This window comes from Ammospiza caudacuta, chromosome 6, assembly GCF_027887145.1.
Source record: "Ammospiza caudacuta isolate bAmmCau1 chromosome 6, bAmmCau1.pri, whole genome shotgun sequence".
In the NCBI taxonomy this organism is placed as follows: domain Eukaryota; kingdom Metazoa; phylum Chordata; class Aves; order Passeriformes; family Passerellidae; genus Ammospiza; species Ammospiza caudacuta.
The window spans coordinates 11,112,366-11,242,077 of NC_080598.1; the positions used below are offsets into that span (position 1 = coordinate 11,112,366).

General features: G+C 42.9%; 2 protein-coding genes across 2 annotated transcripts; both read left to right on the forward strand.

The window, feature by feature from the left end:
- The first annotated feature begins 36,711 nt into the window (after window positions 1-36,711).
- On the forward strand, window positions 36,712-108,083 carry ANO1 (anoctamin 1). Its single transcript, XM_058806256.1, has 26 exons — window positions 36,712-36,780; window positions 67,069-67,247; window positions 69,771-70,097; window positions 72,449-72,547; window positions 73,512-73,663; window positions 74,862-74,916; window positions 77,336-77,387; window positions 79,828-79,893; window positions 80,390-80,445; window positions 81,913-81,954; window positions 84,979-85,043; window positions 85,595-85,729; window positions 86,947-87,107; window positions 89,937-90,019; window positions 92,459-92,530; window positions 95,662-95,736; window positions 97,140-97,341; window positions 97,820-97,931; window positions 98,096-98,153; window positions 98,242-98,342; window positions 98,465-98,610; window positions 99,739-99,891; window positions 101,060-101,112; window positions 102,739-102,923; window positions 104,552-104,657; window positions 105,567-108,083. The coding sequence occupies exons 1-26, from the start codon at window positions 36,723-36,725 to the stop codon at window positions 105,825-105,827; spliced, it is 3,054 nt and encodes a 1,017-aa protein (XP_058662239.1). The 5' UTR covers window positions 36,712-36,722; the 3' UTR covers window positions 105,828-108,083.
- Window positions 108,084-117,602: 9,519 nt separating this feature from the next.
- Window positions 117,603-121,521, forward strand: FADD (Fas associated via death domain). Its single transcript, XM_058807218.1, has 2 exons — window positions 117,603-118,033; window positions 118,973-121,521. The coding sequence occupies exons 1-2, from the start codon at window positions 117,673-117,675 to the stop codon at window positions 119,257-119,259; spliced, it is 648 nt and encodes a 215-aa protein (XP_058663201.1). The 5' UTR covers window positions 117,603-117,672; the 3' UTR covers window positions 119,260-121,521.
- The last annotated feature ends 8,191 nt before the right edge of the window (window positions 121,522-129,712 follow it).

Consider the following 129,712-nt stretch of genomic DNA (forward strand, 5'->3'; position numbering starts at 1 on the left):
TCTGGGACATCCTCACCAGGCTCTGTGAGTTCCTGAGGAGGAGCACCACGGCCTGGAGGCAGCTGTGGAAAGGCTGAACAGGCTGAGGTGGACAAAGGTCTGAACAGAATGTGCAGTGTCTGCCTTTCCAGGGAAGGGACTGAAATTAATGACATCCTTCATGCTATTTTTAGGCTTTCTCTAATCCCTTACTCTTGAGGGCCCAATGATGAGCAGAGTAGAAATGATCATGATGGGAGAGTGCCAACATCCACAGCTGGCAGATGCTAGAATTGGAAGCATTGAAAGGTTGATGGATGGTACAAGATTTTAAAATACTTGAAATTTTTGGATGAATGTATTAAAAGACGGACATATTGAAGGGGAAGCAAGGGATTTTATTTACTGTCATGCCTCAGGTTTTAGCTCTTATATTTTTCAAATTCTGTGCTGCTTTAGTGTGTAGTTCTGAGCTTCATATTAAGGGATGGTAATCTCTCTTCACAGAGCAGGGAGACAAAACAATTCCTTCTCTAGCTGGGGGCCAAGGACAAATGATCCAAAGCTGGGGGCCAAGGACAAATGATCCAAATCTCAGGCCCAAGAGCACAAACAACGTGGGCTGAAGAGAGAAAAACAAGAAGGATGGGACTTCATAACCTAAAACTGTAATTGGACAATTAACTCCAATATGCAAATGGAGCAGAACTTTTAAAAGTGAGAGACCTCGTGACTGGTTGTCCATTTTGTGACCATTTGGGTTCATCCTGGGTGCAACCCTGGCTGGGCTCTTGTGCTGCCCAAGGTGGATCCATTGAGGCCTTTTAATGAATCCCTACTTTATTCTTTAACTCCATCCAGCCTCCGTTCTAGGTCAGCCCTCACAAGGCATCAACTGGTTCCATTCAAATGACACCAACACATAAAACACGATCCTTGGAGGAGACAAGAGCCCCACTTCCACTGTAGTCACAGACTTGCAGAATGGAAATGATATTAAAATTAATGGATTTACACCAAAGATGAAAATATTTTGTACAAAAATATTACATTCAGGGCTCAGAGGGACTGACTGGGATTTGTAGTGAATTGCCATCAAATGCTGTATCAGGAGAGGGCATGAGACATACAGCAGGTTATGCTATCACGCAAGCCAAGCCAGTCTTCTGGGTTTTTGGTAAAGAGAGGGTTTTTACATGTTAGCTCAGACAATTTATCAGGCTGAACATGTTTTCCTATAAAAATGTTACAATAAGAGCAAGAACACTTTAGAAGTTGGCCTCTTTTCTTCTGAAATTGCATGAAACTCGTTGCTTGAAAAGTATAACATAGGATGGATAGGATAGGTATTTGAAATTTATTTCCTTTGGTTTCAGTGGTATTATTCAGGGTTTATGTAGACTTAAGGGACAATAATCTGCAGCCTGGACATAGCATCTGTTTCACACATCTTTAGAGGAATTAGCCTTTTCCAGGAATTCTCATTGCTACAAATCAGCCAAAGCCAGGGTCTACGCAGGGAAAAGGAAACAAATTAAAGAGAGAAGGGGGGAAGAATCAGATAATTTATTTCAAGAAGAGAAATTAATTCACTGAAAGAAAGAGGTTTAGTTCTACAAGTAGTGAAAATGTGTAATGAATCATCATAAACCCGAACAGGAAAGCACTGTGAGAATGGCATATGCAGAATGAAGTTGGAAAATTAAGGCCAGACTGGGAATTCAAACTCTGAGCTCTCACCAAGGTAGTAAACACAGGAGTAATTTGCCAAAGTGAGGTTGTTAAGGAAGAAAACTTGGATAACTTGTGGGGAAGACAGATGTTCTGTACTTGAGAGAGTGGATTTAAGGTTTTACTGGCCCTTCAGGAGCACAGAGAAGAGATAAACCTAAAAGGCTTGTTGGACTTGGGATACTTTTCCTTTTCCTGTCCAGCTCCTGCCTCTGATGTGCTGCTTCAAAGACAAGCACAGGTCAGGGGAGGACAGTTCAGTCAGGTGGGGAGCACAGCCAAATGAGGTCTCAGTGTAAACCCACTGAAAGGAAGAGAAGAAAGCAAGCTGTGTCAGAGAGGAGTTGGAATTGATTTGTCATTGTTCTGCAGTCAGATAACACTCTGCAAATGAAGGATGTAGCATAGAAAAAATGTCAATAGCTAAAACCTGTCACCAGAGTTTCTTTCCAAGACCAGGGACAGGGGAAGGAGCTTCCCCCCCGCCCCTGCTTCCTTTGGCAGTTCCTAAAAATGTTTTTAATGAGGGGTTCAAATCAGCTATGGACAGAGTGAAAGGTGCTCAGGCAGATATTTACCTTCTCCATAAACCCATTAACTGAGAGCTGGAGGGAGGTGGAAGGTGGGTAACAGCAATGGCCATGTCCCATGACAGGTAGGGGAGGAAGAAGGCAGGGAATACCAAGTGGAATTATTGGCCAGAATAAACCCTGTGATCCTGTTGTGGGGGAATGTGCTGAATTCAGCACCAAGAACAAAGCGTCAAAGTCTATCCCAGCAGCTCTCTCTGCCGTGGGGAAAGGCAAAGAGCCCAGGGAGGTGTAAATCCTGTGGGGAAGCCAAGAGCATAGCTGAAGGAAGCTGATGAACCTGACAGTCAGGACAAGCCAGGTACCACAAGCTTTGAACCCTGCAGATCCTTTAAAGGTGGGAAACTCAGGGGTGGTCATGATGAACCATCACAAAAAGAGAGATTTAGGTCAAAGGGGACAGAAAAATAACTTCCTTTTTTTTTTTATTTGCTTATTTTTGATTTTTAGGGAAAGTTTGTGTATACAGTGGCTCCCCAGTGACAGAGAAAACTGAAGGGTTCTAGAGCTCACCTGCACTGCCTGAGGAGGCAATCAACACTGTCCTCAAACTAGAAATTCAATCTGTTTCAGTTATTATTGGTCACTTCACAGGAATATTTTGTGTCTGAAGCCCTAGAGAGCAGTCATCTGTAAATAAACCCTAAAGAGCAGTTTCCATACTGCCCCGTGACCAGAAGCTGATATTTGACAATAGCTTTTGCTCAATTTTTATTTTCACTTCATAATTTTATTCCCCCTCACGGAGAAAACAATCGTATCCTTTAGTCTCCCTGCAGTCTTCTTTCTTCTGATTTTCTGGACTGCAGACCAGGACCAATTTTTCAGTTTGTATTTAATTTTTGGGGGGAAATTAACTGCAACTTTCAGTACTGATCACTTTGAGCCTGTGACCTCCTTCACAGTTGTCCTGTGAAAAGGACACTTCTATGTTCATCTGGTTGTTTGGTGCAGAAGAAGACATAAAAGGTGCAAACATTCTCTGAGATACCAAATTTCACACTTTTCTTTTAGTTTTACCCTCGTGGAACCTTGGACAGCAGGCTGGGGATTGCATTAGGCTGCCCCTTTTCCAGTTAAAGCTCTCACTACCAAGACTTAGCAAATAAAACTTGAAGCTCCAGGGTTCTGTTTTTTCACAGATCCCCTCCCTACCTATTTTCTCATCCATCCCTAAATACTATGGGAAGAGTCATCACTATTTCTTACTGTCCTTGGTGTCTTATTCATATGCCTGCTTAGATTTCTCAGCCCACAAATCAATTTCAAATCTCCATCTCAAAGGACCAATAAATCTACTATTTTGTGCATTCTGGCTCTCATTTCTCCTCATGGGCTTTCTTGCTATTTTCACTCCATTTTATACTTCCCATCAAACCTGTTCCCATCCTGTCCTCTGTTTTGCCTCTTTTTCTCATTCTCTGCTTGTTTTAAAAAGATTTCTCACTATAACAGACTTTCAGCAAAGCTTTCAGTGATGGTCCCACCCACATGCCTTAATCAAAGCCCCATTGAAGGCTGTGGAAAGGTTTTCATGGACTTTGGATCATGCATTAAAAGTGGTGCCTTTGTGTTCCAGTCTGAGGAATAAACTTGGGGAATATTTAGTGAACCCAAGTTAGTTTTCTTCCTGAAAACTAAATTTTTGGTGTGTTTAAAGTACACCTGCTATTTAACTCAATGTAACTGGATGTATTTGTTAATTTAATCTGAAAAGGAATTAATCTTGGATAATGTTCAAACCCAGAGATTGTCTAAATAAGGAAAGGATTGAAAAGAAAGGAAAACACCAGGAAAGTAATGGATTGAGAGCTTCCTGGAGACAAGAAGCAGGTATAGCCAAATGCTGGAGCTGAGGATTATTTAAAATTCCTTTGACCAGTGTACTTCTTTGTGAGATGGATCAAATACTGTTTCTATTAGATGACAGGGGTTCATTTCCTTTCCTTAGATAAACACTTTAAGGTGCCAGACTCCTCTGTGAGATGATAAATGACTTCCTAGACGTCATCATAAAGGAAGTTGTTCCTTATAACTGTTCTAAATCTGTTACATATCAAATTTCCTGTGCATGGCTGCCACTCTGCAACGCTTTCCAAACCGTATTTCACAAATGCACAGTGTGTCTTGTAACACCAAGACATTCATTTCCCAGCTCCATCTTTGGCCCTGTTCTCAAAACACAGGAGGTCATGGATTGGATTTAAAAGTCAGCATAACACATCCTGCCTACCTTGAATTACAAAAAATACACAATCTGGATGAGTGATTTATGAATTCTAATTACAGATAGGACTGCTCTGTTTCAGTTGAGCCTGGTGAAGCTGAGAGCAGCTGAAATCTGCTTATTCCAGTGATAGGAAATTCAGGAAGAAGGTTATTGCCCTCTTTGTTTTGGAAAATGTGGACAGTGGTTTATATGTCTTACTGGAAACAACAATAGAATCCGAGATTGTGCTTGTACTCATGTACTTTTAGATTGCCTGATAGACCAATAAATATCCTGCCAGGCCTTTTGGTCTTCACCCATTTCCACTGGCAATAAATTGTTAAAATAAGCCTCTCTTTTTGGGGCACTTGACATTTGAAACCAAGTGCTCATTGTCAGAGCATGTGTTGTTATCAAATTAATTTCTCCACTGTCATAAAATAAATTTGCAGAGTCATAGAAAAGTAGGGAAATTGTAGCAGCTGCATAGGCAGAGGTACAAATACCTGATGTTTGTCTCTGTGGTTGTTCATCACCAGATATTCTTTAGGTTGAGATTTGAAGCATGTGTCTGAAAAAAACCCTCTTTTTAATGCAATATTTTTATTTATTCCTAGTCTCAAGACACATGACAGACATTTGTTTCCTTTGAGCCCCAGCCAGTTTTTTTCCTGTCACTGGATCTGTGTGACAATGTCCTTTGGTGCTCCTTGGGCCAAGATTCAGGTGCACTTCAGGTGCCTAAAATTGCCATCACCAAAAAGTCCTGAAAGATAAACACAATTCATGTGACCTTTTCTTCCAACTCCCAAATTATTCCAGTTTTCATAGAGTCCTTCTCTTGGTCTGATTCTGTAATCCCCTCATGAAACAACACAGGTTTTTAAAAATGCTTTCTCAATTAACGAGTTCACATGCAATTAATTCAAAGCACTAAGACTTAAACATGTTAAAACATAAACCTGAGGCACAGAGGCAATCCCATGGAAGGCAGAAACTGGAATTACTTGCATTACATAAATGTTGGGAGAATGTTTCAGAAGAGCTGGAACAGCAACAAATGTGTGTGGGATGGTGAAAGGAATGGTGAAAAAGCACAAGTCCTTGACATATGTATTTGTATTGCTGCTTTTGTTTTAGCTTTAGAGATGTTTGGAACATAACGTGGTCATTCCACTGCTTGGCCTTCCAGTGACAAATCTGAAGGTCTTAGAAAATAATAACTCAAGTTATTCCAGGCTGGTGTGTATTAAGCAACCTTTGAAACACTAAAGATATTAAATCCCAATCTGGTTTGGTCAGGAAAACCTGAGAAAAGAAAAATGTGAGCTAGCACAGAAAAACATTGAGCAGTACTGGGATCTACCCCAGGCTATTATGAAGTCATTGAACAGGAGGGCTGAGAACCACACTCTGAAATAAAACTGTGCAATCAAGGCACTTGTTCTATCATTTTAACATGAGGATACATGCAACAGCCCCTGATTTAGCACAACACAGAGGAAACCACCTCCAGCACTTTCATGCATCTCCCAGCTCAAGGAGAAGCATGTATTATTTTCCTGCACGTATTATTTCACTAAAGACTTCACCAGAGAGGAAAAGACAAATGTATGATTCATATTCTAAAGAGTGTTATCAAGCTTTTGATCTACTAGTGAGCTTTTGAGAGGTGAATTGCAATAACATCTATATAAATGCCAGCTTGTCTATTAGCAGGATAGGATTTTTAGTTGTTTTGGTGACTTCAGTGTCCCTAGCAGAGGAAAGAAAATTATCACAGTTCACATGGAAAATGGGCAGTTTCAATATTTCTTTAGTGGGAATTCAATCACCTGGAAAGGTTCTTAGGCTCAGTATGTGTGGACTGTTTATGACACTGACTTAGCAAAGCTGTGCCTTCAAATCCATATTTTACTGGAGAGAATAAAATGCCCATGGCTCAGTATCAGATGCTGAGGGGGACAGCAGTTTGCAGTGAGTTTGCAACTCCTTTGTCCCTACAGTCTCTCCCAGTCTGCAGGACACTGCCAGGCAGTGCAGTGTACATTCCTAGGCAGAATAAAGGTATTTGAATACAGATATTTGAGCTGAGCCTTACAGTGTCCATCAAAGTGCTCAGGGAAAGCCTCAATGCTTCAATCATCTGAAGAGATTGGTAGCTGTAAGATCTATTTTCTTGTGGAATCATCACTTGGATGATGATGATCAGGAGACTGTTGCAGGGATATGCAATGTTTGTATTGATGCTACTGTAGCCAGTAATTATTTCCTACATTTATTTATTTTCCTGACAGCTTTCAGAGAGATGATTAGTGTTGGTTTAGAAATCCTGGCCTCCTTTAGCTTTTACCAGTGAAAAATTCCTTTTATTTCCGTCCTTCATGCTGTACCTCCATTCAATCCTTCAGCATGTCCCTGAGAAGATCCTGCTTTCCTCCTTCCAGATAATGGGGCTGCCACTGGCCTTGTTCTTCATGCTGAAGACATTCTCAACATCAATTTCCACTTAATCTTCATTTTCACATCACTTTAGAGAGCCTAAAAATGTCAAGGTGTCTGAGAGTGGGGTCAGGACCCTGTGACTAAGATTGGCCCTGTATTTCTCCATTTTCACACTGAATGGGCAGTATTTTAGCATTGCCTTTTCTTTTCTATTTTGATTATAAGCCCCCTGTCAGAGGCAAATTTTCTGGGCAGGGGTAGAAGAGTGACTTCCTATCTCTGCAGCTCCCAGGATGAAAGAGTATTAGATGAGGACCTTTTCTGACACCATAATAATTCCAAAATATTTACTTTGATTTGCATGTTTTGCAGATTCTGGCCGTCCCCATCAAAGACCCCTCTGGTGATGAATTGTAGCCCTGGGTTCAGTGCAGAAAGTGCAGAAAATGCCTTTCCTCAAGAAGCTGTCAAGGAAAACTCTCCCTAATGTGACCTTGCCTGTGAGCCTGGATGTACTCCAGCACAGGGGAGCCCTTTGAATCTAAAATGTATATAAACACAAGTACACAAATCCAGCAGCAATACAGAGCTGAAAAAAACGTCAGGACACTGTCTCTGCAATAACAGCTCCAGAGCAGGACAGCTTCTCTTGGCTGCTCTGCCTAAAATGGGAAGCAGTGAGCAAGAGCAGCCCTTGGAAGGAGGCACCAAGACTGGCTGGAGCCTTGGGCTGTGTGATGGAGCACCAGGGATGCTGACACCCATGGGCAAACTGAGAGGCTGCCTCCTGCTGCATCCCATCTGATAGGGCTGCGTTGAAAATATCCTTCATTTTCAGTGTTGCAGATAAGGCCTCTTATTTATGAGAGTGAAAACTCCTCTGGCGTCCAGAGGAAGCACCTTGGTGTCTGCCCTGAAAGGCATCGAGGTCTCTCTCAATGCCCTGAGAGGGATTAAATACAAACATCTGCTAAGCCTCTTACCATGAGATATCCATCTGGGCTTGTACCTTCCCTTCTTGTGTGCCCACAGAGAAAATATACTCCACAATTAAGCAGTGCATTTACTCAACACCAAACAGGATGTGAAATAATAACACTTAAAACGAAGAAAAAATGTCTGCATTTCCTGCTGGCTTTATTAACTGACAGATCTCCTGCACTGCAAAATGTATCAAACACTTCCCGTTTGAAAACTGATGTAGATAATGGCTGACTATGAGCACTAATTGTACCCTGTGATGTTTGGGAAAACTCAAAAGGACTGGAAGAACAGCCAAGAAAAGCTGAGGAATCACTTCAACAATTGATTTAATGAAGTGATAAGCTGTATATAATACTCACTGCTTGCAAGTGAAAAGACACCTCTGCTGGTTTTGATTTGTTGCCAAGAGTAATAAAAGATACAACAACTAAGGAAACACAAAAGCAATCAAGAATGCAACCCATCTTTATGAACATTTTCCTGAAATAAAACACCTTGGAAAATACAGAAGCACCAGGCTCAAAGTTTAGAAAAACCAGCTTGTACATTGGTTTGGATATTGCAGCATGAAGAAAAAGGAATAGGAAATTATTTTTCCACACATGGTTATAAATTGCATAATTTAAAATCATTTAACTAAAATCATATGATGAAAATTAAAGATGGTGACAAAATTTGAGCACCAGACACTAAAAGGCAGCAACATTAACAGAAATTGATTGATTCATTTATTTCCCCATGGTAGAGATTAATTACCCCTGGAATTGCAGCTCTATTTCTTGCCTGTTGAGCTTCCCTGTTTTCAAGACTTACTTTTAGCTTTACCGAAATAAAAAACCACTTCAAGCCCCCAAAATTTTGATTATGCAAATATTATTTCTAGCCTGGTTTTGGGGAGAGTGCCCTTTTGATTTAATATTATTTGTATTCCTTATTCTCTTTGACTTATTTCCCACAAAGAAGAATTCAGAGCATTTCTGGAAATAATTTTGCAACATTCAATTTGCAAATTCTGCCACATGAGCAATCACTTCTAATATGTTTTTACGTATCTTCCTTTGCTTCTTTCACACCAGGCCCTAAAATCTCACAACAGGGCCTGCCACTATGCCAGAAAAAGCAGATGTAGCATTTTTAGCCATTAATTCTTTTGGCTCAATAAAGTCCTTGTGTAAAACTCCTATTTCTAGGAATTGCATCCAAAAGTGCATATGCCTGAAAGGTTATTAAATATTAATATTGGGAAAAGGAAGACTGTTCTCTCTTCTTCCTCTTCTAAAGTCCTCTTTTGATTTACTGCTTTCTGTAGACCCAAATGTAAATAGTGTCACAGCAAATAAGTGTTTAGTGTCTGTGAAGTTTATTCTATTTGAGTTCTTTAGTCTGAGTTATAATGTATATAAATTAGTGGCCAGTGAGTGTTGTTTAATTATCTGGAAGCCTTGTCATTGACAAAGTGACCTGCGCTGGCTTTCTTGCCAGAAGGAATTGAAGTTGTTATGCTAAAGTCTGGACAATTCGATGTAAATATTTACCCACTCAATAAAGAGGTGTTAAAGCTAATTCAGCTTTAGGATGTTAACTCCTGGAGATCACACAAGCCCCCTTGGGAAGCCCGCTTCAATTCCACAGGGAAGTTTCAGATCCTGCTTCAGGGAATTAAAAGATGCTCTAACAAGGTGAATAAGGGTAAGTTTGGGTTTGATCATGAGCATGCCTGGGAAAAATGATCTGCACACCAAGAAGGATCCTCCTCTCTGTCTGTGCTTCCCTCCCAGTGCCCATCACTGTGGATTTTGTCTGGATTTTTTAGTTCTGAGTGAAGGTCAGTGCAAAGACGAAGATCTTGATGTCCCCACAGCCCATCTGAGATGGTCCAAAATATCCTGCCTGTCTTCTGCCTGGAGTGTGCCCCAGGCATGTCCTGTAAGTCTTCCAGAACGTGGGTGTAGGGGGATAGAATATAAGAAAATAAAGATAGTGTAGAAAGTAATCTCACCCCTAAGGAGTTTCAGCTGGGCGAATTATCAAAGATTAGGAGCAGGCCCGACTTTACCAGGCCACGGCTGTAAGGAATGAGAAGAAGATGCTATAAAAGAGTGGGGTGGCTGGGTGAGAGAGGAACTGGAGTCAGTTGGCTGCTTTGTGAAGAAGGAGGAGTCAGTGCTCTGAGGAGCTGTCCATGAGAAACACCAAGAAGGTATGAAACTTTTGTGCTAAGGAGACAACAGTATGGAACCCCTGCAATAAGATGATAATGTGGGTGTCTTAGCAAGGCTGGGGTGGCCCACAGGGTGTGAGACAGAGGTGTGTGAGCAGCTGAACCAGGTCCTCACCCTCAGCAAGTCAGAGGAATGACCACCAGCCCAAGGGGCTGTGGTTTTGGTCAGTTTGGAGAACTTCTGTCAAAATCAGGGTAGCACAGAGATGGTGATTTTTGCTTTAGAGGTTTGGTTGTGTATCCCTCCTCTGAGAGACAATCTGACACAGCATTTTATGGGATGAGTGATTTTTAGTACTTTCTTTTTTCTTCTGAGGGTTTCACAGGGTTTGATGCTCAGGACAGTGCTGGATTTATTGGCTTCACATGGCTCAGAGTGTTTGTCTGGACAGCCATCACTTGTGACCACTGGAGCAACCAAATCTGTCCCACACTGCCACTGCTTAACCAGCAGTTAGTCAAACTTCTGGGTAGGAAAGGGCTTTGTGGCCTGTGGACAGTAGGGCATCTATTCCTGGTCTCCCAACCCAGGAGTCAGCCAGCTCTGCCCCTTGGACCTGCACCAGGCAGTTCCTAGGCTCTGTAGCACAGCACAGAGCCCTCCTGCACTTGCAAGGCCAGGGGGCTGCTGCTGGCGGAGGTTTTTGAACTTCCACACCATGGGATTGAGTCCCAGGGCCCCCCTCTGCATCGTCCTGGGTGGAGCTGCTCCCTCAGAGGCAGAAGAGTCATCCCTGTCCCCAAGGGAAAGGGGACAGCTGCTGCCTTTGGATCCCCTCTGCTCTTTGGCCTCTCTGGTCAGTGAACTCCACGGAGATGTGGCTGTTAAGCATGACCAGAAATTATTTCATGCAAACACAGGGTAAAGGATTTCTGCTTGCTCCATGTTGCCGCCCCTGTGCCATCTCCACGTGCTGGTTGAACTTCATGTGCAGAATAAGAGCAGCACAGGGCTTGCCAGGAAAGGAGCTCCTGAGGAGATGTGTCAGGAAAAGCAGCACATCCCACCTGGCAGTGCTCAGAAAGGCTGCAGAGCCCCACAGGGACAGGACTGACCTTGGCTAACTCCTCTGGGGACTCTCAGGGTGTCCCACAGGCAGGACAGAACAGAGCCAGGGCTCTCCTCTCCATAGCTGCCACTGGGAAAAGCCAAAGAGGACCCTGGAGAGTAACCCTCAATGTCATTAGATATTGAGCATGAACTCACACTCTCCTTTAGAAGCACAGGCTTGTCCTCAAAGCTCTTTTTTTTTTTTTTTTCCCAATAAAGAAAGTGGAGACAGAGAAATTAATTTTGCCTTCCCTAGATTACAAAATTTATCTGTGTATTTGGCATCTGATGCAGATCAAGGACCAACACTGTCAAGATTATAAGGGAAAGGATATTTTCTCTTCATTTCCAGGACAAAACGTAGACAGAATTAAAGCAGATCTGCTGAGCTTAAGTTGTTTTCAACTTCTTCCAAGAGAGGAATACCCCAGTTTCCAATTTCATCTTCCTAAACCAATGATACTTGCAGAGAATTATAGTGAGCCTTTTCCTAGGGTTTTTGTAGGACTCAGTAGTAACTTGAGAAAGAAATGACCTGACAATGCCTATGTATACACATATTTGGAATGCCAGAAACTGCTTCTCATGGGTTTCAAATAAGAAGTTGGCTGTTCCATACACCCCAGAACTGCCACTTGCTGCTCATACAACGCAGAAGTGTCTGTTAAAATTGCAGGTAAACACAGCCACAAATGACAATAAAGGAGCAGGGACAGGTTTTCAGCCTATGTACACCAGTGCTGTTCTTGATTTGGTTCATGTTTGTCCTGAAGCCGAAGATGAATGTACTCAGTAGAAATTTGGGGTTAGGGGTTAATTTTGCTCCCTCGTTAATTTTATGACATAAAATGCACTTTTCACAAGATATCAAAATCGTAAATTGGCATAACCAGGGACAAGTTCATTTTGCTCCCAGAGACTCTAGCTCCACGTGTCCCAGACTGTGCACTCTGACACTCCTCTCTCCTCTTTCCCTTGCTGTTATCTCCCTTCTGTCTGTCGGCTGCAGAGGGGAAACCAAAGGCTCCGACCACCCACGGGGCCTCCTCAGCAGCTGTGAAACAAAGGTGCCAGGAGCCAAAAATGCCTTTTCTGCAGCAGTGCCATCTCCTGTGGCTGGGCCTTGGGTTGGCACGGGGGGCCAGCCCTGGTGTCAGCCAGGGAGTTTCTTTGAAAAAGCAGAAGGAAAACATCTTTGCAGTGCTTCCCTCAGCCTGTTTCCTCTGGGGAATTTGCTACCCTGTTGGATGTACAAAATAGGATTTTTGGGGGGGGCTGGGGGGGGTGGAGTTGTTCTCTGTTCAAGGTCCAAATGACTTGAGTTGAGCGTTGTCAGCGCTTTATGGGAAAAGAGCCATGGCCCACCTTGGCTTTTATGGGAGAGGAAGAATGTGAATCAAAAATTAAATTCATGTAACTTTGTGGGTGGCCTCCCCTGCTATGCAGAGTATCTTTGTGTACACTCATGTCTGCCATGACTTTAGAAAAAGCCCTTTACTTGCATGGCAACAAACTTGTAAGGCAGAGTGTTTACGTTCCTGAGCGCTATATCATATTTCCTGACAGAGTTAATGAAACAAATTAAGCAAAAACTCCACACAGATTCCTGTGTTCCCAGAAAACTTTGCAGAATTCTTGCAGCTCCTGGTTGTGGTGGTAGCTGAGTGTGCTGAGCCTTATTTTCCATTTTCTAAAATATCATAAGCTGCCTGGCCTAGTCTTGACATTTTTATCTTGAGGAATGAAGGATCAGGTTAAAATACTCTTCAAAACTACATTCCACTTCCTTCAGAGGCTCCAAAGTCAGTTTTCAGAGTGACCCAAAGGATTGGTCAGCTTCATGGGGACCTGACATGTGTTTAAAGTTAAGAAAAAGATTGATGACAGGGTACTTTGAACACACATTTTCCTGACTTGGGTCATTAGGCAAATGAATCACTCAATTAATGCAATGAGAAGGCTGCAAAAGCATAAATATACAAGTGTTTGCCATGCTGGGTTTTTAATGTGGTGTCCTCCAAAGAGCTATTATCAGGTCTTTGGAGATGCCAGGGAATGGTGTACAGCAGAGCTCATTCAGAGGAAACAGGGCTGCCCTTCTTCACTTATTTGATATTTCTGATCAGTTTTGAAACGTAAAAACAATGAAGTGTCCAGATTTGCAACTAAAGAAAAAGGTTTTTACAAAATACAAGTGGATTTTGGCTTTCAAGCGGGTTTTCCACACCCATTTAATGCAGCTTTAGACTGGCTATATTTTCACTTTTGGAGGTAAGGCACCACGGAAGGCATTTCAGCATATAAATGGAAAAATATTGCTCAGGAGAAATGTCCAGATTTACCTAATCACCCTTCTGCAGCCAAAACTTTCTTCAGGAAGGGGCCTCAGGAAGTTCCTGACCCATGAAGTCCTGCTGACTGTAATGGAATGGGCAGGCATGAATGAGTAAGCACCCCCAGAGTGTAAAGCCAGCTCAGAAACCAGCCTTTTGCTACCAAAATTCTTTAGGTTTTCATTTAAGGGTTTCATATTCATGCAAATTTCCTATGGTATAAAAATTTTCAAGATTAAAACTGTGAATGTAAATTAAGATTAATGCCATCAATTGTATACAGAGAATATGATTAATATGCTATTCTTAAAAAATGTTTTAGATAAAATGGAAGTTGAATATTTGGATCTTAAAATATGGATTTTCAACTATGCCTTACCCCAGTTTTCTGTTGATTTCTTATATATCTATATATATCTATATATATAGATATAGATATATTCATTACTTAATTTACTTACCAAAACTTGAATTGGCCACATAGCTATTCTTACTCCAAATTCTCCAATCTTCATCTAACAAAAAGTTACCACTCTGCTGCAAATTTGTTGAAAACACTGACCAACATAAAATGACAGGAACATCATGTCTTTTAAAAATATCCCTCCAAAATCAACCTGCATCTCTCAAAAAAAGAAACAATTGGATTCTAAACTATGCATAGTTCTAAAAGCTTACTCTCAAGCATCCATTTTTAGAAATACAGAATAATTCCTCTGGCTTTTTAAATAGCTGAGACTTAATATGCCATAAAAACATACTGTAAATATTTCTGTTGCTGGAATGGTGTCTCTGTTACCCCAAGGAGTTGCTAGGATATTATCTGTGTCAGGAAGTTTGTTGTGCCTTCATAAAGGAAAACTAACAGTCATTTTGATGCATTATGCAAATAATATCCTGTTTTCTCAACAGATTCCTTTGCAGCAATCAAAAAAATCCTCCCAGCCTTTGGGCAGATTTCTGTACTCTGCTGTCAGCTTCCCTGCAAGGAATAATTCCATTTTCCCTGCAGTGATTGCAGTAGTAAATAAACCTGTGCCTAACTGAATTTAGTGCTTGAGATCATACTGCAGACACATCTCAGCAAGCCTTTCGAACTCAGAAACAGGAAAAATGTTTAAAATGTTTAAAATAAATAATTTTTGTCACCAAAATTATGTTTAGAAACAACTGCTAAACTGATGCCTCTGTTTCACTGATGGTTATGAAGAATTGTGTGTTTAACAGAGGAGTAAAGTCATGAAGTTGATCACTGTAAAAGAGAAGTTTGGGTGCAAAACTTTTCTGGCCCTCTTGTTTCTGATACTTTAGAAGAACCTGTGATAGAATGAAACATGATTAGAGTACTTATAATAAAAAGAGGAAGTTGTTTTCTCTTTAAGACACATAATTTATGCTTGACTTGTCTTTGACATTCTCAAGGTGGTTTAGGTTTTCTTGGGGTTTTTTTCAGTATCTGCAGGAGATCACTTCAGTCTAACTTAACACAGCAAGCCACAACTTTGCTGTGCTGAGTTTGGACCTTGCTGCTTATTTAGGTGCTGTTTTAAAGGGTCCTTTAATTCCTCCCTCATTCCTGGCTGTGATTTTTTTTCTTTGTTTGAACAAGGACTGAATGGAGGTTAAAGCCTCCAAATTATGGCTACAGTTCCTTGTTAGAGAAAGCAGCAGCAATGGTCTTTGATTAAATGTATGGGATATAAATTGTAGGTCCAAAATCCAACCAAATGTACTTAAATTTTTTGGAGCAGGCCTTTAAGTCTGTGTTAATTGCTTGCATTGCTTGGTGGTGGTCAGAAGGGAAGGCTTTGAGCTGCACCAGGACATTTGGTGCCCTGTTTCTGACCCAGCAGGGCAAGGAAATGTCTATGTGATGAGAAGGTCTCGGGAGATCTGCAGTGTGAATTCCAGGCAAAAGTTATTCAAACAAGCACGAGGTGGATTTTGGGCAATCTATTTTCAGTTTGACTCGTTACTGGTTTGGGGTTTTGACCACCATTGAGAAATTGAAAGGATGAAAGGAAGTGTTTTCCTGAGAAAATCAAAATGGAACCAATGGTAAACATGGTTTCATCCAGCACTGGATTTAAGGTTGAGCAATAGCACAGTGGACTCATTATATTTGTTCTTTAGACAAAGGGAGCTATGAAGAAGAATTAGACAGCTTCATAAGATTTTTTTTTCTGAACAATGCAACAGCAAGCCAGGAAGAAAAATTCCTGTATCCAAATATATGGGTTTTTGTTTAATGTCAGGTGTAAAAAATTATTTCCTTGTTTTGGCAATATATGACTAACAATGATTGCTAAATCAGAATTATTTGGGTTTTAAAGCCACTACACGGGACCCCCTTTAGCAATGGAATAAAGTTAAGGATGAAAAGAGAGAGATTAATTATTATTTCATCAAAGGAAAAACATTCTAAATGTATTTAGCATTTATATCGCTGATATATTTGCAAAAAAGTTAAGTATGAAGTATTTATTTTAAAAAATACATAGTAATAAGAATGGAACTCTGAAGCCCTCACATAAAGCTATTTTTCTTCTATTCAGCTTTAAAATGTTGGTGGGGTGGTAGCAGGACTGGATAAAATATAATACTGCTGTATTTAAGCAAGATATTAAATCATAGACAGGGAAATTAAGTATAAAAATAGATATTTACTATGATTCAGATGGAAAAGCAGTTCACATTTGCAAAGCAGTTTGAACAGTACACATGACAACACCATTATTGTAGCAGGGTTCACACAGCAGGTAACTAATTTTAGCTGAGAATATTACAGACAACTATGATTTTCTAAGCCCAAAAGTTTTTAATGAAATCATTTAACTTGAAGAGTTTGAGAACAGGATGTATTTTGAAGGATTGAAGTGGGGCAATAATAACATCATGCTGATGATGATTTTCAGGGAGCCTAAGCATTTCATCACTGCTAATTCCCACACAGTACCACCCATTACTTTTAAATAAATGGCTTTTCATGATGTAAAGAATTAAAAATTGAGGAATAACCTGGGGTTTTCTTCAGGTCTCCTGACAGAGGTGCATTTCAGCTGTTTACCATTTAACTGCTCTCAGCAATTACTAAATACCAGCCCCAGCTCTGTTTGCCTGACTTTCTCCTTCTACCAAGATTGCTCAGCACATTCATTTTACTTTAAAATGTGTGAAATCTTAATCTGAATCCTCTCATTTCTCTAAATGGCTGAAACAAGTGTCCCAGTTTTTGGTGATACCAATTCCCATTAAAATAAAAAGCAAAAAAACCAAATCTCAGCTATCTGCTATGGGGTAGAGGGACCTCACTGATTTTTCTGTAGTGGAAGAGGTGTTGATCCTTTCTGAAAATGAGAATCCACTTGGAAAGCAAAGAGTGTCAGCAAAAACTCAGTTTGTTTTGGGAGAGCGTCTGCAGCGTGGTGAGAGGGACTGCAGCTCATCACCAGATCAGAACATTTCCAAAACACAGTTCTGTGCAGCCTTTTTAAATTAAGTAGATACCCATTCTCATTTCCTTGGGGAAATGCACTTAGAAGGAGGTCTCTGCAGTGGGAAGAGAAGGGCATTTTCTAAGGCTCAGAAGAAAGAGAGGAGGGAATAACAAGTGCCACCTAAGCTTCAAATGGAATTTTCCTGTGAAATGGAGTTTTCCTGTGTGGCAGTTTGCTGTTAGATTTGTTGAATCCTGAGTTTCTGCTTTTGAGCAAAAGGATTACCTGTGGGGTAAAAACTCTTGTATTTATGGGGTGATTTGAAAACAGACTCGATGTCAGAATCTCCTTCTGCCCCCCACCAGTATGTGTGTAACAATATCCAGGAATCCATACCTGGACAACAGTTCTGGCAACATTTTAACTTCAGTAAGAAATCCAGATTGGTAATTTTGTCTGTCATGGATGTAAAGTGGAAATCTGACCTGTGTAAAATTCTGATAGCAAAATAAAAAAAAAGGGATTAGGTTTATCTAATGTCACATTTTCTCACTGTCTAAAAAGGCGGACTTACAAAAAAAAAAAAATAAAAAAAAAAAACAAAAACAACAACAAAAAACAAAAACCCAAACAAACCGAAAAAAAACCAACAACAACAAACAAAAAAAAAAAAAAGAAAAAAGAAAAGACAAACCAACAAGTTTAGAAGCATTGGTGAACCTGAATGAGGTTTTGAATTCCAAAGCTGGCTTGTCTCCCAGGCTTGGGGAAAAAAGGTGCAAATCAGTGTGCAAGCCTTCAACCCTGGGCAAAACTCAGTCCTACCCAGGAGATATGAAACTGCCTCGTGCCAGAGACTCTGCCTGATCTCCCCCTGTTCCAGGTCCTGCATGTAGATAAATATACTTTGTTAGGGGTCTGTGCACCACAGAACTCCAAATCCAACTAGGCAAGACACAGAAATTAAGTAAAACTCCTTGTTTTACTAATGGGAAGTGGAAGTCCAGCTAAATACCTGGTGAAGTTCATGGAGGAACCTTGTGCTCCCCCTGAGAAGCGAACTTCATTTTCCCGAGTTCTTATCCAAAGTACCTACCTAGTGACCAACTCCCTTTTCAAAATTAAGAACAGTTTTATTGAAAGATGGCAGTGATGATGCCCAAGTATGATTGGTGTTTCTGAGAAGGTTCAGTCTAAGCAGACCAAGAATAAAGAAACAGGCACAGAGAGATAATAAAGTGAATCATGCATTACGTGAATAACAGGAATTAGGTCCTCTGAGTACAACTACCCTGCTGTGCTTTTATTTCCCTACAGCTTTTGCTGTACTTTTGGGATTCCTTGGAGAATCAAGACCTGGGAACTCCCATGGACCAGCACTTTGAGGAGAGCATAAGAATCTTGAGTAGCCTGAGTACAAAAAAGGCCAGGTTTCTTACAGTTTCATTCTGAATACTGACCATATTTTATACCCAATTCCTACAGATTTGATTACTTTTATTCGGCCCATTTATACTGTAAAACAGCTCCTCTATTGATTTATTTCAGCCCATTTATACTGTAAAGCAGCTCCTTCATGTGCATTGGTTTCTGGAACCTGGGTGTTCCCAAAGCACAGCTCATCTTATGTGACAGAAGTCATAAATGACAGAAGTCATTTTAACACCCTTGGTTACAGGTCTTACAACTGGTGAGTCAAGCCTACAGCTTGCCTTGGCTTCAGAAATGCTCCTGGGCTTTCAAGACCAACCCTCAATCATCAGCTGCTGTCAATAACAGAAGAAACATCTTTTTCCATGCAGGGTGATTCAGGGTCCTCCCCTGTGGTAGAGCTCTACAATGAGGGTAAAATTCATGTCCTTGAACAACTCCCCATCTCCTGGTGATCTCCCAACAGCTGGAGACCATCCTAAATGTCACAGCCCTCCAGAAAAAGTTCAGGGAGCATGTCTGGGATGTTGATCTTCCTCTAATTTATATGCAGAGCTCTGAGTGTCTTTGTGCACATGTTGGTGGGGAGGGTGTGTTATGAAACACACTCCGCTGTTCCCACTTCTCCTGCTGGCAAGGAGAGGAGGGAGCAGGCGCATGGCAGTCCTGTTGTTCAACACTGCTGAAGGCATCTGGGTGAAGTAATAGTAAATGGGGTACAGAAATCCATGGAAAAGTGTTGGAACCCTGGAAAATGAGAATTTCAGACTTTCTGTGCTAAGAGGAACTGACCCCCAAGGGAACACTGCATTTGACCTGAAGCTGTGGGGAAGGCTTCCAAAGTAGAATGACAGAACTGGGATTGTAGATGTGCAGTTTGAAGAGAAATGTGTAATATCACATGGTGGAAAACTTACAGTTTAAGGGTTTAGAATATAGTAATACATATAAAGCAAGATGAAGGTTTTAGGGCAGAGGCTGGTCCTGCTTCACCTTCATCTTCATGGGTTTGAGTGGTTTTGTGTAATTGGATAAAAAGTCCACATTGCAGGACACAGGTGGTTCGTTACTGGGTCAAAAGTAAAAATAATTTAGGTGTCATTTTTTTAATTGGACAGTTTATCCTTAAAATACCTTGTAGAGAGAGAGATGGGGCTCCATTTTTAGTTTGTTAGAGTGAAGTGCTGTAGAACTCAGGGTTCATGAGACTGTAACATAGATGAGAACTAACAAACCTCTGAGTCCAAACAAGAAATACAGTCTTGTGCATTTAATCCTGACCTTGGAAGAAGAAAAAAGAAAGAAAAGAATTGGCAGAAAAACTCTATTTCTACCTCGGAGTCTGCCCCGATGAATCCTGCTCGTGCCACTGACTCACACGCCCAGGCAGAGGCTCTGCAGTCAGAAAATGAGAAAGAAGAGACCTCAGAAGGAAATGTCAGGGTAGTCATTTTCTCACAGGACTCTTCCTGGCAGCTGGGGCTGGTGGCTCTGGGACAACACGTTGGAGTTTTGCAGGGGGATTCCTGCGGAACGGAAACGTCCTCACAAGGATCATTCCCCTGGCTGTGCTCAGTCCTGTGGGAAACTCTTACCCTATGACGAGTTCTTCTAAACTAGATGGGATTTATATTTATTCTTAAGTTGTCTTTTATTTTTGGCAACTCCCCCACTGCTGGCTTGACATCTCAGAAACGAGACCCTTCAGATTCTCAGAAGCCAGAAATGCCGCTGACAAAACTAATTCAGAGCTGTCCTCATCAGCTCTACTCCCTTTTCTTTCCATTCACTTATTCCCTCCTCTGCTAATTCTGGAACAGTTTTGGTGCACATTAAAAGTAATTAAGACCATGTTGCTGGACATACATAATCCAAATTAAGAGAAGAAAAGAAAAGACCTATCTGCTCAATCTGATTCTACTTCTAGTTCATGAGGTTTGGATTTTGCATGGTAAGACTTAGAGACAAGTGCTGGACAAACCTTGTAAAACAACCAAAATTAGGGGCCATAATTCTGAATGAATTTTGGGTTTTTGGGGGGCATCTTAGATTTGTATCTAGAAGAATTTATTCACTCCCCTAAATTTCAGTCATAATTTATCTCAGCTATGGTTGTAATGGCTCATGGGGCATTGAGTTGTTTGTTATAGGCTTCTCTTATATGTTTCTCTTTTTTTTTCCCTTCCCCTGCAGGTGCTGCAATCTCAGTCTGAGACCTAAGAATGAGCCTGGATTCATTTCTAATTGCACAGCTTCATGAGAAAGAAGAGACTTGCCAGCTTGCCCAGCATCTCCAGTGATATTTCTTACTCTCATTAATCCCTGGAACTCTATTAATGTGATGTGTACTCATGCACGAGACCATTCTGCTCATTATGTGCAGCATATGGAGAGATTTTACATCAATATTTTCATTTTTCTGACTGTTCCCTTTTGGCAGGAACAACAAAGGGTAAAATCTGCCTCTCCTATACGGAGTGATTCCACACACTGACACTTTTCCAGACATTCCAAACAGAAGCACAACCGAATATTTTGCTGTATTGAGTTCTCTAGTTTCCACCCAAGGGTGAGAATTTGGTGACTGCAGGTGTTAAAATCCCCACCAGACTCTTTAGTTGCATTCAGTACCAGCTAGAGAAAAATTAAAGGACTCTTTTAAAATATGAAGTTTAATTCTATCCAGAGTGATAAAGAGTGCGTTAGGAGCTCAGAATTTGGAGTTCAAATTTATTCCAGTGGTGGTCTGGATTTTTATGCCAGAGATGTGTTTTCTCATGCCTGTGAGTAGAACAATTAAAACAAGTTAAAATCATTGAACTCTCTTTCCTACTGCAGTTGAACTTGGAAAAACAATGCACAGTTTTGAATTTTTAAAGAGTTAAAGATTATTTCTGTTTAAATTTTAAAGTTGTTGGATGGGGTTTTTTTGTAACAATATTTAATTACTTGCCTGGTCTTGTCAGGCACTTACAGAGCCATGTAATGTCTAGTATTAAAAACCTCTTGGTAGATTTGATCCCATACCCCCAAAAAACACCCAAAAGTGAGAGTTTTAAGGGAAAAGACAGCCTTTCACTTGGTCAGAGCTTGCCAGAATGTCTCTGTTTGGGGTGATCCCAGACCATCTGTGAGGGGAAACAAAGGGAGTAAATTCCAGTGCCTTTCTGCAGGGGTCTGAAAACTGTGAATTTTCTCCTTTTACAGTGAATTTACACAGGCAGACCCTCCAGCCTTGTTTTGTGCTGTGACAATGCAGTTGGATTGTCCCAGCCCCTCTGCTGTAACAGAGGCGCAGCGCGTTCTGCCTCGGACGGAGCCTGGGTGGGCAGAGGCTCTTTGGGCCAATCATCTCTCCTCCATCTCCCACAAGCCTTTTGTCTGTGAAAACATTCACATCTGAAACATTCAGGACAGTCTCATCCAAAGACATTCCTGCTTTTTGATAATTGAGCACCTCTTGGAAGCAGAACCCAGCTCGAGGGCAAGCAGTGGCACAGTGGAGTGAGGACAACTCCTTCCTCCTGAATAAATGCCATTAATGTGTGGGACAGTGAGGCGGTGATTCATGACTGTGGGCAAGCACAAAGCCTTTCAATGCTAAGTTTAGGCTAAGATTGCAACAGATAACCAACCTGGAAGATGGGATGCAGAGCAATGTGGGAATTCTGACACCACAGACTAGACTTCCAGTCACTGGATATTGCATAACCTGAGATAAACAGAAATCTTTGTTGTGAAGATTAAAAAAAACCTCCTCAGGATGGAATGCTTGTTGAACATAATGCTGCCTAATTTTGACTCTGTCAGCTGTCAAATTCATCTCCTCATTTAAAAGAAAAAAATGTTAAATAAACCAAAGTTTATGAAACATATGTTTGCATTTAAAACTGTTTTGCTGTTCACTCTGAGAGGACTTTGGAGACATGGCCTGTGTTATAATACCACTTCCATTAAACATTGGAAGCTCAACTTTTCTTACAAAAAAATTCACACAAACATTCTGCTCTTAATCCAAACAGAGGGGTTATGAACTGAACCTTCAAACAGAAACTTTCAATATTTGGCTTCTCAGCTCAGTAGCACCAATCTGGGATGCCAACCAGCATGCCCTGTCATTAATAATTGTTAAAAAAGGTCCTAAAGGCAGAATACCCAGTGCATATAGCTTGTCTGCTTTTTTAACCAAATAAGGGAACAGGGCATTTCACTGTTTATAATAGCAACATGAAATACGATGTTTCAAACTGTTAAAGAAAACACTTTTAAACTTTTCCTGCCCATTTCCAAGTTTCTTCAGCTTCTAAAAAAAATAAATTTAAAAAAAATAACAAAACTGGCTACAACCCTCTGGCAGATTTATAGAAACCTCAGTTTTTCACTTTTCAAAACATTTTAACAAAGCTCCAGAGATGAACAACATATCACCCAAGTTCTGGCAGCTATGCCAGGATTGTACACACAGTTCCCAAAGAGTAAACACACAAAAATCAATTCCAGGCAATGACAGAAAGCGGAACTAATTAAAGACTCCAAAGCAAAACAGATCATTTTCTAAGACAAACATGTCAATATTTATCACACAAGTAAAGCTGGTCCTACAGTCAGTCTGGTGGTATTTATAAACATACAGCTGGCACAATAACATCTTGGTAATTATCAAATGAATGTTAATAAAATACACATAAATACTTAAACCCTACACTAGGCAACTCTTAAACTGCTGCTTTAGCCTCTTACCAAAACTTAAACTTTAGATTGTCTGACAGCATCCTGAAGTTTTTTAATGATTTGTTACTATCCCCTCTTACCATTAAAACTCTTGACTTAGCCAGAGTTCCTTTTGATCACCCCAGTGCAAGGAGGCAGATTCAAGCCACAAAATCCTCATCACACAGTGAAAGGAGGCAGATTCAAACCACAAAATCGTCATCACACATCTCTCTTCCCACGTTTTCATCCCCCTGCAAGCCCAGGAGCTGCTGAGCAGAGCTCCCCTGGGCTCTCCTGCTGGTGGTACCATTCCTGCCCTGTGCTGGCCACCCCTCCATCCTGCTGGAGGCTCTCTTGGCACCAGAGCCAGGCCACAGCAGCTGAAATACATAAAATACAGGGGTTTATTCCCTGCCTCCAGTCTGGGTTATGATTGAACTGGGACTTTGGGTCAGCAGGTGCTCACTGCCCAGAAGCGAGGGCAATGCTGTGCAGGTAGGAGGAAAGGATGTTTTCCTCCACCCTGACCAAAACCAAGAGAGCTATCAGCATTTCTCCAGCTTTGCAGGGCTCAGTGTGATGGTGGTACAGCTCTGCCAGATGATGTTTTTCTCATCAGCTGAGTGTTTGATGTTCAAATCAGCCATGCACCCCCAGAGTGCTGAAACCGCTGCTGCACCTCCCTTTTTCTCAGCCAGGTTCCTTTAAGGCAAGGAGTGTGTGTTTATCAGGGCTTGGTGCTGTTTCTAGCACAGGGTGCCACTGAAGCAGAGCCACCTGAGCAGGAGGCAGCTCTTCCTTCCCTCTGTCACTGGAAATGGTCTGTGTGCTGGTGCCAGGTGGGAGGAGGAGGGGAGAAGGGATGGACGTCGGAATGGGGATGAGTTTCATGAGCTCTGTGCACCTCTCCACCCAGGTTAGCTGCACTTCCATCTCCCTGGTGGGTATTATTCTCCAGTATGCCCAAGATTTCTACCTCCTTCTTCGTTTTGCATGCATCAAATGCATTCAGGAAGCACCAATTCCTTTTAAAGGACAGCTCCAGAGCTGATGGATGGGAGCCAGCTTTGCAGATCAAAGTTCCTTTTGCTCCTCAATACAAACAGAGTATTGCAAAATGAAGGGGAAATCTGCAGCACACCTGCACAGCACAGAAAAGAAACAGCACCATGGCTCAAAAGCTTTACTTTTCAGCTTGAGTTTTGCAGTTTGGAGAGGCTAAGGCACAATTTCTTCCTATTTTTTTTTTAATATTATCTTGGGTGGAAATTTAAATGTAACAGCAAGAAAGCCAGGTTGTATTCATCATTTGACTTTATTTCTACTTGGTTGGTTAGTAAGAGAATTTCCTGTCTGCAGGAAAGGTTTGTGCTTTGGAAAGAACTATTTATTTCAGCTTGATTGAAACACTATATGCTGGATTTGACAGAGTGAATGAAATAAAGTTCAGGAAGTTTTCATTGCTGCCTGAAAGGAAATTTTATCAAACCTGACATTCATGCTGTTAGAAGTTTCAGTACTCACAAAGGGCCATGTTTTAACTTTTCCGACTGATTCCAGTTCAGGCTGTAGTGCCACATCCAGCAGCATGGTTATTTATGATTTTGTAAGGAATTATTTGCCTTTTTCTGAGCTGCCTCCTGCTCTGGGACATCACTAAAATGTGTGTTGTCATTGAGAGATTGTTGGAGGAACTGGCTCAGCTGAACAAAACCTCAAATCTTCCTTCCTTCCTTCCTTCCTTCCTTCCTTCCTTCCTTCCTTCCTTCCTTCCTTCCTTCCTTCCTTCCTTCCTTCCTTCCTTCCTTCCTTCCTTCCTTCCTTCCTTCCTTCCTTCCTTCCTTCCTTCCTTCCTTCCTTCCTTCCTTCCTTCCTTCCTTCCTTCCTTCCTTCCTTCCTTCCTTCCTTCCTTCCTTCCTTCCTTCCTTCCTTCCTTCCTTCCTTCCTTCCTTCCTTCCTTCCTTCCTTCCTTCCTTCCTTCCTTCCTTCCTTCCTTCCTTCCTTCCTTCCTTCCTTCCTTCCTTCCTTCCCTCATTCAGTAAGTTATCTGGGTTGTTCCTCAAGGGCTTCCAGAACCACAGTTCAGAGGAGGGAGTGAGTGCAGCAATAAATGGCCCAGCATGTACAGGGAGAGGGAGGGATTGAGCCAGAGCTGGCACCAAAAGTTGTTCTTGTGGAGCCATAATCTCTGTCTGATTTCATTATCAAGTATGGACTACCTTGTTTCATTAAATCAGTGATCCCAAATGTCCAGAGAGGGAGATAAAGTAAGTATATATCAGTATATATACAGCTCTGCTTTGACTTAAGGTTATATTAAGTATTCTGGGTGGATAAGAAACAGACATTTGGTGGGAAGACTAAAAATCAGTTTGGGTAATGCCAGAGGCTACTCTGGTGTCCTTGGAGAGCTTCCCTGGGGCTGTGCCTGGTTTGGATACTCTTCAGGCAGGGATGCTGAAGTCATGGTTAACGTAAGGCACCAAGCAGAGGCATCTCAGCACTTTTGGGCAAATACCTGCAACTAAAAGAGGCGACAAATGAAAAGAAGGCAAAAAGAATAAAACACATTTATGTGAGGGGAAAAAGAGAAGACAAACCCAAACACAACTGCAGGAATAATGACTCCCAGTAAGTCAGCAAAGCACACTGAAGACCTGAACAAAAGCATCAGGTGATGGTGCTGAGTTTCAGTGAGGGAGCTGATTGCTGAATATCCCAGCAGTGTCAGACAGGAGCAGCTCTGCCTGAAGAGAAGTTGTGCAGCTCAGCACAAGCGAAACTCCTGCTCTGGAACATGCAGGGATTAATGCTGCAACCAACACACACACACAGAGAAATGCTTGGGGCATAATGCAAGCAGAACCTCTAGTATTTTTGTAATTGAGCAAAAAGAGAGAAAAATTTGGATTAGGCAACCATTGGACACTCCTAAACTCGCCTGCTCCTCACCTCTACTCCATCCCAACATCGAATGAAAAACCCCTCACACACTTACAGACTTCATTAAGTCCCAGACTCCCCTGATTCCAAGGGCTGGAAGTGCAGTGGAAGCCCTGATGCCAAGGTTGGACAATCCAGGCTTTGGTACCAAGTTTGCAGAAGTGATGGGGTTTGTCAGAGCTGGGTCTGCTGTCAGTAACGCACAAGGGAAACATTTATTTACACATTTATGTGAATACAGCACAGTCAAGTTCACTGACTCATTTTCACAAGAAAGGTAATGGTGGGTAAAGGATTCATGTCTTATGATCCCTTCTCCTGTGTTTTATCCATAAATCCATTTTTGAGACAGGAGATCCTGCTGTGTTTGTGATGAATATCATCATGTCTTCAACATATATATATATATATATATATATATATATATATAAAATATATATTTATATTTATATCTATTTATATAGTTATATATTTATAATTTTAAATATATATTTTGTATATATATTTACAAAGCCCAAAGAGGTTTCTCATTTTGGAAACCACTGATAAACAGTTTTACCTCCAATAAGCAGGTTAACAAACACAGCAGCGAACAGGCAGTTCATAACCTAGATGAACACAGAGAATGGGAAAAGCAGCCCTGTGCAGGTCCAAACACAGGCAGTTATCAGGAAGATCTCAACCATGAGATCTCTGTCACTGCAGAACCATTTTCCCAAGCAGAATTACAGGAGCTTGAAACCTTCATACCTGGACCATCATCTCATGGATGGAATAATCCACCTCTGTATGCTCTGACTACACAGAAAAGGCATTTTAACTCCATGCAGGGCTCACCTGGGATTTTAAATGAGTTAAAACAGTTTAACACTCACAAAAAAAAAAAAAAAATCCTCCTTGTGATTGCTACCTGCTGACTTAAGGAATCCAATCACTAAATGAGCTCTCAGTGAGGGATGTCTTCCTCAAGACCTCATGTTGACCTGGAAAGTGTTAATTCCTTTGAAAACTCGTTGTACCAATGTTTGTTTAGGCTGGGAAGAGGTGGATAATTACATTGAGAGTTAGGAGGACATCAAAAAATCCAGGGAGAACAAGAGTTCACCTCAGAAAGCAGGAAACTCCTCAGGAGGAAACCTTCAGTATCTGAAGCTTTCGAGGAGAAAAAAAGGAAAAGTTAGGAAGAAAAACACTCTGCCAAAGCCATTCCCTGAAGCCCAGAGGAGCCTTGCTTTCATTCAGTGCTCTTAATGGTGGCATTCCTTGGAATTCTGCTCCCCTTTCTGAGCAGCAGTGGGAGGAGGAGCAGCAGAGATGTGTCACCCAGCGAACCCCGCAGCTTGCGTGGGGCTGGAGCAGCCCAGCGGAGCCACAGAGGGGACGGAGCAGGGCTCAGGTGGCCCTTTCCTCACAGCACAGCTTTGCTATCAGGGTTTGCACCGTGCTGGGGCTCCTGCTCTCCCCCTGCGCTGGGAAAATCCCCTTGGTTTTGCTGTGCAGACACCCAGATTTTAATACGGGATCATGATCCATTCAGAACTTTCATATCTTAGTCTAAATGTCAAAACTCCCTTTCTAGTCAGCTTAATCATTGATTGAAAAAGGGCTGGAAATTTTAGTAACACAAGCATAACTGATGTTTCTAGGGCAAAAAAAGAATCAAAAAATCAAACAGTCCTTTGTCTCAACTTTGTATTTTAGGGGCTATTTGGCATCTTTTAGCTTCCTTTACAAATGAATTCCTCCTTTATAAGACCATGGATACAGGATTCCTCCTTCCCCAAGAACCACGTGTGGTGGGAAATAGTCCAGATGCTAGCTAGTAAAAGAAATGAGGCAGTAAGAGATGCGCATGGCAGGGATTACTTTCCCAGTCCTTTCAGATGAAGGGATGATAAAACATTGATAAAACATTGCATTGCTTTCCTTTCTTTTTCCTTCAAAATCTGTCTCACTTGACAAGGCTATCAAAAGTTATAACAAGTTGGTTTGTTGGGTTTTTTTGTTTTGTTTTGGGGTTTTTTTTTCTGATTTATTGTATGGGAAACGTTTTTATCTTGTTCCTCTGGCTTTTTGGTGCCCCCTCGTGTTTAAAAGAATGTGATAAATATCAATTGCATCTGTGTGTCTTTTAAGATGCAGGATTCATGGAGAACTTAAATAATACTGCCCGAGAAAGGTGTGAGAATTAGGGCATAGGGAAAAAAAGATACTTTAAAAGCTTTTTTCCAGAATTGAAAACAGAGTTTTATCTTGTAATTTTTCAGGATTGTTGTTACATATGTCCAGGTGTTCTCAAAGCCACTGATAAATTAAAGTTACTTATAAGTTTGTAAAAAGTGCATTTTTTAAAGTATTTTAAAATATTCAGAAAGAACACTGAGATTTCTTCTCTTTATTCTGTTCAGGTTTATTGTCCATATTCAATCACAAAATAATACTCTTTGTGATCTGATGATGAAAGATATCTGAGGACTTGTTTTCAGGTAAAAATATTTTAAGGTGTGTGAATTGTTGGGTGTGCAGGCTTTACGTGGGAAGAAGGAGACAATGAGCCACTGGAAATTCTCCTGTGTCACTGGTCCCTTTCAGACCTTCTGCCAAGTCCCTCACCTCGTAACTGCTGATATCCTCATCCTCAGGGTATGTGCTGGCATCTTCCCAGAGGAATTCAACCTGCTGCTAAGATAAAAGAATTTGTATATATTAAAAAAAAAATTAAATAAAAATATATATATGTGTGTATGTGTGTGTATGTATATATGAAGTATATATATAAAAAATAAATATAACAGTATATATATATGTGTATATATATGTATTTATATATATAAATATATATATATAAGAACTTGGTTTTTATCATTGGAATAGCTGATAACATAGGCCATAGAAATATTACATCTGTTGAAAACCCTGTGTTTTGAGAGGGAGCATTCAAGAGCTGCTCTTGAAAAGAAATTGCCAGAATCAGCAGAAATTTGTGTGCATTTTGGTGTCTGTTTCTCACCTTGAGCTACATAAATGATGCACACAGAACTTCCTGAACCCACTCAAATCCAGTTTTCATCTGTGGGCAGCGGTGGTGGGAGTTCACCTCTGAGACAGAAAACTCCTCCCTGCGACTCCTGGATCGCAGTCCTGACAGAAATAGCAGTGGAACACCCTTTCTTCTCTTCTTGACAGTCTGGAGGGGAGCTACCAAAACATTCTCCCATGACAGATTCACTCCTGAGCGGTGCAATTAAAAAGATTTATTGGGATTCCATGGAGAAGGTGGCACTAGAGCTGAAGGAACGGCCTGGATGTCACAGGAGCCAACGGCTCTTCAGAGGGGGTTTGGCTTTGGGTAAGTCACACTGAATAAGACACAAACTTTTTTATCATATTTTTCACACAAACTTTTTTATTACATTTTTTTATCCCTTCTTGTCCAGCCCTCCCCTCTTATTACTAAACCTAGCCCAGGGCTCTGGGCTTTTGTGTCACCTTGGTTTTGTCAGCCCCTCTGGCTTTGTTTGCCTTCCCACCCTGATTTTTCCTGGAGCTGTTGGGATCACACAGGAGCCAGTACTGGCTGCTTGCTTTTCAAACTCCAGTGTTTGCTGCAAGTGCTGCATTTTTATGGCACCTTTGTGTACAGTAACAAATGGCCTGGCTTTGTTAATCCTGATTACCCATCTGGATATAGACAGGCTACTTATATTTAGAGATATAATGCAGGAAGGTATGCAGGGCTCAGCCTCACCAGGAAACAATCACTGCTGCATTATTTTATTTATATGGATCCAAAGCACAGTATAAAAAGGTCTATATTCTTTCCTGGAACCATTTGATATTCAAACACGTGCATGTGAGGACACAGCCATACCTGATCACCTCACCAGGACTCAGCTGCTGCAGGTGATGCTCTCTCTTGCTAAGATCAGTCTCAGGGGTGTGATTTCATATTGAAACATCCTTCAATTTTGTCTCTGCTTTTTCTTTTCAATACCTGTCCTGCAGAAACACAGAGGTCTGAGGCTGAAAAAATGAACACAGCTGCTCCTTTAACCAGCTCACCATTCTCACAGTTTCTCAAGCAGGCCATAGGTATCTCTGCTTTGGAAAACATTGGTGAATGTCTCTGAACCTGCCTCTGACTCAGCCCTGGGCTGGATTCTCAGCTCATTGTCCTCTTGTTTCCAGGGAGTCTTCACTGAGATCCTGACTCAGTTCATGATTCAGGTGTTTAGACCACAAACACCTTGGAGATTAACTGTGGATATTTAAAAAAAAAACAAACAATGAAACACACGAAAAGATGTAACCCACAGTTGCAACTGAATATATGAAAGTAACAAACTTAAACCTACATTTCAGTGACAGTCTTAGGTGGAATTTCATTGGTGATGTCTCAGGGACAGGCCTTACAATATTTGTAGACAATTGCTTTATGCAGACCACCAAGAGCTGCACTGAGTAATTCAAATCAGACAAAGCAGATATATGAGTGAAATATTATCCAAATACTAGAGCAACAGGTTCTTTGTAGTTATACGACAATCTGGTGCTGTTGTAGCTTCAGGTCTGCACTTATTTACAGAAGCACAAATTTGCTGCTTTTTGTGACATTTTCAGGAAAGGGAGATCCGTCTGAGCTCCTGGCTCTGAGGAGGTGGAACGGACAAGGAGCAAAACCCCATGGGCTGTGTCTCTGGGGGTGATCTCTGCCATCCTGGTGGGCAGATGGCCTCATGGATGGGCTGAAGAACCAGCACCTCCTTTGGCAAGTGCTGTCAAAACTCTGAGCTTTACAGAGTCTCTAATCTCCACTGGATAGCAAATCTTGGGCAGGTTTAGTGGATATCTGCTGATAAGGAAGGAGAATATGAAATATTTAGTTCCTGGCATGTGAAAGCCATCTGCTGATGGCAAAACTCCCTTCACAGTTAATGAAGTGTTAAAACCTTGTCTCTCCGTGGGCTGCAGTGCGTGCTTGATGCTGAATCTGCTGCAGAATTACTGCAGCACATGGGGCTGCAGCCTCCCAGCACCCAAGCCACTTAAAGTATTAACCTGACTCACCGTCAGTCCCTCTTTGTATTTTACAACAAAAGGATTTGCTGCCTCAATTACAAATGGTGAAACCATTGCAGGCTCAAAATGAAGTTGCAGTAAACACCTGGACTAAATGTGCATTGAGGGAGATGATGCCTCCTATAAATGCAAAGAGTGGCAGGTGGAGTCACAAGTAAATGCTTCACCCTTTCTTCCTCCTTGTGATTCAAGTGGCTAAAGCTCTAAAGCTCTACAGGTAACTTCTGCTAAGTGGTTTTGTATAATTTTTTTTTTACTTTCATTGCTGAAGACCAAAGACACAGAAATAGGTTGTAGCATGCTGGAAGATGGAAACACTTGTGGGCTGATTTTTGCTTTTGACTATACAACCTAAGAAAACAACAAAACAAAACAAAACAAACAAACAAACGCACAAAAAGGGAAGGGAAGGGAAGGGAAGGGAAGGGAAGGGAAGGGAAGGGAAGGGAAGGGAAGGGAAGGGAAGGGAAGGGAAGGGAAGGGAAGGGAAGGGAAGGGAAGGGAAGGGAAGGGAAGGGAAGGGAAGGGAAGGGAAGGGAAGGGAAGGGAAGGGAAGGGAAGGGGAAAGGAAAAGGAAAGGGAAACGGAAAAGGAAAAGGAAAAGGAAAAGGAAAAGGAAAAGGAAAAGGAAGGAAAGGAGAAAAGATTAAGAACTATTCTGATTTTTTCTCTCATGGTTACCTGAAGATTCAGTTCGAGAAGGGAATCAATTTGTGCTGCTGTTAGTCACAAAGATCAAAGAGCAGGGAACACACACTGCTGTGTCTGATGGAAATGGCCACGGACCAATTGCCTTGCCTATAGCAAGAAGTGCTTGGGATTAGGGAAAAATTTTCTCAGTGCATGGATAATTTTAAGCACAGCAACAGAATCCCACAGGAGGTGGAGATGGATGATGGCGATCTCACCCAAAGGAAACTCCCATCAGTTTGGCTCGGGTTCAATCAGCTTTGGGACTGAGAGGGCGGCTCGGTCCCGTGGCAGAGGGTCTAAAGGAGCCGGGAACGGGCCCCGTTTCCCCGCTGGCCGGCGCAGCTGGGGCTCGGCTGTCAGACTTTCCTTCCCCAGCAGCCGTGACTCAGCCGGGCTGGGTCAGAGCCGCTTCCCAGCTCGCAGCATCTCCCAAAGCCATCCCAGAGCCGCCGGGCTCTCGGCTGCGCTCCCCTCATCTGCAAATGCACAGGCAAGAGTGGGAGGTGCCTCCAGCTACGTGTGCAAAACGACGCTCGGAAAGTTCGGCAGCGCTGATGGGAAAACCCGCGGTGTTTCCCAGATTCGTGGCTGACAGCAGCTGGTGAAAGCATTTAGCAGGGACCCAAGGAAGGGAATAGTCCTGCTCCTCCTGGACATTACGTTTTACAAGCAGCAACATGTTTCCCACTGAGCTTTGCAAAATGTTAAATCATACGAAAAAAAGAATTTTTTAGAAACAGCAGAGACTGCTCACAGAAGTCACAGACCTAAATAAGTTCACAACAAACAGAATCGTCTGTGCTTTAGGTACTTGAGCTCTACATAAATGCTGAGTGCTATAGAGCCAAAAGAACTTGCCATAATCTGAGGTCCACCTCACACTGTCTGTCAGGGGTAAGCAGCATGGAAGGATTAGAAACAGAACATCCCCACAAATGTCTCTCCAACCATCAGAGCTTTGAAGACCATATTAAGCTGAAAATTACAGCCAGACTCCTTTGTACAGTAGATGTCTTCAGAGCATTTTTTGGTAAATATTTCTCATCCTTTAAAAAAAAAAAAATAAAAAAAGCTTTTGGCTTAACTTGTATCTCATGACAATGCAACAGTGTTCTGTATTCTGTGTACAGTTTTGTTCTATTCGCTAGTATATAGTAATTTACTTAATAATCCTATGGTTTCAGTGCATTACATGGCAAAAACACTCATCCTATTTATTTAATCTTGCCACCTGCTAATTCCTCTGGGCATGCCTTAGCTTCCATACCGTGACTTATCACTCACTCTCTGTTTACCTTTCCTGCGTTGCCTGCGGTTTTAGGGCTCCCTGGAACCTGATTCTATACAACAAATCCTCTTTAATTTCTGCCTGTGAGGCCAGGGCAGGCAGGGAGCGTGCTGTGTGCGGCAGGGAAGGTGAGGGGCAGGGGCTGTGCTGCTGTCACAGCCAGGGCTTGTTTCACCATCATGTGATTGTGTTCACGCTGCTCCCTGTGCCTGCCAGGGATTTGGGCTCTTATCTCTGGCTGCCCCAGCTGAGAGCAGAGCTGCACTGGATCCCTGCCTGCTCAAAAGTGTAAAAGACTTCAGAAAAATAGTAAAATAGTCCAGAAGCAACTCCAAGGCAGAGGGGTGGGAGGTTGGTTTGCCATTTGGGCTGGTGGGGCAGGTGCCACACACAGGCATTTCCCCAGAGCACACAGAGCCTCCCCTCCAGAGCACAGGAGCCCAGAGCTGCATTATTGTTGTTCAGAAGGCACACAATCCATCTCACAGACTGTAAATATTTCCAGCAGGAGCACTGGCTGTGGGTGTGGGTGCCAAGGCCCGCTGTCGCCTTCCTCGCTGCTGGGAGAGCATTTTTGTTTTATTGTGCAGACAGAGGGTTCTCCATCCCCTCGCCATCCCTCTCACAAGTATGTGTTGAGATGGCATGCTGGGTTTATCACAGGCTGAGGAAGAAAACTGGAGCTGGAGCCTCTGCTTCCTGTCATCCCAGCAGCCTATTTTAGCTCGTGGGGCTCTTGAGAAGACAAATCCTCTGCGCCTGTTGGAGCCTGAGCAGTCCCACAGAGCAGCTCTGTCGCCTCAGGTGAGTGGTCCAGCCCTTGTTAGCCAAATCACAAAGCCCTTGTGTCCATGCAGAGGAGGGAATATTGACAGGAAGGGTCAGGGGAATATTGGCAGGTAAAAGGAATGGTGTGGGGAAGCAGCAGAGGGAGATGGAGCTCAGGCAGGCTCCGTCCAGACTCATGGTTTCCCTGTTATCTTTACAGCAGTTCCCAACAACGGGCTCCTCCAGAGAAGTTAAAGGATCTGCCAGAGCTCATCTAGGGCTCTGGGATGGGAATCTGTTGTCCTTGCCTCTCAGCACTACAGGGTGGAGCACAGGTTCCACACTGCACTGAGATTTTTCCATTTCCACTCAAATCTGGGCAATGTCAGCCCAGGACCTTACAAAAAAATACCAGGTAATTAATGTATTTTAATTTTCAGGACACTAAGATAAATTATTGCTCATTAAGACTTAAACACCTCAAATGAGGCAGTAATGTCAGCTTTATTTTTTTTTTTTTTCAGGTGTGAAGCTGGAATACACACCTGAAAACACATTTTAATTCTCAAAATCTGACTTATCAGACAAAAACTTCCTAAAACCTGCTACAAAATGATGTCATCAATCAGCTGATCCACTTCTGGCTGGGCTTTGAGTAGGGAAAGCCTACTTTGCACCAGGAAAGGTGGCACTTCAATGATGAAGGCCCTGTGCATGCATCCAGGCTGAATTCCCACCCCAGCTCTATCCAGCAGACGCTCACGGAGCTTGTGGTCATGATGAGATGGGATGCTGGAATCCAGCATGATTCCCAGATCTCTCTTTGTGTCTCACATTTGTAAAACAAATATATGTGTTGGTCCCGTGCCCACATTTGGGTCTGTGGCAGATCTCCATCCAAAATAAATTAGTTACAGGCAGAGGGAAAAGAGCACGTTCCCAAGTGCCTTTGATCTGGGGGTTAAGTGAGCTGCTGAGTGAGGCTTCGGTGCAACACAATCTGCTCACCCCTTCCCCTGCCAAAATTAAACCCACTGATGTGCACTTCAAAAATAGTCCCACCCAAACTGTCCCAAAACCAGCCCAAAAGTTAAAATGGAGGAAAAAAGATAGCAGATGTAGCCTGAAACCATCCTGACTCAGGGCCTCTAGGGCTCATATTCCATGAAGGGAAACTCCATATGCATGGATTCCCTTGTTCATGGATTTACCAGAGTTTTCCACACTGCTCAGGTATTTACCACACTGTGTTTTCTGCCTCTGCTGTCAAACCCCCAGCCAACTCAGGAAAGGTGTTTTTACAGTTTTCCAAATAAACAGCCCCACAGAGATACCCAAGCCATAACCCGCTGCGTTTTCAGTAGCAAAGGGGCATTCAGAGTGGAATTAGAACCATGATGTGTAGCTTAGGGGTGAGTGCCACCAGCAAGATGCCACCTTGCAATTTCCCTGGATGCCAGGGGAGCAGGAAGGGCCTGGGCACAGCAGGAGCACGGCAGTGAGAGGAACTTGCAATGTGGGACACTTGGGGGCTGCCTGCCAGGAGTTGGGAAGCCTGCTGAGCCTCTTTGCTGCTCATACAGCCCTTGCACACTCCTGGCTTTGCATTTTTGAGGGTTAAGTGCTGGTCTGAGATTACAAATAAAATTAAAAAAAAAAAAAAAAGAAAAGAGAGAGAAAGCAGTCAGAGAATGGTGCAGATAAATCTGTGTGAGGTTTGCCTGAGTGGGTTTCTGCAGCACAGCACGGGCTCAGGCTGTAACTTTGGAGACAACCAGGGAATCCCCGTGGGGTGCTGAAAATGGGAATAGCCTGAAATCCTACTCAAACCCCTGTACAAACACTGCAGCCACCCAGCGGGAGGTGTAAAAAGTGAGTGCCAGCTCTTTTATGCCTCACATTTCTAGATAAAAAGTTTACAACATTTGTTCTTTGAGGGCCCGAGCTTGTTGGTGTCTAGGGCTACACTCAGAGCATCCCTCCTGGACCAGACCTGGGAGAAGCAGCTTTCCCGGGGGTCGGGACGGAGAACTTTAACCCCGCTCTCCCAGCTGGCAATCTCGTCACCTTTCCCACCGCGGCTGTGACAAACACGGGCAGCGTCCAGCCCGCACTTTGTGCAAGAGAAGAGCGAACCCGGGGCTTCAACAGCAGACCCGGCCTCGCTTTTCCTTTTCACCGCGGCAAAAACGGGAAAGTGCGGGGAAAATAAAGAGAAACCCAGGCCGAGGAAGCGGCGCGGGGGTTCCTCGGTGCGGGGCGCGCTGACCTTTCCGCGCTGTCCCCGCCCGCAGCTGCCGCCGTCGCTCCGGCGCCGCCGCCCCGCGCCCAAGGTCAGCCCCGCCGCCGCCGCAGGTACGCGCGGGGATTGCGCGGGGATTGCGCGGGGATTGCGCGGGGATTGCGCGGGGGCGGCCGGGCGGGGAGCGCCGCGGCGTCACCGGCAGGGAAGGGAAGGGAAGGGAAGGGAAGGGAAGGGAAGGGAAGGGAAGGGAAGGGAAGGGAAGGGAAGGGAAGGGAAGGGAAGGGAAGGGAAGGGAAGGGAAGGGAAGGGAAGGGAAGGGAAGGGAAAGGAGAAGAGAGGGAGGGGAGGGCAGGGCGGAGGGAGGAGGGCCGGCTCCCCGCGGAGGGCCGCGCTCCGGCGGGCCCGGCGCTCGTATTTAAAGTGTGCCCGGGGGCGGCGGGGCGCTGCGCGGAGCCGCTCCCGGAGCAGCCAGGGGGGAACGGGGAGGGAGGAGGAGGAGGAGGAGGAGCGGCGGGGAGGAGGGATCCTGGCAAGTTCACTTTGGTACCAAGTGGCAGGCGGGCTGCGGAGCTCGGACGGGCGATGGAGAAGGATGAGATCCACCTGCGCAGGCTGCCGGCCGCCGCGCCCTGGGGACCGCGTAAGTCTCGGCCGCCGCTGCGCTGGGGAAGGCGCGGGATGGGGGCGCGCTCCTGCCCGGCCGGGGACGGGCTCAGCGCCCCGGCCGCCCCGATAAGGGATTTATTATTAGCGTTTCATCGACTATATTTAAAAATCCCGAAATAATCGCCGCGGAGTAGCGGTGAAATGAAATAGCTCGTCTCCCACCTCCCGCTTTCCCCCCGCCCGCCCCCCGAAGCGTAAAGCGGTGTAAAGTCCTTTTAACCTATATTAATATCATAATTAAAAGCTCGTCTAACGGCGGGAAGCCAATCTAATTATGAAAAATTGCAGGAGTACGAAGTATATGTGACAAATCCTTGAGTTGATGATTGCTGTTAATTCACACCGTGCTGCGGAAGACGAGCTAAAAAAAAAAAAAAAAAAAAAAAACAAAACCAACTTGCTAAATGAAATGGATCTGTCTGAGATTGTCAGTAATGTTTTTACAGAACTGACTAAATCATGTAGCTCGCTATCATTAACTAATGTGCTCAGCAAAATAAATTATCTATATTGGAAGGGGAAAATACATTCCTTGGCTGAGAAGTTGCAGAATGTTTGGAGCCAAAGAGCAGATCGTTTAAATGGTAGGGGGTGGGAATTTCCTTGGCTTCCCTCTAGAAATAAATCACGGCTGGGTGTCTGTGTGCATGCATGTGCACCCACACGTGCATTTATATAAAATCTCTGTATAGAAAACCTCCTGCACACGCACTGGGACACAAATTTTGCAAGCACTATTTACTGCGCGCATTTTTCCTACCAGCTTGGAGACAATAAAACCAGAACCGAGATGCTAACCAGGAACGTGCTGGAACACTTCTGATTATCCGGCTGAATTGTATACAAATGAAGTAAATTTAGCATGGCACCATTTATAAATTCCATGCTTTACAATCAAAATTCCAAATCTAGCTGTTTGCAGCTAAGAATAGTGCAGGGAGCCCTTTTCTTTACTCCCACTTTTTGGATTCCCACGAAAACTGTTATCCTAGAGCCTGCTCATTAAATAGCCAAATATTTCACTGGAGTTCAGCCCATTTGTAGAAGAAATGCTGTTTACTCATCAAATCTGGGCCAGAATTTAAACTTTTTTCTTTGATGTCTGGCAGAAATTTAAACTTTTTTCTTTAATGTCTGGCAGAAAACAGGTGGGATTTATATGTGAGGAGCAGGGGACAGGGTTTCTGCATGACACTGTTTGTCCCACCTTAACTTTTTCCTGGAAGTAAGGAGCTCCATCTTTGCGCAACAGCAGTGGAAGGCAGGCAGATCATGGGAAGCTGAAGTGTTGTGGCAGTACATAACAGAGATATCAGTAAGAGGACTAAATGATAAAATGGTACTGGGAACTACCATTACTCATGGGGCAGGTGGCAATTTATCACAAGGTAATCACAGTGGTAGGGTGGTGAGAGTACTGAGAAATCCTTTGAGTGACTTGCTATCTTTGAGAAGCACAGTTTTTTACAGTGACATTATTTAATTTACTGAATCACCCCTTAGCAGCATGAACAGGTTCATTGATGAGTTCAAGGAGCAGTGTTGTTCTCGGCAGTGTGTGTTTGTATTTCTGTTGATAACTTACCCAAAAGAGCTTGTTTGTAAAAGCTGTTTCTCAAACAAAGCTCCTGTCTATTGACATGGCAGCATTTGTGGCACAAATTCACTTTGGAACTTGCTGGAGAGACATGTGAAGACCCATCCTTGAAGTTTTTGCACTCAAAAAAATCCTCCTGCAGACAGCAAAGGAAACTTGCTTGTTGCAAGGAGTTAGGAAAAAGTTGGGCACAGTGAAGGGATGATGGAAGACAGGAAAGCCAAAGGGAAGCTCTGCTCCCCTGGGCTCTGGGTCGATACTATCTGTTGCCCGAATCCAAAGTACTGTTTCAGTTATCACTACCAAGGAGAAAAATGAGCTCAGCACATTATTTTTGGCCCTGTCGGTGGCATGAAAGGACAGGTGTCCCGAGATACATCTGTGCCCTGAGGAGCCACAGCTGATGCCTGCCAGCTTATTATGGTGCCCACTCCTTCTCTGTGCATGGGGGAATTAATGAGTGCATCTGGTGAGGGTCACCACTGGGCTGGGCTCTGGGGCAAGGCAGGGCTGTGTTGGCTTCTTAAAGGACGATGGTGATATCCTGTCACTGCACAGAAAAACTTGGAGGCTCCAGGACAAGTGCTTGGGACTAAGCCCAGCTTTAGAAGTCAAGTCTTTACCCCTTAACCTTTCAGCAGTCAAAAATCCCCTGAGCAAACATCTGCCCCCTTTGAAAACAACTTTAAATGCTGTCAGACGAGTGCCCCCAAAAGTGAAATGTTTCTTCCTCTCTTCTCTGAAAGACCTTGATCAGCCCAGAGCTGGGAGTTCTGGTGTGCACAGCCCCGCTTCCCCTGGTAGCGCTGCAGCTCTTTCCATTAACGGTGAAAATGATGGAGCATATTAAGCTAATAATTAATCAGAGATGACAAGGGACTAATAACTGTATTGATTTAATTAGGACTTCGTTTCCAGCTCTGTAACTTGCAGTCATGCACATCATTAACTTAATATTTTAATTTGTCGTAATAACTTATTAATTCCTGGGGTGAGCGCGCGCGCGGCCAGGGCAGCGGCTCTGGCTTGGTGCAGGCATGTGCCAGGGGAAGCATTCCCTGTCCTGCCCCAGGCTGGCAGCCCCTGGGAGCTCTGACAGGGCACCAGGGTGTGGGGAATGGGGCACGGTGGAGCCAGGTGTGGTGGATGTGCTGGCAGGAGGGTGGGGAGCTCTGGGGCCACACGCTGAGGCCGCACGCGTGTGTGATGTGAAATATGGGGGAGAGCACTGTGCCAAAACAGAAGGCTGGCAGCAGAGTAACCCTGGGAAGCAGCAGTGTTTGTTGGCATGGGGAAGGGAAAAATGTCCCTTCTGACTCGAATTGCACCCTTTGGGTTCTGGCAGTTTTGAGGAAAGGAAACGCTTGGGGATGTGCTGTGGTTGGAAAATAAGGCTCACTTTTAATTAGGGTCACTTTGGGCAGAGGAAGAAAGGAAGGGGCTGTGATAGGCATGAAAAGCTTGAGGATTTTACTGTGTGAAAGGCTGATGAAAGCCAGGTTTGGCCCCACTCCCGTTTTATTGGGGATACTTGGCACTAACTGGGCCTGGTTTGGCATCTTACACAGCTGGGTCCTGGGTGAGATCCCCTGGGATCTCAGCCCTGAGCAGAAACCTCTCCAGCAGGAAGGAGCTGTTCTCACCAAGGTCATAGTGCTGAATTGCTGCTTGTATCACACTGTACAGCAAGGTCTGTGGCTCCTGGGGAAAGAGACACAGGGCTCAGCAGCCTGCTCCCTCGTCCAGGTACTCGGGAGTCTCTGCCCTGTGCCTTTGGAAGGCTGATTCCTCTGCTAATATCCTCATTTGCCACAGAGGGCAGTCAGCACAGGGATGAGATCTGGGAAGCCTCTCCAAAGTCCTTAGCAGTGTCCTCAAGCAACATGGTTGGGAATTGGAGGTATCCACACTAACAAAACTTGCATTTCATGTAGAATTGTTGGGTCACGGCGTAGGTGCGCCACTGGTTCAGTGAGCTCCAGGAATGGAAGTCACCACTCTCCTTATTTCTTGTGAGTGTTTTCAGGGATTCTGACAAAGCCCTTCTGCTCACAGCCTCGCATTTTATTACACAAAAGCCAAGTCAGCAGAGTGGGATGAAAGAGCTGTGTGTGATTTCTGAGACTGCAGAAGGTGTTCAGCTGGCATGGTGTTATTCACCTCCCCGACCTCACCCATGTTTGCAGCCAAGCTGGAGATCAGGACAAGACTTGTGGTTCTGTCACAGATACAAATCCCAAGGGGAGGGGGCTTTACAAATGACAAATTTTCAGGGGTTGGCAGCTTTGCTGGGGCCCTGTCACGGGGTTATTTTCAGTGGTGCTAAGTCATCTTGTGCCAGCTGCTAGATGTGAGCAATGCCACTAACACTGCGCCACTTTGTTCTGGTGCTTTGAGAAGAGCACAGAGATAGTGGTGTCTCCATTGTTCCTGCGAGGTAATTTATGGTCAGTGTGGGCCTTTTAGCAACAACCACAATGTCTGTGAGGCTCGGGATGTGCAGGAAGCAGAGCTCCTCTGCTGGCCTGCTTTAGTCACCAGGCTGCGTCCTGGGCGAGCCCGCATGCCCTCGGGAAAATAGACTCTTGTTTATTTGGTTTAGCCTTTGATTTGTATCCCTCATCCCTCTATTTCTGAAAGTAGTACTACATCCTGGTGGGAGGGCCAGCCCTTCTCCCTGCCCCCTAACCTCCCTGCATCCTCCAGCCTTTCTCTGCAGCAGCTGAACCGTGTCCTGCTCCGTCCTCACCTCGCCTTTGTTCCGTGCCCTTTGTGCTGCTCCGTGCGCTCCATGTTCCAGCTTCCTTTGCTCTTTCCAGTGCCTTGTCCCTGCTCTCCTCTGTGGCTGGCCCACATGCCAGTGTTTGCTGTCTTCTTCTGACTCCCACAGAGTCACATTTTTTGGACCTTCTGCTGGCAGTCTGTCCTTCCAGCCATTAGAAAAACTCTTTCCAGATTTGAACTGATGGAAAGATAGCAGTAACACTAGACCCGGTGCCATTCCTCTTTAATATCTTTGCCTGCTTACCTTATCTACATATCTGATTTATTCTTGGCAGCTCTCTATCTGTGCAAGGACCTGGATGTACATTCTGGTTCCTATCAGTGGTATATTAATAATGTATACAATTACTGAGATGGCCTTCCAGACTGCAGCTCTGAAAGGCAGAACCTTTTCTTTTTTCAAACTGACACAAGCATCTATGACTTTTTCCACAAAACCCTAAGTGCTCTGAGGGAGTTTTAAAACCTGAACTCTGTTATGAAAACCCTAAGTGGTTAGCAGGCATTAACTGCTCTTTTCATATCCTATAAATTTTTGGACTTCTATTGTGACATTAGTGGTACACAACAATCTGAGTTATGTATTCCTGGCTCCCTGTCCTGCTGGTTTACCTCTCCCTCTATTTGTATCCTGATGAGTGCAGACTAAAACAAGAAAAATCTCTTGTTTTCTAAATGTTTTCTAAACATGTTGCAAAATATTTGGTGCCCCTTGTACATCTTCACTGACGTCAGCTGATATCCTGCTTGCAGAACAAGCTTGCAATGTGCAATAGGGATCTGTGTGTTGATAAGTAAGGTTTACTAAGAGAAAATGTGCCAGGGAGAGAGAAATACATTTCACAGCATTCAATTAGTGAAAAAAGGGAAAAGTCTAGCTACTAAATTACATTTTCAGTGCAGATTCAGGACACACTGTTAAAAATTGAATAGAAAAAGTGAGCAGATAGTGACTTCAGTGGCATCATGGAGGTAAAATAATGAACTCTGAATACATTTTAAAACTCTACTTTTCAACATGATACTGTAGGAGTTCTATAATTTTTCTTTAGAAGTGGAAAGGGAGCCAAAGTGGAAGTTTCAGGACTAAACATCATTCAAAGTTGTAGGGTTTTTACTACTTCGAAGTAGGGGTGGTTAAAGACACTTGTCCAGAGCAGCTCTAACAGTCAGAGAAAAACCTCCTGAGTATTTGTGTCTGACCATTTGCACTTTGGCATCTTGGCTGCCCACGCACCACACGACATGTCAGTGAGCGTGCCTTGCAATTCTTCCCGGATTTTGGAAGGCAAAGATTCAAAATATGGTGTGACTTTATGATTGTGGTATGACTGCCCAGAAGAAAAATAACTTCTGCAGGCCACAAGAGATGGAAGCTTTTATGCAAATCCCGTTAAATTCAGCCATGAGTGCGGCACGGCGCTGTTGGCCCCAAAAGGTTTTCCACTGCTGGATTGGTGCTGTTTTGGCAAACCTGCAAGAGGAGGGGAAGCAAGGGGTGTGTGGGTGTCCTGAGTTCATGCAGTGTTTGGGAGTTGAGCATCCAGATTTAATCACCTCCTTGGTTTTGATTAGCACTGCCACGGTCACAGAATCCTAGGGTGGTGTGGGTTGTAAAGGGCATTAAAGATCATCTTGTTCCACCCCCTGCCATGGGCAGGGACATCTTCCACTATCCCAGGATGCTCCAAGCCCTGTCCAGCCTGGTCTTGGACACTTCCAGGGATGAAGCAGCCATAGATTCTCTGGGAAATTTGTTTCAGGGCCTCACCACCCTCACAGAGAGCAATTCCTTCCCAATATCCCACCTGAACCTGCCCTCCCTTTTTTAAGCCATTCCCCCTTGTCTTGGCACTCCAGACCCTTGTCCAAAGTTCCTCTCCAGCTCTCCTGGATCCCCTTTGGGCAGTGGAAGAAGCTCTGAAGTCTCTCCAAAGCCTTCTCTTCTCCAGGCTGAGCAGCCTCAGCTCTCCCAGCCTGGCACCATGGATGGCTCCAGCCCTTGGGGAGTCTCCATGGCCTCCTCTGGAATTGTTCCAGCACATCCACATCCTTTCCATGTAGGGGCCCCAGGGCAGAGGGGAAGCATCCCCTCCCTCACCCTGCTTGCCACGCTGCTTTTGGGGCACCCCAGGACACGTTTGGCTCTCTGGGCTGCCAGCACACCTTGACACCCCAAGCTGGGTTTCCCTCGAGCCAGCAGCCCCAGTCCCCTCCTCAGGGCTGCTCTCAGTCCATTCCCTGCACCTGGGCATTGCCCCAGCTGGGTGCAGGACCTTGGGCTGTCCACCTGGACCTTGGGATGTTTTCCTTGGTGTTTTTGACCTGCTGTGGGCACTGCTGATGGGAGCTGTGTGGACAGCACTCGCCCTCCTATCCATTTCCTATTTGTGATGGACCAGCTGGTGCCAAGGTGCATCTGGAGGGAGGGATCCACTGCAGGAGCACTGGGAGGGGAGAGCAAGCAGCTGTAGGCTGTGTGGTGACAGCCCCCTCTCCTGCTAGTGGAAACTACTCCATTACTGTCTGTATCCTCTGCTCCTGGCACGGAGTCTGGGACTGGCCTAAAGAAGGCAAATGCTTCTCTGTGAGCAGTCTGAGCGCTGGTATGTGGTCAGCAAACCCCATCCAGATGCTTGTATCTCACTGCAAAACTTTTGGATGTTCTTCTTCTGATGAATGGCAAGAACAGGTTTCTAAAAATAAATTAATGGTTTTCCCTTTTTACTTCCTGTGACTTAATATACTTTATTTATCTATATAGCTACTAGTCATCATCATTCTTCAGCTCACAAGAGTATAAACAGAAATGAGCCTGAGTCACAGAGCGAGGATGTGGAGCCAGGCTTTTTCCAGGATTTTCGCCAGGTGTGGGAGCTGCAGCTCTGGGGTCAGTGAGGGAAAGGGCTGGCTCTGGGGCTGTGCCTCAGGGTCCCACATGTGGCATGGGCAGCATGCAGGGGAAAGCTGCTCTCTGCATCTGCCTCCAGTGTGGTCAGACCTTGCGGCTCTGGGCAAAGAGTTTAAAAAAAAAATAAATCATCAGAAGTGGAATTCTTAAGGTTAATTGATCACTAAAGTAATAAAAGACTTTGAGATTCCATAAATAATAAATAATAAAAGTGTGCGATTCCAGTCAATTATTCCTCTCACACTATCCCTAAGGTTCGTCAGCCCAACATCCAAAGCAGCATTTACTCTTCTTTAATCAGCTCAAGCAATGTGTGCTCCCAAATTTATTCTCCTAGGGCATGCAGTCAGTTCATCATGCTTCTGCCCCAAACCAACCATAAATTTGAATTAAACAGATCTGAAAATAAATTACTGTTATCAGGAATTTTAGGTAGAGGTCTCCTTTGGGTGAAATTTAAGGCTGCCTCTGTACAACAGTAGCAGGAGATGCTGTGATTTTGTTCACGCATTAAAAATGGTGAGTAATCTAAGTTAAAAGATGCTGAGCATCATTTCCTTTGCCAGGATATATCTTGGGAGTACCTCTCTAAGTGGCAAACAGAATAATGAAGAGTGAGTGTCCACATAGTCAATTTTTTTTTAATCAGCATAACTGATTGTACAGAGGGTGTGAGTTGAGTAATCCTTAATTTTCATTTCAAGGTTTCTGGGGTTTTGGGACTCAGCACTGTACCAGCAGGGCTTTGTTTGCAGGCTGCCACAATTTGTCTTTTAGGGTATAGCATGGGCACTGACAGGGACATAGATTTGAGATGTTATTTCATCTTTGAATCTTTATTGCTGTCAATAATCCATTTGCCAGAAAGCTGAGGCCAGCTAAAGGCAGGAGAGAGCAGCTTGAGGTGCCTTGCCAGGACACACTTCAGCTAACAGAGACAACTCTTCCTGTGCCACGGATTTCACATTCTGGCATTTTGGAGAAATATTTGACTTTGTGTGCTCTGAGGTGTTAAATGATGTTTGGGCTTTTGGAATAGGAACAGATCCTGTTTCTGAACACTTGCACTCAAGGATACACAGGAGATCCTCCTTTGACTCCCAGGTTAAGAGGCTGGACACCAAAAGCGTGTCCCAGCCCTTTTGTGCATGCTTTAGAAGGTATTTCTGTATCCACAGGTCTTGGGGGACTTCACAAACTTTAGGGAGACATCATGATAGCCCATCACTCCATTTGCATTGCATTCAAGTTTCAGAACTTCTGGCCTATGACAAGAATGAAAATGTTGAATTTATGGGTTTGACAGGCAACAGAGAACAAGAACTGTCATTTCAGTTCCCTTGAAATGGGTCCAGCTGAGAGAAGAGAACATTTGTCCAGGGTGAGACCCTGTGCACTGTGTAGGTGAGGGAGAAGAAAAGTGCTCTGTGTCTGGCCCAGATCACACAGGGTGAAACTGTTCTAGGTGCTCCTTTCTTCAGAAATGGAGTTTGAACTGTCAAACTTATTCACTCTGCTGCTTACTTTGTAGGGGACTGAGGAGTGCCATCACACTGTAAAAATTAAATAGCTCAAAATAAATTAAATATAAAATAAATATAAAATTAAATAACTCAAAATTAAATAGCTTATTTTGTAAATTTGCAGCTGATTATTTTCTTTTGAGAATGAATCTGCTCTCTCAAACATGCTGAAAATAAAGACAAGTCATTGGCAGCAAGAGAAATTGTGCTCTGTTCTTACAGTGCCATAATGACTTGTCTTTTGTGTGTTGTGATAAAGTATTTTTGAATAATCTTAACCATTTAAGCTCATCTGACAATATAAATGAATAGCTGGATAATGAAAACCAGAGATCGTCTACTAATTATCAGAGGAAGAGCAGAAACAGGTTTTGGTTTAGATTTTAAACATGGTTACATACCAGAGGCATAGAAATCAAATCTAAGCCTTTTAAAGCTAATAGTTCCTAAATGGCAGGTGAAATAATTTAATTTTTAAAGCTTCTCTTTGTAGCATCTTGCTAAGAAGCTCTCAGTTAAAAGAACCAGATTGTCGTTTCCAAAACAAGATCTCTGTTGTCTTGATAGTACAAATTAACGAAAACTTTCCTTTTTCTCCCTCTTCAGTAGATTTTCTCAGAATAGCTCCTGAGGGCTGTGTCCTGCAATTCCCTGTGCCCTCTGGCCCTCATCCAGACAAGCACTCAAGTGCACAAACAGCCCTGGTTTTGGTGGCAGCTGGGCAGGAGACCCTCGCGCGTGCCTTGTGTCCATGCCCCTGTGCCCAAGGGAATCTGCAGCAGCTTCCCGCCCTCCACAGAGCTTTCTCCACCTGGCAGGAGCAGCATTTGACACCCCAGCCCTGCCCCTTCACTCTCTGTGCCTCTGTGTCAGGGTTTTTAAGGATTCTTTGGTGGAAGATCTCTGCCTTTCGGGGATCTTCTCGTCAGCTCTGCTCCGGCGGAGGCTTTGCCATCCAGTTTGGAAGCAATGTCTAATGGTGGCTGAGGGTTTCAGCTTCCCATCAGTCACAGCATTGAGTCTTTAAAGCAAAACCCAGCTGAAGCAGTTCCTGGGAGCTTGTGATTGATTTCAGTCCAGCAATTACTGGGTATTGACTGACTCGGGTGGGATTTCCGCCAGGAGCAGAGTTGTTTGCGGGAAGTTTCATGTTTTTCCTGCGGCAGATAAACTCAGGGACCCTATAAACATATTTCAACCTCAATGTGAACGATCTGATGTTAAAAGGAAATAAAAAAAAAAGCTTTTAAATCCCATGGATTGTATGTGTGTAGTCATTTAATAACGTTAGTAGGCAAATAAATACTTCTCATGACCAGATTATTACAGGGGAGTGTCTTTCCCCTGAAGTATGGGGTTGCTGTCAGAGCAAAACAGGGAGCTAATTCCAGCTTTCACCCTTTTTTGAGTGCTCTTTCTGTTTCTTCGCACCACAATTTTTTTGCCACTGCTTTCTTTGTCACTTTGTTACTTTTTTTTTTTTAATCATTTTTAAGATTTAAAGGTAGGAGAAAAGAGGATATTAGAGAAAAAAAGACCAAACTGGGTAGATAAAATGTTTCAGCTATCCACAGGCAGGAAATCTGAGCTCCTCTGGAACCTGAATGAGTCCTGGAGTAGCCCCGTTATTTTTATATATATATATAATTTCCCTGTTCAACTGTTCTGCCTGCTTTTCCCACGTTTTCATCAAAGTGGCCCCAGAAGGGACAGTTGTGAAACAGAAACTCTCTGTGAGCAGAGGAACAAAAACAGAGCTTTTGTTAAGCTTGGTTTTAGCAAAAACAAACAGCTTTAATTGCCACAAGTGTTTGCAAATGTTGCTGTTCTCTCCTAAGTGTGTTTTAATATGGGAGGGAAAATCGGGAAAGGCAAGGAGAGATGTTGGTGGCAGCTCCATCTCATTGAAACTTGGATTGAGCCAGTGATGGTGGTTTCTGCCTCTTCCTACCCTGTGCCCTGGCCAGGCTGCAGATAGGTTTGCAGCACTGAAGGAAAAAATAGTTCCTTCCCCTGGTTCACATGAACTACTTTGAACTGGAGCAGATGTGGATGTACAGAACTGTCTGCTCACAGCGACTGTTCCATTTATAACCACGGCTTTTCTATTCATGTCCCTTTATCATTTTAACTTATTTTCTGTTTCCACGTGCTTTTCCACAATAAAATATTCTTAACTAAATGGGTTTTCAGCTCAAATCCAAAGCCTTTGCCAGTACTATTCCTTGCTTGGACTTACAGTGCCAGCATTATTGATCTGTGACTTTTTGCTGATAGTGGTGCCCAGTGGAGGAAAGGTTGAGTTTGGGCTTGTGGGATTTGTAAGATTGGGTTCAGAATATCACTTTATTCCCAAATCAGGGCAAAATCCAGAATCTGATGGTATTAAAATCTTGCAAGAGGTGTTTGTAATATCCAGCTTCCAAATGGTGTTTTTGTTGATTTTATGCTTTGTTGAACTGTGTTTGACTCTGGTGTACAAAATAAGTTTGTGTGCAGCCCAGACCAGAATGGTTTCAGTGAGTACAGATAAGAGATTTGGATTCAACCACAAAAATCAGGTCGATGATCTTTGGTTTGCTTTGTGTTTTCCATGAACTCGTACTCCAGGGTATGTTCATTCACTGTTTGATTTAATTAAATGCTCAATAATTAATTCCGCCAATGCTCTGCTGAGTAAGAGGTGAGTCCTGCAGTTTGCACAGGAATGTCCTGGGATGAAGAGGAGATGAAGTAAGAGATGAAATCAGTGTTGGTGTTTGGGTAAAACCGATCAGTTTTGCCCCTCCTGTTCTGCACTCATTTGAACAGACCATGTGGCCTTTATTACAATACCCGGAATTCATTTTTTTTAGAGTTATTTCAGTTTGTTCTCTGGTTTTTCTATGGAAACAGCCAGTTGTTTGTACATTGGAGACATGTACGTGTGTCAAGTTCTTTGTTTTAGTTCACTGCTTTTGGTTGACACGGAAAACAAGACTTTCATCAAAGCTGTGGAGACAGATAGGATTTTAATCTAAACCATATTAAAAGGCAAAACCCTCTGTGACCAGGGTTTTCTTAAGGTTCAGTTTTGAGCTGCCCCCTGCACTTCCTTCTGGGAAGAAGATGGATTTTTCTTCACTTCATGTTTGAAGGCACTTTTCTTTTCTGGTTGACTCAATAGCACTGGGTGATGGAATCCCATGAAGCAGTGCTGTGTTGGTGTTGGGATGCTCTGAGGAGCAGTTCAGGGAGGCAGGAAATTCTGGTACCCTGGCCTATGGATTCCTCACAGCATTGGGAAAAAAAACATTTTGATGTTGTTGGGTTACCATGACATCACTCAGGCTGCATTGAGGCAAAAGCAAATAAAAGTAGATATTCATGGTGTGGAAAAGAGAGTTTCAGTTGCTCCCCAAGAGGAGGTAATGAAGAAACAGAATGGATCTTTGTGCTGAATCTGGTCTCAGCAATGTTAACAGGTAAGATCTCTCTCTCTCTATCTGTCCAGCTGATGTGGTGTAGACTGGTTTCTGACACACAGTTTGCTCTTGCTCAGGCTCCATCTCCTGTGTACTTGCCCTCCTGGGTTCACCTTCCAGTGTGAAGCATTTCTCCTGCTCTTTTCCCCTTCCCATGATCCGTACACTTTCTATTTCAATAGCTCTAGCCTGCTTTATTTGCTCAGTTTAATTTTCATTTAAAGTTTCTCCTCAGAAAAAAAAGTACAGCTATTCATCTGCAAACAGTTTTTAAATCCCTCTGAATGTTTTTGGTTCCACTGCAGAGGAAACCCTTTCCAGACTGCCCCCAGAGCAGCACTTCTCTCCTGAGCCCTCCCGGTGTCCTTGCTCCTCCCTCCCGCAGCTTTCACAAGAATTGAAACTTCATGGGAACGTACCCAGTGCAGAGCCACATCAAAGCTGTGGTCAGAGCCCAGGTTTCAGGCAGAGCTGGCCGAGCCTGGTGCTCGGCTCTGATGTGAGATGTTCTGCAGGGGCCCTACGTGCAGGGCTGGACACCAGACACCGAGTTCCCAAAAGCTAATTGCTGTCTGGGCTGAGGCCCCATCTCCTTCTCCCCTTTCTGTAACTCGTCCACATGAGTTGTTCCATCCCCTCTCTCACCAAAACACCACATCATTTGTCTGCTTTTAATACTGACCAGTAGTAATTCCTCAATGTGAAGAATGTGCACAGGAGGAAAATTTGTTTACAGTTCTTTGATAGATCAGTTCCAGTTTTGTTCATATTTGCCAGTTTTATTGACTTTATTTTTAAGGGAAAATAATTACACGGAGTCTGGTTTTAGTCGAGGACTCCTCTGGTTTATGTGAGGAACAGACAAAGACCTGTCACATCAGAAGGGTGAAATCAGGTGGGGGAAAGAAATGTTCTTTCCCTGCAACAAATAAATCAAGAGCTCCCACCCTGCGAGAGTATGCAGTAATGTAACACGTGTGGGCACTCAGGATAAGCAGACACATCAACAGAGGGAAGTCTTTGACAAGTTTTAGGTGTGTCACTTGGTCATGGGATGTGTCTCAGCAGACAGTCTGTCACTTTTATTCCCTAATAACTTTTTGACAAGAGACAGATAATACCACAGAGTTTATTTTAAGGTAGATTGTTTAATTTTGTGTCTGTTCTTTTTCTTTCTTGGTTCCTTTATTTTTTTCCTTTTTTCTTTTCTTTTACTTTCTCATTTTCATGAAAAAGAGCTTTTTTTTTTTTGTGAAGTTTGGGGATATGGAGTAAGTAGCTGGTTATGTTTGGGAAGGAAGCAATGGAGGCTGTTGGAGGGTCAGTTCCTTGGATGCAGGAGATGTACCCCATCCCTGTGCCATGTGCTGTGCCCAGGAATGTAAAAATCCTCTTGGACCCATGTGGGAGCATCTGGGTGGCCCAGAGAGGCTGCTTCTGGGGGGAAAAGGATCTTTTTTTAAAAAGTTCTTGGAAGAGGGCAGATCTGGGTGATCTCTCTCTTTTCCAGCTTCTCATCTTGCACAGCCTGATTTGTTTTACATCCATGGCACGGTCCACAGGTAATTTTTATTTAGGGAATATTTACTCACTCCATTTGGAGGGCACAGAAATTCACTGTGGGGAATCAGTGCAGTCCTCCAGGCTGGATCTCCAGGCTGCCTCCAGGTGTGACTGAGGAGAGAGCAAGGAGTCTGACCCAAGCAGAGGGAGGATAACCTAGCCCCGAAGAGTTTTCTTTCATATCCATAACTTCTGGGTTCCACACTGGTTGGTAAAGCGTGGCTTGAGAGGCTGGTTTGTAAAACATGAGCCAAAGTGTGTTCTGAATGCAGCACACTCAGCTCCAGCTGGTGTCTTGCACTGAGGGTTTGTCAAAATTTCTGTGAACAAGTGTTTCACTTTGCATTTTCAGCGTTTTAGTGGTGGTGCACAGCAGTGTGAGATAGGGTGAAAAAATTCTGTGGAAAGAAGAGGATAAGAGCCACCTTGCTTCACTGAATTTATACAGTAAAAGGATGAACTTGGCCCATGAGGGTGATAACTGCAGCATTTCTGAGCCCTTGCTTTGCTTTCCACTGTGTGTGGTTTCAGGAGCAGGGACCTTGAGCAATACCTGCTTTAGCTCATTAGGAGATCTTGCCCCACTCCTCAGCATTCTCTTGCTTCAACTCTTGATCAATCACTCATTGATTGAGTCTGCTTCATGCAGCCTTTACCTTTCCTTGGACTTGGCAGTGCTGTTTCGTTCCACCCTAATTTACTCTGCAATCATACACCTTAAAACTTCAATCCTGTCGTTCCTTCCTCTATCCATGTAAAACTTTAACCCATCAAAAACTCCAGATAAAAGGGAACCTGGATGACTAAAACCTGCTAAATCTTTCTGAAAGCACTTAGCCTTTAAATGCTTTTTTTTTATGAGGGGATAACTCACAGCCCCACCAGGAAAAAAATTAAATTCTGCCGTCAAGTAAAAATCAGTGTGGAGTAAGTGAAACTGATAGTTGACCAAAGTATGTGTTGTAGTTTGGAAATGCCTGTGAGAGGCTGTCACTGAGAACAGGCCAAAAATGGAACCTGGGGGAAAAATTAGAAAGGAGGTGGAATGTTATTAAAGCTATAATTATAAACATAGGGGCACTCTGATATTGTTGCTCTTCTTTAACATTTCCATGTGAACAGAGCTTGCTGCCTGGGAGTTTGCTGCAGGGGCTCCAGGAATCATTTTTAGGGTAGAGGAGAAAGTGCATGTTGTCTCAGCAGATTTAGGCGTTCAAATAATGAATTTGGACCTTAGGAATTATGAACTGTAGGATTTCTAATATTTCTGTAGGCAGTAATTGATTGAAAGAATTACAGGCTGCAAAAATATTTGACTCCCAACTGCTTCAGAAATGTGAAATCCCTGAAATCTGCTGCTGGAATCACACAGTGTGTGGACATGGTCCATCATCCAGCATGCAGATGGCAAGTGTTTTTGGAAAGGGCTTTAGAAAGGTATTCCTGCCTCTGTTTTCCTTGGTGCTGCCTGCTGTTGCACCCTGAAAATAAAATGAGAGCTGTTTCCTTTGCCTCTTAAGGGAAGGAAACCGATGTTTGTGGTGCTGCATGTTCAGATTTCACGTGCTGCATGTTTGGTTGGCTCCAGAAGCACTGCAGGGGACGGACTCCAGCAGGAGATGAATGGTGCGGGCGCCAGGAAGGAGCCACCCTGCAGGTGACACCTGCACCCTGTCGCCCTGCTGTGTCACCTGGGGGGACAGGAGCCCAGCGTGGGAGCTGGGGCAGCACTGGGCCCTCAGTGCTTGTTCCATGTAATCAAACACTCCAGCAGCACCCATGGGCAGCAGCTGTTTTGAAAATGACATGATGGACACGTGTCAGGACACTCTGGTGGCAGCAAGCCCGTGCATGCCTGCAACTGAGAGCGCCCCTGTCCCCTCTGGAGCCCCACTCCGTGCCCTGGGTCAGATGTCCTTAAGGTTGGCTGGGTTAGTGAGGACCACTGGTTAATCTGGTTAAATTTGAAAAGCTCTACTTCCTAGAGTGTGGATGTAAAAGGGAACATGAGCAGCTTCATCCAAGGCTGTTCCCGTGTGCTGTGCTCATCCCTGGGGCTGTCACACACACTCTTAACCCCCCTTCAGCAAAATATTAAAACCTGGGAGCCATGGGCTCTTCTCCATCCTCCAAAGTGTTTAAATTTAATGGCCAATTTCATAACAGTCCAAAAGGTGCTGGCACATATTGTTCCTGCAGGGTAATCCTGGCAGCACGTGCTGTCTTGTAGTTTATATAGAGAGAGTGCTCTAAAAATTTATCTTTATGTTAATTTTTTGGTGGACCTCTTCCAGTTGTGTTCTCCATGCCCCCAGATGGGACTTTCATAGGAATTTTAAACTTCAGAGCACAGGAAATGTAAATGGGAAATATTGGGGGGGGAACACTTTTTGTTGTTAATAGCATTTCTGAATTTTCATGGTATTTGGAAGATTATTGTGTGTTTTTTGATGCCCAGCAAAAGTCACATCATGATACTGAGAAAATCCACGTCCCATGGCTTGGCTGTAGAGAGTGAAAATGAAGTGTATCACATGGACATTATTTCTTGTGTAAATGGATGGATTGATGGTGCTGTTGGCATGGTTCTTTCCTGCCCTGTGGTGGCTTTTGTCTTCACATATTTCATTCAGCTGCAGTCTTGGAAAAACCTTACCTGTCTTTTTAGTTGTGCTTTTAGCTGTCTTTTTAGTTCTTTATGTTGTTTCAGGTGACTTTCTGGTGAAGGGTGTTACAGGAGAATATTTTACTGCTAAATGGAAACGTAAGGAAGTATGTTTAGGGAAGCTTGAAAGTCTCCAAATTTCTGTCCTTTGGCTTTGTGTTCCTCATCCTGTCCCTACTTATGCTTTTGGGAACACCTTTACAGCTTGGTCCCACAGCTTAGGCAGTAATGAACCAGACCTGCCCATCCTGGGAAATCTTCCTTAGCACCAGCAAGACAAAGGGCCTGCTGAGATACCCACGGGTTTGTGCTCTCCCCCATCAGGACTGACACGTCCTGCCCTCGGTGTTGTGCCTGCCGGTGGGAGCAGGAGCTGGCAGTGTCACCCAGGCTGTGCCTGTGACTCAAATTGCACTGAGTCAACAGGCACCCCAGCCAATCCAGCCTGCAAACTGAATTATTAATTCAGTAATTCAGATTTCAGTCAAATCTGGCATTTGGGTTTAGCTTGTGTGAAGGAGAAGTGATTTTAAAGCCTCTTCGACACTGGAGATTTAACTGAAGAGCAGAGGTTTGGGTTTGCTTTTTTTTTTTTTATTTTAATCCATGTTTGTGTTCTGCTCTACCGTGTGTTTATTTTAAAATCTACTTGTGCATCAACACATTCTCAATCTGAAATGTAGATCTCAGACTGACATGTTTTAAATGTTTGAACTGCATCCAATTTTAAAGTACCACAGTTATCTAAGAAGTACATCAAAGTTTCCTGCCGTGTTCATTTCTCATTATTATCTGTTCTGGAGCACTGATTGTTTTTCAGTATAATTAGTGTAAGTTCTCCTTTTGATCTCCATGTCAGATGTGCTCTCATGTTTACAGGGAAGAATCTCCTCCAGGTTTACTCCTCCTAAGTTTTACTGTGTAAAACCCAAACTTCTGCCCTGATTCCACAGTTTTAGGTATTGGATCTGTGCATTGTCAGGCCACTCAGGAGCACTGGTTTCATTTGCTTTGAGTACGGTCACATATGGTTTGTATTTCCATCAAATTCCTCCAAAAAAAAAAGCACCCAGAGGGGTTAATGCCAGCTCTGTTCCTCTATGCCAACTTTGGGCTGGACATGGCAGGACAGTTGATAATAGATCTAAAATAAAGCCTGCTGATGTCAGATTGCCCCACCAAAACTTTTCTGAAACTTGAACCAGCGAGGTCGGTGCCTCCCCCTTCGGCTTTTTGTGTCTGTGGAGGTTTGGATCCCGTACCAGCAGCCCTAAATCTTGCATTGTTAAAGCAGACTTGTTGTTGCTTATCTTCCTGGAAAAGGATGTGCTCCCAGGACTGGAGATGAGAACCAGACAAGTGCAAAGTCTCCATCTGGGCAGGGATAGTTCCATGGCAGCTCCTCAGAGAAGGGTCTTGGACTCATAAACGAAACATAAATCCACAGTATCTCTGTGCAGGGAACATGTAGTAATGCTGCTCAGGGCTGGAAAAGCCTGACCTGGAGTACTTTATCCTGTTTCAAGCATCTTTGCACAAGAAAAATGTGTAGCATACAGCCTAAAGCAACAAAAATGAAAAGAAATCCAGAGAAACATGTCTTGGAAGAAAGTAGAGGAAGAGAAGCATCTGTCCAGTGGGGTTTGCAAAGTTCCCTTTGGGTTTCTGGATGGAGTTGTTGGTTTTGGGGCAATATTTATCCTTCTTGTCCAAGTGTGAGGTGCCTTATGCTGATGCTGAATTCTGTTTGTGACTCAGAGGGAAAAGCCCATCCTGAGAGGAGAGGGGAGGGCACAGTGGGAAACCCTCTGTTCACCCTCTGTGCCAGCTGCTCTCAGGAACTCCTGGGGTCACCATGTCCAAATCTTGGCTATTTCGGGCAACCACATCACAGAATCCCATTCATAAATTTCTCAAGTACCATTACAAAAATAGTTTTCTTTTTCTTTTACTTTTTTTTTTTTTTTTTTTTTTTTTTTTTTGCCACTATTGCCCTGGCATGAACCTCTGCTTTGGAACCTCATCTCCAATGACTGCTTTTGAGTGTTTTAAATGTTAATTAATCACTTGTGCACTTTATTTGTCCTTCATTACCCTTTGTCTTCTTGACTATCCAGTGTAGGAAGGGGAAAGTGAGTAATGAGGGGGTAAATTTTTAGTTCTTTTATTGTGTCCTAGGTAGAGCAGCTCCTTCCTCCATCACTGCCACAGCCCCCTCTGTCATTTTGCATCTCTTTAAATTTGAGTTCCTGTGTCTGACACAGTGGGTGGTGTGTGCTGCAGGCAGTATCCCCATAAAAAGCTGCTGTTGCTTGTTCATCTTCGCTGGACACACCCTAAATAGTAATTTTCCTTTTTCTGAGCTGTTTCTCACGGAGGGACAGTTGTAGTGACACAGACTGAAGGAATCCCGAGGCACCTGCAGTGCCAGATGGCGCTGGCAGGTGACAGCCCTGGAGGAGATTGGGGGCAGCCTGCCTTGAGCAGAGCACTTCACACCCTGCTGGGAGCTCTGACGGGCTCCTGGAGGCTCTACAGTCATGGCAAAGATATTTCTGTGGGTGTTCCTTGGAGCAGAGGAGCCGTGCTGTGTTTGGGCACAGGGCACGCAGTTTGCCCTTAAGGTGTTGGCTTCCTCTTGGCTGGACGCTGCTTTCTGCACTCTGCTCTGAGAGCTCCTCTGCTACCACTGGTGGATGGAAGTTCTCCACACCAAGTCTCCACTGGGACATCAGCAGAAACAGATTTCATTTTGGCATCTAAAAATTAAGGAGAGAGCAGAACTGTCAGTAAATGGTGCAACCAATTATATCCTTTTCCAAACCAGAAGAGCCTCCAGCTCAAGGGCAGGATGGGCAGAATTTGTAAATCTTCCAGCTGTGTGGTGTTCCCCAGTGGTGTTGGTGGATTAATGAGAGATAAATGGCTGTCTTCACCAAGATATCCCTTTTCCCTGCCCCTTTTTTCCCCCAGGCACAGCAGCAGCACAGCCAGTGCCTTTGGTTGTGCTGCTACAAAGTGTTTCCATATTTAAACAGTGCTCCAGATTGTTTATTGACGTGGGTAAGTGATAGAGCATCCGAACCTCTGGGAATCACACCACAAATTTCCCAAATAAATAGGGATCAAGGAGAGAGGCCAAACAGGATATAGGTACTGAAAGGACTCAGGATCAGCAAGAAGTGTGCCTTTCTGTCAAACCAGCAAGACATTGTTTTACCATGAAAAGTAGCGTTTCAGACACAGATTTTTCTGCAAATGGCTGATTTTTACTGCCTGGCTTTTAAAATCTTGTTTCAAAGGTCGTGGGCTGAGTCCTTTCTAAGAGCCTGATGGCTGATTAGCAAGTGTAAGGTTGAGCAGAGAAAGCACCCGATGTTTTGTAGCCTGGTGAGATCCCGATGGAGGCCCTGGGAATTGTTAGGTGGCTGCAATAGGTGTGATGATGTTATCCCACTGGAACATCATGTTCGGGGTGACAGAACAGACCTTGGTCTGTAGATATTTCCTCTGGTGAGAACTGGCACTCCAAAAGCTTTGGGCAGAGTCAGCTCATTCCTGCATTGATACTTGCTCCAGTTTGCAGTACCCTTGGAGCATCCAGCCTTTCGCAAAAGACAGATTTGTGCTGTACCACTGTGGGATGTTTACCAGGAAGAATTGTCTCTGTGCTCTGAGGTTTCCTTGCAGGATCTTGTTGGACTGCCTGGAGGTGTGCTGTGGTGGCATTCCCTGTCCTGCCTGTCCCTGGTCCCAAGGACAGGCAGAAACCAGCCTGCAAGGAGAAAAGGCATGAAGAACTCAAACTGTTGGTCTGAGTTACAAATATTGCCTGAAGGAATGCAGTTAAGAGATGAGAGCCAAGTGTGTGTTGGCTCAGGGGGTGCTGTGGTGAGGTGCCCATCCCTCTGTCCATCCCTACCCTCATGGAAAGGTGCCTTCATCCTGAATTGGGCTGGATCTGACAGCATGAAAACAAATATTTACCCCCTCAAACATCTTTTTTCCACTCTCTGCAACTGGTTCAAATATTTTAAATAATGTCAGTCCCTCAAACACAAAAAATGCAGTATTGTAACAAAATCCAGCCCTTGCTGCAGGCCACAGACACCCAAAGGTCAGTAAAGCAAAGGGCCCAAGGATGTTGCTAGCATTATCTCAGTCAGGTATGAAATCAATCAGAACTGCAATACCTTTGTTTTTATTAAGCTAGTTGCCCTCTCTTCCTTAAAAATACCAATACTGACATCATTGCTGCAGTCAGAACTTTCCTTTCTCTCCACCAGCAATACATTTATTGCACGTTTCAAGGCTACCACTTCAAGATAATTTCCAAAGAGCTTGAATGTTAAAAAAAAACCCCAAACCTAAAATTGAAGAGACTGTTCATGAGACTAGAAACCTAGCTGACAAAAATGTGTTTTGTAAACTGATTTAACACACCCACCAGCATAGAGTATGTGCTATTAAAAAGCAATCAACTTTGTAAATAGCCATTTACAGCATAATTTGAACAAGTTTATGGAATAACAGATACTGTCCTTTAGTGTATCCAAAACAATTACTTTCCTAACCATATTGGTAAAACACAAGGCTTTTTTCTTCATGCAGAGTATTGTTTTTCTAAGTGTTTCAGTGCTTGTAGATAAGCAATATATTAAAGTTTAATTCCATTTTATTCTATTGTTTAGGGGTTTTTAACACAGAATGGATCAACATTTACCAGATAAATGAGCAGCACATTTTCCTTTTTTAAAAAAAAAGAGAAGACAGAAAGTGAAATATTATTCTGCTAACCAAAACAGAAAAAATACAAAATCAAAACTTCTCTTAGACTTATAAACTTAATCACACTTTAGGGGAAAATAAATTCCTTTCCTAAATTCTAGGATGAAACCTTGACCCTGCATAAATAATAAGGTTACATCCTCAATGTCTTTCTCAGGAAATATGAAAACAAATAATGTTTTTCTCTCTTTCTCTCTGGGTTGATGTCAAATGCTTGCTCTTGGGAGGAGCTGCTGTTTCCTTTCTTACCCAGAATATCTTTGGGCAGCCCATCACTGACCATGTGCCTGTGATGAACTTTGGGCTCTTCCATGGTGGAACAGCTGCAGTTTGGGAATTTAAAGAAGATTTGGCTCCAGAAAAGATATGATGTTTGAAAATCTATAATTTCTAGTTTTGCTTGTTTGGGCCATAATTTTGTGGTGCTCAGAGGTGTTTCTTCAGTGGAGGAGGATTCATTTCTAGTAGTAAGGAGAGAGCACTGAGGGTTTGTCATGGGGAGAATGATGCCCCTCTGGTGACACTTGTGATTGTCTGGTGATGCTCTTTCTGGGAGTGATTTCTCAAAGAATAGTGAACAGAAAGATGGAGAGAACAGGAGAATCCTATCTCACAATTTTGGAAATAAAATACTAGACTAGAGTTGCCTTTCATTATTTCTGTTTTCACTAGTGTTTTACATGGTCATCATAATTATAAAAAAGGTCTTTAGGTCTTTTTTTTAGGACATCTCTTTGAGTTTGCCAAGATGTCCATGTTTCTACAGAGGTTGAGCACAATCATCTTTCAAAATAAGTCTGTCTTGGGTTCTTGTGATATGAACTCCTTCGGTTTGTTGTTTGTTTTTTGGGGGGAGCAGTGTTAGGCACCTACTCCCTGATGTAGAAATCTGCCTCTTCAAGGTCCACGCCTTTGGATGGATTCTATTCTGAGCTCCTTTTGGAAAAGTGCTGCTGCAGAACAATCAGGAACAAGTTGGGAATGAAACTGAGATATTTGGATAGAGATTTTGGGCCAGCTGCCTGTGAGCAGCTGTGCCCTCCACGCTCTGCTTCTTTCCATTGTACAGGTGACAGCAATTTCATGGCAATTGCCTCTCCTTTGTTTTTTCGCAGGAAATGTACCAGAGTACCTTTGGATAATCCAGGTTTATTAGTAAGCCTGACTCCTGTTACAAAACCCACAGGGCAGCTGTTTATACCTAGACTGGATCTTGACTGCTCCTTTGATACATTATTAGATAATAGTTGTTGTCAAAAGCTCCTTAAGGAGGAGGTTTGGTGAGCCTGGGCTGTCCTTCTCAGCTTCCCAAACTGCAAAGAATGTCCATCCTCAACCATTCCAAGGATGCCTTTCACCTGAGGGCTGTCAAGGACCCTTACAAAGGCCCTGGCCCACTCCTTCCCCTTGCTGGCCCCAAGGGAAGCTGTCTTTGCTCGTCAGCTTTCTGCTCCAAGAATTCTGCCACTCTGGGAATCCTGAGCAGGAGTGTCCTGTTTTTCTCCACAGGGAGAGCTGCCTAGCTGGGACATGGCACCCTCTCAGATCTCAGCTCTTTTCTAAAAACCAAGGAGAAGAGTGCCTGCTTGCATTGACACTTCTTAGGGCTTCTGCCTCTGGTGTGCCTCAGCTTGGTTCCTTAGCACTGGGGAGCACAGGGAATGGCATTCCCCTGGATAGGCAGGATCTAACAGAGCTTTTCCCATCACTGATTTGCATTCCCTTGCTCAGGGAGGGAGATTCTTCCAGCTTACTGCCCCTTTATTCTCTTATATTGGTGTTGTTCCAAGTTCAAACTGCAGGGCCATGAGGAAAACTCAGGAGAGTCAAGCACAGAGCTGGGATCTCAGCTGGATATCTCCCACCTCATCACCCCACCATATCAGCTCCACCTGCCTGGGCACACCCCAAAAATATATAGAAATAGGGTGGAGCTCTGCCCTGTAAACCCCAGCCCCAGTGACTGCCTCTCAGCTCAGATGTGGGAAAGCAGCTCCTGAGTGTGGTGCCTGTGGCCCAAACCCTCTTTATCAGACGAGCAAAGCCTTCCAGGGCATCCATGGCTGGGTTTATGCAGCCCAAACCTCCTCGTGACTTTGCATGGAAATGTAAACACCAGTGCAAATGTCTCAAGATTAGGAGTTTAAATGGGAAAGCGGAGGGATAAAGAGCAGCTCTCCCAGTCAGCACATGTGCCATGGCCCCAGCCCCAGGCTGCAGTCCATGACTGAGATTTTTAGAGTAAAACTGGTAATTTTTGGATCCTCATTTCCACATGTGTGGTATAAAGAGGCTTTTGTTACAGCCTGGTAAAGGAAAATATACATCATATTTTAAACGTATCTAGACATCTTTTATATTTAGACTCTGGTGAGAGTTTAGGTATCCACTGTCCCAATAAATACCAATTCTCTCACCATAATCCGCTTTTTAGTTGTTTTTTTTTTTTTTTTCCTTTCATCTCATTGCTCATTGCTCCCATTGATAAAAACTGCCTTCCCTTGGAACATACAAACAAAAATAATGAGAATCATAACCCTGGAAAACATATTTAAAACGTGGATTCAGTGGCTCTCCCATATCTGGTTTTGTTTTCACCATAACCTTGAGCATAGTTTTAGTGCTGATCTTTGTGCAATCGCAACAGAAGCAAATAATCTTTTTCTGGTGCCTGGCAGAGGAAGAGTGCTTAACTTAGGTGTATAAGAAACGAGTCTGAAAACAGATTGACTTAATAGACCATTAAATAGATGTTGGTAGTTGTGGAGAAAAAAGTGAAATTTGTCTTAGGATGGGAAGAGGCTTTAGGTGTTTTCATAAAATATGAGATTTGACAGGGTCTAGAGAAACAGGCAGTAGTGTTATGGTAGAATTTGTATTTTCTTTTACATGCTGTTCTTCATTTACATACTGTTGAAAATGCCATTTCAATCAAAATGTTCATTATCTTTTTAGGCTTTAGGTGGTTTTGCTCTTTGCTTTTACATTTCACAAGGTTTGTGTCAGATCAGGCATGTGTTCAAGCCCAGGACTGCATCCTGCAAATGGTGTAAATAAATCTTTAAAAACAAAAATAGACAGGCATAAATAAAAAATGATGTCATATCTGTGTGTCCTTCTAGCCTGCGTGGAATATGTTGCTGACAATAATAGATCAATAACTTGAAAGCTGCAGCCAGCCTTCCAGGAAAGCTGCAGCCCCACTCCAGAGCCCCAGCATTCTCAGTAGTGAGGAACAGAGCTAAGCCAGCTGATCATCCAGGCAATCCTGCCAGGAGCTGAAGTTTTTCCACCCGTGTGACTCCTGAGCACTGCACACAAAGTGTCTGAATGGGCTCTGCCCTTCAGTGTGGGCTGTCAGCATCAGGTACATCAAGGTCACTCTGCTTTGGAAGTATTCCTCCTCTGCAAAGGAAACTGTCCATGGAAACCAGGATTTATTTCACTGTTTGAGCTTTTTTTTTTTTGTTAATGGATTGGGTCATAACATCGCACTTGATTCATTAAGGTAATCGCCAGCACAGATGTAGGCTACAAGTTTTAAAATAAATGGAAAAGCGAAGGAGATGGGTGAGTTCCAAAGTGTCCTACTTAGAGAGGATGAAAGAGGCAGGGTTCACCTTTCTGCAGGTGGAAGGGCAGGAAGCATCAATAGCCCTGCATCCCTGAAAGTATGGGCAGAAGGTACCAACATCCCTAAAAGGTGGACAGGAGGTGTCAACATCCCTAAAAGGATGGATTGCAGGTGTCAACATTAAGTTTGCCCCAGGGGAGGTGGGCTCCCTTTTCCTGCCGGGTGGTACCAGTGAAAGCTGCTGCCTCTCCACCAGCAGCACAGCTCGGGGCAACATCTGGCTGCTCACAGCTGGAGTGGCGAGGGGGAATTTACATCCGATTGTGGCTGATGCGGCGCTAATGAGCGCCTGCTGCCAGGATTTGGGCAGAGCAGAGTCCGGGACGTGTGCGGTGTCCCTGGGAGAGCGCGGCGGCTCCGTTGGCCCGGGGCCAGCGCCTCGTAAACAGGTGTCAGCATCCCAAAAAAAGAGCTGCCCTCCCTGCCAGCAGCGGGTATCCTCGCTGGCATTGCAGCCTGCCGGCTGGCACGGCTGGCATTCCCGGGCACGGCTCCCCGGCCGCAGCGCTGAGCCGGGCCGGGCCGGGCCGGGCTGGGCTGGGCTGGGCCGGGCTGGGCTGGGCTGAGCTGGGCTGAGCTGGGCTGGGCTGGGCTGGGCTGGGCCGGGCTGGGCTGGGCTGGGCCGGGCTGGGCTGGGCTGGGCTGGGCCGGGCTGGGCTGGGCTGGGCTGGGCCGGGCCGGGCCGGGCTGGGCTGGGCTGGGCTGGGCTGGGCTGGGCTGGGCTGAGCTGGGCTGGGCTGGGCTGAGCTGGGCTGGGCTGGGCCGGGCTGAGCTGGGCTGGGCCGGGCTGGGCTGGGCCGGGCTGGGCTTGGCCGGGCCGGGCCGGGCTGGGCTGGGCTGGGCTGAGCCGGGCCGAGCTGAGCCGGGCCGGTCTTGCTCTCCCAGGGCTTTGGCTTCCAAATCTGACAGCCTTGGAGAGTATCAGGGGAAGGAAAAGGGGCAGAGATAGAAGAGTCACTTGTGAGGATTACGTTATTTTCTTTTTAGGATTAACCTCTGAGTTGGAATTTGGGAGATCCAGGCGGTAAAGAGCTGGGTGAGGATGTGCTGAAGGAGGATCTTGCTGCTAGGGGGCAATATGTAGCAAGCAAAACCCCACTAAGGGAGTTTTCTCTCAATATCTTGTCTTTTCCTCAAGAAAAGAGCTTAAATCCAAAAGTTATCCAATGTATTGCACAAGCTAACATTTTTTTTTCCCATAGAAAGAGTATACTATATTTGTTTACTTATTTACAACATTTACTTATAGGTTGTGTTTGTTTCTTTTACCATATGTATATGTGTGTGTGTGTGTGACTTTCTTAATATGCTTCCTTGTTACCTCCATGATTCTTAATTTTCATTCTGAATTCTATCATGGTTTATATAAAGCAAAAAGATAAGGACATGGACATTTAAAAGCCTTGAATCACATGGTCTTGTAACTCTCCTGCTGCTTTCCCTTTTTAACTCAGAGGTCTTTGTGACTTTTTTGTTCTACCACTTTCTTAAACATACTTTCTGAAAGTGAAAACAAGACGAGACCAGGAAAAAAATAAAAAGAAAAGAAGAGAAGGCAGTTTCAGGGACGTTATTGGTTTCAGGTTGAGCAGGGAAATGTTGTTCATTTGTTTAGATGTATTCATGCTGACTTGATGATGCTTATTTTAGAACTGGTGCGGGGTATTTCTTTAAGAGCTGCATTGCATGAATGCAATTTTAAAATTCATTTTAATGACAAAAATACTTTTTGCCAGGGACTATTCAGTGGCTATGCATGGTTATGACTATAATGTTAATGGTTGATTGAATAATGGAGAAAATGCAGTGGTTTCTACAGCAGGTTTTTGGTCCTGGTTCAGTTGGTCATTGAGTGAAGCATTGTCTGAATGAGGAAAGGTTACAGCACAGTGTGCCAAATTTCAGTTCTGGAAAAGTGATCATTAATTAATTTTAGTGTTAATTTTTGCAAGATGAAGTTGGGAATTTTAACAGCTGCGACTGAAATTTGAACAGAGGAGGAAGTGGTTTTGAGTTTGAGGGACTTTTTTATTAGTTCAGTCTTGTTTCCCATATGGTTCAGAGTGAGAGACTCAAGCATGGGTTTGACTCTGTGCCCCAGAATATTTGGGGACTTCTGCTGACTCAGAATCCATAGGGTTTTGGGATTGGTTTTATGGCTGTGTTGAAATACATTGAGTGCTTCTTCAAGTCTTTGTTGTAGTCTTTTCTGCTTAATAAATAGAAGAGAGTGGGTTAGTCAGCATCAGAAGGCAGCAAAGCCAGCAGTTTTCATAATGCTCACCTCTTTCAGCTCCCAACAAAGAGATTACAGTGCCAGTCTAGCTGAATTAGGACATTATTGTTCTTTTTGCTCCTCACCTTTCCTCTTCTATCCTGCCATAAATAATTCTGAACGTGAATTTATTTTGAAATTAAATTATTGTCCAGGTTTAATGTGATTAACATAAAATATTAATGGTTTTAAGTCTTTGAAATGCTCTACTCCATCCATGCAAAAAAAAAAAAAGAGGTTTTGTGTTCTGCAACAGAAGGCTTTGACCTCTGCCAAATCAGCACAAGTGAACTGCTTGTAATCCCTGGGTGTTTGTAATTGCCAAAGTGGTTTGGATGGCTTTACTTAGGATTAAATCCTGACATCATCCTTAAGTGCAGAAATCAAACTTATTGTAATTGAGATTATATCAAGAAAGCTCTCACAGTTCACATATTTTCCAGAAGTCATAATAAACCAAAATTCTATGATTCATTGTCTACCTAAAGCACTTGTTCTTTCCAATATTGCCAGGCTACTGATGTGTAAACAGGAATGTAAATATCTCCTTGTGTCGGGGGGATTGTTTGGGCTTGCACAATGGTGCTGAATCATCTGAGCAGGTCTCCTTGCTCCGTGCTGGGGCTTAACAAACCCTGCTTGGAAGTGCAGCTCCAGAGCACAGGGAGGTCGTTTGGGCTCAGTGAAGCTTGTGATTTTCTCCTCTGAGCCTATTCTGTCCCAGTGGTGATTCCTAAACTGGCACTTTTCAGTCCACAGCTCCATTATTCAGATTCACAGTCAGTAAAAGGTGTTTCTCTTCTAATACCTTCTGCAAAATTCTGAAATAACTTGGTTTTACTTAGTACATGTGTGAAAAGAAGGAAAAGAAGAGAGGACTTTCACTGCACTTAATCCACTGTTTTTACAAAGTTGTTTCCAGCATCCTTCCAGATAAAAATGCAGGTTGTTGCAGTTATGAAGTTCCAAAAGTTGTATTATTTTGTGAGTATTTTGCTGGCACAGAATAAAGCCTTGAGTACACAGGATTCTGCAGCTGCCCACACTTGTTTCAATTCCCATTGTTCAGGGAGCCTGCCCATATGTGCCTGTGAGTGTTGGGAAAAAGAGACCATGCACACGTAAGGAATTGTTGCAGACATTCCAGCTGCTCCCATGAGCCAGCAGACTTGTGGCTGCATCTCTAGATTACCCCCCTAACAAAAAAAAAAAACAAAAGCTCCTTGAGTTGTTACAACTTGCTGTTCAGGTGGCTCTCTGAGTTTGGTGATGCTGCCCTGAGATGTCACGCGTGGTGTCTGTTCTGGAACAGCTACTGGGGAGTGTTAGACAAGAGCCAGGAGCAGCAGCCCAGGTGTGTGAAGGTGTTAGAGGCTGTGCACGTGAATATGCAGAGGGTGATTGCTGCCCAGGTGTTGTGCTGATGTTGATGAGCACTGGTGTTCCTGGGAAAGCAGCTTGGGGCAGCAGATTGCCCAGAACTGAAATGAACATCCACAAACTCGCGGTGTTGGCAAGCTCCAGAGGAGCACAACTGGGAATTTCACCGAAGCACGGCTTTCATAACAGCAATGTTTACCTTGCTCTGGTAAGCTCAGGAAAGGTGCCAAGGCTTTGGTTGCATCCTCCTCCTCTGCCTGTTGCAGGTTGTTGTCCTTGCTGGCTCCTGCCTTGTTCCCAGCAAAAGCCTGATCAGAAGTGTAGTGATTATTGCTGTGCCTTCCCAACATTCAGATTGGGCCAGGTGTGGTCAAGCTCTGACCTTCTCCAGGGATGGATGGAGATTTGTAGCTTCACTGGTTCCTTCCCCATTGTGTGATCACTCTTGTTAGCAAATTGGGATTTTTTTTTTAAATGTATTTCCTTTGTTGCAACTTGTGTCTGTAGCCTCTCACCCTTTTCTCATTCTCCACCTGTGAGAGGAATCTGGCCCTGCTGTGTCTGTACCTGCTCAGTTGGTTGAAGGGAGGAATGGGACCTGTCATTTGCCTTCCCTCCTTTGGGCTGCATAAGTGGGGGACTTCTTTGGCTTTCCATTTTTCCAGCCGGTCAAGACCCCTGGAAGTGGCAGCCTAACCCTCCAGCTTATCAATCCTGCTTCTCAGTTTCACATCATCTGCAAATTTGCTGGGGAGTGGGATTCTCTTTGTCTATTCCCTCAACATTATCCCTGAAGTTCAACCACACCCAGACAGGGTAATTCAGTTTCATGTTTTTTGTTGTTTGGGAAAGCTAATTTAGTATCCATAAATTCTAAAATTCTTGCTTTATCTCCACTCTTTAGACAAGCAACCCCTCCTCCTACGTGGTTCCAAAAAAAAAAAAAAAGCTAGAATGCTGCAGTATTTTATTTCACTGTCAAAATTAATAAAATCTTGGAACACTTTGCCTTCTATTGCTTGCATAAGTGCCCATATGCAAACACCAGTTTGCAGTCTGTAACTTATCTGGTTGCCCAGTTTGAAGTGAAATTTTTATTTAAAATCCTTTAGCCTATCTATATACTTAAACAGGGAATGGAAATAGTTCTGATGACTTCATCAGAAGCAGGTTGAGACTGAGAAACCCTCAGATTTTCAAGACTATTTAAATAAGAGTGGTTCAGTAAATGAGATGCAGGATGTAGATACTTGAGGGAAAACCCTTGACTTAGTTTTTCATCATGAACAAGTTAAAGGAAAATATGCCTCCTGAAAAGGGAAAGGCACGATGGCACCTATCCTCACCAGCAGTTTTTCCCTTCCTGCCCCCCCTTTTTCCTTCTCTTGCCAAGAAATACAATCATTCCTTGAGCCCACAGAGTAAAAACATCCTGAGACACCCATGTGGGATAAAAGGTAACTGAGCTCTCTTGCTCTGCAGGAGGAGGAGACCCAGGTAGGGCTGAAGAGGGCTGAGGAAAGCTGAGAAGGGAGGAAGGGAGAAGGGGTGGGGGCCCTGTCCAAGGGCTCATTGGCAGAAGAGGGCAGGAACAGGATACGTTTCAGCTTTTGGGTGGCTCTGGGAGGAGCAAGCTGGGATTAAAGTGTCTTGATAAAATTGTTCCCTTCCTTCTCAGACGGAGACAGCGAGTTTCATGGGGTGGATTTTCTGCCAGAGGATCTCAGTGAGGCTCCAGAGGAGACAGGAATGAGGGTGAACAAGAAGTACTCCTGTCTGCCTGCTGAGGAGAAGGGCATCCACATCATCAACATCCGAGCCATCGAGGACATTGGCTACGACCAGCACGAGAGCACGGTGAGTGACCACGGCCTGCTGCGTCACCTCAGCTTCTTTCTCGTCCTTCCCACCCCCAGGATGCTCTGAAATCCCCTCCCTCCATTTTCCCAAGGTGCTGGGAAGGATTGCCAGCAGGCACAGCCCATGCTGGTGTGGTGGGGGTGTTCTTGGATGTGTGAGAAAGGGAAGCTGGTTTAACCTGTAGCATAAAAAGGGGCTGACTCTTCTCAGGGTAAGGAATCTGGCAATGAGGCTGAGGAACCTTTACATCTTCTTGCCAGTGCAGAGAAGAACAGAAGAGAATGTCTAAAATTTCATGCAAAAGGCATTGTTAACATAGAAAACATTAAACTGATCTTCTCCAGCACACAACAGAAATTAATTAATTTCTATTTGCCATTAATTGCTCCTCAGTTAAATTCCTTAACAGAGATTTTAAAGGAAGTTAGTAATATGAATACCCAGCATGATTAGGGCTCGGTTATGTAATAGGAACATAAAAAGAAGTTTATTAAGGTGGAGTGGGCTATACAACAGATTCACTAGGGAAAGAGGTACCAGAAAAAGCAACATGGGATTTATTGTGCTTGTGCTTAAAATTAGGATGGAGCATGGAGGAATGGTTCTGTCAGGCTGTTAAAATCCTCCTGCTGTGGTGAAACTGAAATGTCTTTTCTCTGTCTCACTCACAGCTGAAGAGACATGAGCTTTACATGGTCTAAGTCAATGCAACTCAATTTAAGCACAGCAGCACTGCAAGAGAATATCTGGCCCATGAGTATCTTTCAGCATTTATACCCCATCCTTAAAATAATCTGACCATTAATTTCTTTAAAACAGAACCAAGTTTTTTGGCTGCTTCCTGTTTGCTGTGGGATATAGCTGTTCTCACATATAAGTGAATTTTTTGAGGCTTTAGTGGCAACAGTGGTGGCTCAGCCAGATTTTTCAGCAACTGCTGTTTAATTAATTAGTAAGATCAACACATATTTTAAAAAAATTAAACACTATCCAGTTAGTTCTCATTTGTTAATATTTTGTTTCTGTAGAAATTTGCATAAGTAAGTTGCCTGCCACAAGCAGACTATCAGCTTGCTTTAAAAAAATGTTCTGAATTCACAGGTGCATGCCATTAGCCATAAAGCAATTGAAAAGTAATAGTTATTAGTGGTCTTTTATATCAAAATTATGCTTATGAACTAAATGAGAATATCTGGGTAGGGCATAAACATTAACAGACTGCCCTGAAGAGTTTGACGTGGCAAAATTCCTGTTTTCATGGAATGGGGAATAGATGCAAGAGGACAATGAGTGAACTCTGTGGTGGCTCCAAATGCTGTATTATTTTATTATAAATTTATTAACTTGATGTAAAGGGTTTAGATTAAATGGGAAAGAGGGATGAGATCCTAAAGGAGAGAGAAGCAGATAGCAAAGGCTATCTAAAATAACTTACATTTGGTGTTTTATGTATGAAATAAACAGGTGTGCAATCCCAAACAGATTTTAGCATTTTGCAACTGATGACCAATTGCTCTCTTTTGGAGCACAATTCCTTTTCCCTCGATGGGGGATGGACATTCTTCTATAAACTTAGAAGCTAGAAAAGTTCCCTGATCACTGAAAAGCCATTCCTGTGTTGGGTATTTTTTGTGAAAACAAATTCCAGTTACTATTGAATTTTCTTCCTTTTTTTTTTTATATTTTCTGAATCTCCAAGGGTAGAATTGTGAATTATGCATGAGAACTGTTATAAAAGTAGAAATAAATTAGTTGTTAGTACTTTTTGTTTGTTTGTTTCTACAGTTGCCCTGTGCAGTTTTCAGATAAATGCTTGGAAATGAAATTGTGTTTTGATCTGTACCTTTCATGTATCTTGCAACACTTACCCAGCATTAACCCAGGCTGGGAATAAAGCCATTGCCACCATCAGATTGCATAGTGACATAGGTTTTATAAGTGGGTAAAAGAAGTGGTGAACTCAATAAGCAGTGACCCTGCTTCCCTGGCCACTTTCCATGGCGTTTTTGGCCGTGCCGCAGGAGCAGCTGGCTCCCTTCAGTCTGTATCTAAGATGATCTCTTTCTCAGATGATATGGACTTGCAATGATAGATAAGAGAAGTGAGAAATGTTTCCACATGATATTAATCTATTTGTCAGAATTGCAGCATTGCAGATGTCACGGGTGGAAAAGGACAGACGATCTTAGCGGCGATTAACCCCCAAAAGAGAAAACCAAACCCAGCAAGTAGCTGACTTATGAACCAGTGTGCTGGTGATTAGATTAAATCCCAGTCATGCAATCTATTTATTTCTGGCCAATAAAATCCCAGCTGGCTATCAGTAAAATTAAAGGTGTTAACTTGCAAAAATTTTTGGAGTAAGTAGCATCAGGGGACTCCTCTCATCTGCTGGCTGTCTGGAGAGAGGGCATCGTGTGCTCCAGGCAAAAGGAGCCTTGAGAGGAGAGGATGGTCTGTCTGGTGCTTGTGCTCAGCTGTGCATTCATTATTCCTCTCTCTTCTTCTCTCCACATACAGTTATTAAATTCCCTATCCAAAAACCCAGATGCTGATTGCAAGTACGGGCTGTACTTCAGAGATGGCAAGAGGAAGGTGGACTACATCCTGGTTTACCACTACAAGAAGTCCTCAGCCGGGAGGACTCTGGCCAGGAGACCTCAGCAGAACGATGCCAGTGTCCGAAGCAGCAGGCAGGACCAGCCCCTGCCCGGGAAGGGGGTGCAGCTGGAGATGGGGGACCCTGAGCCTCACATGGATTACCACGAGGACGACAAGAGGTTCCGCAGGGAGGAGTACGAGGGGAACCTCGTGGAGGCCGGGCTGGAGCTGGAGCGGGATGAAGATGTAAGGATCCCTCTAGAAGGGTTAGAGGGGGTGGCTGGTGGCCAGGTCCTGGGGGATGCTGAGCTGTCCCGGTGAGCCTGGTTCTGATCAAGGCTGCACAAGCTCAGCCCTTGCAGGATTTGGTTCAGTTAGTGCCATCCTCACCCACTGATTTAGCTGGCTGCACAGGCGTGTGCCATGGTGCTGTAAATGCCCTGAGGAGGTGAAGCTTCCTGACTGTTTTTGGCCAGGATTTGTGGTACATGCACCATTGCAACTCGGCTGTGTTGTGCTATCTGGAACTGAGGTTTAAACTGCTCTGAACACTAATCCCAGTTTGGTGGGTTTACAGTATGCAGTGGTTTGGATCCTCTGCTAGTTCCAGCTATGAGGGGAAAAGAAAAATCAGATACAGGCAGTGTCATTTATTCCTCAATATAGGCTTGAGGAAAATTAAATTAGTTCAGGAGGCTCTGGTCCACGCTCCTGCTGGAGCACATGGGTCTGTGTTACAGTTTGCTCTTTCCATTCTTAGACATGAACAGTACAGCTTGTAACATCTTCCACCTGCACCCTGAAAACAGGATATTCTATTAAAAGCCCATTAGACTGTGTAAAAAAATGATGTATGTGAAGTGCTGCCAGTGTGTGATTAGTAGAAATAGACACAGCAGTATTAATTTCAAAGAAAGCTGCTACAATTATCTGACCCAACCAATGTGCCCCAGACTCCTGAGAGAGAGGGTAAACATTTATGCTGGTTTTATTTACAAGATCTAAAAGTTGAGATCAGCATTTCGACCTGGGAACAGACTGCATAAAAATAAATCTGTCACCTATTACTCACAAATTACAGACATTTATATCTTTTATATATTATGTAAATGTAATATATATACTTAACATGGTACAATGCAAGAAAAGCCCCAAACCTTTCTCCTTTCTGTCTAACAGTGAAAATCAGACTTGCTTTCTGTCCAGCTTGCAGGTTCCTGTAGCACAGAGGGAGCTTGCCTGTGCCAAGTCATAGATATTGACATCCTTTTTCAGATGGGAGGTGCCACCTTGACATGTAATATGATTTCAAATGATGCAGAAGGGCTCAGGGGTCAAGACAGGACTCAGTAAAAGAGAGGGAACCCTGTCCTTTCAGTGCAAAACACCAAACCACATGAGATGAAAGTGTAGAGATGAAAGCAAGATGTGGGGATTTACATCAGCTTCCACAGCCAGCACATCCACATAGAGGGAAAGATCTGCAATCACTTGGGCCTGAAAAGCCACAAAGCTGCATTGGAGACCTCACTGATTCCAAAAGAGCAAAGGCTTCTTAAACAGATGGTGTTTAATAAACCACTTAAGCTCTCTTCAATGAAATGGCTGGATGGTCACACACAGAGAGTTGTGGTCAGTGGCTCGATGTCCACAAATAATTGATTAAAACAAGGCCAGGTTGGACAGGCCTTGGGGCAGCCTGGCCTTTCCATGGAAGGAGTGATGGAACTAGGTGACTCCTGAGCTCCCTTCCAACCCAAACCATTCCATGGTCCTCTGAGTACCCAGTTTCTAGAAAGCCAGGGGGAATACAGCTGTGTGAAAGCTAGTTATTGTAATAACTGAGTTGGTGCAGCAGTAGGGTTAAAAAGATTAACTGAAGTTCATTTCTCTTCTGTTTGCTGAATGCCTCCTAGTTGGGTATCATTTGTCCAATGCCTTTGGAATGGCTGCTCCAGGGGGAGCAAACATGGGTGGATGTGGGAGTGCCAGGAGCAAACATCCATGTCCAGCCCTCTAGGACACAGCTCAGAGAATTACTGGGCTGCAGGCAAACCACTAATATTGCCATTAACTTCTGTCCTCCTTTTGCTTTGTTTGGTGGAGTTCCTCCTACTGGTTTTCCTAACTACAATGCCTTAATGGAGATATTCACATTTGAGTCTAAGGTGTGAGCAGCAGGGATTCTCTCAGCCCCAGCAATTACAGCACACTCACCAAATCACACCATTTTGGCTGGATGCCTCTGCTTCAAATTTAACTGGCTCAGCCTGTATTTGTGTCCACAGTCATTAGCTTTTATTTCCCAAACAGTTTTTATCTGTTTAACCTTGTGGTAATTGCTCGGGGAGACAATAGCATTTTTTGAGTCACATTCTATAGCAGCTCAGCACAGGGAGGTGTTCAGTGTTTGTCCTGTTGTTAGAAACCAACTCCCTCAAACAAATGAGATTTATCATGTTGGCCCTAATGGACTGTTTGTTCCTTAAATATGTATGAATCACAAGGGGTAATGTATTTAATTTCCTCTCATCAGTAACATTTTCCCCTGCTTTTTTTTTTTTTTTTTTTGTTGTTTTTGCCTTTATTTTTTTAAGACCAAAATCCATGGGATTGGATTTGTAAAAATACATGCACCGTGGAATGTGTTGTGTCGAGAGGCAGAATTCCTTAAGCTCAAGATGCCCACAAAAAAGGTGAGTCTTGATTTTCTTGTTTTCCTCATGAAGGCGTAGTTTAAACATATGTTCCTCTCAGAGCACCTTATAAATGCAGGCTTCTCTTTCCATGAGTATTTTCAAAGCAATTAACTGATGTGCACCAGAAATGAAAGTCACAAATGTACTTGCTTGGGGCAGCAGAGGGAAAAAGTGGAAGGAAGAATGGAAATTAAGAATTTCCATCTGCTACCACTGTCTGTACATGACAAGAGTGATTTCATCCTCAGTGTGTTTTAAAAGAAGAGGTTTCAATTGATGGTGAAATTTCTGTGTGCCTTTTGGACATTTTTTTCTCACCTGAAGACTGCTAAAACTGAACACCAGGATAGGAATTTGGCTTGCTGGGTTTAGTGACTATTCATATACGCAGTCAGTCATGTTTGCAGGAGCTGGGGCCACTCAACCACAAAATAAATTACCTTTCAGAATATTTGAAACATCATTAAAGGAATGACAGTGTATTTTCATCAATTCTAAATCACCTGTGATAGAAAGATAGCTACCTGCTCAATGAGCACAGCTCAGAGATGGATTAATATTTAAACACAGACTAAGTGCAGGTCCCAGACTGCACAAAGAAGTCCATAATGGAGCCAGAGACAGTCTCCAAGCCCAGCATCATTTATTACAACACTAAAACCACACTTTTGGTTTGGATTTCATATTAGTTCCCATTATTGCCTCACTTACCAGGGATTTTAATCAGAAGCACAATTATATAAAAAAGTCTTTTGTGATCCTGTGGTTCCCTAACCCTTGCTTTGACGTTCCCATCCCTTTATTTCTGATGATTTGAAGAATGTAAACTTCACTCCTCAATAGTTTATTGTGATATATTTATCTACTTGCTGGTTGATTCCTCACAGTTCACTCTGACCTATGGATAACCAAAAAGCAGTAAAGTTTCACTGATTGGTTTTTTTTCTCCTTGCCCCCTCAGATGTATCAGATCAACCAGACCCACGGACTCCTGAAAAAGATAAATTCTGTGATTCAAAAAATAACGGAGCCCATCCAGCCCAAAGTAGCAGAGCACAAACCTCAGACAGTGAAACGCCTCTCCTACCCCTTCTCCAGAGAGAAGCAGCACTTGTGAGTGATACCTTCCCTGAATATCCACAGGTTCCAGTCTCTGACAGCAGCTCAGGCACCAGAGGGTGAATGGGAACATGAACACCAACACTTTGGTGGGCATTGCTGTGAAGAATATTTCCATTTTGCAGTAAATTTACTTTTTGGGGGATGTTTTTTTGGCTCTGTGTGTTTTAGCTGCTGTTGTAGCACATAATGTGCATCTGTATAACTGTACCTGCATAACTTCACCTGCCAGGCTGCCAAAAGGGGATTTATAATGTGATTTATAACAGTCTCTTCTCCACATTAAATAAATTGCTCAGTAAAACTTGTAGCCAGAGATGTGGGTTGATAAATTTCAGAATAATTTCATCTATCTGGTGTGGGCAGCTGACACAGGTAGCGCCAAGCAGGCCTTGCCTTTGAAGTGCTGTGAAGTCAGAGGTGGCTTTGCCATCCGTCCCAGATCAGCAAGAACAGCTGTAAATGTGGGTGTAGGGAAAAAATCACGAGGTAGAGCCCAGCCAAAGCTTCTCCTGCCCTGGATTGCGCTGCTGCTGCTCTTCCCTGGCCAGCATCCCAGAGGAGTCACTTTGAAGGCCGTGTTTATGGATGTGCCAGCTGGAACAAGCAGCAGTCCTAGGGCAGGATCTCTTCCCTGCACCCCCAGGGCTTTGAGGGTTTCATCCAGAGATGCAGAGCAGCGTGTGTGACATCTTGGCCTGTCCTTGGGCTTGCTGGAAATGTCTTTGTGTGTTGGCTGCGTGTAGGGCATTCCTGGAGGTTCAGGGAAGGTCCAGAATATGCTCCTCATGGGTCTCACACTGTTTGCAGGTGGCTTTTCCAGGAACAGCACCTGTGTCTCTGCTGGGTGAGGGGAGGAAACAGAGGCCTCACAGGGAAAATTAAAGATTATGAGGGGAAATTCAAGGCCAGCAGTGGTCAGGGATTCAACTTAAATGAGCATCAACACTCTCTTTTGTGCTGAAAAACCTATAGAGACATAAAACCAGTGAAATGTATAAGCAGCCTCTTTAAATTGTGGGAGTTGGGTTGGACTTGCTTTTTAGCAGGGTTTCTTCTATAAGCTGTTCTTTGATTTGAGCTCTGAGAGATCCCCAGGAGAAATGAAAATATTGAAGGGGTCAACAAGAACAGGAAATTACTGACTTTTTTTTTTTTTAACCTAATGGGCTTCCTTCTAATCTTTTAACAGATTTGATTTGTCTGACAAAGATTCCTTCTTCGACAGTAAAACCAGAAGCACTATAGTAAGTACTGCCTATAAATAATTTATGGTGGATATTGCCTCAGTCGTGGTGTTAACAGCTTTAGTGCAATGCCTGTTCAAGTTTATCTTTCTTAACCAAATGCCAAGGATCTCCTGTGCCATCAGGTACTGAAATGATTCCAGATTTAGTGCTGAGTACTGTTTGATGCCAACAGGTTGCTGCCTTTTGGAAAATAATTTGGATCTTCTTTCTAGGTCATGGTTAATTTTCTTAGTAGAGATATCACCAGGGAATGTTTAGATTTTACCACTCCTTCTGCCCACCAGCTGCCTGCACCCACGAGGGGTTTAACTTTTTGTAAATACACGTTGTTCTTTTTGCAAAATGCTGCTAAATACCCCGAGACAAATTCTAACGAAACAGCCAGGTGTTTTCAGGGAATATTATTTATAGTTTCTGCGGGGACATTCTCTGTAATGGTGGTATTGAAAGTGTTGAGGTTGATGGCTTTTATCTGACTTACAGAACGTAAAGTAGAGCTGGGGAAGAAGGTGTAGCCTCATTTATAGCCACCAAAGGAGGAATTGAAAGGCCAGCTCGTGTGACATCCAGGGCAGCTGGAAAGGGCAGTGCCAAGCTGCCCTGGCTGCAGCACATTTCAGAGGATAACAGGGACTCTTTGCCCCATTCCACTGCTCCTAACTGGTGCCTTGGAATGTGACTGCCAGCATGCTTTTATCTTATATTTAACTTCAGCCTTTTGGGATGCCAAGTGGTTTGCAAAAGAGCTTATATGCCAGTCATAGCTGCCTTTCATTGCTGTGGTGATAAGGGGTGTAAGATATCCAACTTCCCTTTCCTGCTCTGAAATTCCAGCTTATTCCACAGTGTAGTTCCCCACCAGCCTGAAGAGCAGGGGTTTGATGTGAGCACTGGTTATGGGGGTGAGGTGAGCTGGACCAGGGGAGGCAGATGCAGGAGCACAGAAATGGGGAAGAAAAAAAAAAAATTGATTTGGTGTATTTGCAAATAAAACATTTAACTTGAGATTGGTGGGGGAAAAAAGCCTGGCTTTTGTTTGTAGGCTTTTTTTATTTGTCCAGATGTATAGGGAAAAAATCTTGGATGTACAAAGAACTCAACAAATGAAGAGTTCAAATTCATGACAGGATGAGCAAGGCAGCAAGACAAAATGGCTCCATGGAACAAGAGGGTGAGCAAGACTGACTGGAAAATGGGGCTGAAGCAGGAGCTCAGAGCAGAGGCTGAGAGGAAAAGGAGCGACAAGGGTTTTTTAAACAACTGAAGGAACACTGATCGTATAAGAATTATGCTGCTGCTGTGCTGCTTTGTGTGAAATCCCTGCAAATCACCCAGTAATGAAGAACATATTGAATGTTTCCCAACATCATTTTATTCTGTGTGCATTGCTGTTTGTATTCTTCTTTCTTAAAGTTCTCCCCTGCCTTTCTTAAATGTATTTTTGAACCGCAGTGCAAATATTGACCCTTCCACCTACTGCGAAATGAACAAGAATCTAGTCACTACCCATGAGTCTTTGATGAATAGAAACTAAGCCAAAGACCTTTCAGTTATTAAAAAAGAAAATAAAAAAAATGTATTATATAACTGGAAATCTCTCTGTGACAGCCCTTTAATTCATCGGGGTTACAAGACGACAGACTCATATGTAGACTTGGGATGAGCTGTGGGACTTGCCCCGGATGCCCTCACTTGCTTCCTCCAGGGAATTGGGCAAGAGTCAAGTTAGCACATAGATTAGGGAGCTGGGAAACAGTCCCCAGCTCTGCTGGCAGGCCAGGCAGTGGGCAGGAGGTGTCTTTGCTCCAGGTTTCCCTGTGCTGCCTGGTTGCCCTGCCAGAGAAATCGGAACGGCCAAAAGCCGAACCTCGCGGGCAGCCTGCTGAGCTGTGCAAAGGTTACTCGACAATAAGTGCAGTAAATCCCAAAATAAATACATCTGTTTTGCCACTGAGGTCAGGCAGGCTCAGAGATGTTAAGGTCAGCCTGTGTTAGTCCAGTTTGATAAACGGCTGCGTGCTGTGTACACGCCGTGAGCCCAGAGCTCTGTGCGGCTCCTTGGGATGGAGCCAGCCTGTGCCCTGGAGGCCAGGGAAGAGCTGCTCCAGGTGGAAGAACACCCCTGAGCTCCAGTCGATGGCTAACATGAGCAAAACTTGCATTTCTGTTGTGCCAGGGGTAGATGTAACTTTGTTTGCCCCCATCAGTTCTCCTGGTAGCTGACTATTTAGCTAAGCTTTTCTCTCCTGTACACAGAGAGCTCTGAGCCCCGCTCTCCTGAACACCATGACTTTTATTAAAGAGTGATGACTTCATCCACATCTTGGCTTGGCCAATATTTGAGCTGTACACAAAAAGATTGTGCTTGTCACTGGCGGTGTCTGAAGTAACCCTGCCTTTTCTTTTGCTTCTGTAGGTTTATGAAATATTGAAAAGAACGACGTGTACCAAAGCAAAATATAGCATGGGTAAGGAACTTTATTTAGCTTTAAGATCAATATCTTTTTCAGGTATTGAAAATAATTGTATGTTGTAAATGGCTGTGGAGTTTAGGTTTTCCCCCTGGTCTCTAATTCAATGTATGTGGATGTAATTGTTTTATTTGGAAATCTGATTCAATTTATGCAGCTGTTTGACATTTTCTCAAATGTGAATTCATAGATTAAATTAAATGGTAAGTGAGCATGTAGGCCCTGCAGATGTGACTTAGGATGGATGGTGACATAAACCAGCAGATGAGATGTGCTCTGTGTTCTACACTCCCTGAAATGGATTGAGGGTATTTCTGTGAAATTAAATCCAATACCTGCAGTGAAAATCTGTGGCTTGGCCCATTTCATTCAAGTAGGAGCCTCACATTTTATAGTGGGATGGTTTTCCAGTGACTTGAGGGGAATGGTCTCGACTGTCCTGAGGGGAACTGAGATGAGCCCTCTGGAGCAGCCAGGGGCCAAGGCTTGCACTGGAACAGGGCACCTCAGCCCTCAGAGCAGATGCTGCAAGTCAGGGGATGAGAAGTTTGTGCTACCACAACCAAGAGTTTCAGGATTTCAGCCCTAGGGTTTGTGCTGTAAAAATTAAACTCATAATAGAGATGAATTGCAAATCAGGCCACCTTGAAGATTTGGTGGCAGCTGATCCTGCTCAGCTGTTATATACTTTATTTTACACATGATACTTGACTGTGGAACCAAAGTTAACAAATAGTTAATGGTAAATCCAAACAAAGTGAGAAAAGTGCGTAAACATGGAAGAAAATGTTTGGTAACTGATGAAATCTGTTATGGCATGTATTTGCCTACAAAAATGTTAAATAAAACAATAGAAACTTGAATTACAGGTAGTTCTGTTCAATATTGACCCATCAGCTGCTTAGAAAGACATCAAATAATAGAAGAACAATTACGCCACAAATTATTTCCATGCTTTGACTTTTGTGTTGAAGTAACAACATACAACGCACAATTGTTGACTCCTAATATACACTAAAATTTGGTGTCCAGCCAGTATTAACAGAAGTGCGGTTCTCTGTAGCATGGGAAATTCAAATTATTCTGTGACTTTCGAGACCCTTTTTGAGTCTGGTGCTGGATCATTTTCACTGGAAATTACATCTTTGGACTCTTGAAAGAGGAAGGTCACAGAGCTCAGTTTGAATTCTTGCCTTGGAGTTGACTTTTTTTTTTTTTGGTTCAGTAAATGGGAAGCACAGCAGGGATTAGTTGAATAGGGAAGACACTCATGTATGTTAGAGTGTTAGGATTCCTGGATGGTTCTTCTACCTGAGACTGGCAAGGCCACACAATATGAGTAATAAAAATGCCACCAGGCCAGCCCTGCATAACTCAATCAGCCCCTTTGTGTTCCAGTGCTGGAATGCTGGGTTACAACCCAGCAGAGGTGGCAAACAGATTTAAACAAACACTGATAATGCTGCAGCACCGCTGCCCAGCAGGAAAAAAGCAGCTGCCCAGGGGAGCACTGCGGCCTTTGTTATTTATTGAGAAAATTTTGTGAAAATGTGGATCTGGCTTCACTTTTAAATTCAGATCTGTAGTAGAAGGGGACTATGTAGCTCTTCTCACAGCCCTAGAAAAATCATTTATCTGCTCACCAGTTGTGTCTGCCAGGAGTGTGGAAACATTTGCAGACAATTCATAGACCTGTATAATCTTAAATAGGGCTTTGAAAATTAATATCAGTATCTGCAAGATACTGAGCACTCCTGGAGCTGCTCTTCCAGCAGGTGATTAGTATCTCAAAAATGTTAATGAACTTGAACAACCCTCATTTCAAGAGCAATCAAAAATTACTCTACAGTGAGCTGGTTCCTGGTTCATAGTCACTGTTCCTTCACACCCAGTCCCACACTCTTTTCTTAGCCATGAGCTGATGGGCAGCATGTAGCTCACCAGAACACCTCATTTTTCTTTTCTTTTTTAAAGTCTTTTCAAATCCTTCCCAATGCTAGTGGCCAGATTTATATATATTAATTTTTTTTCAGTTGGCATTAATCACCATTGCCCTGCACAAAGACAAGTGCTTGACTTAGCTCTGACTGGTTCACTCCAACCCCAAATGTATGTTCATGGGCAATGTGATGCTTCCAGACATGGTGAACAGAATTGGAAGTAGCTCTATTAAAGCCAGCAGCTGCAGGAGGAAAGAACATTAGAGAATTAATGAGTTACAGCCCTCCAAAGGACCAGGTCCAGCCACCTTTGGGGATGGTGCAGCATTCCTCCAAACTTCCACACCAACTCCTCCCTCTGCCCCCTGTTAAGGAGTGACACCACCCCTGGGAAAGGCAGGACTCCTCCCAGTCCCTTGTGCCACAGACATTTAATAGATGAAGCACTAATTGCTTTCAGCCTCATGCATGTCACTAATAAACGGCTGTGTAAACAGGGAAAGGAGAGGGAAGAAAGAAGGAAACTGCCCTTTTAAATAAAAGACGAAAATGTGGTAAATATGGTAAGTATTACGCCAAGGTCTTTGCAAAGGCTTTCCCTACAATTTCTCTGATCAATCTGACACCTGAATTCAACACTTTGCGTGGGTGATGTGTGTGGATGTGGGTTTCCCTGTGCCATCAATTCCAGCCATATTCTTCTTGTGATCCAGCCTTCTGCTACACTTTCAAATCTTCAGGCTTGCCCTTAAATCAAACTGACTTTTCAGAAAATGTAATTTATTTTAATGACTAATTCCAAGTCATTGGCTTCTAATTCTCGATTCTCAAATATATATGACTTCCTCTTGCTCTCTGCAGTTTTCCATTTCATAAAATGAGTCATGTATAATAACCTGTATGATTAAAAATGAAACTACATGGAAAGGAATAAGATGGCAGCAAAATCATTATCTGATCAAATGGCTGTTATTTTGAGGGAGATCTCCTGGAAGGATGATGAAGTGAGGCTGTCTAACCTTGAAATTATAAATAACTATTATGTCTTTATTTTTCAAGGGATCACCAGCTTGCTTGCCAATGGGGTTTACAGTGCTGCATATCCTCTGCATGACGTAAGTGATCTCACAATATATTTTACACACGTCTTCTGTCACCAAGAAATCCCTCATGTGTGACATGTTGGTGGCATCATACCAAACATGACTGACTTTTTTCTCCCTTGTGTCATGACTGCAGTCACTTCTGCATGTTGTTTCCATCCCTCTGCTGCTTTTAAGGAATTCCCCACCTCGGTTCTACCGCCGATGATCATAAATTTGAACGTAACATTAGAAGAGTTGTTACAGTGTTTTAGCAAATTAAATTCTCCTGTTGTTTCCTGACCTTCTGCCCCCAAGACCTCTGGCACCAGTGCCAGAAACACATTATTACTGGGGCACCAAGTAGCTGGTTCCCTTGGCCACATCTCCCTGTGGAGGTGTCAGTAGCTGTGTGTCCATGCAACCAGGTAAGACCATAAGCAAGGATCTGATGTCATGTATTCCATGGGGCTGGATGTGACTGGAGACCTTCCTGCTGATGAAGTTTGCTTCTGAGCAGTTCAGTGAGATGTCAAGAGTGTGTTCAGCTATGGTGCTCATCAGTGAGAGCTCAGGAATTCTGGTGGCATTCAAGACAAGCCAGGGACCCCCATCCTGTCAGAGGTGCACAGAGCTGGCTGCTGGTGCCCTTCTGATTTAGAGGCTCAAGGTGCAACTAGAACTGACAAGCACACACTCTTAGCCTGCAGAAAAGCTTGGCAGATGTCACAGGGGCTGCCTGTCACACTGCTCACGCCTGAGCTGAGTGTGAGTGCCCAAGGGCTGTGGAGCCCAGTGCTGGTTTTTTGGCCTAGGATTTGAGGGTGAAGTGTGTCTTCCTGGTTTTCTGTTCCCCACACTCACACTGGTTTTACATGGGACTGTGAGAGCTTTATCTTGGAGCACCCCAGAGCAGAGCAGTGTCTTTGTCTGCCTGATGTTTGTCATACATGTCAGGGCTCTCAAACTACAGTAGTGCTGTGTGGAAATCGAAAAAGTAAGGTTAAATAAACTTCTCTTCCTGTTCTAGCCTCACATCTTTGGACAGCTGCTGATAATCTTGTAAAGAAGTTATTTATTGTCTTAGTTTGCTCAAAAAATAGCTCCAAATTAAAACCTCAAATCTAATCAGCCCTGAGTGTTTGGAGAGTCTGGAGAGGGAGCAGCTCTCTCAGCTGGTTCCTTCTCTTCCCAGTGGACTGAGCTGAACCCCAAATACCATGGCAATACCGCATCCTTTCCCTGGACATTTTTAGGCCACCTTTATCACTTATTCATTCCTTTTCCCCCCATGACAGACACTATTGCTCTCTCCTAATGTGCCCAACGACAGAAGACAAAGTGTGCCTTGACAAATGGGCTCCTAAAATACAGCATTATTTTACAGATTGCTTTTTCTGGTTTTGATGCATTAAGTGAGTGGGAGACGTGGGCATGCAGGATCAGAGCAGTTCTTGGCACAAGCCGCTGGATGACGCAGATTTTTCTCTCTCTTTAAAGGGTGACTATGAAGGTGAAAACGTGGAGCCCAATGACAGAAAAGTAAGTTGATGCACAGGGGGGTTTAACATATTCACAAGAATCCCAGCCTGAAGAGTCACCTGTTGGAATCTGGATGTTTTTGCCAAAATCCCACAGAAAATGCTGCAAAAAGGCACTAAATGCCAAGCAGCTTAAGGAAAAAAGTGCTTTGCAGCATTTAAATTTGCCCAAATGTGGAATGTAGTGTGGATATGTATGAAGTACTCAGCTCAGTAATGATACATTTCATGCCACATTGGTAAGAATATTGACATATGTTCAGATAATGTTATTTCAGGCCAGCTCTGATGAGAGTATGCTCAGTCATATTCTGCTGTCTGTACTGGGCATAAATCCTGCTTCATTCCATGGCATGAGGATCAGAATTGGAGGAGTGGGAGGCAGAGGCAGTTTATGCACATAAGCATGAAAGTGATTGGGAAAGATAAATATTGAATATTTTTTAGAATAAGAGGTCCTCAACAATGTTTTAATGTAGCTCTGCAGCTAGAAGCTGTCCTGTGGGTGTACACTGAGGCATTGCATCACTTTTTGCTGAAGTTAATGCTTTAAATTGTGATTTTATTGTCTGTATATGAAAAACATTTGTTCATTGTGGTAAAACAAGTAGAAATTATCCTAAGGAAGTACTTTTCCTAAGGAACTAGGAAGTAGTACTTTATAGTATGGAAGTATGAGCAAAAACCAAAATTTTCCACTCTTTGTGGAAATGCTGATTTCTTAAATTCAAAGCTTGGTGACTTCATCCTCCCTATCATACTTCCCCAAAGAAGGGGTGGCTTTTGTCTGTGCATCAGACAAAAACTGAAGTGGAGAGGTGACAACCAGTTCTCTCAGGAGGAGCTACTAAATTTGGGTGCTGAATGTGCTGGGGTTTCAGTCCCGAAACTTTGCTTTTCCTGTTTGTGTCATGATTTTTATTTTTATTTTCTCCAGAGATATGCTCTGAACAGTCAGGTCATAGGAAAAGCAGATTTAAAGATCTTCAGGATTTATGCATAAAAATAGGTTCTAAAAATTGATAGTGTGCTGGTCCTTCAGGTGCAAATGGCTCATCAAAAGACAGTGAATGTTATTTCCCTCCCTCTATTGATTTGTGTTAAAAATACCACACATTTGTCTTTTCATTATTAAGCAACACATCACTCAACTAAAAATAGAATGGAAGTCCATGTTTTCTGGAAGTGTCCAAATTATCTTCTGCATTACTAACATCTCAAAGTTCACAAATTGACTAATTTCACAAGTTCATTGTGTGTTTGGAAGTGTTTACCTTGGCTTTTGACTTTAAGTTCCATCAAATAATCTTTTGGTGTGTTTTGGCATGTCTCTTCTGGTTTCTTGAAGCTTTCTTTAATCTTATCCAACACTAGGCTGGGCCTGTGCCTTTTTTAACAAGAAAATTAAAGATTTGAGGCCTAGAAATGAAGTAAATATTTAGGTCTAGTGTGCTGATCTCCTCTAATCATGTCTTTGAAGCTGTGCTTTGAATAAATGTCAGGATAAATGAGATAATTCATTTGTACTTTAGGCACAAATCTGGTTTCAAGTTGCACAAAACTAAAACATGGCACTGATGCAAAATCTTCTCAGCTTAGTGTTTTCCTGATATGGCTGACCAGCTTGTATCACAGAACAGAAATCTAATTTTCAGCATAAACTTAGTTTTAAAGATAAAATTTTAAAAAGTATATATAGAAGGAAGTGGTTTAGCTAGTGCTGCATGTGGATGTTGAGGTGTGTCCCAAATCATTGCTTCCCAGACATAGGCAGTTGGCCTTAAACCTTTGGAAAATGTGGTTGAAATAAACCTAAAGCAGAATAAAAAAAAATTTGCAAGAATGTTGCTGTTTAATAAAGGCCTGCCGTTAAGTTTCGGTTCCTTCCCTTACTGCTGTAAGGAAATTAATAATGATTCATGATTTTTGGTTGCAGAGGGGAAAACCTACATCCCATTTACATTTTTGACGTCATATTTCTGTAAAAGCTGAGAAGTTGCTTTGTTGGTTTTTTAATGAGTCAAGCCATTTGTATAAGTACAGCAGTTCAGCTTGGAAAAAATCTCTGTTAATGGTTTGGCAAGGGAATTCCAAAATTGCTGTAGGAACATGGTTTGCACTGGGACTTCTCTGTGATCAAGTGTGAGCAGCAGGAATGGGCATGGGCAGTGGCCAGGCTCTGGTGTGCCCTTTTCTGTTTGCTGCATGTCACTGGAGACGTGTAGGAGTTTGACAACTGTCAAGTTTCCCATGATAAAATAGCCTGGAGTTTAGGGAATAACATCCTGTTTGGTCAAGGAGCAAGATCCATCCTGTTGCCCTCCCTGCACTGGTACTGGTTTCAGTCTTTGCTCCCCATTGAGTTTCATTTCTTGGTCACTCTGTTGGCTGAATTGAATGAGGGATGAAAGTGAGGGTTGAGAAACACTATTTATATATTTTACAAAATAGGGGATGAGTTGAAGGTCTCAGAGAAACCTATTTTTGTGAGGCATTCAGTTTTGCAAATCAGTAACGGGGATCATTGTTTTCCTTGGCCCACATCCTGACAAAAAGGAAGAGTAGAAATCGTTGGCTTCTTGTGGTTTAAAGCTGAAGAAAAATTTTAAATTGAGGCACCTCAGCCCAGCACCTCTTTCTGGATGCTGAATTATAGTGAAATGGCCTGAGGTTGTGTCAGGGGAGGTTGAGGTTGAGGTTGTGTCTGGGGAGGTTGAGGTTGGATGTCAGGAGAAGGTTCTTCCCCCAGAGGGTGGCTGGGCCCACGGACCACAAAACCAGCACTGCTGTCCCTGTCTCTGCTTAGGTGTCCATCAGTCCAGCTGCTGAAGAGCCTTTCAATGTGCTGGAATCCATCTCTCTGTTGGAGCATGCCAAACCATCTCATTTACTTTTAATATTTAATTCAGGCTGCGCGTGTTGGGCCGAAACCCTGGCGTGGTGAGGCCTGCGGGGCCTGCAGCGTCCAAAGCAGAACCTGGTGGTGCTTTAGCTCTCACCTTTCTCGTGCTTTTCTGTCTTCCAGCTCCTGTGTGAGGAGTGGGCGAGCTATGGAGTGTTTTATAAATACCAGCCCATCGACTTGGTGAGGTGAGAGTTCAACCCTGGGCAGAGATGAAGCTCTGCAGGGATGCTCGTGCCCCATTCCCCTGGGTGGATGCTGCCCTCAGTGCGCCCTCACCCCGGGAGATTCCAGAGAATGGGAAATTCACTGGGAGAAAAGGAGTTTTCTGTGAGTTTAGAACATGCTGATATATCCCACACTGAGTGAAAGCTTGCGGGGGATATATTTTTAATTAATTTTGTTTGCTCGTGATAAGACTCTCTGAGGAAAGCAAGATGCCTTTTTAAGAGGATTCACTCACTGAAGGTCCAGAGATACCAATTTGCACAACAGAAACACAGTGGGGGGGAAAAAATGACCAGTGGGACAAACTTGTTTTCAGGGTGCCTGTATCTCTGGATGGACTCCAAGCATCATGAGAAAGAGAGTCCTCTGAGAAAAAAAAAATTCCCACAGGTCATCTTACTTTCTCCATGCCTAATCCAGATGTGATTCATAATTTTAGCCACATTATATTTTAAGAAATAGGAAACATGTCTCTCTCATTTCTTTCTCTTTTTTTCTAAATGTATTTCAGAAAATACTTTGGAGAGAAGATTGGGCTATATTTTGCCTGGCTGGGAGTTTATACACAAATGCTCATTCCAGCTTCAATTGTAGGGATTATCGTTTTCCTCTATGGCTGTGCAACTGTGGATGAGAATATACCCAGGTAAAATAGATGAATAAATAAATTCTGCTGTTAGAGGGCACTTCAAGCTCAAAGTTGCCTTGCTTTACAAATGTTTTATCAGTAATATCTAGGCCAAGCACAGCTGAAATTGGGGTTTCTTGTTGCTGGGTCTTGTCCTGTGCCACCCACATCCCTTCACCCCAGTCCCCATTCCCATCTGTCCCAGCTGGCTGTTGCAGCAGGATGGTGTGCTCCTAAAACTCTCTATCCTCACGCTTCATCATTTGGAAGCTGTGCTTCAAATTAATCCACCTCCACAGCTTCCCTGATCTCAGCTTCCAGTAAAGCACAGAGCTCTCCCAAGGGCACAGAGCAGCCCATTTCTATCTCATTAGCATTCATTGTTACTATTACTTGGGCAGTTTGCATTGATGTCCTAAAAATAATTCTTGGCCAGTTGCTCAGGTGGTTGGGATTTTTCCCAAACTCAGATCATTATGTTAAAACAAACCAGCAAAATTCTGCTAATGAGGGGGTTTGGTGCTTCCCAGCACAGAGTGCTGAGGAGGGCATTGTGTGACAGAGAGATGCATCAAGAATATATATCTCTCAAATAAGCTACTGTGATCACGTCAACAAAATCTGGATGTCCTCCTACTTTTAATCTTTCATCAAGTTTTGTATTAAAACATCTTTAAAGGCCTCTGATTTTGCATTATTCGCCCTGCATGCATCATCAGCTGGAGATGCAAATTACATGGTTTGTACAACAAGCACCAATCTTGAATAACAGAGCAGATAATGGGTACCAAAAAATAGATTTAATTGTTTTTGTTGTTCATTAAGACTGCTTTGTAGTGCTTCCAACAGCTGAAGAAAGTCAGAGGGAGGGTCACTGTTGCTATTTCTCAGATGGAATACAGAGGAGATAAATTGGTTGAACTCCAGTCTCTTGATGTTCAGCACTTCCCCTGTACCTTATCTATCACTGTAGATAAAACAAGAGTGTTTTATTTTATTTTTATTTATTTTATTCTGTAAGATCTTAGAGTAGAAAACATAGAGCCTTATGGCTCTGGGGCAGGAAGGAGGGAGGGAGACAGCCTTAGATGAGGATTTCAGCCCCTGCAATGGTGTAGGATCGTATCCAATGATCCTACAGAAGCAGCTGCTGTCTAGAGGAGAAAAGATCACCAGAGCACAAAGCTGGAGCCATCCTGACCCCGCTTTTCCCTTCTCTTGTGGCTTTGTTGCAGTATGGAGATGTGTGACCAGAGAAACAACATCACCATGTGTCCCCTGTGTGACAAAACGTGCAGTTACTGGAAGATGAGCTCTGCTTGTGCCACTGCCCGTGCAAGTCATCTGTTTGATAACCCTGCAACTGTCTTCTTCTCAGTCTTCATGGCTCTCTGGGGTAAGGAGATCTATGCCTTGATGTTAAGCTTTTAATTATTAAAAATACAACGGAAGAAACAGAGGAGATAAAGCAGTATATTTATACACAGGCAGTAAATGATAGAAAGAATTTATCTTTTTTTTCTTCTTCCTTTTTTTTTTTTTCTTTCCCATGAAACTGTCACACCCAAATTTATATTCTGGACTGGAGACTAAAATTCAAAAAGTTGCTGAAGCTGAATAGCAAATGAAATTGTTAAGCATCTGTCATAAAACTGCTGCGTGGTTTGTCAAAATTTCATTAACGGGATTGCACAGCTTGCCAAAAAAAAAAAATCTCTTTGCAGAGCCAGCTTCCACTTTAGAACATTACAGAAGAAATGTATTAATGTACTCTGGGGTTGAGGGGAGGGCTCTGGGGGGAAGTGTAATGGCCTTTAGCGTCTTCAGGACAAACCAACATTGATTCCTGAGTGTTGTCTGAGATGCAATTAGGGTTATCAGCAGGCAGACATCATGCAAGGAGGCTGGGAAGAGGGAACAGTGGTGCAGAGGGATTTTTCCTGGTCCTGATGCTGCCCTCATGCTTTGAGACCTTTCTGGGCATGTCTCTGGCACTAGGGTCAAAAATGAGCCCTCTCATGACATCTTTGTGGGGATGCCTTCAGAAATGGTTATGGAGGGCTTCTCCTGTCCCTACTGGGGGAGGGATGGGGAACCTCCTTACTCCAGGAATGGGCTCTGGGGGAGAGGAGCTTTCATGGCTACATATTCCCAGCAGCAGTGAGAGCAGCACAAGCCCCCCTGTACACCTCACTGTGAATTAATATAACCTGTTCTGGATTATATTTCAGAACAGGTTATATTAATTCACAGTGAGGTGATAATAATAATAATAATCTCTTTCAGTGCATAGGGAACTGTTTGTACATTACCATTCATCTAAACTGATATACGTACATGTCAGCATAATTTAATTTTAATTTTTGCCCAGGATCTGTGTTTGGGGTAGCATTGTTTTAGATGCAGCACTGTCAGGTACCACAAAGGAAAGTCAAGTTCAGCTTTGGTCTCCCTCATTTACCATTAGTGGGAGCCCCACATAGATCTTGGCATGATATCCTCTTGTCCAAAAAGTAAAAGTTTGCCTCCCTTTCCACAGCAGGCAACTATGGGTCTCTTCATCCAGTTTTTACACTCTTGTGCAAAGTAAGGCAGATTGGCAGAAGCCAGGTTCTGGGCCCTGCACAAAATCTGAGAGGGTTTTGGAGTGGGATGTCAAACTTCTCAAGATCTTTGGAGTCAACACAAAGTTTTATTGTGGTACAATCCCATATAAACCAAACATTGTTTCAAAAATTTCTTTTTCAACTGGAAAACTGAGAACTTTCTCCACACAGATTTGAGTTAGTGACATCAAATTCATGTATGGTTGAAATAGGGAAGTGCAGATGCTCGTGGCAGAGCAGGGATGCAGCTGCCTGGCACTTCCCCCAGGGCTCCCAGAACAAGGCAGCATTCCAGACACTGTCCTCTCCTCTTGCCCTGCTGTAAGTCAGTGCCACGGGAGGATTTCCAGCAGCATCTCGGTCATGTTCCACATCTCTGGCTGTAAATGGAAGCTGCAGCCCCCAGCCAGCGTGAGAACTGTGAGGAGAGGAGAGGCAGTTCCAGGTCCCTGAGACAAGGACCCTCTCAAGACACAGCTCTGGCCACCCTGATTCACAGGAAGCCTGTGGCTTGTGAAGGGGCTCAGCTGTAGCTTTTCCACATGAAAGTTTCGCTTGGAAGGCGAATGAATGTCATGGCCCCAGCCTGGCTCCAGTCAAGAGGGTGTCCTTTCCTCTCTGTTCAACTTTGTTACCCTCTCCCTGCCTCTGTTTTTTCTGGATACAAATGTTTCTGAGCACATCTGTTAATACTCACTGTGGGAAGCTCCCCTGGGAACACCATTTCTTGGTAGACTTCCCTCTTTCATAATCACTTATTTATTATACAACACTGGTGTATTCCCAGCATCTAAATATGTCCTCTGAGAACTCGCTCGGTCTCAGGGGCAGATAGACTGATATAGACTGGGATCATTCATGGGGAATCAGGAATTGCTTTAACGAGGTTTTTTTTCTCTGACCCTTCTCCATCAAAAAGAAAATGGCTGGGTGTCTAATGATTAAAACTAAAAGGCTTCCTCTTTCACACTTTCACGAGAGTGTTTGGGTTTGAGTGTGATGATTAGAGCCAACCACTCTATTGTGACCACAGGTGGATGTAATTATAAAAATGCTTTATCTTTATATCCTTGAGGGAATAACTCTGCCATCAGTGCAAATGAAATCATTCCTATTTTGTACAGATAAGATTCAGGTTTTTTGGATTCACAAATGAAACAATACACAGTTGAAGACCAATAATATTATTAGTCACTCATACAAATATTTAAATAAGTTTGGCTGCCTGGGTTTCCTAGACCCCTTAAAAATTGCAGGCCTCTTCCTACATGGAGCTGTGGATGTAACAAATGCCCTTTTTTCAGCTCACCTGGATAAAACATTGAACAAATGAAACAATACACAATTGAAGACCAATAATATTATTAGTCACACATACTAATTGTGATAAAATATTTAAATAAGTTTGGCTGACTGGCTTTCTTAGACCCCTTAAAAATTGCAGGCATCTTCCTACATGAAGCTGTGGATGTAACAAATGCCCTTTCTTCAGTTCACCTGGATAAAACATTTGGCTCCTGGCACATGAGTGTTTCCCAGCCAGACCTGACTGTTGAATAAAAAGAAGCAGAAATGAAGTTCTGTGGTAATCTGTGTTACATGTTAAACTGTTGTTTCAGCTGCCACCTTTATGGAGCACTGGAAGAGAAAACAGATGCGCCTCAACTACAGGTGGGACCTGACTGGGTTTGAAGAGGAGGAGGTTTGTCCCTTCAGTTCTGACTCTTTGCTTTCTGCCCTGCTGTTGCCCTGACCTTACAGACTTTGCCTCATGTTCCTGGGAGGGTTCCATCCTACAGGAGGAAGGAAAATCCCTATACATGAAGCGTTTGAGGTTTCTGTAGCAAAGGCATGACTAGTCCGGTCCTGTTGCCATGGGAACATAATTGTATAGCCACAAAATGTGACTATTTTTTTTTTCTTTTTGAAGTGTGGGGTCACACCTAGCAGTGTAGGCATGGAATATCCAGCTCAGACCTTCTGCTGAAGTCAGGGTGGCAAGAGCCAAGGACCTCATTCATCACACACTGCTGTAAATCAGAAATGAGTGCATTGAAGCTGATAAAGTTACAGTGCTGTAAAAAAAGCACTGAAAAATTCCTGTTAACTTTAACGATGCAGGATCAAGCCCTGACTTGGAAAATACCTCAGAAAGCATTGCCAGACATGTGGGCTTGAGGCATGGGGAGGGACACAGTGTGGAGGTGGTGGAGTTTTTTGCAGTGGCTAAAAAAAAAGCAATACCTCTGGCCAGGTTTATTCTAAATCTGCTGAAGAGAATAAAGGAGAAAAGGCCCAAATCTGTATGAAGAAAAGACCTTCAAAATCAATGAAGTTTTGGAAAGAGAGGAGAGAAAATCCTCAGTCAGCTAAGAAACTGTTTTCCACCTTTTTGGCTTTGATTTTGCCACTTTACAGAAAATAAAGGGGACACCTTCCCAGAGCAGAGCACAGTCCCAGCCCCCAGCCTTGCCCTGCTGCTGTTATTAAAAGAAGTATGACCTCCCTTGTCATGTCTCTAGATGTCCTAAATAGATACACAACAAATACTGCTCACGTGAAACACAAGCCTCAGCAGCCCTTCCTGGCTTTGACACCCTGCAGCTTGCTGAGCCTGGCACAGCCATGGCTCCCCTCGCCCCCAGAGCCTTTCTGTAGGAATTATCTCCCCTTAATATGTTTATCTCCTCCAAAATAGATTTAGGTGCCCTGTGCCAGCAGCCTCTGCGCTGGTCCATACCTATTTACTGGGGGAGAATATAGAGATTTATTTCCTGGACACTATATGCTCCTTTATTTTTGGTAACTTGTTAGCATCCGTGAAAGTGAAGAGGATTAAGTGTATCTTTTCAATGGCAGCTTCATGTCTGAGTCCAGAGCTCTGCACAGCCAAACCAGCACCTGTCAATTCCATATATTTTATTCTGTGTTTTTGGTGGTCACTGATAAATAATACAGTCATGGGTTTTTCACAGGATTTTAGGTTCTCCTGTTGCTGATTTGGGGGAAACTTAAGCTAGAATCACATTGAACAGTCTGGGTTTTAAGTGAAATGCTAAAGCACAAAGTATCTCATTTTCTGGTGTTTTTAGAGATGCCAGGTTCACACAATACTTGCAGTAATGTTAATTAATATAGAACATGAATAGACTGGGTTTTCTCCAATAGTGTCTAACCATCCACTGTATCTATCTTTGTTTCATGTAACTTTTAATATATAAAAACAATATGACCTGGAACAGTTCAGTAATCAAATTTTTATTTATTTGTTTTTTGTTTTTTCTTGTTTTTCGTGGTTTTTTTCTGGTTTCCTGAAGGAGGCAGTCAAGGTTTGGAAAACATTTTTTTTTTCAAATTGCTCCTACCTTTTTTATTCCATGTCTACTGATGAATGCCATCTTTTGATCTCCATTTCTCCTTTTTCAAGCATCAGATTTGCTTTGGAACCCCCACTGATTGCTTTGCCTTTACACCCTTCCCCTCTCCACTTGTTCAGACTTTTTTCAGCTCCGTTCTGTTTCCCATCCAATGCATAATTTTGAATTCTGACTCTTATGAATGCGTAATTGTCGGGAATTCTGAACCCATGAATCTTCCTCAGTCTTTTGGCTGTCTCTTACTTCCAAGTGTTTCCTACACTTCCTCCTGCAATGCAGATAGAGAATCTGTGGATGCTGTCCTGGACAGAATTAGGGGAACACCCCAACTGGCAATTTTATGGGATCCCAAAGACATGTATTTTGCATACTTACAGCAGAAAATTAATCCTCTCATGAGCTGAGGATCACTGAAATTGGTTAATGATGTTCAACTTTTTTAAAAAATAGATATAACTAAAACCCAAGCATCATGAGCTGTGCTGTCTGCAGGTTGTGCTGCATATCTCATATATTAAATGTAATCTACACAGCACTGCACATTGCTGTCCAAATTATTCTGCAGCTGCTCCTGTATTCACAGGACTTAACATTTTTTAATTATAATCAACTATCAATTCACATGAATGACATACCAAGTGAATTGAAATTCAGTTAGAAAACTCAGAAATTATCAGGAAATCAACCTGCAGAGAGTTCATCTGTAGCTGATAGAGAAAATAAATAATCTTGCTTTTTTTTATTAAATATGACTTCTTTCACAGGATCATCCAAGAGCAGAATATGAAGCAAAAGTTTTAGAAAAATCATTGAGAAAAGAACACAAACATAAAGAGGTAACGTAAAAATATTCATTTGTTTCCCTTATGAAAAAGAAGGTTGTTACAGCAGGCAGTGACCCAAGACTAATAAATAGGCAAAAAGTAGTCAATGCTCACTGTGTTTAAGTTCCAGGTGTCTTCTTCCACACATGAGATGCTCGGGGTCTGCCAGGCACAAGACCTGATTAAATCTAGAAATGACTTAACTAATTAGATTCAGGAGTGTGGCTCAGGGAAACTAACAGAGCCTCATCAAAGAGGTGCTCCTCTAACACTAATAAATCAAGTTTGAGAAAACTGTAACAAACCATCTTGTTCTATGCATTAAAAGTACCTAAAGCCTCTCAGAAGAAGTTCTCTGTCTTGCTGGACTTTCTCTGCAAATAAAGATATTAATGAAGAGTACTAACTCCAATTTCCACGCCAAATTCCAGCTTTGGCATTAACTTTCTGCCTTTTAAAACCACAGCTTCCCCTTTTATCCCACTGAACGAGGCAGTGCTCACTTATGCTCTGAATTTACTCTATGTCACTGTGAGAGAGGTGCTGCCTGTCACCCCAGGAGCACCTGCCTCTTGCCAAGGGATGCCACAATCCCTACAAGCAGCTTCCCTGCCCTTTCACTGGAGCTGGAATTCCTTTCCTGTCAGGAGCAGAACGATTTGGGAAAGCTCCTTTTCTCCCCTGCCCACTTATGCCCCCATCCTACCTGAGGTTATTCCCCCTTCGCTACAAGGAGTGAGCCATTTGTGTGCCGTGGTTTTATTGAGAAATGTAAAAACTCTAACATAAAATTTGGCAGAATTTCCTCTCTTGTGTCTGTTGCCAGTGGCACTACAACGTGGAACTGTTCCCTAAATTTGGATTTTATGGCAACCCTGTGAAAATACAACTGCAATAACATTTACACTCTTTAGGGGAGCACATATAGATGAATGTTAAAGTAAGTTTATACTTGAGTACCACTGGGCCCCTCTTAACAGATGCTACAGAGCTGCTGGTGGTGTGTTCCCATTAATCTATAGGATGCTGTATATCAGTGGTTCAGGGCCATAAGCAAATCAAATCCCTTTTAAAATCCCTTGCAGAAGAGAAACAATTTGGGTTGCTGCACTATGATAGACTAGGTAAAGGATTTTGGATACAGACTTTACTGTATTCCATTAAAAACCTGTAACTTGCTCTACTTTTGAGTATAATCAGAATTCAAATCTTAAATGTGGAAGGCTAATCAGACAACTAATGAATGGTGGCCCTCTAATATTGGAAAATGGAAGTTGAGCAATTAAGAAAGGATTTTTTTTTTAACCAGACTATTTATAAGTTTTTGGGCTGTGTTCAATTTGGATGTTACTAATTTGGGAAACGTGAGAAAAAGAGAGGTTTTTTTCTGAAAGACTTGGTGGTTATCTTTTATTGGGATCTAGTGTGTTAAAGTTCAAATTCGACAGTTGTAACACTTGAAAACCTTCTTAAAGAAAAAATATCTAAAGCTAAACCAAAATTGCTTGTAGTTTTTCAAGAGAAACCTAATTTAAAAAAAAAAAAAACCAAAAATTAAAGGAAAAAAAAATCTGCTCATTCTTTACACCTCATAAAATATAAAGCAGAGCACAATCCTATATTAAAAAGGTAATATCATTTGCAGGATTGCCTGATGTTCCCTAGGATTTGGGGCAAGCATTTATCTTTTCTTGCTGATATATTTTATTAACTTAAAGCTGAAACACAAAGCCTTAACCAAGCTAACAGAGCATTCACTTGTGCTAAAGTGGTGTGTCAGTAGAGAATATGGAATTAATTAATGGAATTAATTGAGCAGTGCTTTGTAATTCCATATTTCCCAATCCTTTTCTGTTTCCTTTGATTGCCCATCAGAAGCACCGATATTTTCCAGAAGAGACAGCAAACAAATGGAGACAAAGAGTTAAGAATGTCATGGCTGGGGTGAAATTGGTTCTTTTTATACAAACTTATGAAGAAACTCAAATTATGAGTAATTATGGAAGACACAAATCAATTTGGTTTTGGCTGTCGAACCTTTGTTTAATATTCACATTCAGTTCTGGGTTTCTTCCCCTTCCTTGCCTCATTCCTTCAGCAATTTTTGGGACACTGCTCCATGAGTTGGGAATGGCACTGCATGGCTAATCTTAGATTTCCCATCCTGGATGTTATGTTTTGCAGAGGAGCATGGGCCATGTGCCGAAAGAGCCGCTTGCACTTCCCTGAGACAACATGCATGTCATAAAAATAAAATTTGAGCAATATTTTTACGTGCATTACAACATGTGCATCATCCTCTGAGATGTTCCTTTTGCTGTTGATTTTCTGTGTTTCAAGACAATTCCCGGCATCCAAGTTTGTGAAGGACTCCAGAGGAGCAAAGCTCTTCTAAATTAATATTTTGTAGCCAAAATTCAGGCAGTGGCTGATTGATTGGGTTTAGGGAATACAGAGAATATACAGAGTTGTTATATAGAAAATGACAAAATGGTTTGGGTTGGAAAGGACCTTAAAGACCACCTCATTCCAGCCCCCCCCTTCTATAATTCCTATTATTGTAGTCCATTGAATATCATAGGAATAGCCAGGTAAAATTAAAAGTCACTCATATCAAATGGAACTTTAAGTCTTGCCACACATCAAAACCTAATCTTCCCATCTTCCCTGTCAACTGAGTGTTCACCTTGGAGCTACTCTGTAGCATGAATTCATTTAATGCTTAAATCTGTATTTCAGTGGAGCCAGTGGTGCAACAGCAGAGCTGCAAATATTAACTGTGGAAGGGGGGAGGAAGGAGGGGCATTTTTGTAGGGAAAGCAAAAGAAAATATTTAACAGCAAGAGAGACCTTACTTTATGGTTTATGACAACCTATTTGCATGTTTCCTTCAAAAAGTACACAGAAAAATCTGGTTTATTTATACTCCTAGCACAGACACTTGACCAGTCTGAACCTGGATACGGAGTAAACAATTTGCCTGTGTGGAATTGTGCCTGTAAACACTGTGTCTGCATCTTCTAACTGGTTGTGGTTTTGCCAGCCTTTTCTTCCCCCTCTCTGTTCTCATCACGTGTGCAGAATCACACTCTCCTTCTTTATCAAATGTACCTTTTTCTTTTTCCCACCAAAAAAAACTTTAGACGGATAAAGAGAAGCTGACATGGAAGGATCGTTTTCCAGCCTATTTAACCAATTTTGTTGGCATCATCTTCATGGTAAGCATCACCTGGCAAAACCTGAAATTTTTTGTTACTGAAACATTGTATGGAAGAGAAGTGATAGGAAACTTTATCAGGTGGGTGTAGTTCAAAATGGCTTTTTTCCAGTGAAAAAATTCAAGCATTTTATTGGTTCATGATCTGAAATCTTTGCAAGAGCTTGAATTTCTACTTTGCTGTCTTTTTCCAATAAACATAAAAGATTACTAAACTAGGGGAGGGGAAAGTGAGGACACAGAAATGGAAATTCCTACACCATTGATGGGATGAAGCTTAAAAAGTACAGAGAGCCCTCTCAGAAAGTAGAGACCAACATCATTTTTATAGTCAAACTTTAGGAAATAACTGATCTTCCCAGTTGGAATCATAATTGCAATGATTTTTAATAAATCAGTCAAATTTGGAGCTATGCCATCTAACAAGAGAATTGCAAACAGAGCACTTAATTCAAGGAAAATGTAAAATAATGATGAGAACAGCCTTCTTCCATTTGCTGATAAAGCATCAGCATTTAAAACAAATGTTGACAGAAACAATAATAATTCAAGTCATGGAACAGATTGGCAGATATAGTGAAAAAAGCCTAAACCCTTTCCAAAGGTAGAATTTCTCAGACTAAGTCAATTATTTTGGTTTTTTGCTGTAGGGATTTTGGCTTAAGGTTAAGTTTTTTAAATATTTGTATTTTCAGAGAACAGAAATGCAACAAATCTCTTATGCTCAGCTGAAGAATCCAGTATCTTTTCAGAACCATGTTTTAAACTCATTCCTTTATTTAAGCAATGAAAAATTGAGAGAGATTTTACTGAGCCAGGAAGTGTGTTGATTTAATCAGATTTAATTTCACTTTGTGGTTATGAGAGCACAGTGAGCCTGTCTAAGGGATTTGAAGGCTGGCGTGTAGAGTGAAGCTGAAATACTCCATTGTTTAAAATGGAGTATTTGTTTCAAATTTGGAATATTTGTTTCAATTAAACAAAATTTTTTGTTTCTCACAAAGGAAACACCATGTGTATATACTGCTGAAATATACTTTTCATATTAGTATTTATTAATTACAATCATTACTTATATTCATTAGTAATATAAAGTATTTTAGAATTTATTTCTTAGTAATATGTAGTATTTTTTAATGCTGATAAGCGTGGAGTTTACATTTTGGTACCTTTTAAAAAAAAAGCCTTTTGCCTGTGATTGTGGCATCCCAGTGCCATTCTTTTTCCTGTGATTTTTAAGTAAAAAAGGGGACTCCTTTCCCACAGTTCATCAAGGCCTTAATGCAGTATTGGGTGGACTTGGGTGTGGCCCAGAGATCCCATTTTTAAGGTTATTTCTAAATCCCAAACAAAGAATTGGAAGGCAAACCTTTGGTAAGGTTTTGGGCGATTCTTTCCTGGCAGGTTGGGCTGACGTTCGCCATCGTGTTCGGGGTGATCATCTACAGGATCTCCACGGCCGCAGCCCTGGCCATCAGCTCCACGCCCTCGGGGCGCTCCAGCGTGCGCGTCACCGTCACCGCCACCGCCGTCATCATCAACCTGGTGGTCATCATCATCCTGGACGAGGTGTACGGCTGCATCGCCAGGTGGCTCACGCAGATCGGTGCGTTGGAACCTCAGCTCGCCACAAGGGGGTCAAATCTGAGCACCCAGATCACTGGGGATCTTGAGTAGGCACATTTGTGCCTAAAATTCCACTGTGGAACTTTTATTATTATTATTATTATTTCCAAGAAATTGTCAGTAACCAAAGGTCCAGGAATCTTTTCAGGTCAAGTTTTTCGCACCTACAAATGATTGTCATGAAGGTCAGGCAGGTGTGGAACTAAATTGGAATTGCCATTGTAACGTGTCTGACTGGTGGGATCCTCAGCAGATTGACCACTGACCTCAGTGCAGCCATACTGCTTTTATATATATACATATATATAGCGCTGTACATATATATTCCTTTGTTTAAAAGGGGGCTTTTAAACAAATGATGTGATGATGTTCTCCAAAACCCACATTTATAAGATCTTGAAATGATTCCAGGTTGGATAATTCCTTAACGTTTCTCATCCATGTCCCATTGGTTCCAGAGGTGCCAAAGACCGACAAGAACTTTGAGGAGCGGCTGATTTTCAAGGCTTTCCTGCTGAAATTTGTCAATGCCTACACCCCCATTTTTTACGTGGCTTTCTTCAAGGGCCGGTGAGTGATGGAAAGGCTATTCAGTTTCAGCTTCTTGGAGGCCTTTTCAGGACTAAACATCAGATGGTCCCACTCAGAGGCATGGAATATGGCATGAATTATTTTAGGAATCAAATATTGAAAGTATAAAATCCGTCTGATGTTTTTAACTCGTTGTGCCCTAGATTTGTTGGACGTCCAGGCGACTACGTCTACATTTTCCATTCCTTCCGAATGGAAGAGGTAATTGAATTTCTATCCTGTTTGGGGTCATATTGGATGGATGGGGTAGAGGAGATGTTCTGACTGACCTCTCTTTTGTTCACCCCAGTGTGCCCCAGGAGGTTGCCTAATGGAGTTGTGTATCCAGCTCAGTATTATCATGTTGGGCAAGCAGCTGATCCAGAACAATTTGTTTGAGATTGGCATCCCGTAAGTAGCAACTTCTGTACTTTCTTATTTTAATTATTGTGCCTGGCAATGCAAAACAACTGAGAAATGAGCACTGAGTGAGCAGAATGGAGTGCTCAGCAAATTGTCTCCATTCCCCTCAGAAAAATGAAGAAGTTTATACGATACTTGAAATTGAAGCGTCGGCGTTCTCTAGACCATGAAGAGCACATGAAGAAAAAGCAGCGCTATGAAGTGGACTATAACCTGGAGCCCTTTGCTGGACTCACCCCTGAGTACATGGAAATGAGTGAGTGAGGTGGAAAGAAGGCATTTTAAACTGTAATTATTGTGACTAATTGGGATGGAGAGCTGAGCTTTTTGAACTGTACATTCAGCAGACAGTGGATATGAGATAACTGAATTATTAACGTGTTCAGTTGGACTGGAGCATGTTTCAGCCAACCCTGGCTGCTGGAGGGCTGAATTGTGCTCTCTGCTGTTTGCAAGCCCTTACTGTAGAATGATATTTTAGATCTTTTGTTTCAAGCCATGTAACATATCACTGTCAAGTTTCAAATGCAAATGATTAAGTGGCATCTACTTGAGATTGTGAGGCATATTTTACCATCAGTTGAACCCTTCACTGGAAGTAAGTTAGTTCAGATTTGATTATTTCCACACCAGAGTCTTTTATCTGATATCTGAACTAAATCTTCTGAGAGCAGTGCTTGTCTGTAGACCTGGTTGTACTTGACAGATCGCATCGAATTTTTTTTTCAAGTAGTATGTCATGTTGAGTGAGATAAATTAGAATATCTGGTGACCTTGATGTTCAGAGTACTTGAAGCAGATGGGAATTCAGTGGGACAAACTGAATGGCCATGCTGCCAGTTCCTAAAAATAAGAAAAGATGCTGTTACTGAGATCAGCATTTGGAAGTAACAGGAGAAAGATGGGCACTGGCAGTACCAGGATGAGCATGACATCCATACAAAAAGCAAATATGATCCCAGGTTATAGGAAGCAAGTTATTCCTGGAAGAGGCAGGAATCAGCCATGTCCTTTCCATAGCTTCCAGTGAAGGCCAAAAACCTGCCAGGTGGAACATGGCAAGCGTAGGTAGAGCCAGCATGGTCACTGCCATAATCCCACTCCTTCAGGTGACTCCTGTGCCAGCTTTGCCCGCGGAAAAATTGTTTTAGGAGCTTCCCCATCCTTCTGGTTACTATTGCCTTGCCTTTTACATGGCGGCAACTGGGCCTTCCATACCCAAATAGAGCAGCCATCATGCAAACTGTGCCTGACACAGAAAATGGGATTGAGTCTCCCAGAAGTCATCACCTCATCAGAATTTAGGGACTGGCACTGATGTGGTGATGGGTGCATTTGGTAAATACTGACAACAGGCACTGAAATGTTTTCTTTTTCTTTCCAGTTATCCAGTTTGGGTTTGTAACTTTGTTTGTTGCCTCCTTCCCTCTGGCACCTTTGTTTGCTTTATTGAACAACATCATTGAAATCCGTCTGGATGCCAAAAAATTTGTTACTGAGCTGAGGAGACCGGTAGCAGTGAGAGCAAAGGATATAGGTAAGTGGATATTGTTATTGTATCCCTGTTTGTTTATTCCTGGATTGATGGCAGGATATTGTTATGCTCAGCTAGTTTCAATAACAGGGAGATATTTATAGGAAAAGTCAAAACATTCAGCTGTGGCCTACCTGTGAATTGTCATAATTTATTGAGGCTTTACCTTTAAAATAGGAAGACCAAAGCTTTAAATTCAGATGAATATTTCATTAAGTAAATATTACCACTTTTTAAATCAAAATGATCAATGCAGTAGCAAAATATCTCACACAGTTCTGACATCAACAGCCCTTCTTGGCAATGCAGTTTTCGTGCAGAAGCAAAAATTTCCGCATTTAACAACTCTGCACTGGCCTCAGAAATACTCTTGGGAATGAGAGGAGACTCAAAAGCCTGTGGGTATATGGATCCCTCTGTCCCTGCTCAGCAGGAAGGTCAGAAGGATGCAAACTGCAGTGGATGGAGCTGGAGCTGGGCTCTGTGGCTGTGTGGGAACAAGAGCCAAGTCCTGCCCTTACAGGGGGCTCACACCTATGGGTGTTTGTAATGAGGAGCTGCTTCTCCCAAATGGTGTTTCCTTATGAATCAAAAGCTCATTACAATAAAAATAAAAGTAGAAATAAAATAACTGTCCTTGTTACAGACCCAAGCAGCAAGAGCAGAAGTTTATCTGTTATTAAACTCTAAGTTCATTCTGCTGCAGTACAGGCAGAGTTTTTCTTTGGGCTCATCCTTGTGCCCTAGGGATCATCCCAGACTTGAAGGACACATCATGTTTTGCCACGACTTTGCTTTGGGGGTGTTTTGTTGTGCCTCCCTGATTTATGCTGCAGGTTCAGATTGCTGGTGGAATTGATTGGGAGAGTGATGTTGACTTTTTTGATTGTGGTGGGGTTTTGATTATTTTTTGTTTCTGAGGATGTGTTAATTGCAACTCATTGCAGTTCAACCCCATTCTTCAAAACCTGAAAAAAATAGGTTCCAAAACACAGTTGGACTCCTTTTGCTTACAAGCCATTGAATTAACTTTTTATAATTTGTTCTTTTTCTATTTAAAATATAACTAGCTCAGCACAATCATACATGCTCCCAACTCTGTTAACTGCAGATGTAATTTATCTCATTTTAAGGACTAGAACAGCATTTACATGTTTGTCTCCTTCCTCAGGAATCTGGTATAATATCCTCAGAGGTATTGGAAAGCTTGCTGTCATCATAAACGTAAGTAAATCAGCATGACTTAAATTTGAATTCAATAGGCTGGCTGTTCCATTCTGCTCCATTAGTTTTATTTCAGTACAAAATCCCTTCAATCAAGTGAAAGTATATGATTGAGAAATTTTTGGAAATATTTGAGGATGAGTTGCTGTGTTTATTTTCAAGCTGTGATGGCAGGAGCAATAATATAAAGTAGTAAGTAGTCACTGCTGCTTTTTTCCAGAATGTTTTTGTAAAACAGTTCTGTCCTTCAAACAAATATGACCACAGCTGCTTACTTTTACTCTTTTGAAATACTCTCAGTAGCAAAAGATGTATTTTTTCATTTCAATGCTATTTTGGGTAAGGTGAGAACCAGTCCAGCTCCTCAGAGTGCAGAATCCCTCCATCGATCTACCCTCAAGCTGCATTGCTTCTACTCAGAGAGCTTCGATAATCCTGAAAAAAAAAAGGTTTATTTCAACATTTCACAAAAATTTAGCAGGTCTTAATATATTAATGCATGTACTTCTGTACTATTCTATGTGAATAGACATCCACAATGATCATCCTCTTTGCACCTCAGCTGAGGGAAAGATGAAAACAAAGGCCAGCTGAAATTCAACATGTTTGCAGTGCAGCAAAGCAGGGGCTCTGTAGGGCTCATGGCCACATGGCTATGGACTCCCTTGGGTTTTTTTTTACATTATCCAGACTTGAAATCCCTTCATTTTGTCCCCAGGGTTCTGTTGTGCTATGGCAAACCCATTCTTTTGGTGTGCTGCCTTAGTTTGTCTTTCCCATTTCTCCTCTTTTCCTTTGGAAATAATTTCTCTGTTTTTCTCTTTTGTTCTGTGTAGTCGTGTAGTCTTTCCTCGCCAATACTCAGTGTTAGTTTTCCCTCTTTGATCAATGTACTGCTTCTCTTTACCATAAAATAAGTAAAACATTTTGTACTGTTTGTTCCACATGTACATGAGATTTGTGCCAGTGGCAATGTTTCATAATGATGATAAATGAGGAAGGCTAAAGTCATGAGGAACTCAGCCCAATTGACTGCTGTGCCTTTTCCCCACGATATTTTCAGAAAATTTTAAATAACTGGATGAAATGCAACTTCTGTGGCCATAAAAATAGAACTGGGCTCAGTCTCCTCATCCTTTTATCTTGATGAAGTTAAGCACCACACACAATTAACATTTTTCAATGCAATGAGACTTTGAAGAGTCAAATCACCGTGGGTTGTTTGCAGGACGGAAAAGCAGCTGGAAATCAATCAGTTGGGCCTTGTCCAAGGCAACAGGGAGAAGCTGTGACGGGGACACAGGGAAGCAGAGCTGTGGTAGCTCTCCCCTGGTGCTGGGGGGTGCAGCTGCTCCATTTTTGGGGGCCCAGGTTGTCACCCACACAGACAGCTCAGCTGGCGTAGCACTGCTCCAGGGAATACGCTGCACCTCAGGAGAGCGGGCAGTGAGCAATCCCTTGCTGGTGCAGTGAGCAATCCCTTGCTGGTGCAGTGAATGCTCCACTCTCAGGGCCCTTGGGCTCCCCTGAGTGTGGTGTGAGTGGTTTGGGCAAGTCATGGTTGAGGATGTGATGAAGTGAAGCTCTGCCTGGACACCGCGCTCACTCTCTACTCTTGTGGCTCAGGCATTTGTGATCTCATTCACATCCGACTTCATTCCACGCCTCGTGTACCTGTACATGTACAGTGAGAATGGCACCATGCATGGCTTCGTCAACCATACACTATCCTCTTTTAATGTCAGCGATTTCCAAGCAGGAACAGCTCCCAACGACCCCCTGGATCTTGGCTACGAGGTTCAGATATGCAGGTACTCTCTTGAATGATCGCTAATGCCAAGTGTTTTCACAGCTGGCTGAGAATGTGGCAAATTCTTACATTCCTGGGGCAGAGTCTTTGTATTTCCAATACCTTTTTAGCACCTTGCTAGCCTTTTATACAAGGTGGATCCATTGCCTTGAACATCTTGCTTTGCCTTGAACATCTTGCTTACATATTAAGTAACCACAGACCTGAATATTATTTAGTGCTTATTTTGGGAAATGGAGATTATTGTTAATTAAATTCAGAGCTTGTCCATGCAAAGATTTTTATTATTATGGATTCCCTTTTCCAGGAACGGAGACAGATAATGATAAACAGCACAATGGTGCTTTAAGGGAAGAAAATTATGTCCCTCTGATGTCATGTCATGATATAATGACCAAGGCCTCTTTTTTTGTCCAGTTCCCAATTCCTGATGAGAGCAGTAGCATCCTTATCTGCACTGGAACTTAAGACTTATTTATAGTGTCATCACACAGGAGAAATTTGCATGCCTGTGACAATTCATATCTATTTTCATGTTTGAAGGAAAATTGTGTTTAACAATTTCAGCTAATACATTCTTAGAATTGACAGTTCTAATCTGACAGTGAAAGCACTTAGACCAGCAAAGCTGAAAAGGGGACAACAGAGGGAGGAAGGGGAAGAGGAGAGTAAGGAAGGAAGAGATATTCAAGGGGAGAAAGAAACAAAGAGGACTTTAATACATGCATAGTAAAAATATCACCATAACTGACCAAGTAAAAAACCTTGCCTTTGAATCATATTATTTTATATTAAATTCTTTATGCATTTGAATAGTGCAAGTTAATATGGTGAAATGACCTCTAAACAGAAAATTTGCTCAGAGATGCAAGCAAAACCAACCCAAGCTGCATTTTCAGTAGCTTTGCTTGCTTTTACTTTCTCCTGGTTTCCTCCTGCTGCTCTCTGGGCAGAGGTTAAGCAAGGCTGGCAAACATGTTTCAGCACAGAATGGAAGTGTTGGCATCATGGTCCAAAGGCAAAATGCCAGATTTATTTGCTTTCCACTCCCAGCCGCTGTCTTCTTTCAATCCCATCCTTATCCCAAGGATTTTAAAATAATTTGAAAATGCAGAGCCCTAATTCTTTCAAAATATTGACAGGATGCTGTGGTTTTGAATTTAATGTATTTTTCTTGGTCTTGTTTATCAACACATAGATTTTCTATGAGCCATAGCTAAGGAAAAATTCTCTTCTCTCCACTGGGCAAAATTTAGCTTCAACCTTTTGCTAATCACATGTTAAACATGTTCTATGAATCTGAGACCAGTATTTTTGTCTTTAAAATTAGTTTGAAAAATATATGTTGCCTTTTTACCTATCTTAAAATAAATCACCTGAGCTGTGTAGTTTACTCTGTGTTATGCAAAATTGATATTATATGTAGTAATCAGAGGGTATTAAGATGAATTAACCTTTAATTTTAAGGCTAATTTGAAGGCTGTGGGAGAGTTTCATCTGTGTCTTGTTTCTGAGAGATTAACACAGTGAACTTTGTTTTAAACAGTTCCATTTATTGTTTGTTAATAACCCCTTCCTGTGCCAACATTTCTGAATTGCACCCCTGATTTACTGAGTCTTGTTTTGCAGGTACAAAGATTATAGAGAACCCCCCTGGTCTGAAAACAAATATGACATTTCAAAGGATTTCTGGGCTGTCCTAGCAGCAAGATTGGCATTTGTGATAGTTTTCCAGGTAGGTGACACTGCAGGCACTTGGAAATAAGTTATTGGGCCAAAGAAATATCTTCTTTCTCAGTTGTTTCATGGAAAAGCCAAAGAAATTTGCCCATCTTCATCACCCTCTTTGTCCCACCCACCCAGGCATTGGTATATCCTCAGTGGAAAAATTCATCCCCAGGGATTCCTTGAGCTGGTTTGATGCAGAACAATTTAATGACCTTAGAGACCAGCAAAGCACAAGGCTGATACTAATTAGGTTCCACCAATTTCTCCTGTAGGACATCAACAATTTCACTGAGGCAGCATAAATTTAACCCAAAATCATTTTTAGAGCTAGCCAAGAAATGAGATTTTCAAAATTTTCCAAGTTCAGGTTTACTTTGTGTCTGAATAAGAGGCCAAAATCTTGTGATTTGTTCTTAAAAGACATTATTTAATCACAGCAGTGATGCTACTTATTGTGACACAGATGTTTTAAGTCTGCCTTATCTGAATAACTTGTTTCAAAACTTCTATTGGGTTTTTTTGATAAAAAATTATCTTTTTGGGAAAGACCACCCTTTCCTTGAATCAAAGTTTTTCAATTAGAAAAGTTTTCAATTTCAACTTTTACCATTTTAACCCCTTGTATTTGCTTATGCCTTCCTGATGAAAATCTCACAAACCACTCACCAATTGCAAATTCCTTTCGATTTCTAAGTGGCTGCAGTGTCAGGATTGGTACAGAAATCATAGAGGTCAATCAATACCTGATGTATTTCTCTACTTCTAGCATGCACAAAGCAGTTGAAGGGAATTTGGTCCCGTAGTCCAACTCAAATACTGTCCTTTCTTCATTTTTCCTTCCTAAGTGCCCTCTCCTTTCCCTACAGCCACCCTTTAATTTGGCCCCACTGACACTTTCTCACAACTTCATTTTCAGAACTTGGTCATGTTCATGAGTGAATTTGTTGACTGGATTATCCCAGACATTCCCAAGGACATTAGTCAGCAGATTCACAAGGAGAAAGTTCTCATGGTGGAGGTCTTCATGAGGGAAGAGCAAGGCAAGCTGCAGATGCTGGAAACCTGGAAAGACAAGGACAAGAGAAAAGGGGAAAACTGCAACAACCACAGTCCCAGGCTCTCGAGGAGCCGCAGTGGGAGCTTGTCCTCCTGCCATTCCTATCCTCTGGACGTTTAGGAGAGAGAGAGCTGAGGCTGTCGGGGCATTCCAGAGACAAAAGCCATGGCGCCAAGGGCAGGACTCCGGTACGGACACCCCGGTGCATGTTGAAGGATGTGCTGCCATTTCGCTCCCATCTTTGTGAGAAATGCCCTTCTTGCAAACATGGAGGACCACATTCTATTTCTGACAATGTTGGGGGGGTTTTTTGTTTTGTTTTTTCTTTTGCACAAGCAGTAATGCAGGGAGTTTCTGTATTTCATCCTGAGGTAGCACTATCGACGTTGGCGTGCATTAAGAAATGCAGGTACTTATGACAATCTTGCTAGAGATATTCTCTGAGAATCTGATCTTAGCCTATCAATTAGCTAATGAAATAAAGGTAAATTTGAAGTCATTACTGCTAGTTGGAACTATTTTTGGAAAGCCAGGTTTGAAGGTCCATGGGGTAGCTTGCTAAATGATACGCAAAATCAGTATTCCCTAGTATTCCATAAAGCCTTCCAGACTGACTTGCTTCCCAAGGCTGGGTTTAGCTTTGTGAATCTGAGCTTTGGAGTCCCAAAGATGTGGGGGGGACTTGTGGCAGCCTCCAGACCCTCCCTGAGGCACCACTGCCTCTGGAAACATTAGCACAGGGATTCTGGGCAGTGCTTTCTTGGCAGCAGCAGCAGCAGCACAATTGCAGAGATCCTCCCAGCAGGCCCATGGTCACGGAGCATTTGTTGAATGCCCTGAGCTAATGAGCACACAGAGAGCTCCAGTGACTCTCACTGCCCTGCCAAGCACTCACACGCTGCTGTTGCTGAGGAAATTCCCTTTTCCCTGGTGTTTCAGCACATCCCTGCCCCAGCCTGGCTTTTCCCTGTAGCCCTCTGGAGCAGGAGAAGGGAGTGCTTGCCCCGGTGTTTCACAGCCAGCTTTTCCCACAGATTTCCTGCTGTTGGCTGGCACTTCCCAGAGGCTGTGCCAGAGGAGGAAATCCCAAATGCATCCCACTTGCTGTCTTCAGTGGAAGCTTTGCCTGCACTGGGGCTACAGGACCAGACCTTCAGCTAGTTACAGGACTTTTCTTTTGTCTTAAAATCCTCTGTCTTTTGTACAAGGAGCTTTTCCCTGAAGTATAAGTCTGAAATCCTTACTTACCATGACTAGCTAAATCCCATCAGTACAGCTCTTTTTAAGCATAATATGTTTTTGTTTTGCTTTGTTGACCGATAAACTGCACTTCCAAATAATATTGGTGCAATTAACCTAATTTCTTTTATTGCTTTGTCTTGTCCATGGCACTTGCATTATAAAACTGAAAAAGAAAATAAAAAGGAAAGATTTCTTTAAAGTCTAACTACTGTATGGTTTGTTACAAAACCAAACTCTTTTCAAGAGGTTAGTTATTTCTTTTTTTCTTTCTTTTTTTTCTTTGCCAAACTAATTTAAAGATTAATGCTAGAACTCTAAAAAGAATGCCATATATAGCTTTTGATATATTTATTTGTTTTAAAGTATGTGATAAACTTGATATTTTTCTGTAGTCTGTCCAAAGAAGGTACCAAAAGAGAAATTATGTGGAAGAAAGAAAATGGTATTAACCAAATATTCTTGATGCTTATTTAAAATACTGATCCAACCAAAGATTTTTATTAATAAAGGGCTTATATTTTGTTAACTCTTGTTTCTGTTGTATTTTGACTTGCAGGAATGTCACTATTTTTAAAATTTGTAACTTATGATAGCATGTTGCTGTAGGGCCAAATCCTGCCTGGTTTATACCCACATAAATGTAATGCCTGGTTAGTAAATGTTTACCAGATCAGGCCCACTGACTGCAATAGGACTGGGGAGAAATCAAGCAGAATTCTGTCCACACATTTGTTGCAAACCTGTTTTTCCTCTCATTCCTTGGTAGCCCAAAAGATCCAGGAGAAAGCCAAACTACCTATTCTGAGGAGAAATGTTAGGGATCGTCCTCGAAGGGGATTTAATCTGTAAATACTGACCTGAAAGTGTTCCCAACTTAATACTGACATTCCTGTAAATGGTGGAACTATATCCTGAACACATACTTATCTGAATTTTTCATTATTTGCTGAAATCATGGAATAGTAACAGTTGCTTATACTTTCTTTTGTACAGTAAATTGTTTGAAATGGAATTTTGTATATAAAAATCTGTATTACTACTCAGATATCTATAAAATTATTTCATGGAGTCATTTTTTAAGAAAAGCAAATATATACTAAATCTGTTTTATTTTGTTTTTTTCTTTCTTTCTTTTTCTTTGAACACTTATTTGAAATAAACTTAAATATCCAAGAGTCTCTCCTGTGGGACAGGTTCTGTTCCCAGCCCTCCTTGTACTCTGAATGTACAGACATCTCCCTAAAAATGTGCCAGGCAGGTCTGGTGTTTGAGCAGCTTTAGAGACCCACTTGGAGATGAGTGAGTCCCACCAGAAATCCATCTCCAGGAGTACAAAGGGACTTTTTGGCTGCAGAATGGCTCACACTGTGACTGTCACATTTCCACTGCCCTGAGGGACCTGTCCAAGCAAGGCTGGCCTCAGAAACTCAGTTGCTGATTGCAATTTTTCCCTCCTTTTCCCATTTAACTGTTGTGTGAGAAGGCAAAGCATGAGGCTTTACACCAGCCCTCCTTTCCTGGATGGAGAGTATTAATGCCCCAAGTCAGGAAATTTAGTTTGGAAGGGTGGGAATTGTGTCCTGAGAGAATGGATATGGACACCAGAAACGGATAAACCACAGTCTGGCTGGTAACTGTATGGGATTGTCAGTTATTAAAGACAAAATAATACATACGAGCTCATTAGATGTAAGATAACCCAGAAAACCACTTGCACTGTGGTTGTGGTACTTTTCCTGAAAGTTGTTTCATATTTGGGATGCAAAAAAAAAAAGAGGTTTGCTTTTAACAATAGCAAATTTGAGGCAGGATTGTGCTAGAAAGAATTTACTGGAATAGAGGGGGGAAAAAAGGAAACTTAAAACAGGGAAGCAGGGATCTGGAAATGATCAAAGAATACCTGCCTTGATGTGACTCACAGTGACCAGGTTTGATGAAAGATAGCAAAGCAAATATTTCAATTGTGCAAGTACAAAGCTGAATTCTGTGTTGAATTGTATGGCATGTATGACACCACGTCCATGACATGCAGTCAGCCTGTTCTTGGCATGCTTCTGGCCCAAAACCATAAGCACAAAACCATTTCCCAGCCCAGATTTGATCAAAGAAAAGAAAAGTCTCAAACCCAACATCTTAAGGTATTGAAGAGGAAAGTCATGGCATCCATTTGCTTGGTCCAAGAGAAAATGCAGACCACAGGGAAAATTCCTGCTGGAAATGGCTGCAGGGGCCATTTCTGAGCCATTGCTGAATCACTGTTTGCTGTTTGCCATGCAAGGGTGGTAGCAAAAACACGACTTCAGTCGGTGCATCCAAGGAGGAAGCTGCTCCCACCCCAAGGGCTGCCTGTGTGAGTCTGAATCTCCTGGATTTCCATGTCATTGTGTTTCCAAGATACTGTCCTACAAATATTTTGCAGTCTTAAATAGCTTAAGGGTGAATAAGTCTCACATCAAGGCACAGACACATTTCTATTTTTAACCCCCCTACGCTCTCTGGTCCTGAGCTGTTAATGATCTTTTTGGCTGTTGTGATTTCCAATAAGCAATAATAATTTACTTTTCATCCTGATACCTCCGGAGTCTGACCTCTCCTAGAGCTCTGTGCATCACTTGAGTGCATTTATATTTTCCTACGAAGTTTTCAGAGTACACAAGTTCTCTTCCTCTCACCACTGGAAAAAACCCATCTTAAAATTTATATGAATTCCATTCAAACTCTGGTTCAATTCTTTGCACATTTGAGCACTATTTATTCCATAACCAAACACAACATGCCATTTTTAGTATAGCAGAGAAAAACCAAAGTTCTTTTTTTAACCTTCTTTTTTTAGCCCAACAGGCCTTTCTGAAGAAAAAACTAACTATGAATGTGGCTTGTTTTGAATTTTAACTCTATCCTAATTTTTAAGGCTGTGTCAGCCACCTGAAGCCAAAGAAAATATTCCTATTGATTCCCTTCAGTGTGCTTTGCATAAGGTTAAGAGGTACTTATTGAGTGATTGGTTTCACTTTGGATAGAATAAAAACAGTTTTTGTAGGTTACTTTTCTAACCTTCAGTGTTAGCTAAAGCCAACATAAATTGATGCAGATGCGTTGTGAGAGCAGTAAAGAGTTGGGTGCACCATTGTGCTGGTTGCCATGAGGCAAAGGCCTTGGAAAATCCAAGAAAATTGAAGATTCTGAGGTCATAGCTTTCATCTGGCTTAGTACCATCTCTGGAAAAAAATTCATGCCAAAACAGGAAACGTATCTGTTCAGATGGCCATGGGAAACAAGAATCAAAACAGAAAATATTTAGCAGAGTGTTTGTGCTGAACAAGCTTAAGTGTAATAAAGTCCATTTCTCAGAGCAAGAGGCATGAGGTTAAGCAATCTTATAAGAGAAGAAATGGTTATTCCCTGTTTTTACTGCTAAATGAGAAAATAGTTGTTATCTTCTCAGCTGAACTATGAGATGGAGCTAAGGAAAAGATGCACAGTAGGGAAGAGAAGAAGAAAAGGCTTTTGCCTGCTGTTCCCAGACCCAAGTTAGTTTTTCTGGAAAAAGGATGGATTCCCCTTGTAGGTGGGTGATGGGGCAGCCTCTGACAGTGTTCCCACATGCCATCCCAACCACACCCAGCCAGGCAATGCCACAGGTCTCGTGGGGAGATGGAAGCTGGAAGGTTTTGGTCCTGTGGGAGGAATGGAGCTGAGCCTGGAATTCCCATCTGTCATGGCAGCAGTGTGTAATTACAGGAGCAGCTCACATTTCTCAAAGCATTAATCTCTGAAATACATCTCCAGGTAATGAAGGAAGGCAATTGCAGGTAATTAGCCAGCAAGTGGGGAAGCAATAAATCCCAGCAGGCCAGACTGCCCTGGGTTTACTGCTAGAGGTGGTGTGTGTGCCCTGTGTGTCTGCAGGCTGGTGGGCTCTGACTCCTGGCGCTGTTTGGGCATTTTGCTCTCCCCAGGCACTGCTGGCAGTGGAAAAGGGGAGTTGTGAGCAGGGAAGGAACAGTGAAACTCCTGCAAGCAAATCAACATGAACTCCAGCTCCACCTTCATCCTGTCTTCAATGAGAGAAAGAAGTAAAGTGAGAGGCACTGCTGAACTTCTACTGAACCTCTTCCCTTTTGCCTCTCCGCCTTTGGCTTCTGAAACCAAGTTCCTCCACCTCTTCACAAGGCTTGCCTTAGAGCAGCTGAGCTAAGCTGGTAATTGCCTCTGGGGCTTCTTGGGGATGAGAAGTGGCAATGAATTAATCACTGCTAGGTTTAGGGGCTGGGCAAAGATGTGGTACAGGCTCCCTTTCAAAAGCCTCACTCCAAAACTGGTGAAGAACAGCAAAGTATGGTTAGATGTGCATTTGAGTGAACAGAGAGGGTGAGCTCGGGGCTGGTCCTATGCTACAAGTCATTTAATCTTGGTTGTATCTACACAAGGAAAAAGAAAAAACTCTGTGGCTTTTCTGGCACCAAGCTGTGGCATTTGTAACTTCCTCACTTCTTCTGAAGTATACAGACAGCAAGGAAAATAAATAAATGCTATATTTTGTATCAGATTAATCCAGCCTTCTCTCAGGAAGTCACGCTCCCCTTCTAGACTCTTCATCTCTGGGAACAAATGCAACAAGTTTCCCACAAGTTTGTGTATGAAAATGGGCTAAAAATTGTGGTTTAGGACTAGCTGGTATCTGGGTCTGACCACAGCACTGCGGACCAGCTCAAATTACAGCATTTCTTCAGAGAGCAGAAAATAATACTTCCTCCCCAAAGAATCAAGGGAGAGGGATGATGAAACCAGATTTGCTTTCTTATTTATGATATCTAAATCCCTGTGAGTAATTCACCCAGTCATATCCTGTATCACTTGGTGGCCACGTGAAACTATTCATGTTTTAAAAGGAAATAACTGGATAATAAGTGCCCTGGGCTTGAGCACATGAGGCACTCCCTCTCTAATCGGAATTGAGTAAAAAACTTGCACCTTCCAACCTCCAGGACAGTGACTCAGATGGAAAATACTGCACTGGCACGTCCTGAAAAGAATGAAAATCACAGATATATAAAGCAATGCTTGTTTCTAGGAAATAACCCCCACCTCTTGGCTTGTCATTCTCTCCAGTCAAAATAGTGATTTCACAATACCTGAATTTAACTCAAAAATCAAGTAAGTGTGACAGGCTCACTCATTTTTATTTATTAAAGCAAAATTTCAGTACCTTTGAGAGATATTTGGATATTTTCTGGTCTCTGCAGGCTGGATGCAGGGACATGGTTGGGAAAAATTTTCCATTTTTTACCAGGTCCAAAGCAGAGTCTGTTAGTACAGAAGAGATAAGAGCTGAATATTCATACACCAAAAAAAAAAAAAAAAAAAAAAAAAGAAGATAAATCCCTGCTGCCATTATTTCAACTGCAATGCTCTTCAGCAGGCAATGGAGTGCTGCTCCTCAGTAAGGGAAGAAAACCTCTCCTTGGGTGGGAGGATGAAGTCCTGTGGCACAGAACTAATTACATGCTTGTAAGAAATACTCCAAAGTGGTGCAAAATGGATCAGTTTTCTGCAAAATAATTATTTTTGTTATCCTAACCTTTATTTTATAGCTGCTCAGAATATTGTATTTTCTAATACAAAGATGGAGAATGAAGAAAAACACCTCAATTTAGAGAAAATAAATGTTACTGTGGTAAGTATTTACCTTTTCATGGTTTTATCTGGTTTAGGAACTAGCAATACAGCAGCTCAGGAAAATAAAGAACAAATTATACATACTCTGCAGAAATGAATCAGTATTAGCTTCCAAGCCTGGCAATCAGAGCTGCTGGATTATTTCCCTGCATGAATAGCAACTTCCAGTTTGGATCTCAATTTGCTTTGCTTTGCCCTCAGCCAGTCACAGAGCAGGAACTGAACTGAACAGAAATAGAAAAGGCCCCAAAAGAGATTTAATGATCATACACTGTTATTTGGGGACATTTTGTCATTTCACAATGACATTCCTTCACAAACAACCCTTGCTCTCTGTCTTCTCTGTTCTTCTGTTTTTCCAAGTCCAAAATTGATGTTGCAGAGCTGAAGTAATAAATATGGTTTAGAGGAATGAGGTGTGCTGGGCTAATATATGCACACAGCTTTATTGACATGTGAAATGTTTGTTTGAATGATTTCATACTTCCATGGTATGATGAAAATTCACTACAAAAATAGGTAAAAAGTCAAGTCAGAGGTTTTTTAGCTGGAGCAAATAAACAAAAGTCTACAATTTACCCTTCCCCTAAAGTTAAACTAACTTCTTCTGCCAACAATAACACAACAGAACTGTATCAACAGAATTATATCAACACTTCTGCTGTTTCAATATTAAGTTCAAGCATCTGTTAACAACTTATTGCTTGTTGTTGTTGTTACTTGGCCAGATTTTTTATCTGTATACAACCTAGTCATGCCAGAGTTCACTCTCTTTTCAGTACTTATTTACTTTTCCCACACTCTGCTTCTAATTTTCTCTCTCAACCCACAATAATTTGACATTTCTTACGGGCCTTTTTGTCAGGGACAGTTTTCTCCTAAGACCCTCAGTCTCTTCACAAACGAGTTTCTTTATCAGAGCACTTCTTTCTAGACTGGATGTTATAGCAACAGAGGGGTGATAGCTGACAAAATAAACGTGTACAGATCAATTCATTCACAAAAGAAAATACAGAAACAGTTTTCTCTTTGCTGAAAATGTGCATTTTAGGGTTTTGCAAAAAATGGGTGAGAGGCATTGGATAAGTACACTAAAAAATTTTATGGAAATCAGTTTATTCAGCATAGGAGTAAAAAAGCAGGAAGCAAACTAAAAACCTCTTGTAGCTCAATTCTGCTAGTAGGGACAGGGTTGAGTTTTTATGCAAAATCTCCTCTTATCTCGAAGCCAGCAAATAAAAAAGGAGAGGTCATTAATTCCCTTGGAAGACAAGAGCAGGTATATTAAAAGAAGTGTACAATCACCTGGGCCTCAAAAGAGAAACAGTTCCTCAGCACAGTCTGTGCCAAGGTGTTTGCCCAACCTGTCTCTCAGAATTGTCAGGATAAGGATTTTAAGTCCCCCTGGGATATGTGCTACTGCATTGCATGGGAAATAAAGAAATTATCAAAGCTGCTTCACTTGAAAACACAGCAGCTCCCAAACACTCCAGTTTTTCTGCACCAGCAGAATGTTGCTTGCCTTGGCTGGAAATAGGGAAGGCTCTTCCCGAGTTTCCACAGCAACACGCCTCAGGACAGCCCCGCACTTGGCCATTTGTGCAGTCCCCGGATGGGCGGCGTTGCCGGGATGTCCTGGCGACTGACACCTCCCCGAGGGCTCTGCTGAAATCAGCCTTTCCCCGCTCTCTGTGCCCTGCTCCTCCCGCAAGGACCGTGGAGTCAAAGCTAAGTCCGAGGCACTCCCAGGCTTCGAGCTCCCTCTGCAGTATTTTGCAAGGACTCATCTTGCCTCGAGAAACCTGAGAAATTTGGTTGGGAACCGGATCATTCAGGGCACTTAAATTTCTGGGAAACTTCCACTGAAATCCGAGCTACTCCAATAAATCATTTCTATTAAGTTTTATTCTGACACAGAAGTGATTACAATCTGTTAGGCTCACCTAATATTTCCTTTGCCAAAACCCCACAAACTGCTTCCAAAGGAAATCACTGGAATAAAGCAATTTATTGCTTGGGGTATTTTCATCGGTGAATGCATCCAAGTCAGGTTCAGACAGAATAGAAGACCCTGCTCAATCACTCTGCCTTCCCATAGGAGTGAGTTTAAAAGCATTTAAGAGTCTTAATTGAACATAGATTTGTGTCTTTCAGTTTCACTTTTGTTACTAATTTAGACACCTTTGGAATTACATAAATGTGCAGTGTCACTTTCACAGTGCTGAATCTGACCACCAGGTTTGGATGAACTCATTAAAACCTCAGTTGATGTTGTCTTCAATTGCATGTCAGGATATAGAAAATAAAATTATAAATTGTGCTGATTTGGACTTCCCTCTCACAGATTTGTCTCTGAATTTGGCTGGTTGCCATCACCAGGTGCCATGTGATTTGGTCCCTGCTGTTTTGACTTTTGCTGGCAAAATTTAAAAGGAATTTTATTTAACTGGATTTTATACTTCTTATACCATTACAAGGGTTACTCCTGCTTCATTAATTAATGCACACACAGCAAATACATTTCTCCTATGCTACCCTTTTTGCTAATGACTTTCCTTGAATTTAAAGTATATTCAGGGCAGCAAAAAAAAAAAAAAAAAAAAATGCACCTCTTAAATCAGGCACATCTTGTCCCAGCTCAGATTCACAGTGGCAATTCCTCTCACTTTTTCCTTTACCACGAGACCCTGTAACAAGTTAATTCCCTCTAGTCTGCAGCATTTAGGGAATAAACAAAAATATCTAGTGGGTTTATCTAAGGAGGGCTTGTGCCTGTGGGAGTTTTAGAAATGTTTTGGGGGCTTGGTCTTCACGTTGGAATGTGTGAGTGGAGACTGAGATGAGGAAGATGATAGTGTTTGAGTACATTTATCAGTCAGAAACCCTTCTATAATGAGAGAACATAGGTCTGTGAGTGTGCTGTAAGAATAATAAATTAAAGTGTGCTGGAAACAACTTAGGAACGGGGTAACTTGGGGAATCAACATGCCAGTGCTCACAGAAGGAACAAGAAAAATTTCTGAACTATCTACATGTGCTGAGAAGAAAAGCCAAAAGGCACCTACAAAACAATGGAGTGAACTTGACCTTTCCCATTTAAGAAAAGTTCACAACCTTTCACCTTGTGTAAGAGTCACCTCTAAAATACAGGGACTTAACATTTGCCCTATTTCTTGCCTTTTAAAGGTCAGGAGGTGCTTTGTGTCACAATTAATCTTGGTGAGGAACAAAGGCCAGGCTGCATGTCCTGTGCTTCCAGGGAAAGGCTGGGCGTCTCTGGGGGCAGCAGGGGCACACAGGGAGGGCAGAAAGGAATTCCTGGGCAGCTGTCAGGCAGGGAAGCCATGGGAATGGCATCTCTTTGGGGGCAGGGCTCTGCTGGGGCCTTTCTTGCTCTTGGTGGAGAAAACCATTTATAGAACCATAGAACCATGGAACAATTAAGGCTGGAAAAGAACTCTAAGATTATTGAGTCCATTAAGCCATCACTGCCAAGTCCTCTACCACGTCTCAAAGCACCACATCTGTACATCTTTTAAATCTCTCCCGGGATGGTGACTCCACCACTTCCCCATGGCAGCTTGTTCCAATGCCTGTCCAACCTTTCAGTGAAGAAATGTCTCCTAATACCCCACCTAAACCTCCTCTGGTGATTTTCTTCTTGTCCAGCCCCTTTTCCTTGGGAAAAATGACCAAGTCCCTCCCGTCTCCATGCTCATCTCAGTGAGCCAGAAGGTAGCCCCTGAGATTCCTCATGCCCATACTGAACCTTTCATCCTTGTGCTGCTTTTCTTTCCACCTTAAAAAAAAAAAAAAAAAAAAAAAAAAAAAAAAAAAAAAACACCAAAAAAAAAAAAACACAGAGATTAAGTCTTATAGGGGTAGGTGTTCACAAAAAGTCCAATTATTAAATATTAACCAGGAAATCTACAGGTGTGGGTTCCTGGATTCAGGAAGGTCGTTGAGGGGCTGGAGCATGTCCAGGGAAGGGAATGGATCTGGGAAAGGGTCTGGAGTACCAGGAGAGGCTGAGGGAGCTGGGAAAGGGGCTCGGCCTGGAGAAAAGGAGGCTTGGGGGAACCTTCTGGCTCTGCACAATTCCCTGACAGGAGAAGGCAGCTAGGGAAGGTCAGGCTCTGCTTCCAGGGAACAAGTGGCAGGACAAGAAGACACAGTCTAAGCTGCACCAGGAGAGCTTCAGGTTGGATATTAGGCAGAATTCCTTGGCAGAAAAGGTGATCAGACATTGGAACGGCCTGCCCAGAGAGGTGGAGTCACCGTTCCTGGAAGAAGTTTCTTCTGATAAGAGGGCAATAAATTCTTTTTCTCTGAAAGAGGCAGGTGTCCTGTGGCTGCTATCTCACTGCAAGTCCTTTCTTTAAAAAAAAAAAAAAGTAGTATCCTACATAGCACAGTTTCTATTTTAACATTTTTATAACCTAAAACTGTATTTAACACACTACTTAAGAGAATTAATACAGCATTACTTTCTAACACAACATATGTAATATTCATTTTAATATTCGCGAAAAGCCAAGCATAAAATACACGCATTTTTCACACTCTGATTCAGTGATTCTGTGATTCTGTGACTCTGTAACTCTGGTTCTGTGATTCAGTGATTCTTTGATTCTGTGACTCTGTAACTCTGGTTCTGTGATTCAGTGATTCTTTGATTCTGTGACTCTGTGATTTTGTGACCTGGCCACGGCTGAGGCGCTAGGGCACCGGGGCTTCTCCTGAAGCACGACACCGGCCGCACTGAGCTCGGCTCCAACACACGCTCTGCATTCAGCAGCACCAAAGAAGCCGGTTCGCCTCGGGAGGGGTTCGGGGCAGAGAGTCCCCAACCTCAGCTGAGGCGGCAGCGGCGGCGACAGAGCGCGCGCCCTCCCTCACGGGCGGCGGCGCGGCCGCCATCTTGGGGCGGGAAAGCCGCGGGTCGCGTGAGTTCCGGCCGCCGCTCGGGCCCGCTGGGGCCGGTACCGTGCCGTCCCTGCGGTGTCTCTCCGTGTTCCCGGGAGGTCGCCCCGCGCGAACAGCAATGGATTTCCTCTTCAGAGGGCTGGGACAGGACGCCGAAGTCCCCCCCGCGGGCCGCGGCGCCCTGGATCCTTTCCAGGGCCTGCTGTTCTCCGTTTCCTCGGAGCTGTCGGCCAAGGAGGTGAAGGACCTGACGTTCCTCTGCCGCGACAAAGTCCCGAAGGGAAAGAGTGAGGCGGTGCGAGTCGGCCTGGATCTCTTCAGCATCCTGAGGGAGCGGGGGCACATCGCGCCCGACAATCTGGAGTTCCTGAAACAGCTGCTGCGGAAAATCAGCAGGGTCGACCTGCTGGCACTGGTGGAGCAGTTCGAACAGGGGGAACTCCAGGCCCCTGAGGATCAGCCAGATGAGCATGAAAAAGGTAGGTGGATTATTTTCTACAGAGGGTTTTCGTTTTGTTTTTTTTTTTTTTTTAATATAGTTATATCCCCGTGTGAAAAACGCCAATCACTTGTTTTTAAAATTTTAAAAGTTTAATAGTAATAAAATGGTTTTTGAAATAGTAATACAATTAGAGTAATAATAATTTGGACAATTTGAATTAGGATAGAACGAGACAATAGAGAGGAAGAGTTATGGACAGTCCAGGTACCTTCTTCTGGGCAGCACGAGCCCGAAAAAGGACCCACGTTAACAAAGGATTAACCCTTAAAACAACAGCCTGTTGCATATTCACGCACTTCATACATGATGCATAAACTCCATTCAAACACAGGATTCCCTCTGGTCATCATCAACTTCTTCCTCTGAATCCTAACAGCGCCTTCGAGGCAGGAAAAAGTTTGCTTCTTCTGATAATGGGGCAATAAATTCTATTTCTCTGAAAGATTCAGGTGTCCTGTGGCTGCTATCTCGCTGTGAGTCCTTTCTTTAAAAAAAAAATCCTACATAGCACAGTTTCTGTTTTAACATTTGTTATAATCTAAAACTATATTTAACACACTATTAAGAGAATTAATACAGCATTACTTTCTAACACAACACGTATAATATTCATTTTAATATTTGCAAAAACCCAGTCATAAAATACGCACTTTTCACACCTGCATATATCGCTCCCCAGCAACCCCAGTAAACGAGTACACAAATGTCTTTCAGGGTGGAACTTCCCCCCCTCTTTTTTGTCTTTCTTTTATCTTCTGGGATTCCAAGTCTATCCAGTGGCTTCTGTAGAACTCCCAGTATGTGCAGTGCAACAGGAGTAGTGGTGTTTTGCTGAAATAGAACCAACAACTTCTCAACGTTTTCTGGAGTTTCTTAGTAAGTGCGTGGCTGACTTGACGTGCTTCTGCTGTTTCAGGTCTCCTGCAGGTAGCTTTTGGTGTCATTCATGACAATGTTGGGAGGGACTGGAAGAAGCTGATGCGAGAACTCGGGCTGCCAGACGTGAAGCTGGACAAGGTGGAGGTGGCCTATCGATACGACCTGGGGGAAATGGTTTTTCAGGCACTTCGGGAGTGGCAGAAGTGGAAGGGGAAGGATGCAAAGGTGGCTGACTTAATAAAAGCCCTCCAGCGCTGCAACCTGAGATTGGTGGCAGACCTGATTGAAGAGAGGCTCTCACAGGTGAGCAGTGGAACCAAATGAAAACAGTGTAAAACTATGAATGAAAAAAGTCAGAGTGCCTTCTTCTCTTCTGAACCAAATTAACTATCACTGGCTGCCACTTATTTATGTGCCTTAATAAGTTAATTTGTGCTCAGGTGAAACAGACATGGAAACAGATTCCTTTCATAGAGCACTTTGTAGTTTGATGCTTATTTCAAGATATTTTAGCTTTCAGAAGATCTGAACTCCCATTATATAGAAATTCTCACGCTTTTGTTCTGCCACTCACCTGAAAAGATTTGCTTTGCTGCAGACACTTTCCAGATGCATCTCCACTGGAAATACATCCATGGGACACTTCTGAAACAACTGGAATTTAAAATTTCATGGAGATGTTGGATTTTTTTTTTTTAAATGGCCTATTATAAATACAGTGTGAAAGGGAGAAAGAGTAAAGGTTTCAGCTGGGTGCTGTCTTTTCTTTTGGAGTAGCAAAAAATAATATCTTAGGAAATTTGTCAGATATATTTGCTCTCCATGAAAGTATATTAAGACAACTGTAACCTCAGACTGCAGTGCAAGAGGGACACTAATTATTGTGGTGGCTTTCTTGGGAAAAAACGTGCCTGGATTTGAAATGGAAGTCAAATGTCTGCACCAAGTGCCTTCAGCATCCTGAAGTTCTCCTGAAACTGTCCAAGAGAAGATGTTCACAGCAGCCTCTTTGCAAACTGGGGATGCTTTGGGGCTCCTTGCTGGGCATCCTTCCGTGGCCTCTGTCCCAGAGGCTGCTCCTGTGTGCTGGAAGGTGTGAGCCACTCTCAGGGGGAGCAGGATGCACCAGCCTCTGTCAGATGCAGCTCTCAGCTTTCATCTGGAACAACCTTCAGCCAGTGGCCTTCACACCTGACCTACAGCTGGAGAAACTGCACAATTGCACAGTGGAGGACATGCAGGGAGACTTCAGAGGGGAGAATCCCATGCTACCATTACTGCTTGAACAGCTGTAGGATCCTGTGTTTCTGCAAACACCTCCCAAGTGCCTGGCCAGATACTGGAAGAGGTTTTATTGTTGCTGCACCTGTGGGATTTCAGCTCTTTCCAAGCTGTTTTTATGTGGTGCCATTGCTGTGAAGGCCGGGTGTCAGCGCATAACCTGTCACTGCTCTGCAGAAATGTTGTAACACTGCTAATTTTCAAGTTTTCATTGCACATGGTGCCTTTTGCTCAAATAGTTAGGCTTGAATGCTGTATTGTAGTTAGTGGAAACTGTAAATCATTGTAAGTTCACATGACAGAAAAATCATTTCAGTCAGGGGTTTTTCCCCTTCCCTGATTCTTTTCCGCATTCCTTGAAGTGCCCAAGGCCAGGCTGGATGGGACTTGGAGCAACCTGGTCTGGTGGAAAGAGTCATTGGTTGGAACTGGATGATCTTTTAGGTCCCCCCCTGCCCAAACCATTGTGTGCTGATTCTCAGTATCTTTCCAGTTTGGTGTATTTAGTATCACTGGTTGTATCCAAGCAAAGGAGTTGCCACCCGTCTGCCTTTTGGGCAAGTTCTTATTCCCTTTACTTGTATCAATTGCCAATTCCTGGCTCCCCAGGAGGAGGTGCTGAGGTGCAGCTGGGTGATAAGCTCAGGTGTTCTGGAGATCTTTGTTTCACAGACATCAGGTGTATCCATGCTGCAGTATATAAAGAAAAGGATTGCTCTAGTAGCTGTTCCTTCCTGCCTCTGAGCAATCCCTGGGAGCAGAGGAGTGCAAGTGAGCAGGATGTTAGGTGAGTGCTCAAACACCTCCAAGTCTGCTGAAGTGCTTTTCTTACCCACTTTTAGTGAGTTTTCTGCTTCACCGAGGAGATTTGTGTGAAATAGGAAGAGTATACTGCATACAGGCAGGATATTTTAGGAATCAGTTGGAATAACCTGTTTGTTGTAGCCAGGCACTCATCAGCCTAGCCCTCACAAGAAATATTCTGCTTCAGGAGGCAAAAACCTTGTTTCTCTAAGGATTTTGTACATCCTTTTACTGTGTCTGAAGGAAATGACCTAGACTGCACCCATCTGTGCCATACTTCAGGGCCAATTAAGATCGTTTTTATGAGATGCTCAAATGTTGATTATGTCCCTTTTTACTGGGGGGAGGGATAAAGGGTGCAATTTGTAAGGGAGTGTTGTCTGATCCAGTTGACGATCTTATTTTCAAATTAAACACCTTGAACTCCTATGCATATTTTTATAACTTGAATTAAGATTTTATATTGTATAATTCTGTGTACATTTCATTAAAAATAATTCTTTAAAAAACCAAAATAAATGGAACGGGGTTTTTTTCTTGTTTGATGGGATTGTTGTCTGCAGTAAGATCTCTGACTGGGAGAAAGTGGATGTTAAGGACACTCTGAAAGCAAGGAGTGGCGCTAAACAGGCATTGTGTTACCTGTGCCCTTATTGGGACATTAAAGACAAAAAACAAAGTGTTTTGTCATCGAGCTTCTCAGAAGTGCTAATCAGGCTGCAGTTAGCCAGCAGCAATGCTGTCACTCAGGGAGGTGTAAGGAAAAAAGGATTCCCTGGCAGCCCTGGGGAGCCCAGACTCGAGTGCCAGTGTGCCTGGGGCAGAGGCTGCCCCTGGGCAGGCTTCCTTCTCTTCTCCTCTGCTAGCCGTGCTCTGCTAAGGATCTTGTATTTGGTTTATAATTCATTAAAAGCCCGGCTTCTGGTTTAGTCTAAGCTTGGCCAGGCTTTTAGAGGACGTGCTCAGAAGGAACTGAGAGAGGCTCGGTGCTCTGTGGAGTGTCAGCCTGCACTTAAAGCCATGAGTGAGTAAGACAAATAACTTAATTGCCCATTTTATCAAATCCTTTAGGATGCTCTGCAAGACTATCTGCCTGTGAGGAATTACTCAAATCTTTTTCCTCTTAGTTTCCTGAGAGTAATCTTTCCTCACAGCCTTGAGAAAACAGCACATCAAAACATGTGGAGAGTTAAAAGTGCCATCTCATGAGAATTCTCATCTTGGAGAATTGTTTTTCCATGTCACTCCTCAGTCCCTTTCAGCACTTGCTTGTGATTTTTGAAGATACCAATTGTAATCACATGTTGAGGTGGTTTCCTTTTTTTAAATTGCATTATTTTCATTACTGAGTTAAAAGACTTTTGTAGACTATTAATTAAAAATCCTCTTACACAAATTGGTTGTTGTGAACATTCCAAATACAATGCTTTGATTTCCTTTTCTCCATTCTCCACACTCAGGCAGCTGCATTTCCTCCAGCCTTTGTTTCATTCCTAAAATAATTGTCTCCTTTCTGAAATCTAATTGCTTCATTTAATTGTTTAATGCAGAAAGCTTAATAACAGACTGTGTCTCCAAGCTCTCTCTCTGGCGCTCAGCATGTTCTTAATTCAGGCTTTTTGGCTGAGTATTTTTCAATTCAAATTTATTTCTAATCATGCCTTGTGCCCTTCTTCTTCTGCATGAATCACCTGTATCCTTAAAATGTGTTCTAGCACAAATATTTTTCTAAGTTGTCTTTCCTCTTTGATTTATTGCTTTTCTCTGCCAGGGTTTTGGTTAAAAACATTTGAAAGAAATTAGCTCACTGTTTCAACCATAGAAGTAGGAATCGTGGGGGTGAGCTGAGGGTAGGGGAGGTTCAGGAACTTTTGGAGAATCTGTGTTTCAGTAAAAACTGTCACAGCTGGGGATTGCTTCACAGGAGCGGGGTGTGTTGCAATTGTAGGTTCAGGGGAGAAGGAAGCAGGGCTTTACTCGGCTGCTGGGAAAGGCAGAGTCATGCAGCTCTCTCGTGGGAATCTGCTCCGAATCATTAAAAAGTCCCGTCCACAGATCCATTCCTGCTCCTGCCTCATTCCTGAGAGCATTACACATGCCTCTCTTAAAGCAGGCTGAAGTGAAAACAACAGGCTTGTTCTTGTGCAGCGTGATGTAATAGACACCATGGAAATCCCTGAAGCTGGCCATCCTGCTTGGGTTTGGATTCGGTGATTTCTCTGACTTGATGGGTTTGGGGAGCTGAAAGCCTTTTCCAGGTGCTCTGTGTGCTTGTTCCTGCGTGGATGGTGGCTGAGCTCTCCTTTCTCTGGCTTTCTGGTGCTGTGTTGGTGCAGGTCACAGAGCTCCAGACAGTGACCAGCTCCTGCAGGGAAGCGCAGGGGTTTGTGTGTGTTCTCTACTGATAAAAAAATAACAACTCTAAGGGAGCTCTTGAGGCATCTCCAGTACAATGTAATAAGTGCCACGGAAAGCAGCTTAGTGTCAACTTTGTATCCCTGCTGAGTGCTTCAAAAAGCTGTCAGACTGGTATTTTTTATTTGCTATAAAATGTTCAAGCCTTGAAAGCAGGAGCTGGTGCTGTGTGAAGTTACACAGATATAAAACTGGACCATTGTCATGGCAGATGTAAAAAAACACCCAACTGGGATTTTCTGTGAGTGAGCCTGGCTTTGGAGAACTTCTACAGAAAGCAATCATGCCATTAAAAATCCTCACAATTTTTGAAATTATTTCTTCTCTATTTCTTAATTCTGCTAATCCTATTGATCGCAGCAGGAGTATTGACTTTAAAAAAATGATTTGCAGAATTTAATCTGAGCAGTTCTCAGCAGGTGTAACTTCTAAAAGGGTTGTAGCAGCTGTTCTGCAAGCGTGGACACCACCTGTGGTAAAAGGGAAGTACAAAGTTCAAATTTCTTTGAACAAAAGAAAATCAACAAAAATCAAGCAACAAAAGCTGATTTTTGTATGCAAACCTGGCACTGGATTTTATTGACAGTGAGCATATAAATTGTGGGAAAGGTTTGACATAAAAATGAAACTGTAAAACCGTTCTTGCCATTAATGTCTGTGTGTGAACCACTGAGCTAAATCTTATCTTTGTTTCCCTCCCAGTCATCTCCTGAGAGGTGCTTTCTGTCACTCTCAGGCAAATTGCCAAATTTTGAACAGAAATTGCCAAGAAAATGTGAATTAAAAGGGCGCAGCACTGGCAGGTCTGTGCCTCACATCCCACATTGTTTAATTTATGTTCTGCTCAGCGTAAGCAGAATTTATTCACAGCTTCTTGGCTGTGAAATCCCTAACGTGGGAAAGCCGGGATAGCCTGAATTCCCCCCAAACCGGGGTTGCCATGGCAGTCCGAGGGCACGGCAGTCCACGGGGCATGTGGCTGCAGCCCTGCTCCTGGCCATCCCTCCCGGCCGGCCCTCGGCGCTGGGAGCTCTCACCAGCTGTGGGGTTTGCTGCACTCCCCACTCTGACCACGTCAGGAATCCAAAATGCGAGGGCAGGAATGGAAATGAAACCTCTTGGTGAATTCCCTCAGTTCCACTTCTCCCTGGAGCAAGGCATGTGAGACAGCAGGGCTAAATTTTATTTTATTTTATTTTATTTTATTTTATTTTATTTTATTTTATTTTATTTTATTTTATTTTATTTTATTTTATTTTATTTTATTTTATTTTACCTTTTTATCCTCAGCACCAGGTGCTTCCATGTCTGTTTCCAGCTGGAATGGTAAAGCTGCAGCTTGCGTGTGTCACTGCATGTTTGTGCATGAAGCAGCTAATATATATGCAGATGAATTAAAACTAATTAAAGTCAGCAAAGTGCACATTTCTAGCTAACGGCTGCATGCAGCTCTGTTACATGGCACCTGATTAAGTTATTCACTGTGGACCTGCTAATCCAATTTTCTGTAAACCATGTTCTAATTTTTACAAAAAAATGGGGAAAAAAAAAACCAAAAAAACCAACTTCACGTGAAAAAACTTATGTCTGAATTTTTAAATCAGAATGTCAAATTCCACATCTGGCCTGTGAATTTTCAGGGCTATTAAATGTTGAACTGTCTTTTAGAGGACTCTGTTTATGAGGCACTTCACCTCATGCAGTGTTTTTTCCCCTTAATTCCTGAAATGTCATTGTTAAAGGTCTCCAGCCCTGACTGACTGAACCGTTTCTCACATGACTCAGTGGCTGATGAAGAATTTAAACCCTTTATTTTCACATCAGAGCTGAGCAAGAGGCAACCCCACACCCTGGCCTTTGATGGTAAGAGTAATTCTGTGGAGGGGACCCTTTTTTTCCCACCCTGCATCCAGTAAATAAATATCCTGGGGGATAAAGGGGCTTAGCCAAGGTTCCAAATAATCCCTGAGCTCTCCAGGATATGGAACTGATGCGTGTGCTCCCTCCAGCCTCTGGGGTAACTAAAAGCAGATGACACATGGCATAAGGTACCCTGATCATGATTTTCTCCCTGGGAATGCCTCCTCCTTCCACCTAATTTGCCTTAAAGTGGGAATGGAGGTGGGAATCCTCATCAGAGATGGAAATCCTCAGCTCTAGAAATTCCTGATTCTTCTGTAATCACTTCCGCTGGATAAGATGCTGAGTGGTGTGAAAGGACCAGATCATTTTTCAGCTTGAAAGCCAAAGGCAGGTTTGACTCCTGTGAATTAAGGTTTACAGGGGTGTCTAGACCAACAGTCTCAGAGAAAATGCCATCACACAGCTACTTAACCAAATTTAATGTCAACCAACACCTTTGAAAATCCAGCGTTTGCTTTACACACTATGCTTGTCTGTTTCCTAGGTTAATATTTCCACCGGTTTATGGTTTATTACTGTTAGTTTGGATGGAATTTAAGTTCAACTGACCTTTTTTGAGGGTGATTTCTTTACTAATGGGTGATTCAAGTAGGCTTGAGGTAGGTCTCATGCCAGAAGGGGCCTCAGCAGCAAGTCTGATGTCTGTTCCTCAGGTCTGGCTTGTGGGAAGCTCAATTTGTTTTGTGAGGGCTGAGAAGTTCCCACAGGTTAATTAAGAGGAATTAGAGAAGGAATTATAGAGAAATCAGATCCCAGTTTCCTTTATTTAAAGGGTACCTGGAGTGCCCCATAGGCTTGTCCCATTTTCTCCTTTAAAAGGTTACTTTCATCCCTTATCTCCTTCCCACAAACTCATCCCCCAGCTCATCATTAAAAGCTGAATAATTCCAACACTCAGGCCTGAGGCAGGACAAACCCTTGGTGGTTTGAAAAGGACTCTGACAGTTCTTGAATCACCCCTGGTTATTCGGCCAGCCTGTTCCAGTGGTTTTTCATGCATTCAAATAAGGTATGACATCCTCATGTGGGGAAAAATGGGCCCAGATGGAATTGCCATGGCACCTGTAAGCAGCTCAGGGAGTATCCTGGCTCTGCAACATTACCATGTCAGATGTCACAGCAGCAGTGGCAGCCCCCTGGTTTGGTTATTGGGGATTTTTCCCCATGCAAAGAGAGGGAATGGGGGAGCTGCAGGCCACAGGGAGCTGCCAGCTTCTCTCAGTCGTGTATTTTGGTACTACAAAGGTGGCATTATTGAAGGCAGACAAAAAAAGCCTCTAAATCATGCAAGCAAAGTGAACCCCAGGAGCTGAAAAACCCTTCCTTTGTGCACTCAGAAACCTTGCTATGACCTAGCTGGTGTCTGGATACAGAGGCTTTTCTGCAGCATTTTGGCTGTAATTGAGATATGCTATCTCCATGAGCTTTGAAAACTGGGAGCCAGGAACCATCCCCATTGCTGCTGCTAAACATTCTGACCTTGACAAGAGAAAACAACCCAATCCACCAAAGCATTACTGGATTGGACAGATAAAAATTTAAATTATAACTGTTTTGGCTGGCATAAAATTTGATTATTCTGTTTACAGCAAAAATCTGGTACTGCAAAATTATTTGTTATATCACTTATGCCTTCATATTCCTTTATTTGCTGAATATCCACGGGCATGTGGCAGCTAAATGCTGAATATTCATGCAAGGAACCTCACTGTACATGGCTTAAAGATATATTAAAATCAAACTGGTGCCATGTTATTTTGGTGAAAGGAAACTGCACATTTAATTACAGGAGTGAAAGAAAGTATTGGACATGAAAATTAGATGTCTCCCAAATCCTGATGTGCCTGTGTGTGTATCCACATATCTGTGTGTGTGCAGTGTGTGTTTCCTTATGCATACACACACACACACACCCCTCAGTAAAGTTATTTGATATAATCTGGCAGAAAAGTTATTTGATATAATCTGAAAAACAAGATTTTCTTGACAGGGCTATTTCTCAATACTCCTTCTCCAACTTCTGTCTGTCCCTTATATGCTCTGTACTGCATCTGTAAGGAAATATACCCCTATGGCAATCTCCGAGAGCAGCCAAATTCTGGTAGAAACCAAGGTGGTGTTTCTGGGCCAGCTCATCAATAAAAAGTACAAATTCAGAGCCATCTGCTGATGTCCAGCATCAGCCAGAGCAGGAGTGATTTTGTTTTGTTCTTACAGGTTTAAATGCAAGAATTGGCTTAAATCCTGGTGTACACTAGAGCGGTTTCTGTGATTTTCAGCATTTCTCTTCAGTCTAGTGTCTTGGGTCAATACAAAACCCATGATACTGAAATTAACCTTCTGTTCTCTTCCGTGTTCCTTCTGCTTTTGCAGGCAGCAGCTGCAGACACTGAGGAAATTATCTAACAGAAAAAAAATTCAGAAATTTTACATGGTCAAAGTAAAAGGAGTTCTGCTTGTGCTTTTCCAGTGCCCTAAATGATTCCAGCACCAGGCAGCTGAGTCCCTGCCACTTCAGTCTGCGGCTTCACAGGTAACAAGTGCAAAGAGCAAGTTAGTGCCAAGTTCCTCGATGGCTTTTGTGGCAAGGGCAGCACTTCACCAGACTGAAACTGCCAGATTAATCTCACCTTGGCTAGACTTAATACTTCCCATTTGTGCATAAAGAAATGCTAATGATTCCTGGAAGTTTTAGGCATTGTTATTTAAAGTTGTTTGGGAGACAAAGGGAAGGTGTTGTTTGCATTTGGGGGAGGACGTGACCTTTGTTTGGAGTGCTGGATGATTGATTGTAACACAAAAGGAAAAGGTGAGGAGTGTTCTTGTAGCTCTTAGTGCAAAAGCTGAAGTGTGTTGAGGGAGCTTAACTCGCAGACCTGAGCTAGAACCAGCTCCTGAGTCAATATCTCTGTTGACTCTTTTAGATGTGAATTACAATGCAAACAGATGCTGTGGTCAAAGGGTCTTTAATATGAACTGTGTTCAGGAGAACAGGGAATTTAGCTTCAAAATAAATCAGTTATCCTGCTTGCTATGGCACAGATGAATAATATCAGGGCTGCAGGTTTCTGCTATTATGAGTTATTCCCTTCTATATCTTACACGTTATTCTCACTTTGTTTAAGGATTAGTGTAAGACAATGACAAGGTTTGTTCAGCTGTTTTCCACCTTCCTAGAAATGATGATTTCTAACCAAGAGCAGGAAGAGGACAACCTTTCATAGCTTTTTCTCTTCTTTTGGTTTTTTTCCAAGTTACACATCATGTCACCTTACCTGCAGCAGCTAGATAGTAAATGACTTTTTATTTATTAACAGCCAGCCTTAATTAATTGCAATTTGACAAAAGCTGTGTAAATACCTCTGTGCAAAGGAACAAGGCATTCAGGCAAACAGAAAAAGGGAAAAGGAACACTAGAGTGACTGAGTGTTATCTCACACAAGGCAGGGACAAACCTTTTGTTGGGAGCTGAGTCAAAAACACGTGGAGACCTCAATGGCAGCTGAGGACACACTGGATGAAACCTCAGGTGCAGATAAAGGCATTCCTGTAGGAGCCTGAACTCGGCGTGACCCATGGGGATGGGTTGAGCAGCACAAGCTGCACACACAAAGCCTGACTCCAGCTGGAGGAGGCAGTATGAGCTGGCCAGAAGTTTTACAGAGGGTGTTTCTGTGCAGAGGGAAGCTAAATTGGGCCAGATTAGTAGCAGACACTCTGCCAGCCAAGAAGGGATGCAAGGCTTCACTGTGCTTTTATTCATTATTAAAATAACAGGTGGTTCTGTAAGGACTTAAGCATCTGTAAACCATTAATCCTAAAACTAGGATATCATGGCAGAACTAAAATTAACATTTCAGACAGAAATCCTAAAACTCCTTTACTTTAGGGCACTGTGAGTCCAGCAGTAGGGATAACCCATATGAGGAAGGCTGTGCAAAGACAGCTCCTGCTCCTGCTGGCATTAGAGAGATCCTGCCTTCTCCACGAGGATCTCCTCTCCACAGCACGTCTCACCCAGTCCATGTACTGTGTGCCCTGGGTTCATGGATTTGCAGGGAATTTGCTCAAAGTTATGGTGCTTTCTTCAAAAGCTGAGGATGACACCACTCACAACACAGGGATAATACTGGGTAAGGACAGGCCAATATAGAAGCAAGTGGGTAAGAAATTTACTTAAAAAGAAGCCCCATTTTCTCTATTTCCATTATTTTTCTTGATATTTGTTTCAAGTCAACTTGAGCACTCTCCCCAAAGGTCTGGGGTTTTTTCCCACTGGCAAATGTAGAGCTGCTTTTTCTGAAGTATTGTCTGTTTTCCCTGAAGGTTTTCTTCTGACTCTGATTGCTTTTAA

Excerpts from the sequence above, each read along its gene's own strand:
- ANO1 (XM_058806256.1), top strand. The coding sequence starts at position 36,723 with ATGGAGAAGGATGAGATCCACCTGCGCAGGCTGCCGGCCGCCGCGCCC. Across the intron at positions 95,737-97,139 it reads TTGTTGGCATCATCTTCATG|GTTGGGCTGACGTTCGCCAT; the intron begins GTAAGCATCACC and ends CTTTCCTGGCAG. Across the intron at positions 104,658-105,566 it reads CATTTGTGATAGTTTTCCAG|AACTTGGTCATGTTCATGAG; the intron begins GTAGGTGACACT and ends CTTCATTTTCAG.
- FADD (XM_058807218.1), top strand. The coding sequence starts at position 117,673 with ATGGATTTCCTCTTCAGAGGGCTGGGACAGGACGCCGAAGTCCCCCCC. Across the intron at positions 118,034-118,972 it reads GCCAGATGAGCATGAAAAAG|GTCTCCTGCAGGTAGCTTTT; the intron begins GTAGGTGGATTA and ends CTGCTGTTTCAG.